The 144179-nt window shown below is 36.2% G+C and overlaps 5 protein-coding genes across 5 annotated transcripts; 3 read left to right on the forward strand and 2 right to left on the reverse strand.

Moving 5' to 3' along the window:
* Positions 1-8133: 8133 nt before the first annotated feature.
* On the forward strand, positions 8134-8964 carry LOC308430895 (olfactory receptor 7E24-like; the record flags this gene model as incomplete). The annotated part of the gene is made up of 1 exon (XM_080930172.1): positions 8134-8964. One exon carries the CDS (start codon positions 8134-8136, stop codon positions 8962-8964), a length of 831 nt encoding a protein of 276 aa, XP_080786298.1.
* A 30973-nt stretch (positions 8965-39937) lies between these two features.
* LOC308430898 (olfactory receptor 1174-like) lies at positions 39938-111848 on the forward strand (the record flags this gene model as incomplete). Its single annotated transcript, XM_080930179.1, has 2 exons — positions 39938-40237; positions 111174-111848. The coding sequence occupies 2 exons, from the start codon at positions 39938-39940 to the stop codon at positions 111846-111848; spliced, it is 975 nt and encodes a 324-aa protein (XP_080786305.1).
* Positions 51728-52669, reverse strand: LOC308430826 (olfactory receptor 1174-like; the record flags this gene model as incomplete). Its single annotated transcript, XM_080930125.1, has 1 exon — positions 51728-52669. The coding sequence occupies one exon, from the start codon at positions 52667-52669 to the stop codon at positions 51728-51730; it is 942 nt and encodes a 313-aa protein (XP_080786251.1).
* On the reverse strand, positions 77291-78226 carry LOC308430827 (olfactory receptor 7E24-like; the record flags this gene model as incomplete). The annotated part of the gene is made up of 1 exon (XM_080930126.1): positions 77291-78226. One exon carries the CDS (start codon positions 78224-78226, stop codon positions 77291-77293), a length of 936 nt encoding a protein of 311 aa, XP_080786252.1.
* Positions 111849-119526: 7678 nt separating the features above from the next.
* LOC308430899 (olfactory receptor 1174-like) lies at positions 119527-120513 on the forward strand (the record flags this gene model as incomplete). The annotated part of the gene is made up of 1 exon (XM_080930180.1): positions 119527-120513. The coding sequence occupies one exon, from the start codon at positions 119527-119529 to the stop codon at positions 120511-120513; it is 987 nt and encodes a 328-aa protein (XP_080786306.1).
* Between the last annotated feature and the right edge of the window lie 23666 nt (positions 120514-144179).

The raw sequence follows: 144179 nt of genomic DNA on the forward strand, positions 1-144179 counted from the left end.
GTGGTGAGGTGGGAGTAGGTGGAAGAGAGAGGAAACATCCTCATTGAAGCAGGGGAAGGGGGGATGAAAGAGGGAATACATGGAAAGGAGGATAATATTTGAAATGTCAATATATAAAATATTCAATAATAAAATAAAAAAAGACTTAAGGATAACAACAACACAAAAGTGTAGTATATAATAAATAAAATAAATATAAATAAACTATATATAACAATGTAATTATACATTATATTAAAAAGTGCTTTACAGACAATCATGCTGAGAAAGAAATTAGGGAAAATATTCCCTTCACAATAGTCACAAACAATATGAGAGACCTTGGTGAAAGACCTGTATGACAAGGACTTAAATTTCTCAAGAAGGAAATTGAAGAAGATCTCAGAAGATGAAAAGATCTCCTATGCTCCTGAACTGGAAGACTCAACATTGTAAAAATGGCCATCTTACCAAAGGCAATCTACAGATACAATGCAATCCCCATCAAAATCCCAACTCAACGCTGTATAGTGTTGGAAAGAGCATTTTGCAAATTCATCTGGAATAACAAAAAACCTAAAATATTGAAATACATCCTCAACAACAAGAAAATATTTGCGGGAATCAGAATTCCTGTCCTCAAGCTATATTACAAGGCACTTGTGCTAAAAACTGCATGATACTGGTACAGAGATAGGCAGGGTAATCAATAGAGCAGAAAAGAAGATCCAGAAATGAACTCTCACACATATGGTCACTTGGTTTTTGACAAAGGAGCTGTAAACATTCAATGGAAAAAGGACAGCCTCTTCAACAAATGGTGTTGGCTCAACTGGCAGTCAACATGCAGAAAAATGAAAATAGACCCTTTCTTATCTCCTTGTACAAACCTCAAGTGCAAGTGGATCAAAGATCTACACATAAAACCAGGTACCCTGAAACTAGAGAATACCTTAGAACACATAGGCACAGGGGAAATTTCCTAAACAAAACACCATTGGTTTGTGCTCTAAGACTAAGGATGGGGAAAGGGGACTTAATGAGATTGCAAAGTTTCTGTAAGGCTAATGACACTGTCAAGAAAACAAAATGGCAGCCAACAGATTGGGAAAAGATCTTTACCAACCCCACATCAGTTAGAGCTCTAATATCCAATATACACAAAGAACTCAAGAAGTTAGACACCAGAGAATCAAACAATCCGACTTAAAAATGAGATACAGAGCTAAACAAAGAATTCTCAATTCAGGAATATCAAATGGCTGAGAAGCATCTAAAGAAGTGCTTGACATCATTAACCATCAGGGAAATGCAAATCAAAACAAGCCTGAGATTCCATCTCACACCAGTCCAAATGGCTAAGATCAAAAACTCAGATGTCAGCAGAGCTTTCTTGGGAGAGTATATGTTTATAAATATGTACATACAACATGTGTTCTTATGTTACTGGGTAACCTCACTCAGGATGATAGTTTCTAGTTCCATTCATTTGCCTAGAAATTTCATGAAGTCATGGTTTCTAATAGCTGAGTAGTACTCCACTGTGTAAATGGTCCATGCTTCGGTTTCCATTCATCTACTGAAGGACATCTGGTTTCTTTCCAGGGTCAGGCTATTATAAATAAGTCTGCTATAAACATGGTGGAGCATATGTTCTTGTTTTATGATGGAGCATCTGTGGTGTATATGCCCAGGAGTTGAATAGCTCTGTTTCTGTTGTTATGTCTCCCCTTTCATTTCTGACTTTATTTGGATAATCTTTGTCACCTCTAGTTAGTCTGGCTAAGGGTTTATCAAGCTTGTTGATTTTCTCAAAGAACCAGCTCCTGGCTTTGTCAATTCATTGTATAATTCTTTTTGTTTCTCCTTGGTTGATTTCTGCCCTGAGTTTGATTATTTCCTGTCGTCTATTCCTATTGGGTGTATCTGCTTCTTTTTGTTCTAGCACTTTCAGCTGTTCCTTCAAGCTGCTACTGTATGTTCTCTCCAGTTTCTTTTTGGAGGCACTCAGAGCTATGAGTTTTCCTCTTAGTACTGCTTTCATTGCCTCCCATAGGTTTGGGAATGCTGTGTTTTCATTTTCATTAAATTCTAAACAATCCTCAATTTTTTATTTATTTCTTTTTTGACAATGTTATCATTGATTAGCACATTGTTCAGCTTTTGTGTGTATGTTGGCTTTTTGTTATCTTTCTTGTTATTAAAAACCAGCCTTAATCCATGGTGATCTGATTGGATGCATGGGAGTATTTCAATCTTCTTATATCTGTTGAGACTTGTTTTGTGAGCAACAATATTGTCAATTTTTGGGGAGGTACTATGAGGTTCTGAAAAGAAAGTGTGTCCTTTTGTTTTAGGATGAAATGTTCTGTACATGTCTGTTAATTTCAATTGGTTCATCACTTCAACTAGTTTCACTGTGTTCTGTTCAGTTTCTGCTTTCATGATGTGTCCATTGATGAGAGTACGGTGTTCATGTCTCCCACAATTTTGATGAGTAGTACAATACAGGCTTTGAGCTTTAGTATAGTTTCTTTTATGAATGTGGGTGTTCTGGTACTTTTGTATTTGGAATATAGATGCTCAGGATTGAGAATTCATCTTGATAGATTTTTCTTGTGATGAGCAAAAAGTGTCATTCCCTATCATTTTTTACTATGATTTCATTACACATTTTTTCCTGGGTTTTTTTGTTTTCTGAGCTTGGAGTTTTTTGTATTTCTTTTTTCCATAGTTTCCTAGATTTTATGGATTTTATTTGTGTTAGGAATATTTGAGTTTTAAATTTTCTTTGACCAATCAATCAATTTTTTCTATAATGTCTTTAAGGCCTAAGATTCATTGATTGATCTCTTATATTCTTTTCATGTCTGCAGATGTTTATCACTTGCCTATATTTTCCATTTCCATAATTCCCTGTTTGTGCTTTCTTTTTTTCTGTCTATTTCCATTCTCAGGTCTTGAACAGTTTCTGTCATCTAGTTTGTTTGGATTTTTGTTTGTTTGTTTGTTTGTTTGTTTTTCTTAAACTTAGATATTCTTCAAGGGATTTGTTGATATTTTTATCATTTTCTTTGGATTCTCTATTTTTTCAAGAAACTTTTTTCATTTTTCTTTTAAGGATTTTTATCATACTCATAAAGTTAATTTTTAAGATCGGTTTATTGTGCTTCATCAGTGTTGCACTATTCAGGTCTTATTGTTGTAGAATAGCTCACCTTTAGTTTTCCTCGTTGCCTTAGTTTTTATTGATGTTGTTCTTTGTTTGGAATTTAGGTGTCTGGGTTTGGTATAATTATAGGTCTAGGTGCTGATTTTGAGTTTGTCCTTGCTGGATGAATTATTTTATTCCTTGGTTTCTGTTTTCTTTTTAGTCTTCTTATTTTTGTGGCTTGGATTTTTGGTAGATGTCATGGCCTCTGATGGAGCAGGTAATTTCTGTCCAACTTAGATCTATGCTTCTGGGGGCTAGGTTGACTGTTGCTGCAGCAGAGAGTCACTGAATGAGTTGTGGTGGGATAAAGTGATGAGGAGAAGAGTAACAATTGTGTTTTCTTTATTGCTTCTATTTCTCTTTCTAGGTCTTAAATAGTTTCTCTAACCTATATTTTTTGTTTGGTTTGGTGATTTATTTGGTTGATTAGTTGGTTTGTTGACTAGTTGGTTTGGTTGTTTGTTATTTCTTCAATATTTGATGCTGAATGACTAAAGGAGGTCCACTGTGGGGTTGTCTATTTGTGGTTCTAGAGGCTGATTTGGTATCTGGTCTAGCAGGGAGTCCCTGCCTGATTTCACCTATTTGCCTTTCTGGCTTGCTTGGCCTCCAAGTGTTCTTCAAACTGTTGTAGCCTATACTGTTCTTCTGACTGGGATGTCCTGCAACTCTTTTTCTGACTGGCATAGTTTGCTCCTAGGCAGCAGAAATCTGGTTAATTGGAATTCAAGGCACAACAGTGGGAAAAGAAACCAATGGAACAGGGTGGAGGACAAGGGAGTACGTCTTTTGGAACCATATCTAGAGAATTGGGGCAATTTTGGGGGGCAGGTGAGTCATTCACCTGTTTTTATGACTGGCACAGTCTACACCTGGGAAGCAGGAGTTTCTTCAAGTTGTATCCAAGGGGAGAACAGTGGGAAGAGACTCTGCTAGGGTTGGATAAGGAGCAGAGCTATAGAATAGATCTTTGGAAAAATAATCCAAAATCTAGGAAGTTAAGTAGTTCCAAAGGCAAGTGGATTACTCACCTGTACTTTGGGATGGCATGGTTCCTCCTGGGCAGTGAAAGTTCCCTCAAGTAGGGCCTGGGCACATAGAAGCAGAAAAATATGGCTGTTTCTTAAGTACCTTCAAATTTCTTCAATATTTCTTATGTAAATGAGTTTTTTTGAAATGATCAGTCAGTGATTTAATGTGAAAAATAATTACATGCCTCTCTGATTCTTGATATTACAGTTTTATCTATTTGAGAGAATAATTCTATATAGAAAACATTGTTTTCATAGTAAGAGTTTTATTTTAAGTATACACATATTAAGAGTAAATACTGCATTTATAAATATTTGTTATAAGTACAAAGACAACTAGATATAGTCAATCATACCTATATGACTTTATATTTTGAAATAAAGTCAGGATAAGTGTGATTTTGAGGATGGCATAGGCCATCCAAGGATCTAAAAATAGGTAAGTTAAATAGATAAGATTCTGCTTCAAGAACACATTGTAAACTACAAATAAATTCCCCAAAAACAATTTAAATTTTATAATATATAAACCTCATGGTCAGATAAACCCTTTGTTAGATACAGAGAAAATGGAAAAGTATATATCTTAAAAATAAAATAATAGCTACATGTAAACCATCCATTTATTTTGGTACATATATGTCTGGCTGACAAAATGACTATGTTAAATATATGTTATTGATTGTTTATTTTTTAATATTTTCTATTTTGAAGACTTGGCTTTCTTAATATCCTTCAAGAGATTTGAATAATGTTTGTTTGCCTGTTTTTCTTTTCTTCAAGGAATGTACAGAAGCACAAACATGTAATGAATCTTGTGTCTGAATTCTATCTCCTTGGAATCTCATAAGATTTAGAATTATAGCTCACAGGTCCAGTATCCTAGACAAATACATATATGAATTAGTTTATAATTTAGCACAAATAAAGCTGGGTTTAGTAGTTATATGTTGGCTACAAGAAGGCTCAGTAGAAAAATCTGTTCCATTATTATCATGAAATCCTCTAGTTTTGCAGAGCAATAAAACAATAATTGACATAATTTTAGTTATGAGGATGGTGAATTTGTAAATGACAACATGAATATTTTTACCTATGCTTTGAAAAAAAAGTTGTCAAAAAAGTTCTGAATAGACACTCTGCTAACACAGTGTCACCTCAAACATGAAGCATCTTTTCCAGTATATTTTGGATTAAAAGGATGGAGCATAAGTGCAGATTTATAAATCCTACCTTTTAATACATTAGATTCATAACTTGAAATTTTCATAATCATTTCAATATTGTAATAGTAATATAAAAATTACTGTGTTAATATTTCTTTCTGTATAAGAAAATGAAATGTTTCCGATGTATCATGTTGATTCTTTCACAACAATGAGAATAAACTTGATGCAATTAAAGTGTATAATATGTTTATAGTCATAAGTATATTATAGTATATTGTCTCCATATGTATGTGCCACTTGATTAGAAATAACTGTTCTACCTAGACAGGCCCAAAGTTAGGAAACTATTTCCTTGTAGCATAAATTTCTGAATCAGATTTGTGCCAAGTTCCTGACAATTAGTAAAATCAAAAGAGTTAAAATTTTAATGTACATGGAACCACAAAAACAAATTTATACAAAATAGTTTAACCTATGTACAGAGAGCCAACAGCCATACTCTGGCTATTCACTTTCTCCTGTTGTTCTACAATTAATATGAATTCTGTAGAGATTAATACAACCTGGTCCCATTTGTATAATTATGAGTTCCTGCACTGAACTTCTAAGATCATAGAATGGTCCGTAATAAGCCTTTAGATGTTCCTGACCGTATTTATATCTATCCTGGAGACAGAAAGTAGCCTTCATCTGAAAGTAGGTTGGTTTTGAATCTGCATTGTCTCTTCATGATTCAGAATAACAGTGGCTTGACTGAATAAGTGCTGAGAGATGGTAGATATGAAAAGGATTATTAATATTTTCAAACCTGACGGTATATAGTAGGGAATAATACTGATAGAACCTATTTTATTATGATATCTATGCCACTTTAATTGAGGTATCAGACACCTTATTCAATTCGGTTTTCAACAACTCTGGCTCTATGATACATGGGTATATCAAAATTAGTAACCTATAAGAGAATATCCAGATTTCAAATTTTGTATTCATACTTCATTAAACTTTAAAATAATTTTGCATATTTTAGATATTTAAAAATGTCCCATTATCATTGTTTATTGTTACTACCAGTAATTATAATGCATCATATCTACAAAAATATTCAAACTCACAGTACTATATGTACCTAAACAAACACATTTTGAAGGCCTAAAATATGACTTCTGATATTTGAATTAATGGTGTCAGTACTATGGAAATGTAGATATGTAAAAAAAATCCAGTTAAATATATTGACTAATGAGACTGAGTACTTCTTGTCATTTTCCTAAAACATTTTTTACTGTATATATAAAGTAACCATAGAAAGTAGGTATTAATGATATGTGTCCTGTATGTTGGGAAACTGATATTATTTGTAAGTAATTTAATTTACCTTTTATTCTTTTATCTTTTGCACATGTCCTTTAATGGGGTTAAATTAGCTCATGTACTTTATGTTGTTTAGTTTTCCTCATTCATACACTATGAGCTGACAAAATAATGAGCTCTGCTTTCTGTAGTACAGATGAAGAGGAAGGTAGGCAATCCTGTGCACATAAGTCAAAGTGTGCATGAAGTCTATTAGTTAGAAATAAGAGGGTTTGAATGTTAGCTCGGTGGCTTTTCTTTATTCTGAGGATTTTAAGTATGAATCATGGGTCTTAGAGTAAGACAAATATGACAATGCTGACACAGAACACAAGGTTGAGTTTCTAAAAATCAGGTGGCATATTATCTGTTTTGATACAAATAAACTTATATAAGTTCTTGTTTTAATCTCCAAAAATACTTCATATAATTTGCATTTTTATTTAACCAGGAATAATGAATTTCAATGCTACATTTGTTGTCAAAGATATAATTATCTTCAACTATTACACTTTCATGAACATTTGAAAATTATCAACGCCAAAGCTGTAAGTTGCATATTAAATAATTTAAAAATCATCTACCTAAGAGGTAAGTAAGAATGATGCTTAATTCCTGGGGGTAACTGGTATACTACAGTGTTTAAAAGTATAAATTATGATCTTTATTTTAAAGAAATATTAACTTCCTACATATCCATACTGTCTCAAACTTTTTCTGTTATTCTCAAAAACATATATCAATTTAAAATTTTGTTGTGATATATTTGGTCAACACAATATTGGATTTAAAATTATGTTTTAAGTGTAGCATGAACTTTGACCATGTTCATTCCTTAACACATTTTCTGCTTATCTCCCCTCTCAATGTGTCCATCTCCATTTCTAAAATAATAGGTCTTCTAGATTTTTTGCTGCCTCAATATCCCAGGCATAGATTTTACAAGACTTAAATGATGATATGACTGTATCAAATAATTTAATGTTCAAATTGTGCTTTCCACTCTTGAAACATATATGGACGGACATTATATATATAATATATAATGCATGGCTCATATGCATGTGTTAAAATTATTTTGTGTACCTGAGGAAGGGAATAACACACAAAACAATAATGAAATAATTCAAAGATTATCTTTGTAGAAACCATCAATACTTCTGTATTTATATGGAAAACTTTAAATGGAGGTATTTGTACTCAAATTGTTTAGAGTTCAAAGTGATTTTATAGTTGACTTACTTATTTTGCAATTATTTCTTTTCTTTGTAAAAGGATAGTGATAAAAATAAAAATGAAAAACACAACACATGTTTCACAATTTTATCTTCTGAAAGTATCTGATGATCCAGAACTGCAGCCCGTTTTGTGTGGATTACTCCTATCCATGTACCTGATATCAGTGCTTGGAAACCTGCTCATCATCCTGACTGTTAGCTCATTCTCCAACCTCCACACTCCTATGTATTTCTTCCTCTCCATTCTGTCCTTGGCTGACATTGGCATTATTTCTACGACAGTTCCAAACATGGTTGCAGAGCTTCAAATCCAAAATCCAGCCATATCCTATGTGGGCTGCCTGACTCAGATGTCACTTTTTATAATTTTTGCATGTATGGATAGTATGCTTCTGACTGTGATGGCATATGACAGGTTTGTGGCCATCTGTCATCCCCTGCATTATGCAATAATTATGAACTCTTGTCGCTGTGGCATGTTAGTTTTAATTTCCATTTTAGCTAGCCTTTTTGAATCCCTGCTTCACAATTTGGTTGCCTTACAATTTAAGTGTTTCAAAGATGTGGCAATTGCTAATTTCTTCTGTCACCCTTCTCAACTTCTAAATTTAGGCTGCAACAACACATTTAATAATAACATACTTATGTATGTTATTGGTGTCATACTAGGTGTTTTTCCCTTATTGGGGATCCTTATCTCATACTTTAAAATCATTATTTCTATTCTGAGAATAACCTCTTCTAGTGGCAGGTATAAAGCTTTCTCTACCTGCGGGTCTCACCTGGCAGTGGTATGCTTATTTTATGGAACAGGGCTTGGAGAGTATTTTGGTTCACTTTTGTCTCATTCTTCTGGAAAGAATGTGGTGGCCTCATTAATGTACACTGTGGTCACTCCCATGCTGAATCCTTTTATCTACACTCTGAGGAATCAGGACATTAATGATTGCCTAAAAAGGCTCCATCTTTGTACTGTTTAATCACAGACCCAATAAATTTAACTTGATAAGTTGGAAGCAATTTCTTTTCTTTTACTGAATATTTTCTTTATTCACATTACAAATGTTAGTTTCCCCTCCACAAAACCTCTATCTCCTCCCCCTTCTGCCTGCTTCTATGAGGATGTTTCCCCACCCACCCATGCACCCACTCCCTGCAGCCTCCCTGCGCTGGCATTTCCCTACACTAAGGCATTGAGTCTTCACAGGACCAAGGGCCTTTCCTCTCATTGCGACCCAACAAGGCCATCCTTTGCTACATATGCGGCTAGAGCTATGGGTTGCTCCATGTATACTCTTTGGTTGGTGGTTTATTCCCTGGTAGCTCTGGGGGTTGGGGTCTAATTGGTTGATATTGTTGTTCTTCCTATGAGGATGCAAACTCTTTCAGATCCTTCAGTCCTTTCTCTCACTCCACCATTGGGAACCCCTTTCTCAGTCTAAGGTTGGCTACGAGCATCCACCTCTGTATTTGTCAGGCTCTGGCAAAGCCTCTCAGGTGACAGCTGTATCAGGTTCCTGTCAGCATGTACTTCTTGGCATCCACAGTATTGTCTAAGTTTGATGACTGTATATGGGATTGATCCCCAGGTGGGGTAGTCTCTGGATAACCTTTTTTTTCAGTCTCTGCTCCATGCATTGTCTCCAAATTTTCTCCTGTGAACATTTTCTCCCTTCTAAGAAGGACTAAAACCTCCACACTTTGGTCTTCCTCTTATTGAGCTTTATGTGGTCTGTGAATTGTATCTTGGATATATTTTAATAACTAACCACCAAGAATTATGTTACTGCAGCATTGTTTCCATGATCTTTCTAAAACTTGATGAATGTAATTCATTTGTTTCTATCCACAATAAAATAGTGCTTTACTGGTGTGGTAATAGAATAATTTATTTGTTTGCTTGCTATTTATCTACTTACTTGTTTTGTTAAAGCAAGGTCTTTATAATACAGACTGAAATGAAGCTTCTGTATCTGAGTCTTGTTCTTAAATGCTAAAATTAAGGTGTGTGGCACAACACCCAATTGAATTTAATAGTTTTTAAATTTCCAAAAATCCAGTTTCAAAGGAAAATTAAATATATGGGTTAAATGATAAAGGTTGCTAAAAATTGTGAATGTGACCAAAATAAGCCCCCTGGAAATTGTCACAGCCATTTGTTTTTCCTATGAACACCTTATACTATGAATATTAGGAATAAAACCAGTTGACACTGAAAAAAATTAACCCAATTTACATAATTACAATATTAATTTTACTTCTAAGTAGAAAGAGAATTCCACCACTTTTGTGGACATTTGTATATTCATTTTCTCCTTCACTAATTCTTTCATATTGTCCTCCTCTTCTTCCATATCTTTTTTCTCTGTTTCCTCTTCTCAATCAATTACAACACATGAACTTATTTGATTATTTCTAAGCACTGTATATCAAATTTCAAATATTAGGTAGAGGAATTATCCAGTGTCTCCAAAGCCAAATTTGGAAATGTCTAACTATAGTGGGCTCCATTACAGGATCTGTCTTCTCCTTTTCATTTTTGTTCTCCTGTTCTTTTAATGACAAACATCAAAAAGGAGTCTTGAGAGTTTGGTCAGGATATTTTAGTATATGTGCACTTGAACTGTATTTATAGATTTTTAGTCATGTAAAACACAATGAAAATCACTCAGTACCCAAGGAGGTAAGGATAAAGAAATGTCAGAAGAATTTTTTCTTTATCATAAAGACTAACTCTGAGCAGTGTATAGAAGGATAGGCTTAAAATGTGTAAAATTTAAGGCATAGGACTTATTACATTTTAGGTAGTGGTTGATGTAGGCATCCTAGGAATCTTATTCAAAACATACTTTCATCTATTGCTGAAACATATTTTATCTATTTCATCTACAAACATCTCATCTAGGAAAACAAAATATATCCTGATAAGCTCATCCATAAAAGTATAAAATGATTTTAGTGTGATTATGAAAATGAGGATGATGATGAAGCACTATGCACAATTTAAACAATTAAGAAGTATGCTGCTGATTTCCAAGCTCTGAGCTCAAGAGCTCTATTCTATAGATCAGTATTTAATCTATCTGTCTGTCTATCTATCTATATAACTATCTATCTACCTATTTATCTATCCATCTACCTGCCTACCTACCTATCATCAAGTTTTCTACTTGTCTTTCCTATATTATATGTGTTACATTAGGTTTACTTTATATTAAAGAACAGAAATTGTGTGTAAATTATTATAGTTCTTAGGAGAAGAAATCTGCAATTATTTTTGCATTAGTGGTATCTTTTTACAAATCATAGGCTGTGTATTAAAAATTGATGTATTTTTCTATTGAGATAAACCCATATGAATTTTATTTCCTTGTCGCTCTAGAAATAGAATCCTCCCTCATTTTTCCACTTTAATATCAGTTTGTTTTGTTGTGTTCTGATTTGGTTTTATCTCAAAGAACATCACTGGCAGAAATTTGCCTCTTGGTTAATAAAGTAACTAAAACCATTGTAAGACAAGTAGGGTGCTTAGCAAGATGGGTACAATTAGGAAAGCACTAATGATGTAGGCCTTCACTTTTTTGATCACTTAATCTTATAAAGTAATGTTGTGTCCCCAACTTATAAACTTTTATAAAATTTTAGAGTAGAAAAACTAACACATTCAGAAATCTACTGTTTCAAATGGAACCAAATGTAAAAACATAAGAAATATGTTTCCCATATAATTTATAAAATTGTATGAATTTGATACAAATAAACATGTATAGAACCATATTAAACACTTGAAATATTTTATATATTAAAATCACTGATGTGTGTTTTATAATAATTGTGCATTTGTAGACTTATAGAAAATATTAATGTGTGAACTGCCTAGTTTTTGTCTACTTGACACAAGCTAAAGTTATCTGGGGGAAAAAAGAAACCTCAGTTTAGAAAAATGCATGCATAAGATTTGGATGTAGGGCATTTTACTACTTAATAATTGATGCAAGTGATTCCATGCCTGGGCTGGGGCTGGAGGTCCTGGGCACCATAATAATGCAGGCAGAGCAATCTGTGGGGAGAAAACCAGTAAGCAGCATAACTCTAGGTCCTCAGCATCAGCTTTTAACTACAGGTTTCTACCCTGTTTGAGTTCCTACCCAACTTCCTTTGATGATGAACACTGCTGTGGAAGTGTAAGCCAAATAACTCCTCAACTTGCTTTTAGTCATGGTATCTCATCACAACAGCAGTAACACTAAAAAAATGTTTTTCTTAACAGAATAGTTATTAAAATTTGAAGTTAACAAAACAAATTTAGAAGATGTATATCATAATTTTCAACAAAACTGATAATCATTTACTGGCTTTAGAAATATTTTCCATATATTGAAACTAAACTAGTAATTTTTATCTCCTTCAACTATGTAAAAATATTTTGTGTGGATTATTTTAATATTGAAATATAACTTGATAATGGTAAAGAGTACATACTCCTTACCCTAGATATGATAATAAAATAATCATGAGCTTTCTAGTCCTTGAATTTGTTGAAACATGAAAAGGAACAGACACATTCCTGTACCTGAACAATATATAGTACTGACAGATAAAGGCACTCAGAACTTTGGCCTCCACTGCAAAAATTTGGTGCATCTCTCGCATTGGGACAGACACGTAAAATGTCCACAGATCTCTCAGTTCCAACACTTCTTGAATCCATTTCTATTAAGAAACTGGACAGAGTTAAAATCCAAACACTACAAACATCTGTGGCCGTATGCTTAAGTGTCCTGCTTAAAATGTAAGCATAGTCCCATTTCTCACACTCATTTACAGAAAGAGGTACAGTGTGCTAGAATTCTTCTCTGTACAAATGAAAATGAACACACAACACATCAGAACCTCTGGCTGAATGCATTTCTGAGGGGGAACGTTTATACTTACAACTCAAAGCGTTAATATTATAAATCAAAGCTGTAACAAATTAATAACTTAATGATTCACTAAAGCCTGAGAAAATAAAAACAATCCAAACACAAACTAATGAAAATAAAACAAATAAGGTTGGGAAAGCAATAAATAAAATAGAAACAAAGAAAATAAAATGGTTAAAATGAAGAGTTTATTCTTGAAAAAATAAGTAATATTGACAACCAATTACCCAAATTAAGCAAAAGAAATAGAGAAAATGCAAAGTTGAATCAAATTATATATGTAAAGAGTACCATTACAACATATACCAGTAAAATCCAGAACATCACAGGTCATACATTAAAAAAATATTTTAATAAATTAGGAGTCCTAAAATTGTATAAATTTCCAACTGCATATGAACTACCAATGTTTAGGCAAGGAAAAATAAAACAGACTCATCACAATAAGACTGAAGCAGTTAAAAACCTGGCTTAACATAAAAATACCTCCAAACATCTATCTGTACATCCTTATATGTTGTTAGTCAGAGTAGCCTCTGATGAATCCTAACTACTGTAGGGTATTTTCCTATCTCTTAGTTGCCAAAAAAATTAGATAAGATCATATTTCTGCTTTATAAAAGAAATTAAGCTGTAGTTAATCTTGAAGCTTTCTCCTGCTGGCTAGATTTCATAGTGTTGAAATGCTATGTAGGTTTCAGGGAGAGTTAAAAACCTATTGGTGTTACTCAGTAAGGAAATATACAGATGAAAGTGTCAATCTGCAATGATTACTGATACTATTGTAGCCTAACTGTAATAGAGGTAACCAACTGCTATCAATGTAGCTTGAGGTACCCTTCACAAAATGTAATGCATCTGCATTACTAATACTGTAAACCTGACCAAAATCCATAAATTGGAATTTCACAGACCAGAAAGGATTCAATACTCTTGTTTAGCTAGAAAGAACCCAGATACCGCACATTGAAAGAAGTCATACAGAAAATGTGGTTCATTTACACAATGGAATACTACTCAGTGGTTAAGAATGGGGACATCATGAGATTTTGGGGCAAATGGATGGGACTAGAAAATATCATTCTAAGTGAAGTAACTCAGACCCAAAAGGACATGCATGATATGTACTCACTAATAAATGGATGTTAGCAAAAAAACAAAAAAACCAAAACAAAAACTACAGAATACCCAAGATACAATCCACAGAACTAAAAAAAGGTTAACAAACAGAAGGGCACAAGTAAATATGGCTCAATACCACTTGGGGTGGGAGGGAGAATAAAACACTCACGGGAGAAAGAGGGAGGAAGGAACCTTGTTAGGAGAAGGAGAGGGGAAGAGAAAATGGTGTATATGATCAGGTATGGGGGAGGAGGAGACAGGAGACAAGATGCTGAAAGCCAGCAGAATGAATGAAAACAAGCAAACCTTCTGCTCGGACCATCCGCCAACAGGAACAGTAGAGACCCAGAGACACAGGCCTGGTGAGAAGGTGTTCTAACTAGCCAGGGAGCAGAGAGATCTCTGCCGAGTGCTCAGAAAGTGTGCCCCAGCCCACGTTGATCCCGGGATCCTGACACCCAGCATTGGGTGCTCTGTTCCCAGCCGGCGGTTTTTGGGTGCAGAAAAGGCACTTCGTCCATCTGCCACCAGGAACAGCAGAGATTCAGGGAAAGGCCTGGTGAGAAGGTATTCTAACTAGCCAGGGGGCAGAGAGATCTCTCCCAAGCACACAGAAACTGCGCCCCTGCCCTGCTTCATTCAGGGAACCAGGAACCCAGCATTGGGTGTTCTGTTCAAAGCCAGTGGCTTTTGGGGGAAGAACAGGCAGGCAGACCATCCACCACCAGGAAGAGGGGAGATCCAGGGACACAGGCCAGGTACAAGGTAAAGGCAAGAAAACAGGATGACAAGAGGAAACCAAAAGAACTTACCCCAGGGAAATCAAGACAACCTGGTAACACTAGAACCCAGCTCACCCATCAAAGCAAACAGCGGAATGCCAAACACTCCAGAAAAAGAAGATTCAGACCCAAAATGATACCTCAAGATGATGATAGAGATCCTTCAAAAAGAACGGGAGGAAAAGTATAAAGATTTAGAAGCTTTTAAAGAATAAAAAAGAAAAAAAACTCAAAGAACTCAAAGAACTAGAAGAAAACAGAACCAAAGAGATGAAGGAATTGAAGGAAAAATTTAAAAAAAAAAAATGGACACAATAAAGAAAACACTAAAAGCGCAATCCTAAAGGTAGAAATCCTAAAAAAGAAATCAGGAGCACAGATGCAAGCATTTCCAACAGACTACAAGAGATGGAAGAGAGAATTTCAGGGGCCAAAGACAACATTAAAAACATAGACAAAACAGTCAGAGAAGATGCAAAAACCAAAAAACTCCTAACCCAAAATGTCCAGGAGATCTAGGACACAATGAGAAGGCCAAACGTAAGGATAATAGGAATAGAAGAAGGGGAAAAATATCAACTAAGAGGCAGAGTAAATATCTTAAACAAAGTCATAGAAGTAAACTTCCCTACCCTTAAGACTGAGATGACCACAAGCATAAAAGAAGCCTACAGAACTCCAAATAGGTTGGACCAGAAAAAAAATACCTCCTGACACATAATAGTCAAAACACCAAGTGCCCAAAGCAAACAAGGAATACTAAAAGCAGTAAGGGAAAAGGTCATGTAGCATATAAAGGCAAACCAATCAGAATCACACCCAATTTCTCAAGAGAGACGATGAAAACTAGAAGATCCTGGACAGATATCATGCAGACACTAATTGAGCACAAGTGCCAGCCCCAGATGCTATACAAAGAAAAACTCTCAATCACTATAGATAGACAGACTAAGATATTTCATCTGAGGAAGTGCTCGACATCCTTAGCCATCAGGGAAATGCAAATCAAAACAACCCTGAGATTCCACCTCACACCAGTCAGATTGGCCAAGATCCAAAACTCAGATGACAGCAGATGCTGGCAAGGCTGCGGAGAAAGAGGAACACTTCTCCACTGTTGGTGGAGTTGCAAACTAATACAACCACTCTGGAAATCTGTCTGGCGATACCTCAGAAAATTGGATATAGTACTACCTGAAGACCCAGCTATTCCACTTCTGGGCATATACCCCAGAGACACTTTAATACACAACAAAGATATATGCACCACAATGTTCATAGCGGCTCTATTTATAATAGCCAGAAGCTGGAAGGAACACAGATGTCCTTCAGAAGACGAATGGATACAAAAATTGTGGTACATATACACAATGGAATACTACTCAGCCACCAGAAACAATGACTTAACCAAATTCTTAAGAAAATGGCTGCATCTAGAGAATATCATTCTGAGTGAGATAACCCAGTCACAAAAGAACAGACATAATATGCAGTCACTGATACTGGGATGCTAACCCCAGAGGCTTGCACTCCCCCAGAAACAACTCACAGACTGTATGAAGTCCAAGAAATAAAGAAAACAAAAAATATACATATATTCACAAAACAAGAAAACTTTGACTATTTCCATGTTGCGTTTTGTTTTGCATGTACTTTACGCTTATTGCAACTAGTACGTTTTCAATGCATACTGTCAAGCCCTTGAAAAAAATCAAGTACTGACTAAAAAACATATTCACATGGTTTTATGTAAAATTTATTTTAATGTCTGAAAAAACAGTACTGACAAAAATGTATAATTTTAAACAAAAGATGTTTAAAATCTGTACATTTATCTTTGTTTTGCAAAATAAAGTCGTTTAAAAAATAAAAAAAGAAAAAAGAAAACAAACTAAAACAAAACAAAAAAATCTTTACACAACAAGAAAACTTTGACTATTTCCATGTTACATTTTGTTTTACATGTACTTTATGCTCATTGTAACTATTAAGTTTTCAATGCATACTATCAAACCTTTAAAAATATCAAGTACTGACTAAAAATATATTTATACAGTTTTATTTTAAAATCTGAAAATTATTTTAAAATCTGAAAAAAAGTACTGACAAAAATGTATTGTATAATTTTATGCAAAAAATGATTAAAATCTGTACATTTATCTTTGTTTTGTAAAATAAAGTTGTTAAAAAAAAGAAACAACTTTAAAAAAAAGATATTTCAAGACAAATCTAAATTTATACAATATTTGAACACAAACCCCACACTACACTGAATTGTAGGTGGAAAACCCAATGCAAGGAGGGGAACTACATCCTAGGAAAAACTAGAAAACTCCTAAGTAAGAAAACCAAAAAGAGAAAGACACACAGGCAGAATTCAACCTACAAAAGCAATAATAGCAGGAAACAGCAACAATTATTCTTTGATATCTATTAACATAAATGGTCTCAATTCCCCAATAAAATGATATAGCCTATCAGAATGGATACATAAAGAACACCCAGCATGTTGCTGCATACAGGAAACTCATTTCAGAGATAAACACAGACACTATCTCAAAATAAAAGGTTGGGAAAAAACTTCAAAGAAAATGGCCCCAAGAGGCAAGGTGGAGTGGCTATTCAAATATTGAATAAAGTAAATTTCAAACCAAAAGTTATCAAAAAAGATAAGGAAGGACACTTATTACTCATTAGAGGGGAAATCTATCAGGAGGAACTCTCAATCCTTAACATATATGCTCCAAATACAAAAGCACCCATTTCATAAAGGAAATACTACTAAACCTCAAAAATGCATTTTACCCCACAAAATAATAGTGGGAGACTTTAATACCCCACTCAAACCAATGGACAGATCATGGAAACAGAAACTGAACAAGAACACTGTAAAACTAGCAGAGACTATGAACCAACTGGAAATAATAGATATCTACAGAACATATCACCCTAAAACAAAAGAATACACCTTCTTCTTGGCACCTCACAGCACCTTCTCAAAAATTGACCACAAAATTGGATACAGAACGAGCCTCAATCGATGTGAGAAGATTGAAATACTCCCACGCATCCTTTCAGATCACCATGGTCTAAGACTGGTCTTTAATAACAACAAAGAAAACAAAACGCCCATGAATACATGGAAAATAAATAATGCTCTATTAAATGATAGCAGGGTCAAAGAAGAAATAGAAATTAAAGATTTTCAAGAATTTAATGAAAATAAAAACAAGACATACCCAAACCTATGGGATGCAATGAAAGCAGTACTGAGAGGAAAACTCATAGCTCTGAGTGCTTACCAAAAGTAACGGGAGAGAGCATACACTAGCAACCTAACAACATGGTTGAAAGCTCTGGAACAAAAGAAAGCAGATACACCCAAGAGGAGAAGATTGCAAGAAATAATGAAAATTAGGGCAGAAATAGACCAAATAGAAACAAAAAAATCCATCCAATGAATCAACAAAACAAATATTAGTTCTTTGAGAAAATCAATAAGATTGATAAACCCCTAACGAGACTAAATAGACATCAAAGAGAGAGTATCCAAATTAACAAAATCAGAAAGGAAAGTGGAGAAATGACAAAAGAAAATGAGGAAATTCAAGAAATCATCAGATCTTACTACAAAAGGCTATACTTAAGAAAGCTTTAAAATCTGGGGGAAATGGATGAATTCCTAGACAGATAAAGATACTAAAGTTAAACCAGGACCAGGTAAGCCATCTAAATAATCCCATAACACCCAAAGAAATAAAAGAAGTCATCAAAAGCCTCCCAACAAAAAAAAGCCCAGGTCCAGATGGGTTAAGTGCAGAATTTTATCAGACATTTATTGACAACATAATACCGATTTTAACCAAACTATTCCATAAAATAGAATCAGATGGAACACTACCTAACTCATTTTTTGAGGCTAAAATAATCCTTGTTGCTAAACAGCACAAAGAACCTACAAGGAAAGAGAACTTCAGGCCAGTCTCATTTATGAACATTGAAGCAAAAATACTCAACAAAATCCTTACAAACCGAATCCAAGACCACATCAAAACGATCATTCACAATGATCAAGTAGGCTTCATCACTGGATGCAGAGATGGTTTAATATACAGAAATTTGTCAATGTAATCCATCATATAAACAAACTCAAAGAAAAAAGCCACATGGTAATGTCACTAAATGCTGAGAAAGAATTTGACCAAATTCAATACGCCTTCATGTTAAAAGACTTGGAAAAAACAGGAATCCAAGGTCCATACCTTATTAAAGTAAAAGCAATATACAGCAAATCAACAGCCGACATCATATTTAAAGTTGGGAAAATTGAAGCAACCCCACTAAAATCAGGGACTCAACAAGGCTGCCCACTCTACCCCTACATATTCAACATAGTACTGGAATTCCTGGACAGCTCATTTAGACAGCAAAAGGAAATCAAAAGAATACAAATTGGAAAGGAAAAAGTGAAAACATCACTATTTGCAGATGACATGATAGTGTACTAAAGAGACCCCACAAATTTCACCAGAGAACTTCTACAGCTGATAAATGAGGTCAGCAATGTGGCTGGATATAAAATTAACACAAACAAATCAGTAGCCTTCTTATATTTAAAGGACAAACATGTGGAGAAAGAAATTAGGAAAAAGATACCCTTCACAATAGTCACAAAAACTATGAAATACATTGGTGTGACTCTAACTAAGCAAATGAAGAACCTGTATGAGAAGAACTTCAAACCTCTAAAGAAGGATATCGAGGAAGATCTCAGAAAAAAGAAAGATCTCCTATGCTCATGGATTGGATCAATCAACATTTTAAAAATGGTCCTCTTACCAAAAGCAATCTACAGATTCAATTCAATCCTCATCAAAATTCCAACCCAGGTCTTCATTGAGTTGGAAAGAGCAATGTACAAATTCAATTGGAATAACAAAAGTCCAAGAATAGTGAAATTCATTTTCAACAAGAAGAAAACATCTGCAGGAATCACTCCCCCTGACCTCAAGCTATATTACAAGGCAATTGTGCTAAAAACTGCATGGTACTGGTACATAAATTGGAATGTAGATCAATGGAATACAATAAAAGATCCAGAAATGAGACCTCACATATATGGTCACCTGATGTTTGACAAAGGAGCTGTAAACATTCAATGGAAAAAGGATAGCCTATTCACCAAATGGTGTTGGTCCAACTGACACTCAGCATGCAGAAGAATAAAAATAGACCCTTTCTTATCTCCTTGTACAAAGTTCAAGTGTAAGTGGATCATAGATCTTCACAATAAAACAGGTACACTGAATCTATTAGATGAGAAAGTAGGGAAAATCTTAGAACACACAAGCACATGAGTAAATTTCCTGAACAAAATACCAATGGCTCATGAACTAATGTCAAAGATTGACAAATAGGACTTAATGAGATTGCAGAGTTTCTGTAAGGCTAAGGATACTGTCAATTAAACAAAATAGCAGCCAACAGAGTAGGAAAACATCTTTACCAACTGCACATCAGATAGAGGCCTAATATCCAAGGTATACAAAGAACTCAAAAAGCTAGACAACAGAGACCCAAATAACCCTATTAAAAATGGGGTACAGAGCTAAACACAAAGTTCTCAATTGAGGTATATCAATTGGCTGAGAAACATCTAAGGAAGTCCTCCACATTCTTAGCCATCAGGGAAATGCAAATCAAAACAACCCTGAGATTCAACCTCACACTAGTCAGACTGGCCACGATCCAAACTCAGATGACAGCACATGCTGGCAAGGATGTGGTAAAAGAGGAACACTTCTCCATGGCTGGTGAGGTTGTAAACTAATACAACCACTCTGGAGATCAGTCTGGCATTTCCTCAAAAAATTGGACATAGTACTCCCTGAAGATCCAGCTATTCCACTTCTGGGCATATATCCCAGAGACACTCTAATATACTACAAAGACGCATGCACCACAATGTTCATAGCAGCTCTATTTATAATAGCCAGAAGCTGGAAAGAACCCAGGTATCCTTCAGTAAATGAATGGATACAAGAATTGTGGTACATTTACACAATGGTGTACTACTCAGCTATCAGAAACAATGACTTATCAAAATTCTTAATAAAATAAATACATCTAGAGAATATTATCCTGAATGGGATAAACCAGTCACAAAAGAACAGATATAATATGCAGTCACTGATAATGGGATACTAACCCCAGAAAGCTCTGAACACCCTAGAAAAAACTTACATACAGTGTGAAGTTCAAGAAAATGAAAAGAAAAGAAAAAACAATTATGCTCTGTCCTTACACACCAAGAAAACTTTGACTAATTCTGGGTTACATCCTGTTTTACATGTACTTTATGCTCATTGTAACTAGTAAGACCTTAACGCACACTATCAAAACTTTGAAAAACATAGAAGCCAAGCACTGACAAAAATGTATTCGTATACTTTTATGCAAAAATGCTTAAAATTTGTTCATTTATCTTTGTATTTTTAAAGTTGTTCAAAAAAGAAGAAAATATGGAAACCTCAAGGACTGGGAAATATTGGGTCCCACTAAAATGTCCCAGACACCTGGGAGATGAGAGACTCTCGGTATTCAAAGGGACGACCTTTAGATGAAAAGCTGAACAGTGAGAAGAGAGACCTCATACAGTCCACCTTAGTAAAAAGACAGGGCATCCAGTAGAAGGATGAAGTTGTTATCCCAAAATCAAAAATTCTGATGTGAAATTGTTCCCATCTAAAAGAACTGCAGGGAAAAATGATGAAGAGACAGCGGGAAAGGCAACCACTGACTGTCCCAACTCAGGATCCAGATAAAGGGGAGGGTCTAAGCCCTGTCAATATAACTGATGTTGTTGTGTCCTTCCAGACAAGAGACTAACATGGCTGTCTTCTGAAAGGCCCAACAAGCAGCTGACTGAGACAGACACAAATATTTACACCCAAATATTGGACTGAAGTTTGGGAATCCTATCGTTGAATTAGGGTAACTTTGGAAGAAGTTGAGGTGGAAGAAGACCCCATAAGAAGACCAGCGATCCCAAGTAACTTGCACCCCTGAGATCTCTCATATACTAAGCCACCAACCAGGCAGCATACAACAGCAGATATGAGACCCGCAACACATATACAGCAGAGGAATCCTGGGTCTAGGATCAGTGAGAGAAGATGCACCTAAAGCAGCAAAAGACAAGTCCTCAGGGAGTGGAGAGGTCTACTAAAGTGGATGGAGAGGGGGGTGGGGAACATTCTTTCGGAGATGGGAGAGAATGTATGAGATGAGAAGCAGCCAGAGGGCAGACTGAGAGGGAGATAAAGACTGAACTTTTAAAAAGATTTAATTATTTAAAAGGAAAAAAATAAATGAAATTTCCTGAGGATATTACAGATAACAAATACATTAAAGACTGTTTACAGCAATCTCATAGTCAATTTTAACTTAAATGGAGAGAAACTCATAGCAATTTTATTAAACTGAGAAAGAAGAAAATGTCCATTTGCCCAGTACCTGTTCAATATAGTACTATCTAAACTAAATACCATCAGAATTAGCACTAAGATCAACAACTAATACACAGTTTTTATGAAGCTGAAAAACTTTTACATGGAAAATATCATGATGATTCAGACAAAGAAACACCATCCAGAATGAAAAATTATTTTAATTAAATATCATTATATTAGTCTAGTTAATATTCAAAATATATAAAGAACACAAAAATAAATATTAAGGAAACAACTGACCCAATTAAACTTGGGGTATAAATTTTTAAAAAAGAATTCCCAAAAGATGAATAGCTTAGAAACACTGAAAGAAATGTTCAACACCCTTAGTCACCAGGGAACTCAAATCAAAACTAACTTCCAGATTTCATCTTAAATATGTCCACTCTTCTTCTGGAACAGACTGCTGGCTAGTCTGCTCTCTGAAAGAGGCTATGTCCTGAGGTATACCAGAAAATCCCTTGGATTCAGAGCATTTGGTAAAAACCCCCTGGAAGTCTTGCAGCTGCTGCTGAAAGCCCAGTGGACTCAGGTACCCACCATCCCAAGCACCTCCAACTTGCCAAACACAACTCCCCTTCTGCCTTGTACTTTCTGCTGGGACAGACTGCTAGCTACTCTGCTCCCTAGAAAAGGCTATATCCTGAGGCATTCCAATGAATCCTCTGTTCTCAAAAAAGTTGGTAAGAACCCTTCCGAAGTCCTACAGCTGCTTCTGGGAGCCAAATGGACTTGGGGACCTGCCATCACACAAAATACCCTGCCCACTGAACACAACTTTTTTCTGCCCAGTTCTTTCTGCTGGGACAGACTAATTGCTAGTCTGCTCCCCAGAAAACACATTATAAGGCATGTCAGAACATTGGTTGCACTAAGAGCATTTGACACCACATCCTGAGGCATTCCAGGAAATCTGCTGCACCCAGGGCATCTGACAACACAGCTAGTGAAGACATGCCAAGAAATATAATGCATTGAGAACACCACAGTTTGAAGGTATTCCAGAAGTCCCTCTATACACAGAGCAACTGAACAACTGATACCACAGTCTGAATGCTCTGTGGCATGCCAGACAACTGACCCAAAAGATTCAAAACCACCCTAGATTTCTGCTGCACACAGGGAAACAGAAACCACAGTTCATGGATACTCCAGGAGAACAACTTCACAAAGGACAACACTTTGACTGGTCCTTGGAAGACCCAACAGTCTGAAGCCCTCCCAGGAGAACTTCTGCAGCTATAATTACAAATCAGCAGCTTCTCTGCTCCTCTGTAAACCCTATGGGTAGAAGAACCCACAGGAGATCTGCTTCAGTAATACTTAGGCCTACCAGAAGACCTATAGCAACTCAAGGACAAAAGAGGCAGACTCTAGACAGAGTCATCCAGACCAACAAACACCAGAGATAACCAGATAGCAAGAGGGAAGTACAAGACCATAAACAACAGAAGGCAATATACATGGACATAACCCAGTTTTCCCACCACCATGGCCTAATGGTGGTCTTCAATAACTGCAAAAACAATAAAAATCTTACATATGTGTTGAAACTAAACAAATCCCTACTCAACGTTAATTTAGTCAGGGAAGAAATAAAAAAAGAAATTATAGACTTTTTAGAATTTAATGAAAAAGTTGACAGATGATATGCAAATTTTTGGAACACAGTGAAAGCAGTACTAAGAGCAAAATTCATAGCACTAAGTGCCCTGGTAGAGAAACTGGAAATATCTTACAATAGCAACTTATCAGACCTGAGAGCTCTAGAACAAAAAGAAGCAAACCCATCTAACAAGAGCAGAAGGTAGGAAATAGTCAAACTCAGGGCTGGTATCAACCAAATAGAAACAAAGAGAACAATACAAAGAAAAAACAAAAATCAAGGACACATGCTCCACTATGTTTATAGCTACCTTATTCATAATACCCAGCTGGAAACAAGCCAGGTGTCCCTCAACATTGGAATGGATACAGAAATGGTAGAACATTTACACAATGGAGAACTACTTGGCTATTACAAACAATGACTTTATAAAATTTTAGGCAAATGGATGGAACTAAAAATTATCATCTTGAGTGAGGTAACAAAATCACCAAAAGAAAAAAGAAAAAAAGAAAGAAAGAAAAGAAAAGAAAAGAAAAATATGTGCTGACTGGTAAGTGGATATTAGCCCAAATGCTCAGAACCCAAGATACAATTCACAGACCACATGAAGCTTAACAAGAAGGAAGACTAAAGTGTGGAGGGTTCAGTCCTTCTTAGAACAGCGAACAATAATATTCACAGCAGTAAGTACATCAACAAAGATTGAAGTAGAGACTGAAAAAAGGCCATCCAGAGACTGCTCCACCTGGTAATCCAGGCCATATACAACCCCCAAACCCAGACAATATTGCTGATGCCGAGAAGTGTATATTGACTGAAGCCCGACATAACTGTCACCTGAGAGGCTCTGCCAGAGCATAACAAATACAGAAGCAGATGCTTGCAGTCAACTATTGAACTGAGAATAGAATCCACATTAGAGGAGAAAGGATTGAAGGAGCTGAAAGGGTTTGCAACTTTATAAAAACAATACCAACCAACCAGAGCTCCCACGGACTAAACCACCATCAAAAGAGTACAAATCCTGGCTCCACCTGCAAGTGTAGCAGAGGATGGCCTTGTTGGACATCAATGGGAAAAGAAGCCCTTTGCCCTGCCAAGGCTTGATTCTCCAGTGTAGGGGAATGTCAGGGTGGGGAGGCAGGAATAGGTGGGGGAGCACACTCATAGAAGGAGAGGGATGGGCAATGATATAGAGTGTTTATGAAAGGAAAACCAGAAAGAAAGGGGATAATATTTGAAATGTAAATTTAAAAGAGGAAACAAAAAGAACAATAAAAAGAATCAACAAAATATACTAAAAATTTGTCCAAGCATGCCACAAGGGCTTGTGTTCCACTATGCTCATAGTGGTCTACTTTGTGATAGCCAGAAGCTAGAAACAACCCAGATGTCCCACAACAAATGAATAGATATAGAAAATATGGTTCATTTATATAATGGAATACTAATTAGTCATTAAGAAGGAAGGCATCATAAGTTTTGCAGGCAAATGGATAGAACTAGAAAACACAATCCTGAGTGAGGTAACTCAGACCCAAAAGGACTTGCATAGTATGTACTCACTAAATAAGAGGATATTACCCAATACAAGTACGAAATACCCAAGATACAGTCTATAGAACTAAAAGGCTCAACAAATTGAAGAGCCCAAGTAACGATGCCTCAGTCTCACTTGGGAGGAAAAAGAAAGAAACCACAAGGGGGTGGAGAAAAGGAGCTAAGAGAGAAAGGGGATTCAGGGTGGAAAGAGGGGAACATGATCTAGTATTGGGTGTGGGAAGAGAACTGAAGCCCTGAGGGGCAGCAGAAAGAATAGTAACAGGCAACCTCTAGAGGTAAGAGGTTGGATGTAACCTTCAGAATGTACCAGAAACCTGGGAGGTGAAAGACCCTCGGGACTCAAAGGGAAAAGACCCTAGGTGAAATGCCCTACAGTGGGGAGAGAGAACTTGTAGAAGCCACCTCCAGAAGGAAGACAGGGCATCAAGTGAGGATGGGGTAGTCATCTCACAGTCAGAACTTTGACCCATGATTGTTCCTGTCTGAAAGAACTGCAGGAATGGAAATGGAGAAGAAACTGAATAAAAAAGTTCCATGGACAGGCCCAAAAGGGGATCCGGTTCAAGGGGAGGCCCTAAGTCCTGACACCATTTCTGAGGCTATGATGGGTCGCCTCACTCCATTGCTATTCAAGGCAGTGCTTGAAGTCTTAGGTAAAGCAGTAAGACAAAAGAAGAAAGTAAAAGGCAAAACTAGAAAATAAGTCAAAATATACCTGTTTGCAGGTGATACATTTCGACACTGTCTTCAACAAATGGTTCTCAGAAACCTGCATGTAGAAGAATGAAACAACATGTATTCTTAACCTACACAAAAAAAGTTATAAATGAGTCAAAAAGCTCAACTTTAGACCTAACAGTTTTAGAAGTGACTAAAGACTGAAACGAGACTGCAGTTCCATATATAAACATAAGTAAGCACTTTCTGAAAGGATTGTAGTTGCTCAAAGAATAAGAATGGCAATACCCAAGTGGAACTCATGGAATGAAAATATTTCTTCGACAGTTGAGGTCCAGGTACACAGGACTGGTGAGAATGCTCTGTTAGTAGCTGGGGCACAGAGAGGTTAGAAAGAAGCACTGTAAAGGTGCGCCCCACAATGGTTCAGGGGAGCAGAAACACTGCCGTAGGGAATCGGTTTCCACCTGGTGGGCCCCTGCAAGCAGAACAGGTTCTAGGCTTTCTGTCACCAGGAACAGTGGAGATCCAGGGACATAGGACTAGTGAGACTGCACTATGAGTAGCCACTGCACACAGAGGTCTGGTCCAAGCTTGCAGAAAGCACACTCCCCCACGCGGATTGTTTCAGGGGAGCATCAATTCTGCCATAGTGACTCGTTTTTCACTAAGTGGGCCCTTCCATGCAAAACAAATGCTCAGGATATCTCAGACAGACACCAAAAGATGGAACAGAGAATCTCAGGGGCCAAAGACAACATTGAAATCATACATAAAAAAGTCAGAGAAGATGCAAAAACCAAAAAGGTCCTAACCCAAAATTTCCCGGATATCAAGGAAACAATGAGAAGACGAAATCTAAAAATAATAGGAATAGAAGAGGGTGAAGAATAACAACTAAGAGGCACAGTAAATATCTTCAACAAAATCATACAAGAAAACTTTCCTACTTGTAAGAATGAGATGACCGGTTACTACCCAGCGACTTTGGGGCGCAGAACAGGGCTCGGCCCATCTGCCACCCAGACCAGCAGTTCCTAAAGTTTTAAAGACTGGTGAATAGGCGATCTGGGCATCCAGGGAGCAGAGAGATCTCTGCGGAGTGCGCATTGAAAGCGCGCCCCTGCCCTGCTCAATCCAGGGACCAGGAACACAGCATTGGAACTTCTGCTTCCACCCGGTGTCTCTGGGGCACAGAACAGATCACAGCCCATCTGCCACCTGGACCAGCAGCTACCAAATTTTAAAGACTGGTGAGGAGGGGATCTGGGCAGCCAGGGAGCAGAGAGATCTCTGCCGAGTGTGCATGGAAAACGCATCCCTGCCCTGCCTGATCCAGGGACCAGGAACTCAGCATTGGAACCTCAGTTTCTACCCTGCGAATTTGGAGCAAAGAACAGGGCTCGGCCCATCTGCCACATGGACAAGTGGAGATCCAGGGACACAGACCAGATACAAGGGAAAGGCAAGAACATATCACTGACAACAAGATGACGAGAGGAAAGCGAAAGAGTATATCCGAAGGAAACCAAGACACCCTGGCAACACCAGAACCCAGCTCTCACATAACAGCAAACATTGGAGTGCCAAACACTCCAGAAAATGAAGACACAGACCTGAAATCATACCTCAAGACGGTGAAAGAGAACCTAAAACAAGAACAGGGGGAAAAGGAAAAAGAATCAGAAGCTTTTAAAGAGCAACTAGAAAAACACTCAAAGAACTAAAAGAACTAGAGTAAAACATAAACAAAGAGATGAAGGAATGGAAGAGGGAATTTAAAACGGAAATTGAAACAATAAAGAAAACAATAAAAGAGATAAACCTAGAGGTAGAACATCTAAAAAATAAATCAGGAGTCACAGAAGCAAGCGTTTCCAATAGATTACAAGAGATGGAAGAGAGAATCTCAGGGGCAGAAGAGAACATTGTAAACGTGGACAAAACAGCCAGAGAAGATGCAAAAAAACAAAAAACTCCTAACCCAAAACTTCCAGGAGATCCAGGACAGAATGAGAAGACCGTACCTTACGATAATAGAAATAGAAGAGGGAGAAGAGTATCAACTAAGTGTCATAGTAAATATCTTCAACAAAATCATAGAAGAAAACTTTCCTACTCTAAGAATGAGATGATCACATGCATAAAAGAAGCCTTAAGAACTCCAAATAGGTTGAACCAGAAAAGAAATACCTCCCGACACATAATAGTCAAAACACCAAGTGCCCAAAGCAAAGAAAGAATACTAAAAGCATTAAGGGAAAAAGGTCAGGTAACATATAAAGGCAGAGCAATCAGAATCACACCAGATTTCTCAACAGAGTCTTAGAAAGCTAGAAGAGCCTGGACAGACATCATGCACACCCTAAGAGAGCACAAGTGCCAGCCCAAGCTGCTATACCCAGCAAAACTATCAATCACCATAGATAAAAAGATGAAGATATTTCAAGACAAATCTAAATTTACACAGTATCTGACAACAAACCCAGCACTACAACGGATTATACGTTGAAAACCCAATACAATAAGGGGAATTACATCCTAGTAAAAACAAGAAAACTCCTAAGCAAGAAAACCAAAAGAAGAAAAAGACACAGACACAACTCAATATACAAAAGCAATAGTAGCAGGAAACAGAAACAACTATTCCTTGATATCTATTAACATATGGACTCAACTCCCCAAAAAAGAGACATAGGCTATCACACTGGATACATAAACAAAATCCAGCCTTTAGCTGCATAAAGGAAACTCATCTCAGAGACAAAGACAGACACTATCTCAGAGTAAAAGGTTGGGAAAAACCCTCCAAGCAAAGAGCCCCCAAAAGCAAGCTGGAGTGGCTGTTCTAATATCGAATAAAGTAAATTTCCCACCAAAAGTTATCAAAAAAGATAAGAAAGGGCACTTTTTAGTCATTACCGGGGAAATCTGTCAGGAGAAACTCTCAATCCTTTATATATATGCTCCAAATAAAAAAACAACGCACATTCATAAAAGAAACACTACTAAAACTCAAAAAATACATTTCATTTCACACAACAATAGTGGGAGACTTTAATACCACACTCTCTCCAATGGACAGATCATGGAAACAGAAACTGAACAAGGACACTGTAAAACTAGCATAGACTATGAACCAACTAGAATTAATAGATATCTACAGAACATATCATCCTAAAGTAAATGAATACAACTTCTTCCCAGCACTTCATGGCACCTTCTCGAAATTTGACCACATAACTGGACACAGAACGAGCCTCAATCGATATAAGAAGATTGAAATACTCCCATACATCTTCTCAGATCACCATGGTCTACAGCTGGTCTTTAACAACAACAAAAACAACAAAAAGCCCACATACACATGGAAACTAGACAACGCTCTGTTAAATGATATCAGGGTCAAAAAAGAAGTAGAGAAAGAAATTAAGGATTTTCTAGAATTCAACGAAAACGAAAACACAACATACCCAAACCTATGGGATGCAATGAAATCAGTACTGAGAGGAAAACTCATAGCACTAAATGCTTCCAAAAAGAAACTGGAGAGAGCATAAATCAGCAACTTGAGAGCACAGCTAAAAGCTCTAGAACAAAAGGAATCAGATATACCCAAGAAGAGTAGACGGCAAGAAATAATCAAAATTAGGGCAGAAATAGACCAAATAGAAACAAAAAGAACCATTGAAAAAATCAACAAAACCAAGAGTTGGTTCTTTGAGAAAATCAACAAAATTGATAAACCCCTAGCCAGACTAACTAGAGGGGAAAGAGAGAGTATCCAAATTAACAAAATCAGAAAGGAAAGTGGGGACATAACAACTGAAACTGAGGAAATTCAAGAAATCATCAGATCCTACTACAAAAACTTATACTCCACAAAATTGGAAAATCTGGAGGAAATGGATGAATTCTTAGACAGATACAAGGTCCAAAAGTTAAACCAGAACCAAGTAAACCATCTAAATAACCCTATAACACCTAAAGAAATAGAAGAAGTCATCAAAAGCCTCCCAACCAAAAAAAAGCCCAGGTCCAGACGGGTTCAGTGCAGAATTTTATCAGACTTTTATTGAGGATATAACACCGATACTCGCCAAACTATTCCAAAAGATAGAATCAGATAGAATATTACCCAACTCATTTTTTGAGGCTACAATAACCCTTGTACCTAAACCACACAAAGACCCGACAAGGAAAGAAAACTTCAGACCAATCTCACTTATGACCATTGATGCAAAAATACTCAACAAAATCCTTGCAAACCGAATCCAAGAACACATCAAAACGATCATTCATCATGACCAAGTAGGCTTGATCCCTGGGATGCAGGAATGTTTTAACATAAGGAAATCCATCAACGTAATCCACCATATAAACAAACTCAAAGACCAAAATCACATGGTCATCTCACTAGACTCTGAGAAAGCATTCGACAAAATCCAACACCCCATTCATGTTAAAAGTCCTGGAAAGAACAGGAATCCAAGGCCCATACTTAAATATAATAAAAGCAATATACAGCAAACCAACAGCCAACATCAAACTTAATGGCGAGAAACTTGAAGCAATCCCACTAAAATCAGGGACTTGACAAGGCTGCCCACTCTCCCCCTACCTATTCAACATAGTACTGGAAGTCCTGGCTGGAGCAATTAGACAGCAAAAGGAGATCAAGGGGATACAATTTGGAAAGGAAGAGATAAAAACATCACTCTTTGCCGATGACATGATAGTATACTTGAGTGACCCCAAAAATTCCACCAGAGAACTCCTACAGCTGATAAACAAGTTCAGCAAAGTGGCTGGATACAAAATTAACTCAAACAAATCAGTAGCCTTTCTGTACTCAAAGGACAAACATGTGAAGAAAGAAATTAGGGAAAACGTACCCTTCACAATCGTTACAATATCTATGAAATACCTTGGTGTGACTCTAACTAAGCAAGTGACGGACCTGTATGACAAAAACTTCAAACCTCTAAAGAAAGAAATTGAGGAGGATCTCAGAAAATGGAAAGATCTCCCATGCTCATGGATTGGAAAAATCAACATCTTAAAAATGGCCATCCTACCAAAAGCAATCTACAGATTCAACGCAATCCCCATCAAAATTCCAACCCAGTTCCTCATGGAATTGGAAAGATCAATGTGCAATTTCATATGGAATAACAAAAGACATAGAATAGCGAAATCCATCCTCAACAACAAAAAAACATCTGCGAGAATCACTATCCCTGACCTCAAGCTATATTACAAGGCAATTGTGCTGAAAACTGCATGGTACTGATACAGAAATAGGCATGTAGATCAATGGAATAGAATAGAAGATCCAGATATGAGCCCTCATGTATAATGGTCACCTGATTTTTGACAAAGGAGCAGTAAACATTCAATGGAAAAAGGACAGCCTATTCAACAAATGGTGCTGGTCCAACTGGCACTCAGCATGCAAAAGAATGAAAATAGACCCGTTCTTATCTCCTTGTACAAAGCTCAAGTGTAAGTGGATCAAAGACCTCCACATTAAACCAGATACACTGAAACTATTAGATGAGAAAGTAGGGATAACCTTAGAACACATAGGTACAGGAGAAAATTTCCTGAACAAAACACCAATGGCTCAAGCTCTAAGGTCAAAGATTAACAAATGGGACTTAATGAGATTGCAAAGTTTCTGTAAGGCTAAAGACATCGTCAAGAAAACAAAACGGCAACCAACAGAATGGGAAAAGATCTTTACCAACACCACATCAGATAGAGGCCTAATATCCAAGGTGTACAAGGAACTCAAAAAGCTACACACCAGAGAATCAAATAACCCTATTAAAAAAATGGGGTACAGAGCTAAACAAAAGGTTTTCAGTTGAAGAACACCGAATGACTGAGAAACATCTGAGGAAGTGCTCCACATCCTTAGCCATCAGGGAAATGCAAATCAAAACAACCCTGAGATTCCACCTCACACCAGTCAAATTGGCCAAGATCCAAAACTCAGATGACAGCAGATGCTGGCGAGGCTGCGGAGAAAGAGGAACACTTCTTCACTGTTGGTGGGGTTGCAAGCTAATACAACCACTCTGGAAATCTGTCTGGCGATACCTCAGAAAATTGGATATAGTACTACCTGAAGACCCAGCTATTCCACTTCTGGGCATATACCCCAGAGACACTTTAATACACAACAAAGATATATGCACCACAATGTTCATAGCGGCTCTATTTATAATAGCCAGAACCTGGAAGGAACCTTGATGTCCTTCAGAAGATGAATGGATACAAAAATTGTGGTACATATACACAATGGAATACTACTCAGCCACCAGAAACAATGACTTAACCAAATTCTTAAGAAAATGGCTGCATCTAGAGAATATCATCCTGAGTGAGATAACCCAGTCACAAAAGAACAGACATAATATGCAGTCACGGATAGTGGGATGCTATCCCCAGAGGGTTGCACTCCCCCAGAAACAACTCACAGACTGTATGAAGTCCAAGAAATAAAGAAAACAAAAAAATATACATATATTTACAAAACAAGAAGACTTTGACTATTTCCATGTTGCTTTTTGTTTTGTATGTACTTTACAATTATTGTAACTATTAGGTTTTCAATGCATACTGTCAAGCCCTTGAAAAAAATTAAGTACTGACTAAAAAAATATATTCACATGGTTTTATGAAAAAATTATTTTAATATCTGAAAAAACAGTACTGACAAAAATGTATAATTTTAAGCAAAAAATGTTTAAAATCTGTACATTTATCTATGTTTTGTTAAATAAAGTCGTTTAAAAAAAAGAAAAAATCAACCAAATAAGAGCAGGTTCTTTGAGAAAATCAACAAGATTGATAAACCACTAGCCAGACTAAAATGAGGGCAAAGAGAGAGTATACAAATTAACAAAATGAAAAGGAAAGTGGAGAAATAACAACTTAAACTGTGGTAATTCAAGAAATCATCAGATTCTACTACAAAAGCTTATAATCCACAAAGTTAAAAAATCTGGAGAAAATGGATGAATTCCTAGATAGATACAACATCTTAAAGTCAAACCACACCAGCTAAACAATCTAAATAATTCCATAACATCTAAATAAATAGAAGAAGACATCAAAGCCTCCCAACCAAAAAACCCCAAGTCTAGACGGGTTCAGTACAGAATTTTATCAGACATTTATTGCGGACATAACACCAATACTCTCCAAACTATTCCACAAGATGGAATCAGATGGAATACTACCTAACTCATTTTTTGAGGCTACAATAACCCTCATTCCTAAATTACACAAAGATCTTACAAGGAAAGAGAACTTCAGACCAATCTCACTTATGAACATTGATGCAACAATACTCAACAAAATTCTTGAAAACCGAATTCAAGAACACATCAAAACAATCTTTCACCATGACCAATTAGGCTTTATTCCTGGGATGCAGGGATGGTTTAATATATAAAAATCCATCAATGTAATGTACCATATAAACAAATTCAAAGACAAAATCACATGGTCATCTCACTAGATGCTGAGAAAGCATTTGACAAAATTTAACACCCCTTCATGCTAAAAGACTTGGAAAGAACAGGAATCCAAGGTCCATACTTAAACATAATAAAAGCAATATAATGCAAACCAACAGCCAACATCAAACTTAATGGTGGGAAACTTGAAGCAATGCCACTAAAATCAGGGACTCCACAAGGCTGCCCACTCTCGCCCTACCTATTCAACATAGTACTGGAAGTCCTGACTGGAGCAATTAGACAGCAAAAGGAGATCAAGGGGATACAAATCGAAAAGGAAGAGATAAAATCATCACTCTTTGCCTATGACATGTTAGTGTACTTAAGCAACCCCAGAAATTCCACCAGAGAACTCCTACAGCTGATAAACAAGTTCAGCAAAGTGACTGGATACAAAATCAACTCAAACAAATCAGTAGACTTCCTATACTCAAAGGACAAACATGTGGAGAAAGAAATTAGGGAAAAGGTACCCTTCACAATAGTCACAAAATGTATGAAATACCTTGGTGTGACTCTAACTGATCAAGTTAAGGACCTGTACTAAAAGAACTTCAAACCTCTAAAGAAGGAAATTGAGGAGGATCTCAGAAAATGGAAACATCTTCCAAGCTCATGGATTGGAAAGATAAACATTTTAAAAATGGTAATCCTACCAAAAGCAATCTACAGATTCAATGCAATCCCCATCAAAATTTCAACCCAGTTCTTCATGGAATTAGAAAGATCAATGTGCAATTTCATATGGAATAACAAAAGACCTTGAATAATGAAATCCATCCTCAACAACAAGAAAACATCTGCGGGAATCACGATCCTTGTCCTCAAGCTATATTACAAGGCAATTGTGCTGAAAACTGCATGTTACTGGTACAGAAATAGGCATGTGGATCAATTTAATAGAATCGAAGATCCAGAAATGATCCCTCACATATATGGTCACCTGATTTTTGATAAAGGATCTGTAAACATTCAATGAAAAAAGAACAGCCTATTTTCTAAATGGTGTTGGTCCAACTGGCATTCAGCATGAGAAGAATGATAGTAGACCTTTTTTTATCTCCTTGTACAAAGCTCCAGTGTAAGTGAATCAAAGATCTCCACATTAAACCAGGTACAGTGAAACTAATAGATAAGAAAGTAGGGAAAACCTTAGAATTCATAGGCACAGGAGAAAATTTTTTGAACAGAACACCAATGGCTCAAGCTCTAAGGTCAAAGTTTAACAAATGGGACTTAATGAGATTGCAATGTTTCTGTAAGGCTAAGCACATTGTCAAGAAAACAAAACGGCAGCCAACAGAGTGGGAAAAGATCTTTACCAACACCACATCCAATAGAGGCCTACTATCCAAGGTATACAAAGAACTCAAAAAGCTAGACACCAGAGAATCAAACAACCCTATTAAAAATATGGTACAGTGCTAAACAAAGCGTTCTTAATTGAGGTATATGGAATGGCTGAGTAACATCTAAGGAAGTACTAGACATCCTTAGCCATCAGGGAAATGCAAATCATAACAACCCTGAATTTCACCCAAACAGCAGTTAGATTGGCCAAGATCCTAAACTCAGATGACAGCAGATGCTGGCGAGGTTGTGGAGAAATAGGAACATGTCTCAACTGTTGGTGGGGTTGTAACCTGGTATAACCACTTGAAAATAGTATTCCTGAAGACCCAGTTATTCTACTTTTGGGCATATACCTCAGAGAATCTCCAACTTAAAGCAAAGACACATGCACCACAATGTTCATGGCAGACCTATTTATAATAGCCAGAAAGTGGAAAGAGCCCAGATGTCCTTCAGTAGATGAATGGTTACAAAAATTGTGGTATATTTACACAAAGGAGTACTACTCAGCTATCAGAAACAATGACTTTATGGAATTCTTAAGAAAATGGTTGCATGTTGAGAATATCATGGTGAGTGAGATAACCCAATCACAAAAGAACAAACATAATATGCAGTCACTGATAAATGCACACTAACTTCAGAAAGCTCTGAATATCCCATAAACAAGTCACAGACTATATGAAGTTCAAGAAAAAAAGAAAGAAAATTAAAAGCCGTTACACTTAATCTTTACACACCAGGAAAACTTTGACTTATTCCAGGTTACATCTTGTTTTACATGTACTTTATGCTCATTGTAACTAGTAAGATCTTAATGCACACTATCAAACCTTTAAAAAAAAAACCAAGTACTGACAAAAGTGTATTTGTATACCTTTATGCAAAAATTCTTAAAATTTGTACATTCATCTTTGTTTTTTAAAATAATGTTCAATAAAAAATAAAATAAAATACAAACAAGTTCAGGACAATATACAATGTTTAATATAATAACAGCTTAATAAAGTTTTATAGTGTAAGAACATACTTAAGCATAAATCATAAATAATTATCATTTAAAATACTCTGGTGGAAATATGCAGTAGGTGGTAACAGCAAAATGAAAATTCTTAGGCTTCTGTTAGTGCCTACTAATATTGCTAATTTTCATCAATGCTAAGAACCTTTTGGTATACTCAAAAAGAAATATCTGAGAAACACAGATCTTAAGTCACATACAGAGTTGTATGATGATTGCCTACATAGGAAGTTGTGGACATGCAAATGTCTAACTCTACAATTATGTATGTGATAATCAGTCCTATAGAGAGGTTCATGTTGTTGCATCTTTTCCTGAGAACTTGAGTTAATGTACAAGCATAGAAACATAAAAGTGAAGATTGCTTTACTTTCATTGAAATGCATCAACAGTAATATAAGAATTTGCATTTAGAAATCAGGGAAGAAATGAGATTCCTTAAACAGTTTTCTGTGTTCTCAAGGCAGAATTTCTCTGTGCAGTCATAGCTGTCCTTAAACTTGCTCAGAAGACCAGGCTGCCCTCAAGCTTAGATATCTGTCTGGAGCTACCTTTCAAGTTCTAGAATTAAGGCATGCATCACTAGGTGCACCAGAACCAAGGTGAACACTGTTTTTAGATTTGTAAATAAAGGAAAACAACAAATAAATTCTATATTATCATATTATCTACTGTGTAAAGTAATAAGAAAATTAGTATGTCAGAGAAGGTGTGTGTGTGTTGTGTGTGTGTGTGTGTGTGTGTGTGTGTGTGTGTGTGTGTGAGTGTTAGTGTGTGTGTGTTGAAATAAACTGAACAAAGTAAAGAAAATGGAACATGATCTCATTGATATTTGTAATTTCTTCAGTTTACCCTAGAGAAGTTCATGAGAAATTTGTAAATAGCCAGGAGAGTCGAAGTGTCATATTAGACAAGCACTTGTCAACAGTGACAAAATTACCCGTTGACTATGGGAATGTATGATAGTATGTATATCAGAGTAATTATAATTAGAAATATACTAGTTTCATATGTACATGAACAATACTCTAATGTGAAATAATAATTTAATGCATCTATTAATCTCAGGATTAAGTTATGACTGAATTAAAATACTTCTAAACATCATCTATTATGGAATACATATATAAGATTTTATCTGTCAAGTAATATAATTAAAAGGTTGAGAAATTATCAGGGATTATTATTTTTATTTTAATAAAATGGTATTACATTCTTCTGTAATAATGTGTATATAACACTTCTCAAACCCACTAATGTTAAAAAAGACATGTTACAGATTTCCTTGGATTGTTCCTTAGGATCATTCATGGTGTATGAAATACAGCATGATTTTAATAAAACCTAAATAAAGAGTTCTTCCTCAGATATAATAAAAGAATCTCCCTTTGATATTAACTATATAAACACAAAATTGACTAACAAATTTTAAGTTTACTTTTTGTACCCGAGGGAACCTTTTAGAGAGTGTAAACATAATAGAACAATTAAACCAAATGAGGAGCTTTGAGAATTCAAGCCCTGAGACACATGTCCATTTAATAATGCTCCTTCTACTCCTTTTCTCTCCACCTCCAGTATCTGTGCTGTGAAAACTCATCTAATCTGCCTTCTCTGGACAGATAACTGAGAGAAAACTGCTTCAGTAACAAATACTGGAAAAGCTGGTATGCTCCAGTAAGGGCTGGTAGGGTACATAAGAAAAGCAGAGAGGATGCATGTAGTTGACTAGATCCTGAAAGAATATAAAGTGAAAAGTGCCTGTTCTATTATTACAAACATTTCACTGAGTCTCTTTTCCATCAATCCATCTTTGATATATTACTTATATTACAATTTTATTTTCTGAAGAGAATCTATTAATTCTCCACTCAATTCTCTAACTTGTAGGGTCATATAAGACTTCCTTTTTCCAATTTCATATTTTATGTCCAAGATTCATTTGTAAAATTATAATTTCCTGTTTGTCATATGTAACTCCTTTTATAGAAACATTAATGAATATGTATATTTACTATTTTTTCTTTACTAGTATTAATATAATTTTTTAATTTGTTTTGTTGGTGATTTCTTTACAACATTTGTTTTATTTCTAATATTTAGTCTGTAAAATATAATAGGCAAAGTACATTCACCAAAAATTGTAAGTAATGAGACAAAAATTCATGATCTCAAGCTCATAAAGAATGTGACTTCACGAATGTTAGATTGACATAAAGAAATTTTAAAAAGACAGTACATTAAACTCATACCTTGGCCCTGGTGCCCTTATCTTTTTTTTTCCAAATTTTACATTTTTATTAGATACTCTGAATTTACATTTGAGATGTTATTCCTTTACCTTGCCCCACTTCCATTCCCTCTCCCCTCCATTTGCCTTCAAATAGGTGCACTCCCTCCTGATCACCCTCTGCACTCCATTGCCTTGGCATTTCCTTACATTGAGAAAACATGCCCTCCCTAGAACAAAAGCCTCTTCTCACATTGATGCCAGACACTGTTATCTTATTTCACTGGTTAATAGAATCCTCACAAATTCCAGGTGACCACATTATAGAGTAACTATGTTCTGTTTTCCCAGCCTTGAATGCTTCTCTTCCCCTCCCCCATTCTTTCTCATTTGTCTCTATTGCTTTATGTTCTTTGCTTAAACATTCCTACTTCAGAGAAGTTATTACTTTTAATTCTTTTACTGTCACAGAATAAAATACTTTACTACTTTGCAGGTGTTTGTGCTAGATTAAATAACATTTTGAAGTGTTCATAATACCAACACATTTGATCATTAAAATTGGCAATGTATGTGTCATAATTCACTTCTATTTGTCTACAGGGATTTTGCTTACAATACCTTTCAATATTTATAATCATATTAACTGATTATATATTTCAATCTTTAGTTCTTTGGATTTCACCACAATTGTTGTAAATATTATCACACATGAAAATACAGTTCCCTCTGCTTTATTATACTGATGGTATGCTGTCTTGTTTTCTATTCTCATTACTATAATCCACATACTTCTTTCTTTTCCCAGAGGCATTCACTTAGAAGAAGTTTTTGTAAAGAAGGAGCTTCAGGAAATTTTACTAATTGTAAGTGTTTCATGGATTTCAAATAGGAAAAACTTCTATTACAATAATGATGCATCATGAGTTACTACTGCTTCAGTTAACAGGGTATACTCAATGATAATTATTCCTGACAAATTGAAAAGTTCTCATGATTTTCTTATTTAAACTGATGTCAATAAACAAATCAAGGTTATGTTTAAGAAACCTGATAAAAGTTTGATTTCTAAATCGCAGTGAATAGTTATTTGTGGAATTTTGTGTGCCCAAATAATTATAATAAAGTAGTAATTAATACTAACAATAATAGTATAAAATAAAAAACAATACCCTTTTAAATATAGTGTTCATAGGACATTTTAAAATATCAAATATAGGAACAGCAATCATTGTGTAGTTAGAAAATAATTAAGAATGAAAATCATGAAGATAATAACAGATAAACATCATATAGTAGAGATTATTGAGTTATTAAAATAAAGTATTACAATTATAAAAAATTAATGTAAGTCAAATGTTTTAAATGGTTCACTAAAGAATATATTTCCCACATAGGTTAATATAAAAATGCATTAACAGCAGTTGTAGATAGTAAATGAGAGATTTAGCTAAATTAAAAACAATAACTACACATATTTTTAAATGGTCAGGGAAATTAAGTTGATTAAGTAAGTGACAATCATTGTAAGAATAAAAGAGTGGCTTTCAAGAGTTATTTTGAGATGTGTCAGTAGCTATTATTTGAAAACCATTCTTACTTTACCTTTAACAGATACAAAAGTTATATGGAAACAGAGAACCACACAATGACAGCCGAATTTCTCATCCAGGGTCTCTCAGATGATCCTAAGCTGCAACCCATTCTCTTTGGGCTATTTCTGTCCATGTACCTCATCACTGTGCTTGGGAACTTGTTCATCATTCTGGCCGTAAGCTTTGACTCACATCTTCACAACCCTATGTACTTCTTCCTCTCCAATCTTTCCTTTATTGACATCTGTTTCATCTCAACCACAATACCAAAGATGCTAGTGAACATGCAGTCACAGAGAAAAGACATCTCCTACATAGAATGCATTACACAGGTATATTTCTTTAATACTTTTGTTGGGATGGATGACTTTTTACTCACCGTAATGGCCTATGATCGCTATGTAGCCATCTGTAACCCTCTTAAATACACTGTTATAATGAACCCTCAGGTGTGTGGCCTTCTGGTACTGATGTTTTGGATTACCATGTCCTGTATCTCCCTAACTCATGTTCTATTGATGAATAAACTGAACTTTTCAAGAGGCACAGAAATCCCACATTTCTTTTGTGAACTGGCTCAAGTTCTCAAAGTATCCAACTCTGACACTTACATAAATTATGTCTTCATGTATGTGTTAACTTTCTTACTAGGTGTGATTCCTGTGACAGGAATATTTATGTCTTACTCACAGGTTGTCAATTCCTTATTAAGGATGTCCTCTACTGTGAGTAAGTACAAAGCTTTCTCTACCTGTGGATCTCACCTCTGTGTGGTCTCTTTGTTCTATGGGTCAGCAATTATAGTTTACTTCAGCTCTTCTGTGCTTCATTTCACCCAGAAGAAAATGATTGCTTCACTGATGTACACTGTGATCAGCCCCATGTTGAACCCCTTCATCTATAGCCTGAGAAACAAGGATGTGAAGGGTGCCCTTGCTGAACTTTTCATCAGAGTCACCCCTTGTCATTTTTGATCAGAGATTTCAAAACTGAATTCATACTAAGAAATATAAGGAAAATCTTGTGAATATACTGCTCCTGGATCTTTTTCTATTAAAAAATCATATGCCTAATCTACAGTACTCTGAAATTTTATGTAACTTTGCATTTGTGTACACTTTACAAGTTAACATTTTAGAAATATGTCTGTTTATGGCATTTAAAGATTACAGTCAGTTTTATATTTTTTAAATTTTATGTTTGGTGTGAAATATGGCTTATGAAGTCAAAGGAGTTCATCAAAATCATTTTGGTGATGTTAAGTTTCTTCACCTTAATTTAATGGTATCCTTGCTTTGACTAAGTGAAATGTTACAAAAAATACAAATACCAAAATACAGGAATGACCATTAAAAAAGGTATTTTGCCAAAGTTTATTTTTTATTAATTTTTTTAGAAGAGATGCCTAGTTTCTTGGCATCTAAAGACCTTTCTGTACCAAGTCATAGTTTAGTTACAGTTAAATGAAGAGATGCATAAGATTAATTATTCTTTTTTTTTAGGTACAAAAAGCTTTATTTCAGTTTTATAAAATATGTACATTTCTCATTTTATCAACTTTGTAAAATATGACTATCTTACCTGTGACACATACATACACACATACATATGTATATACATACACACAATTGATCAGCTTTTTGTAGAAGCCCTTTACAGGTTGAAGAAGTTCTTGTATGTATCGTGTTTTCATCATGAATAGATGTTGAATGATGTCAGATGTTTTTCCTACATCGATTGATAATAAACATTGTTTCTTCCTTAGCCTTATTAGTGCTGTAAATTCTGGTCATTGAATTTTAAAATTTGAGCATGCCTCACTTGGTTACGTGTATTTTTCTTTGGTTGTCTCTTATTTGCTCATAACTTGCTGAGCAAATTACAGGTTTGTAGGTGCGAGTGTAATAGGGAAGGAAGGAGGGAGGAAGATAAAGAGGAAAGGAGGGAGGGAGGGAGCAAGAGGCAAGGCAGTAAAGGAGCTGGAGAAGTCAAGAGCCAGAGCCCTAGGCAGAACACTTGCATAGCTGAGTTCTGTATGAGGTGAGGCAGGAGGAAAAGAATGAGCTGCTCAGTCCAGTTGCACAATTCGGTGTGTCAGTGTGTTGAGGAATTCTGTGTTCCTAAGAGATTGCAGTTGTTTCTTAAAACATTGCGAATAATTCTCTTGTGAAATATTCTGTGTCTAGATTTTTTTCTCTCCAGAAAATTTTAAGCTGTCAATCCAATTTCTTTGGTTGTAGGAACATTCATGCCACCTATTTTAATGTTAGTGGGTTTTTTTTAAACGACTTTATTTTGCAAAACAAAGATAAATGTAAAGATTTTAAACATTTTTTGCTTAAAATTATACATTTTTGTCAGTACTGTTTTTTCAGACATTAAAATAAATTTTACATAAAACCATGTGAATATGTTTTTTAGTCAGTACTTGATTTTTTTCAAGGGCTTGACAGTATGCATTGAAAACGTACTAGTTGCAATATGCATAAAGTACATGCAAAACAAAACGCAACATGGAAATAGTCAAAGTCTTTTTGTTTTGTGAATATATGTATATTTTTTGTTTTCTGTATTTCTTGGACTTCATACAGTCTGTGAGTTGTTTCTGGGGGAGTGCAAGCCTCTGGGGTTAGCATCCCACTATCAGTGACTGCATGTTATGTCTGTTCTTTTGTGACTGGGTTATCTCATTCAGGATGATCTTCTCTAGATGCAGCCATTTTCTTAAGAATTTGGTTAAGTCATTGTTTCTGGTGGCTGAGTAGTATTCCATTGTGTATATGTACCACAATTTTTGTATCCATTCATCTTCTGAAGGACATCTGGGTTCCTTCCAGCTTCTGGCTATTATAAATAGAGCCGCTATGAACATTGTGGTGCATATATCTTTGTTGTGTATTAAAGTGTCTCTGGGGTATATGCCCAGAAGTGGAATAGCTGGGTCTTCAGGTAGTACTATATCCAATTTTCTGAGGTATTGCCAGACAGATTTCCAGAGTGGTTGTATTAGCTTGCAACCCCACCAAGAGTGGAGAAGTGTTCCTCTTTCTCTGCAGCCTTGCCAGCATCTGCTGTCATCTGAGTTTTGGATCTTGGCCAATCTGACTGGTGTGAGGTGGAATCTTAGGGTTGTTTTGATTTGCATTTCCCTGATGGCTAAGGATGTTGAGCACTTCCTCAGATGTTTTTCGGCCATTCGGTGTTCCTCAACTGAAAATGATTTATTTAGCTCTGTACCCCATTTTTTAATAGGGTTATTTGATTCTCTGGTGTCTAGCTTTTTGAGTTCCTTGTACACCTTGGATATTAGGCCTCTATCTGATGTGGGGTTGGTAAAGATCTTTTCCCATTCTGTTGGTTGCCTTTTTGTTTTCTTGACGATGTCCTTAGCCTTACAGAAACTTTGCAATTTCATTAAGTCCCATTTGTTAATCTTTGACCTTAGAGCTTGAGCCATTGGTGTTTTGTTTAGGAAATTTTCTCCTGTGCCTATGTGTTCTAAGGTTTTCCCTACTTTCTCATCTAATAGTTCCAGTGTATCTGGTTTAATGTGGAGATCTTTAATCCACTTACACTTGAGCTTTGTACAAGGAGATAAGAACGGGTCTATTTTCATTCTTTTGCATGTTGAGTGCCAGTTGGACCAGCACCATTTGTTGAATAGGCTGTCCTTTTTCCATTGAATGTTTACTGCTCCTTTGTCAAAAATCAGGTGACCATTATACATGAGGGCTCATTTCTGGATCTTCTATTCTATTCCATTGATCCACTTGCCTATTTCTGTACCAGTACCATGCAGTTTTCAGCACAATTGCCTTGTAATATAGCTTGAGGTCAGGGATAGTGATTCCCGCAGATGTTTTTTTTTTGTTGTTCAGGATGGATTTCGCTATTCTAGGTCTTTTGTTATTCCATATGAAATTGCACATTGATTTTTCCAATTCCATGAAGAACTGGGTTGGAATTTTGATGGGGATTGCATTGAATCTGTCGATTGCTTTTGGAAGGATGGCCATTTTTAAGATGTTGATCTTTCCAATCCATGAGCATGGGAGATCTTTCCATTTTCTGAGATCCTCCTCAATTTCTTTCTTTAGAGGTTTGATGTTCTTGTTATACAGGTCCTTCACTTCCTTAGTTAGAGTCACACCAAGGTATTTCATAGTTTTTGTGACAATTGTGAAGGGTACTTTTTCCCTAATTTCTTTCTCCACATGTTTGTCCTTTGAGTATAGGAAGGCTACTGATTTGTTTGAGTTTATTTTGTATCCAGCCACTTTGATGAACTTGTTTATCAGCTGTAGGAGTTCTCTGGTGGAATTTTTGGAGTCACTCAAGTACACTATCATGTCATCGGCAAAGAGTGATGTTTTTATCTCTTCCTTTCCGATTTGTATCCCCTTGATCTCCTTTTGCTGTCTAATTGCTCCAGCCAGGACTTTCAGTACTATGTTGAATAGGTAGGGAGAGAGTGGGCAGCCTTGTCGAGTCCCTGATTTTAGTGGGATTGCTTCAAGTTTCTCGCCATTAAGTTTGATGTTGGCTGTTGGTTTGCTGTATATTGCTTTTATTATGTTTAAATATGGGCCTTGGATTCCTGTTCTTTCCAGGACTTTTAACATGAAGGGGTGTTGGATTTTGTCGAATGCTTTCTCAGCGTCTAGTGAGATGACCATGTGATTTTGGTCTTTAAGTTTGTTTATATGGTGGATTACATTGATGGATTTCCTTATGTTAAACCATCCCTGCATCCCAGGGATGAAGCCTACTTGGTCATGATGAATGATGGTTTTGATGTGTTCTTGGATTCAGTTTGCAAGGATTTTGTTGAGTATTTTTGCATCAATGTTCATAAGTGAGATTGGTCTGAAGTTCTCTTTCCTTGTAGGGTCTTTGTGTGGCTTAGGTACGAGGGTTATTGTAGCCTCAAAAATGAGTTGGGTAATATTTCATCTGATTCTATCTTTTGGAATAGTTTGGCCAATATTGGTGTTATATCCCCAATAAATGTCTGATAAAATTCTGCACTGAACCGGTCTGGACCTGGGCTTTTTTTGGTTGGGAGGCTTTTGATGACTTCTTCTATTTCTTTAGGTGTTATAGGGTTATTTAGATGGTTTAGTTGGTCCTGGTTAAACTTTGGGATCTAGTATCTGTCTAGGAATTCGTCCATTTCCTCCAGATTTTCCAATTTTGTGGAGTATAACTTTTTGTAGTAGGATCTGATGATTTCTTGAATTTCCTTAGTTTCAGTTGTTATGTCACCACTTTCCTTTCTGATTTTGTTAATTTGGATACTCTCTCTTTGCCCTTTAGTTAGTCTGGCTAGGGGTTTATCAATCTTGTTGATTTTCTCAAAGAACCAACTCTTTGTTTTGTTGATTTTTTTTTCAATGGTTTTTTTTGTTCCTATTTGGTCTATTTCTGCCCTAATTTTGATTATTTCTTGCCGTCTAGTCTTTTGGGTATATCTGCTTCCTATTGTTCTAGGGCTTTTAGCTGTGCTGTCAGGTTGCTGATGTGAGCTCTCTCTAGTTTCTTCTTGGAAGCACTTAGGTCAATGAGTTTTCCTCTCAATACTGCTTTCATTGCTTCCCATATGTTTGGGTATGTTGTGTTATCATTTTCGTTGAATTCTAGAAAGTCCTTAATTTCTTTCTTTATTTCTTCTTTGACCCTGCTATCCTTTAACAGAGCATTGTTTAGTTTCCATGTGTATGTGGGCATTTTGTTTTCTTTGTTGTTGTTAAAGACCAGCCGTAGACCATGGTGATCTGAGAGGATTCATGGGAGTATTTCAATCTTCTTATATTGATGAAGGCTCGTTCTGTGTCAATTATGTGGTCAATTTTCGATAAGGTGCCATGGGGTGGTGAGAAGAAGGTGTATTCTTTTACTTTAGGATAGTATGTTCTGTATATATCTATTAATTCTAGTTGGTTCAAAGTCTCTGCTAGTTTTGCAGTGTCCTTGTTCAGTTTTTGTTTCCCTGATCTGTCTATTGGTGAGAGTGGGGTGTTAAAGTCTCCCACTATTATTGTGTGGGGTGAAATGTATTTTTTGAGCTTTAGTAGAGTTTCTTTTATGAATATGGGTGATTTTTTATTTGGAGCATATATGTTAAGGATTGAGAGTTCCTCCTGACAGATTTCCCCGGTAATGAGTAAAAAGTGTCCTTCTTTATCTTTTTTGATAACTTTTGGTTGGAAGTTTACTTTATTCGATATTAGAATAGCCACTCCAGCTTGCTTCTTGGAGCTGTTTGCTTGGAAGTTTTTTTCCCACCCTTTTACTCTGAGATAGTGTCTGTCTCTGTCTCTGAGATGAGTTTCCTGTATGTAGCAAAAGGCTGGATTTTGTTTATGTATCCAGTCTGATAGTCTATGTCTCTTTATTGGGGAGTTGAGACCATTTATGTTAATAGATATCAAGGAATAATTGTTTCTGTTTCCTGCCATTTTTGCTTTTTTGGGTTGAGTTATGTCTGTGTTTTTTTCTTCTTTTAGTTTTCTTGTTTAGCAGTTTTCTTGTTTTTACTAGGCTGTATTTTCCCTCTTTGTATTGGGTTTTCCACCTATAATTCGTTGTAGTGCTGTGTTTGTTGTCAGATATTGTGTGAATTTTGATTTGTCTTGAAATATCTTTGTCTCTCCATCGATGGTGATTGATAGTTTTGCTGGGTATAGCAGCTTGGGCTGCCCTTGTGTTCTCTTAAGGAGTGCATGATGTCTGTCCAGGCTCTTCTAGCTTTCATAGTCTCTGTTGAGAAATCGGGTGTGAGTCTGATTGGTCTGCCTTTATATGTTACCTGTCCTTTTTCCCTTACTGCTTTTAGTATTCTTTCTTTACTTTGGGCACTTGATGTTTTTACTATTATGTGTCGGGAGGTATTTCTTTTCTGGTCCAACCTATTTGGAGTTCTGAAGGCTTCTTTTATGCTCGTGGTCATCTCATTCTTGAGGGTAGGGAAGTTTTCTTCTATGATTTTGTTGAAGATATTTACTGTGCCTCTTAGTTGATACTCTTCTCCCTCTTCTATTCCTATTATCCTTAGGTTCGGTCTTCTCATTGTGTCTTGTATTTCCTGGACATTTTGGGTTAGGAGCTTTTTGTTTTTTGCATCTTCTCTGGCTGTTTTGTCTATGTTTGCAATGTTGTCTTCTGCCCCCGAGATTCTCTCCTTGATCTCTTGTAATCTGTTGGAAATGCTTGCTGCTGTGACTCCTGATTTCTTTTTTTGGTGTTCTGACTCTAGGGCTATCTCTTTTAGCGCTTTCTTTATTGTGTCAATTTCTGTTTTAATTTCCCTCTTCCATTCCTTTATTTCTTTGGTTCTGTTCTCGTGTCGTTCTTTGAGTTCTTTGAGTGTTTTTCTTGTTTCTTCTTTAAAAGCTTCTGAATCTTTTCGCTTTTCCTCCCTTTCTTGTTTAAGTAACTCTATCAGTGTCTTGAGGCATGATTTCAAGTCTGTGTCTTCTTTCTCTGGAGTGTTTGGAATTCCGATGTTTGCTACTATCGGAGAGCTGGGTTCTGGTGTTGCTAGATTGTCTTGGTTTCCTTGGGATATACTCTTTCTCTTTCCTCTTGCCATTTTGTTGTCAGTGATATGTTCTTGCCTTTCCCTTGTATCTGGTCTGTGTCCCTGGTACACTTTCCGTGTGCACTCCGCAGAGATCTCTCGACTCCCCGGCAGCCCAGGTTCCGGGTGGCAGCTGCGCCAGGCTCCGCTCTGCGTACTGAAGTCGCCTCAGGGTGGGAACAGAAGTTCCTAAGTTATGTTCCTGGTCACAGATGCTCAGCCTCTCTGAGCCACCTTTCTGGGTGGCAGGTGGGCCAGGCTCTGCTCTGTGTCCTGAAGTCGTCTCAGGGTGGGAACAGAAGTTCCTAAGATCTGTTCCCGGTCACTGGATCGGGGAGGACAGGGCAGGTCAGGGCAGGGGGTGCCCTTTCCGTGTGCACTCCGCAGAAATCCCTCTGCTCCCCCGCAGCCTAGGTCTCCCACTCACCAGTTGCTCAGCCTGTAGGAGCCGCCTTTTCGGCTGGCAGTTTGGCCAGGCTCCGCTCTGCGTCCTGAAGTCGTCTTAGGGTGGGAACAGAAGTTCCTAAGATCTGTTCCAGGTCGCAGTTGCTCAGCCTGTTCCAAAATATACTCTTTTTTTGTTGAGCTTCACAGAGTCTGTGAGTTGCTTCTAGGGTGTTCAGAGTTTTCTTGGGTTAGTATCTCATTATCAGTGACTGCATATTATGTCTGTTCCTTTGGGACTGGGTTATCCTAGGATGAAATTCTCTAGATGCATCCATTTTCTTAAGAATTTGGTTAATCATTGTTTCTGATAACTGAGTAGTACTCCATGGTGTAAATGTACCACAATTTTTGTATCCATTCATCTATAGAAAGACATTTGGGTTCTTTTCAGCTTCTGGCTATTATAAAAAGAGCTGCAATGAACATTGTGGTGCATGTGTCTTTGTTGTATGTTGGAGTGTCTCTTGGCTAAATGTCCAGAAGTAGAATAACTGCGTATGTTATGTTTTCATTTACATTAAATTCTAGAAAATTCTTAATTTCTTTCTTTATTTATTTGTTGACCCTGCTATCTTTTAATAGAGCATTGTTTAGTTTCCATGTTCATTTGGGCTTTGATTGTTATTAAAGACCAGCCTTAAACCATGGTGATCTGGTAGTCATTTTTTGAGAAGGTGCCGTGACGTGCTGTGAAAAGGGTGTATTCTTTTGTTTTAGGATGATATGTTCTTTAGATATCTATTAATTTCAATTGGTTCATAACCTCTGCTAGTTTTACTGTTTGCCTGTTCAGTTTCTGTTTCCATGATCTGTTCATCGGTGAGAGTGGGATGTTGAGGTCTCCCACTATTATTGTTTGTGGTGCAATGTATTTTTGAGCTTTAGTAAGGTTTCTTTTATGAATATGGGTGCTGTTTTATTTGGGGCATATGTGTTAAGGATTGAGAATTTCTCCGGACAAATTTTCCCCGTAATGAGTTAAAAGTGTTTTTCCTTATCTTTTTTGATAACTTTTGGTTGAAAATCTACTTTATTCGATATTAGAATGGCCAATCCAGCTTTGGAGCCGTTTGCTTGGAAGGTTTTTTTCCCAACTTTTTACTCTGAGATAGTGTCTGTCTGTCTCTGAGATGAGTGTCCTGTATGCAGCAAAATGCTGGGTTTTGTTTATGTATCCATCCTCATAGCCTATATCTTTTTGTTGTGGGAATTGAGTCCATTTTTGTTAACAGATATCCAAGAATAGTGGTTGCTGTTTACTCCCATTTTTGCTTTTAGAAGTATAATTGTACTTGTGTGTCTTCCTTTTTTTGGTTTTTTTGCTTAGGAGTTTTCTTGTGTTTACTAGGATGTAGTTCCCCTCGTTGTATTGGGTGTTCCACCTATAATTCATTGTAGTGCTGGGTTTGTGTTCAGATATTGTGTAAATTTAGTTTTGTCTTGGAATATCTTCGTCTCTCCATCTATGGTTATTGAGAGTTTTGCTGGGAATAGCAGCTTGTGCTGACACTTTTGTTCTCTTAGGGTCTGCATAATATCTGTGTAGGATCTTCTAGCTTTAATAGTCTCTGTTGACAAATCAGGTGTGATTCAGATTGGTCTGCCTTTATGTGTTACATGACCTTTTTCCCTTACTGCTCTTAGTATTATTTCTTTGCTTTGGGCACTTGTCGTTTTGACTATTATGTGACGGGAGGAATTTCTTTTCTGGTTCACTCTATTTGGAGTTTTGTAGGCTTCTTTTATGCTCATGGTCATCTCATTCTTGAGGGTAGGGAAGTTTTCTTCTACAATTTTTGTTGAAGATATTTATTGTGCCTCTTAGTTGATATTCTTCACCCTCTTCCATTCGTATTATCCTTAGGTTTGGTCTTGTCATTGTTTTGTTGATGTCCTGGACATTTTGTGTTAGGAGCTTTTTGGGTTTTGCATCTTCTCTGACTGTCTTGTCTATGTTTTCAATGTTGTCTGACATTTTCTCTTCCATCTCTTGGCATTTGTTGGTGATGGCCTGAGCATTTGTTTTGCATGCAAGGGCCCACTGGGTGGAAAATGAGTCACTATGGCAGAGTTCATGTGGTGGTGGAGCATGCGTCCTGTTTGCTGGGCCCAACCTCTCTATGTGCCAGCTACTCATACTGCAGTCTAACCTGTCCCTGGCTCTTCGCTGTTCCTAGTGACAGATGGCCTGAGTGCCCGTTTTGTAAACATGGGCCCTTCAGGTGGAAACCAAGACCCTAAGGCAGAGTTCTTGCTCCCCTGAACCAATATTGCGGATGCGCTTTCTGGGCGCTTGGTCCAGACCTCTCTGTGCCCCAGCTTGTCACAGCGCAGTCTCACCAGGCCTGCATCCCTGGATCTCCATTGTTCCTGATGACAGAGGGCTTGGGCGCCTGTTCTGCATGCAGGGGCCTGCCAGGTGGAAACCGAGTCCCTACAGCTGCGTTCCTGCTCCCCTGAACCAATGGGGGGTGCACATTTTGGGTGCTCATTTCCGACCTCTCTGCGCCCTGGCTACTTGCAGAGCATTCTCACCAGTCCTGTGTCCCTGGATCTCAACTGTTGAAGAAATATTTTCATTACATGAGTTCCACTTGGGTATTGCCATTCTTATTCTTTGAGCAACTACAATCCTTTCAGAAAGTGCTTACTTATGTTTATATATGGAACCGCAGTCTCTGTTTCAGTCTTTAGTCATTTCTAAAACTGTTAGGTCTAAAGTTGAGCTTTTTGACTCATTTATAACTTTTTTTTGTGTAGGTTAAGAAATACTGGCTCTTGACTTCTCCAGCTCCTTTACTGCCTTGCCTCTTGCTCCCTCCCTCCCTCCTTTCCTCTTTATCTTCCTCCCTCCTTCCTTCCCTATTACACTCGCACCTACAAACCTGTAATTTGCTCAGCAAGTTATGAGCAAATAAGAGACAACCAAAGAAAAATACACGTAACCAAGTGAGGCATGCTCAAATTTTAAAATTCAATGACCAGAATTTACAGCACTAATAAGGCTAAGGAAGAAACAATGTTTATTATCAATCGATGTAGGAAAAACATCTGACATCATTCAACATCTATTCATGATGAAAACACGATACATACAAGAACTTCTTCAACCTGTAAAGGGCTTCTACAAAAAGCTGATCAATTGTGTGTATGTATATACATATGTATGTGTGTATGTATGTGTCACAGGTAAGATAGTCATATTTTACAAAGTTGATAAAATGAGAAATGTACATATTTTATAAAACTGAAATAAAGCTTTTTGTACCTAAAAAAAAAGAATAATTAATCTTATGCATCTCTTCATTTAACTGTAACTAAACTATGACTTGGTACAGAAAGGTCTTTAGATGCCAAGAAACTAGGCATCTCTTCTAAAAAAATTAATAAAAAATAAACTTTGGCAAAATACCTTTTTTAATGGTCATTCCTGTATTTTGGTATTTGTATTTTTTGTAACATTTCACTTAGTCAAAGCAAGGATACCATTAAATTAAGGTGAAGAAACTTAACATCACCAAAATGATTTTGATGAACTCCTTTGACTTCATAAGCCATATTTCACACCAAACATAAAATTTAAAAAATATAAAACTGACTGTAATCTTTAAATGCCATAAACAGACATATTTCTAAAATGTTAACTTGTAAAGTGTACACAAATGCAAAGTTACATAAAATTTCAGAGTACTGTAGATTAGGCATATGATTTTTTAATAGAAAAAGATCCAGGAGCAGTATATTCACAAGATTTTCCTTATATTTCTTAGTATGAATTCAGTTTTGAAATCTCTGATCAAAAATGACAAGGGGTGACTCTGATGAAAAGTTCAGCAAGGGCACCCTTCACATCCTTGTTTCTCAGGCTATAGATGAAGGGGTTCAACATGGGGCTGATCACAGTGTACATCAGTGAAGCAATCATTTTCTTCTGGGTGAAATGAAGCACAGAAGAGCTGAAGTAAACTATAATTGCTGACCCATAGAACAAAGAGACCACACAGAGGTGAGATCCACAGGTAGAGAAAGCTTTGTACTTACTCACAGTAGAGGACATCCTTAATAAGGAATTGACAACCTGTGAGTAAGACATAAATATTCCTGTCACAGGAATCACACCTAGTAAGAAAGTTAACACATACATGAAGACATAATTTATGTAAGTGTCAGAGTTGGATACTTTGAGAACTTGAGCCAGTTCACAAAAGAAATGTGGGATTTCTGTGCCTCTTGAAAAGTTCAGTTTATTCATCAATAGAACATGAGTTAGGGAGATACAGGACATGGTAATCCAAAACATCAGTACCAGAAGGCCACACACCTGAGGGTTCATTATAACAGTGTATTTAAGAGGGTTACAGATGGCTACATAGCGATCATAGGCCATTACGGTGAGTAAAAAGTCATCCATCCCAACAAAAGTATTAAAGAAATATACCTGTGTAATGCATTCTATGTAGGAGATGTCTTTTCTCTGTGACTGCATGTTCACTAGCATCTTTGGTATTGTGGTTGAGATGAAACAGATGTCAATAAAGGAAAGATTGGAGAGGAAGAAGTACATAGGGTTGTGAAGATGTGAGTCAAAGCTTACGGCCAGAATGATGAACAAGTTCCCAAGCACAGTGATGAGGTACATGGACAGAAATAGCCCAAAGAGAATGGGTTGCAGCTTAGGATCATCTGAGAGACCCTGGATGAGAAATTCGGCTGTCATTGTGTGGTTCTCTGTTTCCATATAACTTTTGTATCTGTTAAAGGTAAAGTAAGAATGGTTTTCAAATAATAGCTACTGACACATCTCAAAATAACTCTTGAAAGCCACTCTTTTATTCTTACAATGATTGTCACTTACTTAATCAACTTAATTTCCCTGACCATTTAAAAATATGTGTAGTTATTGTTTTTAATTTAGCTAAATCTCTCATTTACTATCTACAACTGCTGTTAATGCATTTTTATATTAACCTATGTGGGAAATATATTCTTTAGTGAACCATTTAAAACATTTGACTTACATTAATTTTTTATAATTGTAATACTTTATTTTAATAACTCAATAATCTCTACTATATGATGTTTATCTGTTATTATCTTCATGATTTTCATTCTTAATTATTTTCTAACTACACAATGATTGCTGTTCCTATATTTGATATTTTAAAATGTCCTATGAACACTATATTTAAAAGGGTATTGTTTTTTATTTTATACTATTATTGTTAGTATTAATTACTACTTTATTATAATTATTTGGGCACACAAAATTCCACAAATAACTATTCACTGCGATTTAGAAATCAAACTTTTATCAGGTTTCTTAAACATAACCTTGATTTGTTTATTGACATCAGTTTAAATAAGAAAATCATGAGAACTTTTCAATTTGTCAGGAATAATTATCATTGAGTATACCCTGTTAACTGAAGCAGTAGTAACTCATGATGCATCATTATTGTAATAGAAGTTTTTCCTATTTGAAATCCATGAAACACTTACAATTAGTAAAATTTCCTGAAGCTCCTTCTTTACAAAAACTTCTTCTAAGTGAATGCCTCTGGGAAAAGAAAGAAGTATGTGGATTATAGTAATGAGAATAGAAAACAAGACAGCATACCATCAGTATAATAAAGCAGAGGGAACTGTATTTTCATGTGTGATAATATTTACAACAATTGTGGTGAAATCCAAAGAACTAAAGATTGAAATATATAATCAGTTAATATGATTATAAATATTGAAAGGTATTGTAAGCAAAATCCCTGTAGACAAATAGAAGTGAATTATGACACATACATTGCCAATTTTAATGATCAAATGTGTTGGTATTATGAACACTTCAAAATGTTATTTAATCTAGCACAAACACCTGCAAAGTAGTAAAGTATTTTATTCTGTGACAGTAAAAGAATTAAAAGTAATAACTTCTCTGAAGTAGGAATGTTTAAGCAAAGAACATAAAGCAATAGAGACAAATGAGAAAGAATGGGGGAGGGGAAGAGAAGCATTCAAGGCTGGGAAAACAGAACATAGTTACTCTATAATGTGGTCACCTGGAATTTGTGAGGATTCTATTAACCAGTGAAATAAGATAACAGTGTCTGGCATCAATGTGAGAAGAGGCTTTTGTTCTAGGGAGGGCATGTTTTCTCAATGTAAGGAAATGCCAAGGCAATGGAGTGCAGAGGGTGATCAGGAGGGAGTGCACCTATTTGAAGGCAAATGGAGGGGAGAGGGAATGGAAGTGGGGCAAGGTAAAGGAATAACATCTCAAATGTAAATTCAGAGTATCTAATAAAAATGTAAAATTTGGAAAAAAAAAGATAAGGGCACCAGGGCCAAGGTATGAGTTTAATGTACTGTCTTTTTAAAATTTCTTTATGTCAATCTAACATTCGTGAAGTCACATTCTTTATGAGCTTGAGATCATGAATTTTTGTCTCATTACTTACAATTTTTGGTGAATGTACTTTGCCTATTATATTTTACAGACTAAATATTAGAAATAAAACAAATGTTGTAAAGAAATCACCAACAAAACAAATTAAAAAATTATATTAATACTAGTAAAGAAAAAATAGTAAATATACATATTCATTAATGTTTCTATAAAAGGAGTTACATATGACAAACAGGAAATTATAATTTTACAAATGAATCTTGGACATAAAATATGAAATTGGAAAAAGGAAGTCTTATATGACCCTACAAGTTAGAGAATTGAGTGGAGAATTAATAGATTCTCTTCAGAAAATAAAATTGTAATATAAGTAATATATCAAAGATGGATTGATGGAAAAGAGACTCAGTGAAATGTTTGTAATAATAGAACAGGCACTTTTCACTTTATATTCTTTCAGGATCTAGTCAACTACATGCATCCTCTCTGCTTTTCTTATGTACCCTACCAGCCCTTACTGGAGCATACCAGCTTTTCCAGTATTTGTTACTGAAGCAGTTTTCTCTCAGTTATCTGTCCAGAGAAGGCAGATTAGATGAGTTTTCACAGCACAGATACTGGAGGTGGAGAGAAAAGGAGTAGAAGGAGCATTATTAAATGGACATGTGTCTCAGGGCTTGAATTCTCAAAGCTCCTCATTTGGTTTAATTGTTCTATTATGTTTACACTCTCTAAAAGGTTCCCTCGGGTACAAAAAGTAAACTTAAAATTTGTTAGTCAATTTTGTGTTTATATAGTTAATATCAAAGGGAGATTCTTTTATTATATCTGAGGAAGAACTCTTTATTTAGGTTTTATTAAAATCATGCTGTATTTCATACACCATGAATGATCCTAAGGAACAATCCAAGGAAATCTGTAACATGTCTTTTTTAACATTAGTGGGTTTGAGAAGTGTTATATACACATTATTACAGAAGAATGTAATACCATTTTATTAAAATAAAAATAATAATCCCTGATAATTTCTCAACCTTTTAATTATATTACTTGACAGATAAAATCTTATATATGTATTCCATAATAGATGATGTTTAGAAGTATTTTAATTCAGTCATAACTTAATCCTGAGATTAATAGATGCATTAAATTATTATTTCACATTAGAGTATTGTTCATGTACATATGAAACTAGTATATTTCTAATTATAATTACTCTGATATACATACTATCATACATTCCCATAGTCAACGGGTAATTTTGTCACTGTTGACAAGTGCTTGTCTAATATGACACTTCGACTCTCCTGGCTATTTACAAATTTCTCATGAACTTCTCTAGGGTAAACTGAAGAAATTACAAATATCAATGAGATCATGTTCCATTTTCTTTACTTTGTTCAGTTTATTTCAACACACACACACTAACACTCACACACACACACACACACACACACACACACACACACACACAAACACACACACACCTTCTCTGACATACTAATTTTCTTATTACTTTACACAGTAGATAATATGATAATATAGAATTTATTTGTTGTTTTCCTTTATTTACAAATCTAAAAACAGTGTTCACCTTGGTTCTGGTGCACCTAGTGATGCATGCCTTAATTCTAGAACTTGAAAGGTAGCTCCAGACAGATATCTAAGCTTGAGGGCAGCCTGGTCTTCTGAGCAAGTTTAAGGACAGCTATGACTGCACAGAGAAATTCTGCCTTGAGAACACAGAAAACTGTTTAAGGAATCTCATTTCTTCCCTGATTTCTAAATGCAAATTCTTATATTACTGTTGATGCATTTCAATGAAAGTAAAGCAATCTTCACTTTTATGTTTCTATGCTTGTACATTAACTCAAGTTCTCAGGAAAAGATGCAACAACATGAACCTCTCTATAGGACTGATTATCACATACATAATTGTAGAGTTAGACATTTGCATGTCCACAACTTCCTATGTAGGCAATCATCATACAACTCTGTATGTGACTTAAGATCTGTGTTTCTCAGATATTTCTTTTTGAGTATACCAAAAGGTTCTTAGCATTGATGAAAATTAGCAATATTAGTAGGCACTAACAGAAGCCTAAGAATTTTCATTTTGCTGTTACCACCTACTGCATATTTCCACCAGAGTATTTTAAATGATAATTATTTATGATTTATGCTTAAGTATGTTCTTACACTATAAAACTTTATTAAGCTGTTATTATATTAAACATTGTATATTGTCCTGAACTTGTTTGTATTTTATTTTATTTTTTATTGAACATTATTTTAAAAAACAAAGATGAATGTACAAATTTTAAGAATTTTTGCATAAAGGTATACAAATACACTTTTGTCAGTACTTGGTTTTTTTTTTAAAGGTTTGATAGTGTGCATTAAGATCTTACTAGTTACAATGAGCATAAAGTACATGTAAAACAAGATGTAACCTGGAATAAGTCAAAGTTTTCCTGGTGTGTAAAGATTAAGTGTAACGGCTTTTAATTTTCTTTCTTTTTTTCTTGAACTTCATATAGTCTGTGACTTGTTTATGGGATATTCAGAGCTTTCTGAAGTTAGTGTGCATTTATCAGTGACTGCATATTATGTTTGTTCTTTTGTGATTGGGTTATCTCACTCACCATGATATTCTCAACATGCAACCATTTTCTTAAGAATTCCATAAAGTCATTGTTTCTGATAGCTGAGTAGTACTCCTTTGTGTAAATATACCACAATTTTTGTAACCATTCATCTACTGAAGGACATCTGGGCTCTTTCCACTTTCTGGCTATTATAAATAGGTCTGCCATGAACATTGTGGTGCATGTGTCTTTGCTTTAAGTTGGAGATTCTCTGAGGTATATGCCCAAAAGTAGAATAACTGGGTCTTCAGGAATACTATTTTCAAGTGGTTATACCAGGTTACAACCCCACCAACAGTTGAGACATGTTCCTATTTCTCCACAACCTCGCCAGCATCTGCTGTCATCTGAGTTTAGGATCTTGGCCAATCTAACTGCTGTTTGGGTGAAATTCAGGGTTGTTATGATTTGCATTTCCCTGATGGCTAAGGATGTCTAGTACTTCCTTAGATGTTACTCAGCCATTCCATATACCTCAATTAAGAACGCTTTGTTTAGCACTGTACCATATTTTTAATAGGGTTGTTTGATTCTCTGGTGTCTAGCTTTTTGAGTTCTTTGTATACCTTGGATAGTAGGCCTCTATTGGATGTGGTGTTGGTAAAGATCTTTTCCCACTCTGTTGGCTGCCGTTTTGTTTTCTTGACAATGTGCTTAGCCTTACAGAAACATTGCAATCTCATTAAGTCCCATTTGTTAAACTTTGACCTTAGAGCTTGAGCCATTGGTGTTCTGTTCAAAAAATTTTCTCCTGTGCCTATGAATTCTAAGGTTTTCCCTACTTTCTTATCTATTAGTTTCACTGTACCTGGTTTAATGTGGAGATCTTTGATTCACTTACACTGGAGCTTTGTACAAGGAGATAAAAAAAGGTCTACTATCATTCTTCTCATGCTGAATGCCAGTTGGACCAACACCATTTAGAAAATAGGCTGTTCTTTTTTCATTGAATGTTTACAGATCCTTTATCAAAAATCAGGTGACCATATATGTGAGGGATCATTTCTGGATCTTCGATTCTATTAAATTGATCCACATGCCTATTTCTGTACCAGTAACATGCAGTTTTCAGCACAATTGCCTTGTAATATAGCTTGAGGACAAGGATCGTGATTCCCGCAGATGTTTTCTTGTTGTTGAGGATGGATTTCATTATTCAAGGTCTTTTGTTATTCCATATGAAATTGCACATTGATCTTTCTAATTCCATGAAGAACTGGGTTGAAATTTTGATGGGGATTGCATTGAATCTGTAGATTGCTTTTGGTAGGATTACCATTTTTAAAATGTTTATCTTTCCAATCCATGAGCTTGGAAGATGTTTCCATTTTCTGAGATCCTCCTCAATTTCCTTCTTTAGAGGTTTGAAGTTCTTTTAGTACAGGTCCTTAACTTGATCAGTTAGAGTCACACCAAGGTATTTCATACATTTTGTGACTATTGTGAAGGGTACCTTTTCCCTAATTTCTTTCTCCACATGTTTGTCCTTTGAGTATAGGAAGTCTACTGATTTGTTTGAGTTGATTTTGTATCCAGTCACTTTGCTGAACTTGTTTATCAGCTGTAGGAGTTCTCTGGTGGAATTTCTGGGGTTGCTTAAGTACACTAACATGTCATAGGCAAAGAGTGATGATTTTATCTCTTCCTTTTCGATTTGTATCCCCTTGATCTCCTTTTGCTGTCTAATTGCTCCAGTCAGGACTTCCAGTACTATGTTGAATAGGTAGGGCGAGAGTGGGCAGCCTTGTGGAGTCCCTGATTTTAGTGGCATTGCTTCAAGTTTCCCACCATTAAGTTTGATGTTGGCTGTTGGTTTGCATTATATTGCTTTTATTATGTTTAAGTATGGACCTTGGATTCCTGTTCTTTCCAAGTCTTTTAGCATGAAGGGGTGTTAAATTTTGTCAAATGCTTTCTCAGCATCTAGTGAGATGACCATGTGATTTTGTCTTTGAATTTGTTTATATGGTACATTACATTGATGGATTTTTATATATTAAACCATCCCTGCATCCCAGGAATAAAGCCTAATTGGTCATGGTGAAAGATTGTTTTGATGTGTTCTTGAATTCGGTTTTCAAGAATTTTGTTGAGTATTGTTGCATCAATGTTCATAAGTGAGATTGGTCTGAAGTTCTCTTTCCTTGTAAGATCTTTGTGTAATTTAGGAATGAGGGTTATTGTAGCCTCAAAAAATGAGTTAGGTAGTATTCCATCTGATTCCATCTTGTGGAATAGTTTGGAGAGTATTGGTGTTATGTCCGCAATAAATGTCTGATAAAATTCTGTACTGAACCCGTCTAGACTTGGGGTTTTTTGGTTGGGAGGCTTTGATGTCTTCTTCTATTTATTTAGATGTTATGGAATTATTTAGATTGTTTAGCTGGTGTGGTTTGACTTTAAGATGTTGTATCTATCTAGGAATTCATCCATTTTCTCCAGATTTTTTAACTTTGTGGATTATAAGCTTTTGTAGTAGAATCTGATGATTTCTTGAATTACCACAGTTTAAGTTGTTATTTCTCCACTTTCCTTTTCATTTTGTTAATTTGTATACTCTCTCTTTGCCCTCATTTTAGTCTGGCTAGTGGTTTATCAATCTTGTTGATTTTCTCAAAGAACCTGCTCTTATTTGGTTGATTTTTTCTTTTTTTTAAACGACTTTATTTAACAAAACATAGATAAATGTACAGATTTTAAACATTTTTTGCTTAAAATTATACATTTTTGTCAGTACTGTTTTTTCAGATATTAAAATAATTTTTTCATAAAACCATGTGAATATATTTTTTTAGTCAGTACTTAATTTTTTTCAAGGGCTTGACAGTATGCATTGAAAACCTAATAGTTACAATAATTGTAAAGTACATACAAAACAAAAAGCAACATGGAAATAGTCAAAGTCTTCTTGTTTTGTAAATATATGTATATTTTTTTGTTTTCTTTATTTCTTGGACTTCATACAGTCTGTGAGTTGTTTCTGGGGGAGTGCAACCCTCTGGGGATAGCATCCCACTATCCGTGACTGCATATTATGTCTGTTCTTTTGTGACTGGGTTATCTCACTCAGGATGATATTCTCTAGATGCAGCCATTTTCTTAAGAATTTGGTTAAGTCATTGTTTCTGGTGGCTGAGTAGTATTCCATTGTGTATATGTACCACAATTTTTGTATCCATTCATCTTCTGAAGGACATCAAGGTTCCTTCCAGGTTCTGGCTATTATAAATAGAGCCGCTATGAACATTGTGGTGCATATATCTTTGTTGTGTATTAAAGTGTCTCTGGGGTATATGCCCAGAAGTGGAATAGCTGGGTCTTCAGGTAGTACTATATCCAATTTTCTGAGGTATCGCCAGACAGATTTCCAGAGTGGTTGTATTAGCTTGCAACCCCACCAACAGTGAAGAAGTGTTCCTCTTTCTCCGCAGCCTCGCCAGCATCTGCTGTCATCTGAGTTTTGGATCTTGGCCAATTTGACTGGTGTGAGGTGGAATCTCAGGGTTGTTTTGATTTGCATTTCCCTGATGGCTAAGGATGTGGAGCACTTCCTCAGATGTTTCTCAGTCATTCGGTGTTCTTCAACTGAAAACCTTTTGTTTAGCTCTGTACCCCATTTTTTTAATAGGGTTATTTGATTCTCTGGTGTGTAGCTTTTTGAGTTCCTTGTACACCTTGGATATTAGGCCTCTATCTGATGTGGTGTTGGTAAAGATCTTTTCCCATTCTGTTGGTTGCCGTTTTGTTTTCTTGACGATGTCTTTAGCCTTACAGAAACTTTGCAATCTCATTAAGTCCCATTTGTTAATCTTTGACCTTAGAGCTTGAGCCATTGGTGTTTTGTTCAGGAAATTTTCTCCTGTACCTATGTGTTCTAAGGTTATCCCTACTTTCTCATCTAATAGTTTCAGTGTATCTGGTTTAATGTGGAGGTCTTTGATCCACTTACACTTGAGCTTTGTACAAGGAGATAAGAACGGGTCTATTTTCATTCTTTTGCATGCTGAGTGCCAGTTGGACCAGCACCATTTGTTGAATAGGCTGTCCTTTTTCCATTGAATGTTTACTGCTCCTTTGTCAAAAATCAGGTGACCATTATACATGAGGGCTCATATCTGGATCTTCTATTCTATTCCATTGATCTACATGCCTATTTCTGTATCAGTACCATGCAGTTTTCAGCACAATTGCCTTGTAATATAGCTTGAGGTCAGGGATAGTGATTCTCGCAGATGTTTTTTTGTTGTTGAGGATGGATTTCGCTATTCTATGTCTTTTGTTATTCCATATGAAATTGCACATTGATCTTTCCAATTCCATGAGGAACTGGGTTGGAATTTTGATGGGGATTGCGTTGAATCTGTAGATTGCTTTTGGTAGGATGGCCATTTTTAAGATGTTGATTTTTCCAATCCATGAGCATGGGAGATCTTTCCATTTTCTGAGATCCTCCTCAATTTCTTTCTTTAGAGGTTTGAAGTTTTTGTCATACAGGTCCGTCACTTGCTTAGTTAGAGTCACACCAAGGTATTTCATAGTTATTGTAACGATTGTGAAGGGTACGTTTTCCCTAATTTCTTTCTTCACATGTTTGTCCTTTGAGTACAGAAAGGCTACTGATTTGTTTGAGTTAATTTTGTATCCAGCCACTTTGCTGAACTTGTTTATCAGCTGTAGGAGTTCTCTGGTGGAATTTTTGGGGTCACTCAAGTATACTATCATGTCATCGGCAAAGAGTGATGTTTTTATCTCTTCCTTTCCAAATTGTATCCCCTTGATCTCCTTTTGCTGTCTAATTGCTCCAGCCAGGACTTCCAGTACTATGTTGAATAGGTAGGGGGAGAGTGGGCAGCCTTGTCAAGTCCCTGATTTTAGTGGGATTGCTTCAAGTTTCTCGCCATTAAGTTTGATGTTGGCTGTTGGTTTGCTGTATATTGCTTTTATTATATTTAAGTATGGGCCTTGGATTCCTGTTCTTTCCAGGACTTTTAACATGAATGGGGTGTTGGATTTTGTCGAATGCTTTCTCAGAGTCTAGTGAGATGACCATGTGATTTTGGTCTTTGAGTTTGTTTATATGGTGGATTACGTTGATGGATTTCCTTATGTTAAAACATTCCTGCATCCCAGGGATCAAGCCTACTTGGTCATGATGAATGATCGTTTTGATGTGTTCTTGGATTCGGTTTGCAAGGATTTTGTTGAGTATTTTTACATCAATGTTCATAAGTGAGATTGGTCTGAAGTTCTCTTTCCTTGTCGGGTCTTTGTGTGGTTTAGGTACAAGGGTTATTGTAGCCTCAAAAAATGAGTTGGGTAATATTCTATCTGATTCTATCTTTTGGAATAGTTTGGCGAGTATCGGTGTTATATCCTCAATAAAAGTCTGATAAAATTCTGCACTGAACCCGTCTGGACCTGGGCTTTTTTTTGGTTGGGAGGCTTTTGATGACTTCTTCTATTTCTTTAGGTGTTATAGGGTTATTTAGATGGTTTACTTGGTTCTGGTTTAACTTTGGGACCTTGTATCTGTCTAAGAATTCATCCATTTCCTCCAGATTTTCCAATTTTGTGGAGTATAAGTTTCTGTAGTAGGATCTGATGATTTCTTGAATTTCCTCAGTTTCAGTTGTTATGTCCCCACTTTCCTTTCTGATTTTGTTAATTTGGATACTCTCTCTTTCCCCTCTAGTTAGTCTGGCTAGGGGTTTATCAATTTTGTTGATTTTCTCAAAGAACCAACTCTTGGTTTTGTTGATTTTTTCAATGGTTCTTTTTGTTTCTATTTGGTCTATTTCTGCCCTAATTTTGATTATTTCTTGCCGTCTACTCTTCTTGGGTATATCTGATTCCTTTTGTTCTAGAGCTTTTAGCTGTGCTCTCAAGTTGCTGATTTATGCTCTCTCCAGTTTCTTTTTGGAAGCATTTAGTGCTATGAGTTTTCCTCTCAGTACTGATTTCATTGCATCCCATAGGTTTGGGTATGTTGTGTTTTCGTTTTCGTTGAATTCTAGAAAATCCTTAATTTCTTTCTCTACTTCTTTTTTGACCCTGATATCATTTAACAGAGCGTTGTCTAGTTTCCATGTGTATGTGGGCTTTTTGTTGTTTTTGTTGTTGTTAAAGACCAGCTGTAGACCATGGTGATCTGAGAAGATGTATGGGAGTATTTCAATCTTCTTATATCGATTGAGGCTCGTTCTGTGTCCAGTTATGTGGTCAAATTTCGAGAAGGTGCCATGAAGTGCTGGGAAGAAGTTGTATTCATTTACTTTAGGATGATATGTTCTGTAGATATCTATTAATTCTAGTTGGTTCATAGTCTATGCTAGTTTTACAGTGTCCTTGTTCAGTTTCTGTTTCCATGATCTGTCCATTGGAGAGAGTGTGGTATTAAAGTCTCCCACTATTGTTGTGTGAAATGAAATGTATTTTTTGAGTTTTAGTAGTGTTTCTTTTATGAATGTGCGTTGTTTTTTTATTTGGAGCATATATATAAAGGATTGAGAGTTTCTCCTGACAGATTTCCCCGGTAATGACTAAAAAGTGCCCTTTCTTATCTTTTTTGATAACTTTTGGTGGGAAATTTACTTTATTCGATATTAGAACAGCCACTCCAGCTTGCTTTTGGGGGCTCTTTGCTTGGAGGGTTTTTCCCAACCTTTTACTCTGAGATAGTGTCTGTCTTTGTCTCTGAGATGAGTTTCCTTTATGCAGCTAAAGGCTGGATTTTGTTTATGTATCCAGTGTGATAGCCTATGTCTCTTTTTTGGGGAGTTGAGTCCATATGTTAATAGATATCAAGGAATAGTTGTTTCTGTTTCCTGCTACTATTGCTTTTGTATATTGAGTTGTGTCTGTGTCTTTTTCTTCTTTTGGTTTTCTTGCTTAGGAGTTTTCTTGTTTTTACTAGGATGTAATTCCCCTTATTGTATTGGGTTTTCAACGTATAATCCGTTGTAGTGCTGGGTTTGTTGTCAGATACTGTGTAAATTTAGATTTGTCTTGAAATATCTTCATCTCTTTATCTATGGTGATTGATAGTTTTGCTGGGTATAGCAGCTTGGGCTGGCACTTGTGCTCTCTTAGGGTGTGCATGATGTCTGTCCAGGCTCTTCTAGCTTTCTAAGACTCTGTTGAGAAATCTGGTGTGATTCTGATTGCTCTGCCTTTATATGTTACCTGACCTTTTTCCCTTAATGCTTTTAGTATTCTTTCTTTGCTTTGGGCACTTGGTGTTTTGACTATTATGTGTCGGGAGGTATTTCTTTTCTGGTTCAACCTATTTGGAGTTCTTAAGGCTTCTTTTATGCATGTGATCATCTCATTCTTAGAGTAGGAAAGTTTTCTTCTATGATTTTGTTGAAGATATTTACTATGACACTTAGTTGATACTCTTCTCCCTCTTCTATTTCTATTATCGTAAGGTACGGTCTTCTCATTCTGTCCTGGATCTCCTGGAAGTTTTGGGTTAGGAGTTTTTTGTTTTTTTGCATCTTCTCTGGCTGTTTTGTCCACGTTTACAATGTTCTCTTCTGCCCCTGAGATTCTCTCTTCCATCTCTTGTAATCTATTGGAAACGCTTGCTTCTGTGACTCCTGATTTATTTTTTAGATGTTCTACCTCTAGGTTTATCTCTTTTATTGTTTTCTTTATTGTTTCAATTTCCGTTTTAAATTCCCTCTTCCATTCCTTCATCTCTTTGTTTATGTTTTACTCTAGTTCTTTTAGTTCTTTGAGTGTTTTTCTAGTTGCTCTTTAAAAGCTTCTGATTCTTTTTCCTTTTCCCCCTGTTCTTGTTTTAGGTTCTCTTTCACCGTCTTGAGGTATGATTTCAGGTCTGTGTCTTCATTTTCTGGAGTGTTTGGCACTCCAATGTTTGCTGTTATGTGAGAGCTGGGTTCTGGTGTTGCCAGGGTGTCTTGGTTTCCTTCGGATATACTCTTTCGCTTTCCTCTCGTCATCTTGTTGTCAGTGATATGTTCTTGCCTTTCCCTTGTATCTGGTCTGTGTCCCTGGATCTCCACTTGTCCATGTGGCAGATGGGCCGAGCCCTGTTCTTTGCTCCAAATTCGCAGGGTAGAAACTGAGGTTCCAATGCTGAGTTCCTGGTCCCTGGATCAGGCAGGGCAGGGATGCGTTTTCCATGCACACTCGGCAGAGATCTCTCTGCTCCCTGGCTGCCCAGATCCCCTCCTCACCAGTCTTTAAAATTTGGTAGCTGCTGGTCCAGGTGGCAGATGGGCTGTGATCTGTTCTGTGCCCCAGAGACACCGGGTGGAAGCAGAAGTTCCAATGCTGTGTTCCTGGTCCCTGGATTGAGCAGGGCAGGGGCGCGCTTTCAATGCGCACTCCGCAGAGATCTCTCTGCTCCCTGGATGCCCAGATCGCCTATTCACCAGTCTTTAAAACTTTAGGAACTGCTGGTCTGGGTGGCAGATGGGCCGAGCCCTGTTCTGCGCCCCAAAGTCGCTGGGTAGTAACCGGTCATCTCATTCTTACAAGTAGGAAAGTTTTCTTGTATGATTTTGTTGAAGATATTTACTGTGCCTCTTAGTTGTTATTCTTCACCCTCTTCTATTCCTATTATTTTTAGATTTCGTCTTCTCATTGTTTCCTTGATATCCGGGAAATTTTGGGTTAGGACCTTTTTGGTTTTTGCATCTTCTCTGACTTTTTTATGTATGATTTCAATGTTGTCTTTGGCCCCTGAGATTCTCTGTTCCATCTTTTGGTGTCTGTCTGAGATATCCTGAGCATTTGTTTTGCATGGAAGGGCCCACTTAGTGAAAAACGAGTCACTATGGCAGAATTGATGCTCCCCTGAAACAATCCGCGTGGGGGAGTGTGCTTTCTGCAAGCTTGGACCAGACCTCTGTGTGCAGTGGCTACTCATAGTGCAGTCTCACTAGTCCTATGTCCCTGGATCTCCACTGTTCCTGGTGACAGAAAGCCTAGAACCTGTTCTGCTTGCAGGGGCCCACCAGGTGGAAACCGATTCCCTACGGCAGTGTTTCTGCTCCCCTGAACCATTGTGGGGCGCACCTTTACAGTGCTTCTTTCTAACCTCTCTGTGCCCCAGCTACTAACAGAGCATTCTCACCAGTCCTGTGTACCTGGACCTCAACTGTCGAAGAAATATTTTCATTCCATGAGTTCCACTTGGGTATTGCCATTCTTATTCTTTGAGCAACTACAATCCTTTCAGAAAGTGCTTACTTATGTTTATATATGGAACTGCAGTCTCGTTTCAGTCTTTAGTCACTTCTAAAACTGTTAGGTCTAAAGTTGAGCTTTTTGACTCATTTATAACTTTTTTTGTGTAGGTTAAGAATACATGTTGTTTCATTCTTCTACATGCAGGTTTCTGAGAACCATTTGTTGAAGACAGTGTCGAAATGTATCACCTGCAAACAGGTATATTTTGACTTATTTTCTAGTTTTGCCTTTTACTTTCTTCTTTTGTCTTACTGCTTTACCTAAGACTTCAAGCACTGCCTTGAATAGCAATGGAGTGAGGCGACCCATCATAGCCTCAGAAATGGTGTCAGGACTTAGGGCCTCCCCTTGAACCGGATCCCCTTTTGGGCCTGTCCATGGAACTTTTTTATTCAGTTTCTTCTCCATTTCCATTCCTGCAGTTCTTTCAGACAGGAACAATCATGGGTCAAAGTTCTGACTGTGAGATGACTACCCCATCCTCACTTGATGCCCTGTCTTCCTTCTGGAGGTGGCTTCTACAAGTTCTCTCTCCCCACTGTAGGGCATTTCACCTAGGGTCTTTTCCCTTTGAGTCCCGAGGGTCTTTCACCTCCCAGGTTTCTGGTACATTCTGAAGGTTACATCCAACCTCTTACCTCTAGAGGTTGCCTGTTACTATTCTTTCTGCTGCCCCTCAGGGCTTCAGTTCTCTTCCCACACCCAATACTAGATCATGTTCCCCTCTTTCCACCCTGAATCCCCTTTCTCTCTTAGCTCCTTTCCTTTATCCCCCCTTATGGTTTCTTTCTTTTTCCTCTCAAGTGAGTCTGAGGCATCGTTGCTTGGACTCTTCATCTTGTTGAGCTTTTTAGTTCTGTAGACTGTATCTTGGGTATTCTGTACTTGTATTGGCTAATATCCTCTTATTAGTGAGTACATACTATGCATGTCCTTTTGAGTCTGAGTTACCTCACTCAGGATTGCGTTTTCTAGTTATATCCATTTGCCTGCAAAACTCATGATTCCTTTTTTCTTAATGACTAATTAGTATTCCATTATATAAATGAACTATATTTTCTGTATCCATTCTTTTGTCTTGAGTCATCTGGGTTGTTTCCAGCTTCTGGCTATCACAAATTAGGCCATTAGTTTTTAATTATCAGATGCCCTGGGTATAACAGATCTCCTGGGATGCCTCAGGATGTGGTGTCAAATGCTCTTAGTGTAGCCAATGTTCTGACATGCCTTATAATGTGTTTTCTGGGGAGCCAACTAGCTAGTAGTCTGTCCCAGCAGAAAGGACAGGGCAAAAGGGGAGTTGTGTTCAGTGGGCAGGGTATTTTGTGTGATGGTGGGTCCCCAAGTCCATTTGGCTTCCAGCAGCAGCTGTAGGACTTCGGGGGGTTCTTACCAAATGTTTTGAGAACAGAGGATTCATTGGAATGCCTCAGGATATAGCCTTTTCTAGGGAGCAGAGTAGCTAGTAGTCTGTCCCAGCAGAAAGTACCAGGCAGAAGGAGAGTCGTGTTTGGCAAGTGGGAGGTGCTTGGGGATGGTGAGTACCTGAGTCCACTGGGCTTTCAGCAGCTGCAAGACTTCAGGGGGGGGGTGTTTACCAAATGTTCTGAGTCCAAGGGATCCTTTGGTATGCCTCAGGACATAGCCTCTTTCAGAGAGCAGACTGGTGAGCAGTCTGTTCCAGAAGAAGAGTGGACATATTTAAGATGAAATCTGGAAGTTAGTTTTGATTTGAGTTCCCTGGTGACTAAGGGTATTGAACCTTTCTTTCAGTGTTTCTAGGCTATTCATCTTTGGGAATTCTCTTTTAAAAATTTATACCCCAATTTTAATAGGGCCAGTTGTTTCCTCAATATTCATTTTTGTATTCTTTATATATTTTGAATATTTACTAGACTAATATATTTGTATTTAATTAAAATAATTTTTCATTATGCATGGTGCTTCTTTGTCTGAATCATCATGATATTTTCCATGTAAAAGTTTTTCAGCTTCATAAAAACTTTCTATTAGCTGTTGATCTTAGTGCTAATTCTGATGGTATTTAGTTTAGATAGAACTATAATGTACAAGTACTGGACAAACGGACAACATTTCCTTCTTTCTGAGTTTAATAAAATTTCTATGAGTTTCTCTCCATTTAAGTTACTATAGGCTATGAGATTGCTGTAAACCATCTTTAATATATTTGTTATCTCTAATATCCTCAAGAAATTTCATTTATTTTTTCATTTTCAAAAATTAAATCTTTTTAAAAGTTCAATCTTTATCTTTCTCTCAATCTGCCCTCTGGTGGTTTTTCATCCCATACATTCTCTTCCATCTCCAAGAGGATGTCCCACACCTCTCTATCCATCCACCCAAGTAGACCTCCCCACTCCCTGGGGACTGAAGTCTTTTGCTGCTTTAGGTGCATCTTCTCTCACTGATCCTAGACCCAGGATTCCTCTGCTGTATGTGTGTTGAGGGCCTCATTTCAGCTGTTGTATGGTGCCTGGTTGGTGGCTCAGTGTATGAGAGACCTTAGGGGTGCAAGATAGTTGTGACTGCTGGTCTTCTTATGGGGTCTTCTTCCACCTCAGCTTCTTTTAATGTTAACCTAATTCAACCATAGGATTCCCAAACTTCAGTCCAATATTTGGGTGTAAGTATTTGTGTCTGTCTCAGTCAGCTGCTTGTTGGGCCTTTCAGAGGATAGCCAGGCTAGTATCTTGTCTGTAAGGACACCACAACATCAGTTGTAGTGTCAGGCCTTGGAGCCTCCCCTTGATCCGGATCCCAAGTTGGGACAGTCAATGGTTGCCTTTCCCTCTGTCACTTCATCATTTTTCCCTGAAGTTCTTTTAGATGGGAACAATTTTACATCAGAATTTTTGATTATGGGATAACAACTCCATCCCTCTACTGGATGCCCTGTCTTTTTACTAAAAGGTGGACTGTATGAGGTCTCTCTTCTCACTGTTCAGCTTTTCATTTAAAGCTCCTCCCTTTGAATACCGAGAGTCTCTCATCTCCCACATGTCTCGTACATTTTAGTGGGTCCACCTATTTCATACTCCTTGAGGTTTGTATATTATCATTCATTCTGCTGGTTTTCCACATCTTCTCTCCTGTCTCCTTCTCCCCCATACCTGAACATATTCTCAATTTCCTTTCCCCCACCCCTTCTCCTACCCAGGTTCCTCCCTCCCTCTTTCTCCTGTAATTGTTTTATTTTCCCTCCCACCCCAAGGGGTATTGAGCTACACTTACTTGGGACCTTCTGTTTGTTAACCTTCTTTAGTTCTGTGGATTGTATCTTGGATATTCAGTAGTTTTTTGGCTAATATCCATTTATTAGTGAGCAAATACCATGCATGTCCTTTTGGGTCTGAGTTACTTCAGTTAGGATGATATTTTCTAGTCCCTTCCATTTGCCCAAAAATCTCATGATGTCCTTATTCTTAATAGCCGAGTAGTATTCCATTGTGTAAATGAACCACATTTTCTGTATGCCTTCTTTCAAGGTGGGATATCTGGGTTATTTCTAGTTAAACAAGAGTATTGAGTTCTTCTTTCTGGTTTGTGAAATTCCAAGTTATGAATTTTTGTCAGGTTTACAGTATTAGGAATGCAGATGCATTACATTCTGTGAAGGGTACCTCAAACTACATTGATAGCAGTTGGTTACCTCTATTACAGTTAGGCCACAATAGTATCAGTAATCATGGCATATTGACGCTGTAGTCTGTATAGTTCCTTAATGAGTAACACCAATAGTTTTTTAACTCTCCCTGAAACCTACATAGCATTTCAAAACATTGAAATCTAGCAAGAAGGAGGAAGCTTCAAGCTTAACTACAGCTTAATTTCTTTAATACATCAAAAATATGGTCTTATCTAATTTTTGTTAGAAAACAAGAGATATGAGAATGCCCTACAGTAGTTAGGAGTCATCAGAGGCTACTCTGACTAACAACCTATAAGGATGAACAAATTTTTGGAGGTATTTTTATGTTAAGCCAGGTTTTTAACTGCTTCAGTCTCATTGTGATGAATCTGTTTTATTTTTCCTTGCCTAAACATTGGTAGTTCATATGCACTTAGAAATTTATACAACTTTAGGACTCCTAATTTGTTGGAATAATTTTTAAATGTATGACCTGTGATTTTCTGGATTTTACTGTATTTGTTGTAATGGTACCCTTTACATAAATACTTTGTTTCATCTTTGCTTTTTCTCTATTTCTTTTGCTTAATTTGGGTAAGTGGTTGTCAATATTACCTATTTTTCTCAAGAATAAACTCTTCATTATAACCATTTTATTTTTCTTTGTTTCTATTTCATTTATTTCTTCCCTGACCTTATTTATTTGTTTTTGTTCATTAGTTTGTGTTTAGATTGTTTTTTTTTCCCTCAGGCCTTACTGAATCATTAAGTCATTAATTTGTTATAGCTTAGATTTGTAATATTAATGCTTTGAGTTGTAAGTATAAACTTTCTCCCCTCAGAAATGCATTCAACCATAGGTTCTGATGTGTTGTGTGTTCATTTTTATTGAACAGAGATGAATTCTAACAAACTCTACCTCTTTCTGTAAATGAATGAGAGAAATGGAAATATGCCTACATTTTAAGCAGGACACTTAAGTATATGGCCACAGATGTTTGTAGTGTTTGGATTTTAACTCTGTCCAGTTTCTTAATAGAAATGGATTCAAGAAGAATTTGAACAGAGAGGTCTGTGGATATTTTACATGTCTGTCCCAATGCTAGAGATGCAGAAAGAATCAGAAGCTTTTAAGGAGGAAACAAGAAAAACAGTCAAAGAACTCAAAAAACTACAGGAAAACAGAACCAAAGAAATGAAGGAATGGAAGGAATTTAAAACGGAAATTGGCACAACAAAGAAAACTCTAAAACAGATAACCCAGAGGTAGAACACCTAAAAAAAATCTGGAGTCACAGATGCAAGCATTTCCAATAGACTACAAGAGATGGAAGAGAGAATTTCAGGGGCCGAAGACAACAATGAAAACATAGACAAAAAAAAAGTCAGAGAAGATGCAAAAACCAAAAAGCTCCTAACACAAAATGTCCAGGAGATCCAGGACACAATGAGAAGACCAAACTTAACAATAATAGAAATAGAAGAGGGAGAAGAATATCAACTAAGAGGCACAGTAAATGTCTTCAACAAAATTGTAGAAGAAAAATTCCCTACCCTTAAGAATAAGGTGATCATGAGCATAAAAAAAGCCTTCAGAACTCCAAATAGGTTGGACCAGAAAAGAAATACCTCCTGACACATAATAGTCAAAACACCAAGTGCCCAAAGCAAAGAAAGAATACTAAAAGCAGTAAGGGAAAAAGGTCAGGTAACATATAAAGGCAGAGCAATCAGAATCACACCAGATTTCTCAACAGAGTCTTAGAAAGCTAGAAGAGCCTGGACAGACATCATGCACACCCTAAGAGAGCACAAGTGCCAGCCCAAGTTGCTATACCCAGCAAAACTATCAATCACCATAGATGGAGAGATGAAGATATTTCAAGACAAATCTAAATTTACACAATATCTGACCACAAACCCAGCACTACAAAAAATTATAGGTGGAAAACCCAATACAATTAGGGGAACTACATCCTAGTAAAAACAAGAAAACTAAGCAAGGAAACCAAAAAAATAAAGAGACACATAAACAACTCAATATACAAAAGCAATAATAGAAGGAAACAGCAACCACTATTCCTTGGTATCTACTAACATAAATGGACTCAACTCTCCAAAAAAGAGACATAGGCTATCAGACTGGATACATAAACAAAATCCTTGATACAAAACAAAAAAAAAAAACATTTTCTGGCATACAGAAACTCATCTCAGAGACAAAGACAGACACTATCTCAGAGTAAAAGGTTGGGAAAAAAACTTCCAAGCAAACAGCCCCAAGAAGCAAGCTGGAGTGGCTATTCTAATATCGAATAAAGTAATTTCTAGCCAAAAGTTGTCAAAAAAGGTAAGGAAAAAACACTTTTACTCATTACAGGGAAAATCTGTCAGGAGGAATTCTCAATCCATAACATATATGCTCCAAATGCAAAAGAACCCACATTCATAAAAAAAAAACCCTACTAAAACTCAAAAAATACATTTCACCCCACACAATAATAGTGGGAGACTTAAATACTCCACTCTCACCAATAGACAGATCATGGAAACAGAAACTGAACAAAAACACTCTAAAACTAGCAGAGACTATGAACCAACTGGAATTAATAGATAACTACAGAACACATCATCCTAAAGTAAAAGAATACACCTCTTTCTCAGCACCTCATGGAAACTTCTCTAAAATTGACCACATAATTGAACAAAGAACAAGCCTCAATCGACATAAGAAGATTGAAATATTCCAATGCATCCTCTCAGATCACCATGGTCTAAGGCTGGTCTTTAACAACAACAAAGACAACAAAAAGTCCACATACACATTGAAACTAAACAGCATTCTGTTAAACAATAGCAGGGTCAAAGAAGAAATAGAGAAAAAAATGAAGGATTTTCTAGGATTTAATGAAAATAAAAACACAACCTACCCAAACCTATGGGATGCAATGAAAGCTGTACTGAGAGGAAAACACATAGCTCTGAGCACTTCCAAAAAAAAAAAAAAAAAAACTGGAGAGAGCATACATCAGCAACTTGAGAGCACAGCTAATAAAAGGTCTAAAACAAAAGGAAGCAGATACACTGAAGAAGAGTAGACGGCAAGAAATAAACAAAATTAGGGCAGAAATAGATGAAATAGAAACAAAAAGAACCACTGAAAAAATCAACAAAACCAAGAGCTGGTTCTTTGAGAAAATCAACAAGATTAATAAACCCCTAGCCGGACTAACCAGACGGAAAAGAGAGAGTATACAAATTAACAAAATCAGAAAGGAAAGTGGAGACATAACAACTGACAGTGTAGAAATTCAAGAAATCATCAGATTCTACTACAAAAGCCTATACTAAACAAAGTGGAAAATCTGGAGGAAATAGACGAATTCCTAGACAGATACAAGATTCTAAAGTTAAACCAGGGCCAGGTAAACTATCTAAATAATCCCATAACCACTAGAGATATAGAAGAAGTCATCAAAATCTTCCCGACCAAAAAAGTCCATGTCCAGACCGGTTCAGTGCAGAATTTTATCAGACATTTATTGCAGACTTAACACCAATACTCTCCAAACTATTCCACAAAATAGAGTCAGATGAAACACTACCTAACTCATTTTTGGAGGCTACAATAACCCTCGTTTTTAAAACACAGAAATACCCTACAAGGAAATAGAACTTCAGACCAATCTCATTTATGAACACTATTGCAATAATACTCAACAAAATCCTTGCAAACTGAATCCAAGAACACATCAAAACAATCATTCACCATGACCATGTAGGCTTCATCCCTTGGATGCAGGGATGCTTTAATATAAGGAAATCCATCAATGTAATCCGTCATATTAACAAACTCAAAGAACAAAATCACATTGTCAACTCACTAGATGCTTACAAAGCATATGACAAAATTCAACACCCCTTCATGTTAAAAGTTCTGGAAAGTACAGGAATCCAAAATCCATACCTAAAAATAATAAAAGCAATATACAGCAAACCAACAGCCAACATCAAACTTAATGGTGAAAAACTTGAAGCAATCCCACTAAAATCAGGAACTCGAAAAGGCTTCCCACTCTTCCCCTACCTATTCAACATAGTACTGGAAGTCCTGGCTGGAGAAATTAGACAGCAAAAGGAAATCAAAGTGATACAAATTGGAAAGGAATAATTAAAAATATCACTCTTTGCAGATGACATGATAATGTAATTAAGTGACCCCAAAAGTTCCATAGTACAACTTCTACAGCTGCTACTAAAGATCAGCAAGTAGGCTGGATATCAAATTAACTCAAACAAATCAATAGCTTTCCTCTACTCAAAGGACAAACAAGTGGAGAAAGAAACTAGGGAAAAGATACCTCTCACAATAGTCACAAACAATATGAAATACATTGGTGTTACTCTACCTAAGCAAGAGAAGTATCTGTATTACAAGAACTTCAAACCTCTAATGAAGAAAATTGAAGAAGATCTCAGAAGATGGAAAAATCTTCCACGCTCTTGAATTGTAAGGATGAACAAGGTAAAAATGGCCATCTTACAAAAAGCAATCTACAGATTTAATGCAATCCCCATCAAAATTCCAACCCCATTCTTCATAGAGTTGGAAAGATCAATGTGCAATTTCATATGGAATAACAAAAGACCTAGAATAGTGAAAACCATCCTCAACAACAAGAAAACATTTGTGGGAATCACTATCCCTTACCTCAAGCTATATTACAAGGTAATTTTGCTAAAAACTATAGTACTCGTACAGAGATAGGCATGTGGATCAATGGAATAGAATAGAAGATCCAGAAATGAGCCCACATACATATGATCACTTGAGTTTTGACAAAAAAAGCTGTAAATATTAATGGAAAAAGATAGCCTGTTTAACAAATGATGTTGGTCCAACTGGCACTCAACATGTAGAAGAATGAAAATAGACCCTTTCTTATCTCCTTGTACAAAGCTCAAGTTCAAGTGGATCAAATATCTCCACATGAAACCAGGTACACTAAAATTATTAAAAGAGAAAGTTGGGAAAAACCTTAGAACACATAGGCATAGGAGAAAATTTCCTGAACAGAACATCAATGGCTCACGCTCTATGGTCAAATATTACCAAATAGAACTTAATGAGATTGCAAAGTTTCTCTAAGGGTAAGGACACTGTCAAGAAAACAAAACAGCAGCCAACAGACTGGGAAAAGATCTTTGCCAATCCCACACCAGATAGAGGCCTAATATCCAAGGTATACAGAGAAGTCAAGAAGCTAGACACTAGGGAATCAAACAACCCTATTAAAAATGCAGTACAGAGCTGAGCAAAATGTTCTCAATTGAGGAATATTGAATGGCTGAGAAGCATCTAAGGAAGTGCTGCACATCATTAGCCATCAGGGAAATGCAAATCAAAACAACCCTGAGATTCCACCTCACACCAGTCAGAATGGCCAAGATCCAAAACTCAGATTACAACAGATGCTGGCGAGGATGTGGAGAAAGAGTAACACTTCTCCACTGTTGGTGACATTGTAACTTAGTGCAACTACTCTGGAAATCAGTCTGGCAATTCCTCACAAAATTGGAAATATTACTACCTGAAGAGCCAAGTATTCCACTTCTGGGCATATACCCCAGAGAAGCTCCAACATACAACAAAGACACGTGCACCACAATGTTCATAGCAGAAGTATTTATAGTAGTCAGAACCTGGAAAGAACCCAGATGTCCTTCAGTAAATGAATGAATACAAAAATTGTAGTATATTTACACAATGGAGTGCTACTCAGCGATCAGAAACAATGACTTTATGAAATTCTAAGAAAAGTGATGTATCTAGAGAATATCATCCTGAGTGAGGTAACCCAGTCACAAAATAACAGACATAATATGCAGTCACTGATAATTGGATACTAACCCCAGAAAGCACTGAACACCCCAGAAACAACTCAAAGAGTATGTGAATTTCAAAAAGAAAAAGAAAATGAAAAACCATTATGCTTAATCTTTACACACCATGAAAACCTTGACTAATTCCAAGTTACATCTTGATTTACATGTACTTTATGCTCATTTTAACTAGTAATAACAGTAATGGACATTATCAAACCTTTAAAAAAAATCAAGCACTGACAAAAATATATTTGTATACTTTTATGCATAAATGATTAAAATCTGTACATTTATTTTTTTTAAAAAAGTTGTTCAATTAAAATTATTGTAATTATATAAATGGGGTTAATTTCTCCAGTGTCTACTGGTTTTTTAATATTCATAATATAAGATGTTCATAGAAAAAACATGTCTGTGTCAATTTCAGGGGGCTTAGTTTGGTGATATTCACAATTTTCAGCAACCTTTATAATTTAACCCATATATTTAATTTTTCTTCGTAACTGGATTTTGGGAAATTTAAAAACTATTAAATTCAATTGGGTGTTGTGGCACACACATTAATTGTAGCATTTAGGAACCAGATTCAGATACAGAAACTCCAGTTCAGCCTGTATTTTAATACCTTGCTTTAACTAAACAAGTTATTAAAGAAGCAAATATACAAATTAATTACTCTATTGCCACGCTAGTCAAGTACTATTTTGTTGCTGATAGATAATAATGATTAAAATTCATCAAGCTTTAGAAAGATCATGGAAACAATGCACAATTCTTGGTGGTTAGTTATTAAAATATATCCACGATACAATTCACAGATCACATGAAGCTTAACAAGAAGGAAGACCAAAGTGTGGAGGATTCAGTCCTTCTTAAAAGGGAGAAAATATTCACAGGAGAACATTTGGAGACAAAGTATGGAGCAGAGACTGAAGGAAAGGCCATCCAGAGACTACCCCACCTGGGGATCCATCCCAGATACAGTCATCAAACTTAAACAATATTGTGGATGCCAAGAAGTACATGTTGACAGGAGCCTGATAAAGCTGTCACCTGAGAGGCTTTGCCAGAGCCTGAGAAATACAGAGGTAGATGCTCAGAGCCCACTTTGGACTGAGAAAGGCATTCGCAATGGAGGAGTTTGAGAAAGGACTGAAGGACCTGAAGAGTTTGCAACCTCAAAGGAAGAACAACAATATCAACCAACTAGATCCTCCTAGAACTACCAGGGACTAAACCACAAACCAAACAGTATACATGGAGGGACCAATACCTCTAGCTGCATATGTAACAAAAGATGACCTTGTTAGGCTGCAATGAGAGGAAAGGCCCTTGGTCCTGTGGAGGTTCAATGCCTTAGTACTGGGAAATTACAGGGCAGGGAGGCTGTGGGGAGTGGGTGGGTAGGTGGGGGAACATCCTCATAGAAGAAAAAAAAAGGGGAGGAGATAGAGGGTTTGTGGAGGGGAAACTAACATTTGTAATGTGAATAAAAAATATTCAGTAAAAGAAAACAATTTTTTCCAACCTATCAAGTTAAGTTCATTGGGTCTGTGATTAAACAGTACAGAGATGGAGCCTTTTTAGGCAATCATTAATGTCTTGATTCCTCAGAGTGTAGATGAAAGGATTCAGCATGGGAGTGACCACAGTGTACATTAATGAGGCCACCACATTGTTTCCAGAAGAATGAGACAAAAGTGAACCAAAATACTCTCCAAGCCCTGTTCCATAAAATAAGCATACCACTGCCAGGTGAGACCCGCAGGTAGAGAAAGCTTTATACCTGCCACTAGAAGAGGTTATTCTCAGAATAGAAGAAATGATTTTAAAGTATGAGATAAGGATCCCCGATAAAGGAAAAACACCTAGTATGACACCAATAACATACATCAGTATGTTATTATTAAATGTGTTGTTGCAGCCTAAATTTAGAAGTTGAGAAGGGTGACAGAAGAAATTAGCAATTGCCACATCTTTGAAACACTTAAATTGTAAGGCAACCAAATTGTGAAGCAGGGATTCAAAAAGGCTAGCTAAAAGGGAAATTAAAACTAACATGCCACAGCGACAAGAGTTCATAATTATTGCATAATGCAGGGGATGACAGATGGCCACAAACCTGTCATATGCCATCACAGTCAGAAGCATACTATCCATACATGCAAAAATTATAAAAAGTGACATCTGAGTCAGGCAGCCCACATAGGATATGGCTGGATTTTGGATTTGAAGCTCTGCAAGCATGTTCGGAACTGTCGTAGAAATGAAGCCAATGTCAGCCAAGGACAGAATGGAGAGGAAGAAATACATAGGAGTGTGGAGGTTGGAGAATGAGCTAACAGTCAGGATGATGAGCAGGTTTCCAAGCACTGATATCAGGTACATGGATAGGAGTAATCCACACAAAACGGGCTGCAGTTCTGGATCATCAGATACTTTCAGAAGATAAAATTGTGAAACATGTGTTGTGTTTTTCATTTTTATTTTCATCACTATCCTTTTACAAAGAAAAGAAATAATTGCAAAATAAGTGAGTCAACTATAAAATCACTTTGAACTCTAAACAATTTGAGTACAAATACCTCCATTTAAAGTTTTCCATATAAATACAGAAGTATTGATGGTTTCTACAAAGATAATCTTTGAATTATTTCATTATTGTTTTGTGTGTTAGTCCCTTCCTCAGGTACACAAAATAATTTTAACACATGCATATGAGCCAGCTTAGAAGAATATATATATATATATATAGTCCATCCATATATGTTTCAAGAGTGGAAAGCACAATTTGAACATTAAATTATTTGATACAGTCATATCATCATTTAAGTCTTGTAAAATCTATGCCTGGGATATTGAGGCAGCAAAAAATCTAGAAGACCTATTATTTTAGAAATGGAGATGGACACATTGAGAGGGGAGATAAGCAGAAAATGTGTTAAGGAATGAACACGGTCAAAGTTCATGCTACACTTAAAACATAATTTTAAATCCAATATTGTGTTGACCAAATATATCACAACAAAATTTTAAATTGATATATGTTTTTGAGAATAACAGAAAAAGTTTGAGACAGTATGGGTACGTAGGAAGTTAATATTTCTTTAAAATAAAGATCGTAATTTATACTTTTAAACACTGTAGTATGCCAGTTACCCCCAGGAATTAAGCATCATTCTTACTTACCTCTTAGGTAGATGATTTTTAAATCATTTAATATGCAACTTACAGCTTTGGCGTTGATAATTTTCAAATTTACATGAAAGTTTAATAGTTGAAGATAATTATATCTTTGACAACAAATGTAGCATTGAAATTCATTATTCCTGGTTAAATAAAAATGCAAATTATATGACATATTTTTGGAGATTAAAACAAGAACTTATATAAGTTTATTTGTATCAAAACAGATAATATGCCACCTGATTTTTAGAAACTCAACCTTGTGTTCTGTGTCAGCATTGTCATATTTGTCTTACTCTAAGACCCGTGATTCATACTTAAAATCCTCAGAATAAAGAAAAGCCACCGAGCCAACGTTCAAACCCTCTTATTTCTAACTAATAGACTTCATGCACACTTTGGCTGATGTGCACAGGATTACCTACTTTCCTCTTCATCTGTACTAAAGAAAGCAGAGCTCATTATTTTGTCAGCTCATAGTGTATGAATGAGGAAAGGTAAACAACATAAAGTACATGAGCTAATTTAACCCCATTAAAGGACATGTGCAAAAGATAAAAGAATAAAAGGTAAATTAAATTACTTACAAATAATATCAGTTTCCCAACATACAGGACACATATCATTAATACCTACTTTCTATGGTTACTGTATATATACATTAAAAAAATGTTTTAGGAAAATAACAAGCAGTACTCAGTCTCATTAGTCAATATATTTAACTGGATTTTTTCACATATCCACATTTTTATCGTACTGATACCATTAATTCAAATATCAGAAGTCAGATTTTAGGCCTTCAAAATGTGTTAGTTTAGGTACATATATTACTGTGAGTTTGAATATTTTTGTAGATATGATGCATTATAATTACTGGTAGTAACAATATACAATGATAATGGGACATTTTTAAATATCTAAAATACGCAAACTTATTTTAAAGTTTAATGAAGTATGAATACAAAATTTGAAATCTGGATATTCTCTTATAGGTTACTAATTTTGATATACCCATGCATCATAGAGCCAGAGTTGGTGAAAACCAAATTGAATAAGGTGTCTGATACCTCAATTAAAGTGGCATAGATGTCATAATAAAATAGGTTCTATCACTATTATTCCCTACTATACACCGTCAGGTTTGAAAATATTAATAATCCTTTTCATATCTACCATCTCTCAGCACTTATTCAGTCAAGCCACTGTTATTCTGAATCATGAAGAGACAATGAAGATTCAAAACCAACCTACTTTCAGATAAAGGCTACTTTCTGTCTCCAGGATAGATATAAATACGGTCAGAAACATCTAAAGCTTATTACGGACCATTCTATGATCTTAGAAGTTCAGTGCAAGAACTCATAATTATACAAATGGGACCATGTTGTATTAATCTCTACAGAATTCATATTAATTGTAGAAGAACAGGAGAAAGTGAATAGCCAGAGTATGGCTGTTGGCTCTCTGTACATAGGTTAAACTATTTTGTATAAATTTGTTTTTGTGGTTCCATGTACATTAAAATTTTAACTCTTTTGATTTTACTAATTGTCAGGAACTTGGCACAAATCTGATTCAGAAATTTATGCTACAAGGAAATAGATTCCTAACTTTGGGCCTGTCTAGGTAGAACAGTTATTTCTAATCAAGTGGCACTTACATATGGAGACAATATACTATAATATACTTATGACTATAAACATATTATACACTTTAATTGCATCAAGTTTATTCTCATTGTTGTGAAAGAATCAACATGATACATCGGAAACATTTCATTTTCTTATACAGAAAGAAATATTAACACAGTAATTTTTATATTACTATTACAATATTGAAATGATTATGAAAATTTCAAGTTATGAATCTAATGTATTAAAAGGTAGGATTTATAAATCTGCCCTTATGCTCCATCCTTTTAATCCAAAATATACTGGAAAAGATGCTTCATGTTTGAGGTGACACTGTGTTAGCAGAGTGTCTATTCAGAACTTTTTTGACAACTTTTTTTTCAAAGCATAGGTAAAAATATTCATGTTGTCATTTACAAATTCACCATCCTCATAACTAAAATTATGTCAATTATTTTTTTATTGGTCTGCAAAACTAGAGGATTTCATGATAATAATGGAACAGATTTTTCTACTGAGCCTTCTTGTAGCCAACATATAACTACTAAATCCAGCTTTATTTGTGCTAAATTATAAACTAATTCATATATGTATTTGTCTAGGATACTGGACCTGTGAGCTATAATTCTAAATCTTATGAGATTCCAAGGAGATAGAATTCAGACACAAGATTCATTACATGTTTGTGCTTCGGTACATTCCTTGAAGAAAAGAAGGACAGGCAAACAAACATTTTCCAAATCTCTTGAAGGATATTAAGAAAGCCAAGTCTTCAAAATAGAAAAGATTAAAAAATAAACAATCAATAACATATATTTAACATAGTCATTTTGTCAGCCAGACATATATGTACCAAAATAAATGGATGGTTTACATGTAGCTATTATTTTATTTTTAAGATATATGCTTTTCCATTTCTCTGTATCTAACAAAGGGTTTATCTGACCATGAGGTTTATATATTATAAAATTTAAATTGTTTTTGGGGAATTTATTTGTAGTTTACAATGTGTTCTTGAAGCAGAACCTTATCTATTTAACTTACCTATCCTTAGATCCTTGGATGGCCTATTCCATCCTCAAAATCACACTTATCCTGACTTTATTTCAAAATATAAAGTCATATAGGTATGATTGACTATATCTAGTTGTCTTTGTACTTATAACAAATATTTATAAATGCAGTATTTACTCTTAATATGTGTATACTTAAAATAAAACTCTTACTATGAAAACAATGTTTTCTATATAGAATTATTCTCTCAAATAGATAAAACTGTAATATCAAGAATCAGAGAGGCATGTAATTATTTTTCACATTAAATCACTGACTGATCATTTCAAAGAAACTCATTTACATATGAAATATTGAAGAAATTTGAAGGTACTTAAGAAACAGCCATATTTTTCTGCTTCTATGTGCTCAGGCCCAACTTGAGGGAACTTTCACTGCCCAGGAGGAACCATGCCATCCCAAAGTACAGGTGAGTGATCCACTTGCCTTTGGAACTACTTAACTTCCTAGATTTTGGATTATTTTTCCAAAGATCTATTCTATAGCTCTGCTCCTTATCCAACCCTAGCAGAGTCTCTTCCCACTGTTCTCCCTTTGGCCACAACTTGAAGAAACTCCTGCTGCCCAGGTGTAGACTGTGCCAGTCATAAAAACAGGTGAATGACTCACCTGCCCCCAAAAATTGCCCCAATTCTCTAGATATGGTTCCAAAAGACCTACTCCCTTGTCCTCCACCCTGTTTCATTGGTTTCTCCTCCCGCTGTTATGCCTTGAATTCCAATTTAGGCAGATTCCTGCTGCCTACTAGCAGACTATGCCAGTCAGAAAAGAGTTGCAGGACATCCCAGTCAGAAGAACAGTATAGGCTACAACAGTTTGAAGAACACTTGGAGGCCAAGCAAGCCAGAAAGGCAAATAGGTGAAATCAGGCAGGGACTCCCTGCTAGACCAGATATCAAATCAGCTTCTAGAACCACAAATAGACAACCCCACAGTGGACCTCCTTTATTCATTCAGCGTCAAATATTGAAGAAATAACAAACAACCAAACCAACTAGTCAACAAACCAACTAATCAACCAAATAAATCACCAAACCAAACAAAAAATATAGGTTAGAGAAACTATTTAAGACCTAGAAAGAGAAATAGAAGCAATAAAGAAAACACAATTGTTACTCTTCTCCTCATCACTTTATCCCACCACAACTCATTCAGTGACTCTCTGCTGCAGCAACAGTCAACCTAGCCCCCAGAAGCATAGATCTAAGTTGGACAGAAATTACTTGCTCCATCAGAGGCCATGACATCTACCAAAAATCCAAGCCACAAAATTAGAAGACTAAAAAGAAAACAGAAACCAAGGAATAAAATAATTCATCCAGCAAGGACAAACTCAAAATCAGCACCTAGACCTATAATTATACCAAACCCAGACACCTAAATTCCAAACAAAGAACAACATCAATAAAAACTAAGGCAACGAGGAAAACTAAAGGTGAGCTATTCTACAACAATAAGACCTGAATAGTGCAACACTGATGAAGCACAATAACCTGATCTTGAAAATTAACTTTATGAGTATGATAAAATTCCTTAAAGGAAAATGAAAAAAGTTCCTTGAAGAAATAGAGAATCCAAAGAAAATGATAAAAATATCAACAAATCCCTTGAAGAATATCTAAGTTAAAGAAAACAAACAAACAAAGAAACAAACAAAAATCCAAACAAACTAGATGAAAGAAACTGTTCAAGACCTGAGAATGGAAATAGACAGAAAAAAGAAAGCACAAACAGGGAATTATGGAAATGGAAAATATAGGCAAGTGATAAACATCTGCAGACATGAAAAGAATATAAGAGATCAATCAATGAATCTTAGGCCTTAAATACATTATAGAAAAAATTGATTGATTGGTCAAAGAAAATTTAAATCTCAAATATTCCTAACACAAATAAAATCCATAAAATCTAGGAAACTATGGAAAAAAGAAATACAAAAAACTCCAAGCTCAGAAAACAAAAAGACCCAGGAAAAAATGTGTAATGAAATCATAGTAAAAAATGATAGGGAATGACACTTTTTGCTCATCACAAGAAAAATCTATCAAGATGAATTCTCAATCCTGAGCATCTATGGCCCAAATACAAAAGTACCAGAACACCCACATTCATAAAAGAAACCCTACTAAAGCTCAAAGCCTGTATTGTACTACTCATCAAAATTGTGGGAGACATGAACACCGTACTCTCATCAATGGACACTTCATGAAAGCAGAAACTGAACAGAACACAGTGAAACTAGTTGAAGTGATGAACCAATTGAAATTAACAGACATGTACAGAACATTTCATCCTAAAACAAAAGGACACACTTTCTTTTCAGAACCTCATAGTACCTCCCCAAAAATTGACAATACTGTTGCTCACAAAACAAGTCTCAACAGATATAAGAAGATTGAAATACTCCCATGCATCCAATCAGATCACCATGGATTAAGGCTGGTCTTTAATAACAAGAAAGATAACAAAAAGCCAACATACACACAAAAGCTGAAAAATGTGCTATTTAATGATAACATGGTCAAAAAAGAAATAAATAAAAAATTGAGGATTGTTTAGAATTTAATGAAAATGAAAACACAGCATTCCCAAACCTATGGGAGGCAATGAAAGCAGTACTAAGAGGAAAACTCATAGCTCTGAGTGCCTCCAAAAAGAAACTGGAGAGAACATACAATAGCAGCTTGAAGGAACAGCTGAAAGTGCTAGAACAAAAAGAAGCAGATACACCCAAGAGCAATAGACGACAGAAAATAATCAAACTCAGTTCAGAAATCAACCAAGGAGAAACAAAAAGAATTATACAAGGAATTGACAGGGCCAGGAGCTGGTTCTTTGAGAAAATCAGCAAGCTTGATAAACCCTTACCCAGACTAACTAGAGGTGACAAAGATTATCCAAATACAGTCAGAAATTAAAGGGGAGACATAACAACAAAAACAGAGCTATTCCACTCCTGGGCATATACACCACAGATGCTCCATCATAAAACAAGAACATATGCTCCACCATGTTTATAGCAGACTTATTTATAATAGCCAGACCCTGGAAAGAAACCAGATGTCCTTCAGTAGATGAATGGAAACCGAAGCGTGCACAATTTACACAGTGGAGTACTACTCAGATATTAGAAACCATGACTTCATGAAATTTCTAGGCAAATGAATGGAACTAGAAACTATCATCCTGAGTGAGGTAACCCAGTCGCATAAGAACACATGTGGAATGTACACGCTTATAAACATATACTCTCCCCAGAAAGCTCTGCTGGCATCTGAGTTTTTGATCTTAGCCATTTGGACTGGTGTGAGATGGAAGCTCAGGGTTGTTTTGATTTGCATTTCCCTGATGGTTAATGATGTCGAGCACTTCTTTAGATGCTCTCAGCCATGTGAGATTCTTCCACTGAGAATTCTTTGTTTAGCTCTGTATCTCATTTTTAAGAAGGATTGTTTGATTCTCTGGTGTCTAACTTCATGAGTTTTTTGTGTATATTGGATATTAGAGCTCTATCTGATGTGGGGTTGGTAAAGATCTTTTCCCAATTTGTTGGCTGCCATTTTGTTTTCTTGACAGTGTCCTTAGCCTTACAGAAACTTTGCAATCTCATTAAGTCCCCTTTCCCCATCCTTGGTCTTAGAGCACAAACCAATGATGTTTTGTTTAGGAAATTTCCCCTGTGCCTATGTGTTCTAAGGTATTCTCTACTTTCTCTTCAAATAGTTTCAGGGTACCTGGTTTTATGTGTAGATCTTTGATCCACTTGCACTTGAGGTTTGTACAAGGAGATAAGAAAGGGTCTATTTTCATTTTTCTGCATGTTGACTGCCAGTTGAACCAACACCATTTGATGAAAAGGCTGTCCTTTTTCCATTGAATGTTTACAGCTCCTTTGTCAAAAACCAAGTGACCATATGTGTGAGAGTTCATTTCTGGATCTTCTATTCTTCTCCATTGATCACCCTGCCTATCTCTGTACCAGTATCATGCAGTTTTTAGCACAAGTGCCTTGTAATATAGCTTGAGGACAGGAATGCTGATTCCCGCAGATATTTTCTTGTTGTTGAGGATGGATTTCAATATTTTAGGTTTTTTGTTATTCCAGATGAATTTGCAAATTGCTCTTTCCAAAATATGCAGAATTGAGTTGAGATTTTGATGGGGATTGCATTGAATCTGTAGATTGCCTTTGGTAAGATGGCCATTTTTACAATGTTGAGTCTTCCAATTTACAAACATGGGAGATCTTTTTATCTTCTGAGATCTTCTTCAATTTCCTTCTTCAGAGATTTGAAGTCCTTGTCATATAGGTCTTTCACTTGCTTGATTAGAGTCACACCAAGGTCTCTCATATTGTTTGTGACTATTGTGAAGGGAATATTTTCCCTAATTTCTTTCTCAGCATGATTGTCTGTAAAGCAATTTTTAATATAATGTATAATTACATTGTAATATATAGTTTATTTATATTTATTTTATTTATTATATACTACACTTTTGGGATGTTGTTATCCTAAAGTCTTTTTTATTTGATTATTGAATATTTTATGTATTGACATTTCAAATATTATTGTCCTTTCTATGTATTCCCTCTTTCATCCCCCCTTCCCCTGCTTCAATAAGGATGTTTCCTCTCTCTCCCACCTACTCCCACCTCACCACCCTGGCATTTCTCTTTCTATTTGTTCTAGAGCTTTCAGTTGTGCTGTCAAGCAGTTAGTGATTAGGTATTTTGTAAATTTGTTTCTGTCCTGGAATATTTTGGTGTATTCATCTATGGTAATTGAGGGTTTGGTGGATATAGTAGCCTGGGCTGGCATTTGTTTTCTCTTAGAGTATGTATGACATCACTCCAGGATCTTCTGGCATTCATAGTCTCTGTATAAAAGTGTGATGTAATTCTTATCTGTCTCACTTTATATGTTACCTGTCCTTTTACCCTTACTGCTTTTAGTATACTTTCTTTGTTTTGAAGATATTTTTTAACTCTTAAATGTCATAAAGAATTTCTTTTCTGGTTCAATCTATTTGGGGGTCTGTAGGTCTCTTGTATATTTGTGGTCATCACTTTCTTTCAGTTAGGAAACTTTTTTTTTAACAGATGTAAATATTTTATAATATTTATTTCTGACCTTCTTTTGGAAAATTGAGTTCTTTATAGTTCCTAAGAGCAAGGACACTTCAGGAAGCAAAGAATATATATATACCGGACACTGGAGCAGACACACTATCTCCAGAAAGATATAAATTTGAATTTCAAAACAAGTAAAATACAATTATTATGCTAATTGACTTACTCTATGTACAAATAACACTACAAAAATAGCACTGGTTTCCATTTTACAAATACACTTTCTATCATTTCTTTTTTTTTTAATTTTTTTAACAACTTTATTTTACAAACAAAGATAAATGTACAGATTTTAAGCATTTTTTGCATAAAATTATATAATACATTTTTGTAAGTACTTGTTTTTTTTGAAAGGTTTGATAGTGTGATAAAGATCCCACCAGTAACAATGAGCATAATGTACATGTAAAACAAGATGCAACCTGGAAATAGTCAAAGTTTTCTTGGTGTGTAAAAAAAATTTTTTTACAATGAGCAGACAGTACATGTAATACAGGGTACAACCCGGAATTTGTCAACGTATTCTTCGTGGGTAAGGCTTGAGCATGACTATTTTTTTTGTTTAGTTTTCTTTTGTTCTTGGACTTCTTAAACTCTGTGTGTTGTTTCTGGGTCAGGGCAAGCCTACAGGTTTAGCATCCCAATATCAGTGACTGCATATTATGTCTGTTCTTTTGTGATTGGGTTATCTCACTCAGGATGATATTCTCTAGATGCAGCCATTTTCTTAAGAATTTGGTTAAGTCATTGTTTCTGGTGGCTGAGTAGTATTCAATTGTGTAAATGTATCACAATTTTTGTATCGATTCATTTTCTGAAGGACATCTGGATTCCTTCGACCTTCTGGCTATTATAAATAGAGCTACTATAAACATTGTGGTGCATATAAATTTGTTGTGTATTAAAGTGTCTCTGGGGTATATGCCCAGAAGTGGAATAGCTGGGTTTTCGGGTAGTACTATGTCCAAGTTTCTGAGGTATCACCAGACTGATTTACAGAGTGGTTATATTAGTTTGCAACCCCACCAACAGTGGAGAAGTGTTCCTCTTTCTCCGCAGCCTCGCCAGCATCTGCTGTCATCTGAGTTTTGGATCTTGGCCAATCTGACTGGTATGAGGTGGAATCTCAGGGTTGTTTTGATTTGCATTTCCCTGATGGCTAAGGATGTCAAGCACTTCCTCAAATGTTTCTCAGCCATTCAATATTCCTCAACTGAGAACATTTTGTTTAGCTCTGTACCACATTTTTAATAGGATAATTTGATGTCTCTGGTGTCTAGCTTTTTGAGTTATTTGTATAACTTTTATATTAGGCCTCTATCTGATGTGGAGTTGGTAAAGATCTTTTCCCATTCTTTTGGCTGCCGTTTGGTTTTCTTGACAATGTCCTTAGCCTTACAGAAACTTTGCAATCTCATTAAGACCCATTTGTTAATCTTTGACCTTAGAGCTTGAGCCATTGGTGTTTGGTTCAGAAAATTTTCTCCTGTGCCTATGTGTTCTAAGGTTTCCCTACTTTCTTATCTAATAGTTTCAGTGTATCTGGTTTAATGTGGAGATCTTTGATCCACTTACACTTTAGCTTTGTACTAGGAGATAAGGAAGGGTCTATTTTCATTCTTTTGCATGCTCAGTGCCAGTTAGACCAGCACCATTTGTTGAATAGGCTGTCCTTGTTCCATTGAATGTTTACGACTCCTTTGTCAAAAATCAGGTGACCATATACATGAGGGCTCATTTCTGGATCTTCTATTCTATTCCATTGATCCACATGCCTATATCTGTACCAGTACCATGCAGTTTTCAGCACAATTGCCTTGTAATACAGCTTGAGGTCAGGGATAGTGATTCCCGCAGATGTTTTCTTATTGTAGAGGATGGATTTGGCTATTCTAGGTCTTTTCTAATTCTATGTGAAATTCCACATTGATCTTTCCAATTCAGTGAAGAACTGGGTTGGAATTTTGATAAGAATTGCATTGAATCTGTAGATTGCTTTTAATAGGATGGCCATTTTTAAAATGTTGATCTTTCCAATCCAAGAGCATGGGAGATCTTTCCATTTTCTGAGATCATCCTCAATTTCATTCTTTAGAGGTTTGAAGTTCTTGTAATACAGGTCCTTCTCTTGCTTAGTTAGAGTCACACCAAGGTATTTCATGTTTTTGTGATGATTGTGAAGGGTACCTTTTCCCTAATTTCTTTCTTCACATATTTTCCTTTGAGTATAAGAAGGCTACTGATTTGTTTGAGTTAATTTTGTATCCAGGCACTTTGCTGAACTTGCTTATCAGCTGTAGGAATTCTCTGGTGGAATTTGTAGGGTCACTTAAGTACACTATCATGTCATCTGCAAAGAGTTATGTTTTTATTACTTCCTTTCTGATTTGTAGCCCCTTGATCTCCTTTTTCTGTCTAATTGCTCCATCCAGGACTTCCAGTACTATGTTGAATAGGTAGGGGGAGAGTGGGCAGCCTTGTCCAGTCCCTGATTTTAGTGGTATTGCGTAAAGTTTCCCACCATTAAGTTTCATGTTTGCTGTTGGTTTGCGGTATATTGCTTTTATTATATTTAAGTATGGACCTTGAATTCTTGTTCTTTCCAGGACTTTTAACATGAAGGGGTGTTGAATTTTGTCAAATGCTTTCTCAGCATCTAGTGAGATGACCTTCTCGTTTTGTTCTTTGAGTTTGTTTATATGGTGGATTACATTGATGAATTTCCTTATATTAAACCATCCCTGCATCCCACGAATGAAGCCTACTTGGTCATGTTGAATGATGATTTTGATGTGTTCTTGGATTTGTTTTGCAAGGATTTTGTTGAGTATTTTTGCATCAATGTTCATAAGTGAGATTGGTCTGAAGTTCTCTTTCCTTTTTTATATGTTACCTGACCTTTTTCCCTTACTGCTTTTAGTATTTTTTCTTTTCTTTGGGCACTTGGTGTTTTGATTATTATGCATGAAAGCACAGTTAAACAGATAGAAGCCTTAAAAAATAAAACAAATAAACCCCTCAAAGAGAAACAGGAAAACACAATCAAACAGGTGAAAATATTTACTAGAGCTGACAAAAAAATAAAAATGGAATTAGAAAGAATAAAGAAAACCTAAATGAAGGTAAATCTGGAGATGATAAAAGTAGGAAATAGATCAGGAATTACAGGTATAAGCATCACCAACAGAATACAAGAGATAGAATAAAGAATCTCAGGTGAACAAGATAACATAGAAGAGATTGACACAACCATCAAAGGAAATACAAAATGTATAAAACTCCTAATAAAAACATTCAAGAAATTCAGGACACAATGAAAATACCAAGTCTAAGAATATTTGAAATAGAGGAAAATGAAGATTCCCAGCTCAAGGGACATGAAAACATCTTCAACAAAGCCATAGAAGAATACTTCCCCAAACTAAAGAAAGAGATGGCTTTAAAGGTGCAAGAAGCCTATAGAACACCAAACAAATGGGACCAGATAAGAAAATCTTGTCTTCACATATTAAAAAAAACTAAATTCACAGAGCAAAGAAAGAATGTTAAAAGTTGCAACAGAAAAGGGCCAAGTAACATATAAAGGTAGACCTATCAGAATTACACTAAACTTCTCAACAGAGACACTAAAAGCAAGAAGAGCCTGGTCAGACATCATACAGACACTAAGAGAACACAAATGCCTGCCAAGGCTACTATATCAAGCCAAACTCTGAATCAATGTGGATAGAGAAACCAAAATATTCCAGGACAAAACCAAAGTCAAACAGCATCTGTCCAATAATACGGCTCTACAGAGGATCCTGAAAGGAAACTTCCAACACAAGAGAGGTCTCTGTACCAAAGACAAGACATTAAGCATCTCACAACAAACCCAAAAGGAGAGAACCACAAGCACATAAAGCTACCTATAAAAACAAATATAACAAGAATGGGCATCTGTCTTTAATATACCTAAATATTAATGAATTCAACACCTATAAAAAGACATAAACTAACAAACTGGATATGTAAACAAGATCCAGCATTTTGCTACATAGAATAAAAACACCTCAATAGCAATGACAGATAATATCTCAGAGTAAAAGGATGGGAAAAGGTCTTTCAAGCAAACAGTTCCAAGAAACAAGCTGGAGTTGCCATCCAAATATCTAACAACATAGACTTTCAACCAAAACTTATCAAGTGTGATGAGGAAAGACACGTCATATTCATCAAAGGGAAAATTCACAAAGAGAAAGTCGCAATTCTGTACATATATGCCCTAAATGTGAGGGCACCTACATTCTTAGAAAAAAACTTTACAAAAGCAAAAAACACATTAATTCCACACAATAAAAGTGGAGATTTCAACACTCCACCCTCACCAATGGACAGGTCATTAAAACAGAAACTAGACAGAAGCAGAGTGAAACTAATAGTGGTTAAAACAAAAAGAATTTAATAGAAAACTACAGAACATTTTCACCCTAAAACTAAAGAGTATAACTTCTCAGCACCTCATGGTACTTTCTCCAAAATCAACCATTTAATTAGTAAAACAGGCCTTATCTGATACAAGAAATGTGAAATAATCCCATGCATTATATCATATCACCATGACCTAAGACTGGTCCTCAAAAACTGCATAAACAAACTTGCATACACTTGGAAACTAAACAAATCTCTACTCAGTGATAACATGGCCAAGAAAGAAATAAAGAAAGAAATTAAAGAGATTCTGTAATTTAATAAATATGTTGACACATCATACTCAAACTTATGAGGTACAATGAAAGAAATGACAAGACAAAAATTTATAGCAGTAAGTGCCCTGGTGAAAAAATTACAGAGATTTTACACTTGCAACTTAAAAGCATACCTGGAAGCTGTAGAACAAAAAGAAGCAAACATACCAAAGAGGAGTAGATTGCAGGAAATAGTCAAAATCAGGGCTGAAATCAACCAAATAGAAACAAAAAGAAAACAGTACAAATAATCAACAAAACTAAAGGCTGTTTGAGAGAGAAAGCAAAATAGATAAATCCCCAGCCAAACAAACTAAAGAGGCAAGAAGCAGTATACAAAATAGCAAAATCATAAATGAAAGGGAGACATAACAACAGAAAGAAAAAAATTTAAATCATCATATCTTACTAGAAAAGCCTATACTCAATAAAACTGAAAAATCTAGATTAAATGAATGTTTTTCTAGACAGATACTGCATACCTAAGTTAAATAACGTGCACTTGAACTATCTAAACAAGCCCATATAATATAAGAAAATAGAAGTCATTAAAAACCTCCCAACTAACTAACCAGGGGAACAAAAAAGGCCAGGATCAGATGGATTTAGTGTAGAATTCTACCCGACCTTCAAAAAACACCTAATAGCAACATTCCTCAAACTATTCTGGAAAATAGGAACCGAAGGTACTCTACCTAATTTATTCTATGAATCATAGTTACTTTCATACCTAAACACACAAGGACCAAACTACAAATGAAAACTTCAGACCAATCTCACTTATGAGTATTGATGTACAAATACTCAGTAAAACTATTTCAAATTGAATCCAAGACTAAATCAAAATTATCATTCTTGACAATCAAGTAGGCTTTACCCCATGATCAGTTTAGTTCAATATATGACAATCCACTAAAGTGATCTACCATATAAACAAACTCAAAGAAAAAACTCACATGATCGTCTCTTTATGTGCAGAAAAGGCATTTGATAAATCACAACTCACCTTCGTGGTAAAAGTATTGAAGAGATCAGGAATTCAAGTCCTATAAATAAACATAATAAAAGCAATTTACTGCATACCAACAGCCAATATCAAATTAAGTGGAGAGATACTTGAATCTATCCCACTAAAACCAGGGACAAAACAAGGATGCCCTATCTGTGCATATTATTCAGTGTAGTACTTGAAGTGCTAGATAGAACTATAAGACAACAAAAAAAGATCAAGGGGATACAAACTGACAAAGAAGAAGTAAAGGTATCACTATTTGCAGATGATATAATAGTATATATAAGCGACCCCCAATATTCTTCCACAGAACTTCTCCAGCTGATAAATAATTTTAGCAAAGTGGCCATATATAAAATCAGTAGCCTTCATTTATATAAATGATAAACAGGCTAAGAAAGAAACTAGGGAAACAACTCCCTTCACAATAGTCACAAATAATACAAAATATCTTGGGGTAATTCTAACCAAGCAAGCAAAATATTTGTATGAAAATAACTTCAAGCCTCAAGAAAGAAATAGAAGATTTCAGAAAATAAAGAGATCTCCCCTTTTCATGGATTGGCAGAATTAACATAGCAAAAACAGCCATCCTACCAAAGGCAATCTACAAATTCAATGCAATCCTCATAAAAATACCAACACAATTTTTCAAAGACATGGAAAGAGCAATTCTAAAATTCACCTTGAAAGGGAAAAAAACCCAAACCAGAATAGTAAGAACAATACTTAACAATCAAAGAATGGCTGGGGGAATCACCATCCCTAACTTCAAGCTCTACTAAAGAGGAATAGTGATAAGAATTGCATTGTATTGGTGCAGAGACAGACACATTGATCAGTGGAATAGAATTGGAGTCTCTCAAATAAAACCACATATTTAGAAACACATGATCTTTGACAAAGAAGCCAAAATTATACAATGGAAAAAAGAAATCATCTTCAAAAAAATGGTGTGAGCCTAACTGGTTGTCTGTATGTAGAAATATAAAAATAGATCCATATTTGTCACCTTTTACAATCTCAGTTCTGAAGCACATTTTCACCTCTCCTGACACCTTACTGTTGTACATATGTAGAAAACTTGAACTAAATTGTTTTGCAAAGTATAAGGTGTGAGTATATATAACTCATTAAGATTTTTATTTTCAGTATTTAGTTGAAAGACATCTGGGTTGTTTCCTGCTTATGGATAATACAAATAAGGCTACTATAAAAATGGTGGATCACATGTCTCTGAGGGACATTTTTGAGTATATACTTAAGAGTGGTATAGCTGTGTCTTCAGGTAGAACTGCTTCTAATTTTGCGAGGAACCTCCAAATTGATTTTCAGAGTGGTTGTACCAATTTGCAATTCTATCAGCAATGGAAGAGTGTACTTCTTTCTCCACATCCTTGCCTACCTGTGTTGTCACCTGCAATTTTGATCTTAGCTATTGTGACTGTTGTGAGGTGGAATCTCAGGATTGCTTTGATTTGCATTTCTCCAATGACAAGGATGTTGAACATTTGTTTAAGTACTTCTCAGTCATTCAATATTATTCTGTTGTAAATTCACTGTTGAATTCTTTACCCCATTTTTAAATTCGTTTATTTGTTGTTTTGGAGTTTAACTTCTTGAGTTCTTCATATGTTTTGGATATTAGGTTTCTTCCAGATGTAGGCTTAGTGAAGTGTTCTCCAAATCTGAAGGTTACTGATTTGTCTTCTTGGTGTAATCGCTTGCCTTACAAAATGTTTTCACTTTAATGAGGTCCCATTTATCAATTATTGTTCTTAGATCCTGAGCCATTGCTGTTCTGTTCAGGAAATTTCCCCCTTTGCCAATGAGTCTGAGTTTTTTCCCACTCTTTCTTCTACTGGATTTATTCTATCTGGTTTTATGTTGAGGTTCTTGATTCACTTGGACTTGAACTTTGTGCAAGGTAATAAATATTGATCAGTTTTCATTTTTCTACATACAGACAGCCAGTTAGACCAGAGCTATTTATTGAAGATGGTTTGATTTTCCACTGTATGTTTTTGGCTTTTTGTCAAAGATAAAATGTCTATAGGTATGTGGGTTTACTTCTATGTCTTTGATTCTATTCTACTCATCGACTTCTCTGTTTCTGTACCAATACTATGCAGTTTTTATCACTATTGTTTTGTAGTCCATCTTAAGGTCAGGGATGGGGATTCTCCCAGAAGTGGTTCATTTAAATAGTAATATACTATTCAGTCATTAAAAATGAGGACATTATAGATTTTACAGGCAAATGGATTAAACTAGAAAATATCCTATGTGAGGTAACTCAGACCCAAAAGAACATGTATCCTTAGTAAATATTAGCCAAAAAGTACAGAATACCTAGGATACAATCCACAAATTTTAAAAAGTACAAGAATTAGAAAGGCCCAATTGAGAATGCTTCAATTTCACTTAGAATCAGGAAGGAAATAGTCATTGGGAGGCAGAGGGATGAGGTACCTGGGTGGGAGATAGGAGTAGGAGGGTGTAAAGCAAACAGTGTGGAACCATGCAAGGTGGCCTGGTCCCAAGTTGAGTTTAAGGCTAGAATCCCAGGAGACCCTGAAGGGATGGTAGAAGCTTTGCCTGCTCCTGGGTACCAAGCCGCTGTTACTAGCCACAGGCCCCCATAAATTTGTGGTTATCAATCACATAAGGGCAATGATCCAAGCCCCTTCACATGTAGATGGAAGAAAAGAATGTAACCTGTGGTCTCCTAGGCTCAAAACAGAGATTGCCATTCTATTGAGGTACCTAGAGATCTAGAGTGTTTAGCCATAAACTTCCATTCCCAGACATTCTTCCCTGCAAAAGGCCCACCCTGAGAAACAGACAGAAATGGAAAGAAGGACAATATGAGGAGGTAGGGAGACTAGAGGATAATATGTTCAAACTTATTACATATATTTAATTGTGTGTACATTTTGAACAATTATGAAATACCAATTATAAAACTACACTAAAGTGTCATCTTTCTTCTTAGTATTTCTACTATAGAATACACATAAATTTAAAAATCTTTGAAAGAATATCTATTTTAAAAAAAATATACACTGAAGACAAGAATCCAAATGAATATAGTCATTAGGGAAAATATTCTCTTCTTCTTAATCTTCATCTTCTTCTTCTTCTTCTTCTTCTTCTTCTTCTTCTTCTTCTTCTTCTTCTTCTTCTTCTTCTTCTTCTTCCTCTTCCTCTTCCTCCTCCTCCTCCTCTTTCTCTTCCCCTCCTCCTTCTCCCTCTTTTTCATTTTCTTCTCTTCTCTTCTCTCTCTTTCTCTCTCTCTCTTTCTCTCTCTCTCTCTCTCTCTCTCTCTCTCTCTCTCTCTCTCTCTCTCTCTCTCTCTCTTACACACACACACACAGATACACACATGCATATGCAAAGTCAAAATAAAACTACTGTAGCAACAATCCATAGCACTCCTGTTTATGTATTTGTATGATGTAATGTCATCATACAAAGAGATAACTATAGAGCTATATATATTCTGACACTATTCAAAGTAGAAAAGTTATAAAATCAGTATCAATTCCCATACACATGATAGTGGAAAGAGAAATTATGGGATATATTTACACAATGGAGTCCAACAAGATATAAAGAAATGCAATGCTAGAAAGTATATATGAGGAAATATTAAAATTTTAAGCAAAATAAAGCAGACACATAGACAGACACAACATTTGTTTAATAAACAGACTGCAATAAATTAATGACAAATCAGATTATGAGGTAAATATTATAATCATGAAGAAAGGTAAAAAGACTGCTGGGGACAGCATATCATGACAGGGACTGCCAGCAGTGGCCCGGGTAGAGATATCTCAGAAGCCATTTGTAAAAAAGAATGACGTCTGGGACCCTGAGAAGCAGGAGACACATCTCTCCAGGGAACCCACCATCTGAAATAAGAGACTACCTGCAGTAGGCCAGAATGGAGACATCTAAGAAGCTCCTCGCAGCAAATCTTTGTACAAAAACAGTTTTTTCCATTTCTCTTAGCCTTAGCACTGAACAGCAGCTATGTAGATTTCATTTGTATGTAACTACATTTCAGCTGGCCTTGGTATGCATTATTATTCTACTATATCTGACTTTCTTATTTATTGAAACAGTCAAAGTTTTATTGGTGTGTAAAGATTAAACATAATGATTTTTAAATACCAAGAATTGCCACAAGGCTGCATTCTTAGCTCTTAAATATTAATGATTTAAGGTCTAGGTGTACCACACTCAAAGAGGGTGCTTATTTGTTTTTTTTTTTTTTTATTCTAAGAAGGATTAAGATTACAACATTATGGATTTCCTTCTTTATGTGCTTCTTATGGTCTATGGGTTGTTCCTGGAGTATTCAGAGCTTCCTGGGTCTAGTATCCAATTACCAGTGACTGCATATTATGTATGTTCTTTTGTGACTGGGTTACCTCACTCAGAATGATATCCATTTGCCTAGGAATTTTGTAAAGTCATCTAATAGCTGAGTAGTACTCCATTGTATAAATGTACCACAATTTCTATATCCACTCATCTACTGAAGGACATTTGGGTTCTTTCCAGCTTCTGGATATTATAAATAAGGTTGATATTAACATGGTGGAACATGTGCCCTTATTATGTATTAAAGCATCTTTGGAGTATATGCCCAAAAGTGCAATAGCAGAATCTTCAGGTAGTACTATATCTGATTTTCTGAGGAACTGCCAGACTGATTTCCAGAGTGGTTGTACCAGTTTACAACCCCACCAACAATGGAAGAGTTTTCCTCTTTCTCAACATTCTTGCCAGCACCTGATGTCACCTGCGTTTTTTGGTCTTAGCCACTATGAATGGTGTGGTGAAATCTCAGGGTTGTTTTGATTTGCATTTCCCTGATGAACAAAGATTCTGAACATTTATTTAGGTGTTACACAGCCATTTGATATTCCTCAGTTGAGAATACTATGTTTAGCTCTGTAACCCATTTTAAAATATGTTTATTGGGTTCTCTGGACTCCAAGATTTTTTTATTTCTTTGTATATATTGGATATTAACCCTCTATCAATGTATTATTAGTAAAAATCTTTTCCTAAACTATTGGTTGCTGTTTTGTTCTATTGACAGTGTTCTTTGCCTTACCAAAGCTTTTCAATTTTGTGAGGTATTATTTGTCAATTCCTGATCTTAGAGAATAAACCATTGTTGTTCTGTTGAGAAATTTCTTTCTTGTACCTAAGAGTTTGAGGTTCTTCCCCCATTTTCTCTTCTATTTGATTCACTGTATCTGGTATTATGTGGAGGTCTCAATACACTTGAACTTAATCTTTGTATAAAGATATAAGTAAAGATCGATTTGCATTCTTCTGCATGCTGACAGCCAGTTGAATCAGCATCATTCATTGAAAATGCTTTTTTTCACTGGATGGTTTTAGTTCATTGTCAAAGATCAAGTGACCATAGGTGTGTGGGTTTATTTCTGTGTCTTCAATTCTGTTCCATTGTTCTACCTACCTGTCTCTGTATGCAGTTTTTACCATGATTTCTCTTTAATACAACTTGACATCAGGAATGATGATTTTCCTAGAAGCTCTTATACTGTTGAGAATAGTTGTTAATGTCCTGGTTTTTTGTTGCTGTTATTCCCAATAAATTTGGGAATTGCAACCCTGTGAAGAATTGAGTTGGTATTTTGATGGGGATAGCATTAGATCTGTAGATTACTTTTGGAAAGATGGACACCTTTACTATATTATTCCTGCCAATCCATGAGCATTGGAAACTTTTCCACTTTCTGAGATCTTCTCCATATTCTTTCTTCAGAGACTTGAAGTTCTTATCATACAGATCTTTCACTTGTTTTGTTAGAGTCTCACCAAGGTATTTTATCCTATTTGTGACTATTGTGAAGGGTGCTGTTTAACTCATTTCTTTCTTAGCCTTTTTATTTTTAGATTAGAGCAAGGCTGCTGATTTGTTTGATTTAATTTTCTATTCATCCACTTTGCTAATGTTGTGTGCCAGGTTTAGGAGTTCTCTAGTGAAATGTTTTAAAAATAGTATTTTTCTTGGTACATTTATTGCTACAATTCGTAATCTTCCCTTTTCTGTTTATCTGCTTGCACATTAACTCAAGTTCTCAGGAAGAGCTACAATAACATTAAACATTCTACAAGACTGAGAGCATGTAAATAATTGTTAAAAGTAAACTTTTATAGGTCCACTGTTAGGTTCACCAGGGAAATGCAACACAAAATACCAAACCAAACTAATAAAACCAACCCCAAAAAAAACCAAAAATACCAAAACCAAACTAAACCAAAACAAAACAAAACCTCAACCCATGATATTTCATCTCACACAATTTTGAATGGCTGAGATTAAAAACTAATGTGACAGTTAATGCTGGTGATGATGTGGAGAAAGAAGAACTCTTCTCCATTGCTGTTGGGATTGCTACTGGTAAAACCACTCTACAAATCAGTCTGGAGGTTTCTCAGAAAATTGGACATAGTGCTACATGAGGACTCAGCTATACCACTCCTGAGTATATACTAAAGATGCTCCAACATATAAGAAAGACACATACTCCACTATGTTCATAGCAGCCTTATTTATTATAGCCAGACGGTGGAAACAACCCAGATGTCCTTCATCAGCAAAAAGGCTACAGAAATAGTGTTACATTTACACAACAGAGAACTACTCAGATAATTAAAATAATTACTTCATGAAGTTTTCATCTTTCTTTAAAGGATTTTTTCCTTTCTTCTATAAAGTTCTTTTCTATTTTTATAAATTTTGGATTTATGGTCATTTTCTTGTGTTTCAATGGTGTTAGGATATCCAAGGATTGCTCTTGTAGAGTAGTTGTAAGTTTTAAATGTCATATTGCCCTGAATTAAAAAAAATTTTAATGGCATTTAGCTATCCAATTGTCTTTGGCACTTGAATGTTCCTGTCATAGTAGGTATGGGCAAGGAGTTAAGTTCAATATTTCTTTTGTTATGAGCCTCAGATGAGTGAGTATCTATGGGCCATATTGTTCTGGATCAGCAAGTCTGTATGGGTCAGAATCTGACGAGGTGGGCAGGGGGTTGTTGGGATAAAATACTATTCTACCCAGAAAAGCATGAGGTCCTCCAGAGGACTCGGTGAGCAGGGAAGTTGGACAGAGGAAGGGAAGATAACTTGTATGGTTCAGGATCAGCAGGTCTGTTGAAAATGAGTGGAAAGGTGGCAGGAAAATGAAGGTTCCCCTTATTAGGAGACTAAAAAGGGCATCTTGGCTTGTCCAGAGAAGCCATCCCATGTGGATAATGGGATTTCAAAGAGAAGATTACCTGCATGTTTTAGAATCCTCAGATCTCATGAAGGTGGGCAGAGAGGTGGTAGGAGAATGGAGGTATCCATCTTATAACAGGGTGCTCAGGGCAGCTTTGCTTGCCATAGAGGACTCAGAGAGCAGGGAAGTGATGACCCTTTAATTTCAATGACATTTTTCTGTATTTTTTATCTTTGATTTCTGATCATTTATAAAAGTTGGCCAAATAAAGAAAAGTAAAGCAGAGTTCACAAATATAGTTCAGTGTTTAAAAATATTTGATACTCTTCCATTAAAGTGGAGTTCATTTTCTAGCATCCACACTGGACAGCTCCCAACCACCTGTAATGCCAAATCAACGGTATCTAATACAATTTTCTGGCCTCTATGGACCTCTGAATGCATGTAGCATATAGTTAGTCATAAAGACTCAGATTTGTGACATCCAACACCAAAAAAAGTGAAGACCCACACACAGAGAACTGAAGAGAACAGGCTGAAAACAGATTCGGACTAGCCAGGGGGAAGAGAGATCGCAGCAGAGCACAGAAAAAGTGGTCACCTGACCAGCTTGATCCAGGGATCCAGGAACCCGGCAGCCTGGGGCCCTTTGTTTCCAGCCGGTTGTTTTTGGGGTGCACAACAGGCACTCTGAACATACACCACTAGGAGCAGTGGAGATCCAAGGACACAGGCCAGGTACAAAGCAAAGGCAAGAACCAATCACTGAAAACAAGATGGCAAAAGGAAAGCGAAAGAACGCTCCACAGGGAAACCAAGACAACCTGGCAGCACTAGAATCCAGCTCTCCCATCACAGAAAACAGCAGAATGCCAAATACTCCAGAAAAAGAAGACTCAGACATAAAATCCTACCTCAAGATGATAATAGAAATACTTAAACAAGAACGGGAATAGAAGCATAAAGAATCGGAAGCTTTTAAAGAAGAAACAAGAAAAACACTCAAATAACTAGAAGAAAACAGAATCAAAAAGATTAAAAAATAAAAGAAGGAATTTAGAACCAAAATAGACACAATAAAAAAAAAAAGCCAAGCACTTACACAATCGTATTTGTATACATTTATGCAAAAATGTTTAAATTTTTTTCTTTTATCTTTGTTCTTTTAAAATAAAATTTAAAAAAAAACCCACAACTGGTACAGAAATAGGCAAGTGGATCAATGGAATCAAATAGAAGATCCAGAAATGAGCCCTCATGTATATGGTCACCTGATTTTTGACAAAGGAGCAGTAAACATTCAATGGAAAAAGGACAGCCTATTCGACAAATGGTGCTGGTCCAACTGGCACTCAACATGCAAAAGAATGAAAATAGACCCGTTCTTATCTCCTTGTACAAAGCTCAAGTGTAAGTGGATTAAAGATCTCCACATTAAACCAGAAACACTGGAACTATTAGATGAGAAAGTAGGGAAAACCTTAGAACACATAGGCACAGGAGAAAATTTCCTGAACAAAACACCAATGGCTCAAGCTCTAAGGTCAAAGATTAACAAATGGGACTTAATGAGATTGCAAAGTTTCTGTAAGGCTAAGGACATCATCAAGAAAACAAAACAGCAACCAACAGAATGAGAAAAGTTCTTTACCAACACCACATCAGATAGAGGCCTAATATCCAAGGTGTACAAGGAACTCAAAAAGCTAGACACCAGAGAATCAAATAACCCTATTAAAAAATGGGGTACAGAGCTAAACGAAACATTTTCAGATGAGGAACACTGAATAGCCGAAAAACATCTGAGGAAGTCCACGACATCCTTAGCCATCAGGGAAATGCAAATCAAAACAACCCTGAGATTCCACCTCACACCAGTCAGATTGACCAAGATCCAAAACTCAGATGACAGCAGATGCTGGCGAGGCTGCGGAGAAATAGGAACACTTCTCCACTGTTGGTGGGGTTGCAAGCTAATACAACCACTCTGGAAATCTGTCTGGCGATACCTCAGAAAATTGGATATAGTACTACCTGAAGACCCAGCTATTCCACTTCTGGGCATATACCCCAGAGACACTTTAATACACAACAAAGATATATGCACCACAATGTTCATAGCGGCTCTATTTATAATAGCCAGAAGCTGGAAGGAACCCAGATGTCCTTCAGAAGACGAATGAATACAAAAATTGTGGAACATATACACAATGGAATACTACTCAGCCACCAGAAACAATGACTTAACCAAATTCTTAAGAAAATGGCTGCATCTAGAGAATATCATCCTGAGTGAGATAACCCAGTCACAAAAGAACAGACATAATATGCAGTCACTGATAGTGGGATGCTAACCCCAGAGGCTTGCACTCCCCCAGAAACAACTCACAGACTGTATGAAGTCCAAGAAATAAAGAAAACAAAAAATATACATATATTCACAAAACAAGAAGACTTTGACTATTTCCATGGTGCGTTTTGTTTTGCATGTACTTTACGCTTATTGCAACTAGTACGTTTTCAATGCATACTGTCAAGCCCTTGAAAAAAATCAAGTACTGACTAAAAAACATATTCACATGGTTTTATGTAAAATTTATTTTAATGTCTGAAAAAACAGTACTGACAAAAATGTATAATTTTAAGCAAAAAATGTTTAAAATCTTTAAAAAAATAATAAGCTGTTAGTCTTTTGTGTAGATGGAAATATCTCAAGAAACACTTCTTGTTATGATTAATAATTTGAGTTTTATTTGTGACAGATAAGAGACCAATGTATTTTCCATGTATTTTCATGTTAAAAAAAAATAAATCTTGTTTTGAAGACAAAAAAAAAAAAAAAAATTCCCTACCCTTAAAAATGAGATGACCACCAGCAGAAAGGAATCCTACAGAACTCCAAATAGGTTGGACCAGAACAAAAATTTTTCTAGACACATAATGGTCAAAACACCATATGTCAAATGCAAAGAAAGAATACTAAAAGCAGTAAGGGGGAAAGGTCAGGTAGCATATAAAGACAGACCAATCAAAATGACACCCGATTTCTCAACAGATACTATGAAATCTAGAAGAGCCTGGACAGACATCATACAGATCCTGAGAGAGCACGAGTGCCAGCCTAAGATGCTATACCCAGCAAAACTATCAATCACCACAGATGGCGAGACGAAGATATTTCAAGACAAATCAAAATTCACACAATATCTGACCACAAAAACAGCACTACAATGAATTATAGGTGGAAAACCCAATACAATGAGCGGAACCACATCATAATAAAAGCCAGAAAACTCCTAAACAAGAAAACTATAAGAAGAAAAAAACACAGACACAACTCAACCCAAAAAAGCAATAATGGCAGGAAACAGAAACAACTATTCCTTGATATCTATTAACATAAATGGTCTCAACTCCCCAATAAAGAGACATAGACTATCAGAATGGATACATAAATAAAATCCAGCCTTTTTCTGCATACAGGAAACTCATCTCAGAGACAGAGACAGACACTATCTCAGAGTAAAAGGGTGGAAAAAAAACTTCCAAGCAAACAGCTCCAAGAAGCAAGCTGGAGTGGCTATTTTAATATCGAATCAAGTAAATTTCCAACCAAAAGTTATCAAAAAAGATAAGGAAGGACACTTTTCACTCATTACCGGGGAAATCTGTGAGGAAAACCCTCACTCCTTAACATATATACTTCTTATACAAAAGCACCTATATTCATAAAAGAAACCCTACTAAAGCTCAAAAATACATTTTACCCCACACAATAATAGTGGGAGACTTTAATACCCCACTCTCACCAATGGACAGATCATGGAAACAGAAACTGAACAAGTAAACTGTAAAACTAGAAGAGACTATGAACCAACTAGAATTAATAGATATATACAGAACATACTATCCTAAAGTAAAAGAATACACCTTCTTCTCACCACCCCATGGCACCTTCTCAAAAATTGACCACATTATTAAATACAGAACGGGCCTCAATTGATACAAGATGATAGAAATATTCCCATGCATCCTCTCAGATCACCATGGTGTAAGGCTGGTCTTTAATAACGTCAAAGAAAACAAAAAGCCCACATGCACATGGAAAGTAAACAATGCTCTATTAAATATCAGCAGGGTCAAAGAAGAAATAAAGAAAGAAATTAAGAATTTTCTAGAATTCAGTGAAAATGAAATGGGACATACCCAAACCTATGGGATGCAATGAAAGCAGTACTGAGAGGAAAACTCATAGCGCTGAGTGCTTCCAGAAAGAAACTGGAGAGAGCATACACTAGCATCCTAATAGCACAGTTAAAAACTCTAGAACAAAAGAAAGGAGATACACCCAAGAAAAGAAGATAGCAAGAAATAATCAAACTTAGGTCAGAAATAGACCAAATAGAAACAAAAAGAACCATTGAAAGAATCAACAAAACCTAGAGCTGGTTCTTTGAGAAAATTAACAAGATTGATAAACCCTTAGCAAGACAATCTAGACAGCAAAAGAAAGTATCCAAATTAACAAAATCGGAAAGGAAAGTGGAGACATAACAACTAAAACTGTGGAAACTCAAGAAATCATCATAACCTACTACAAAAGCCTATACTAAACAAATCTGGAAAAAATGGAAGAAATGGATGAATTCCTAGACAGGTACAAGATACCACAGTTGAATCAGGACAAGGTAAACCATATAAATTATCCCATAACACTTAAAGAAATAGAAGCAGTCACCAAAAGCATCTCAACCAATAAAAAGCCTAGGTCCAGATGGGTTCAGTGCAGAGTTTTATCAGATATTTATTGACGACATAATACCAATACTCTCCAAATGATTCCACAAAATAGAATCTGAGGGAACACTACCTAACTAATTCTTTGAGGCTAAAATAATCCTCGTTCCTACACCACACAAAGACCCTACAAGGATAGAGAACTTTAGACCAACACACTTATAAACATTGAGGCAAAAAATACTCAACAAAATCTTTGCAAACCGAATCCGAGGGATGCAGGGATGGTTTAATATAAAAAAAAATCCATCAACGTAATCCACCACATAAAAAAACTCAAAGGAAAAAAACCACATGGTTATCTCACTAGATGCTGAGAAAGCATTTGACATAATCCAACACCACTTCCAGTTAAAAGTCTTGGAAAGAACAGGAATCCAAGAACCATACTTAAACATAATAAAAGCAATATAAAGCAAACCAACAGCCAACATCAAACTTAATGGCGAGAAACTTGAAGCAATCCCACTAAAATCAGAGACTCGACAAGGCTGCCCACTCTCCCCCTACCTATTCAACATAGTACTGGAAGTCCTGGCTGAAGCAATTAGACAGCAAAAGGAGATCAAGGGGATACAAATCGAAGAGGAAGAGATAAAAACATCACTCTTTGCTGATGACATAATAGTGTACTTGAGTGACCCCAAAAATTCCACCAAAGTACTCCTACAGCTGATAAACAAGTTCAGCAAAGGGGCTGGATACAAAACTAAATCAAACAAATCAGTAGCCTTCCTATACTCAAAGGACAAACGTGGACAAAGAAATTAGGGAAAACGTACCCTTCACAATCGTCACAAAAACTATGAAATACCTTGGTGTGACTCTAACTAAGCAAGTGAAGGACCTGTATGACAAGAACTTCAAACCTCTAAAGAAAGAAATTGAGGAGGATCTCAGAAAATGGAAAGATCTCCCATGCTCATGGATTGGAAAAATCAACATCTTAAAAATGGCCAACCTACCAAAAGCAATCTACAGATTCAATGCAATCAACGTCAAAATTCCAATACAGTTCTTCATGGAATTGGAAAGATCAATGTGCAATTTCATATGGAATAACAAAAGACCTAGAATAGCAAAATCCATCCTCAACAACAAAAACACATCTGCGGGAATCACTATCCCGGACCTCAAGCTATATTACAAGGCAATTGTGCTGAAAACTGCATGGTACTGGTACAGAAATAGGCATGTGGATCAATGGAATAGAATAGAAGATCCAGAAATGAACCCTCATGTATATGGTCACCTGATTTTTGACAAAGGAGCAGTAAATATTCAATGGAAAAAGGACAGCCTATTCAACAAATGGTGCTGGTCCAACTGGCACTCAGCATGCAAAAGAATGAAAATAGACCCTTTCTTATCTCCTTGTACAAAGCTCAAGTGTAAGTGGATCAAAGATACCCACATTAAACCAGATACACTGAAACTATTAGATGAGAAAGTAGGGAAAACCTTAGAACACATAGGCACAGGAGAAAATTTTCTGAACAAAACACCAATGGCTCAAGCTCTAAGGTCAAAGATTAACAAATGGGACTTAATGAGATTGCAAAGTTTCTGTAAGGCTAAAGACATCATCAAGAAAACAAAACGGCAACCAACAGAATGGGAAAAGATCTTTACCAACACCACATCAGATAGAGGCCTAATATCCAAGGTATACAAGGAACTCAAAAAGCTAGACACCAGAAAATCAAATAACCTTATTTAAAAATGGGGTACAGAGCTAAACAAAACGTTTTCACTTGAGGAACACCAAATGGCCGAGAAACATCTGAGGAAGTGCTCGACATCCTTAGCCATCAGGGAAATGCAAATCAAAACAACCCTGAGATTCCACCTCACACCAGTCAGATTGGCCAAGATTTAAAACTCATATGACAGCAGATGCTGGCGAGGCTGCGGAGAAAGAGGAACACTTCTCCACTGTTGGTGGGGTTGCAAGCTAATACAACCACTCTGGAAATCTGTCTGGCGATACCTCAGAAAATTGGATATAGTACTACCTGAAGACCCAGCTATTCCACTTCTGGGCATATACCCCAGAGACACTTTAATACACAACAAAATATATGCACCACAATGTTCATAGCAGCTCTATTTATAATAGCCAGAAGCTGGAAGGAACCCAGATGTCCTTCAGAAGACGAATGGATACAAAAACTGTGGTACATATACACAATGGAATACTACTCAGCAACCAGAAACAATGACTTAACCAAATTCTTAAGAAAATGGCTGCATGTAGAGAAGATCATCCTGAGTGAGATAACCCAGTCACAAAAGAACAGACATAATATGCAGTCACTGATAGTGGGATGCTAACCCCAGAGGCTTGCACTCCCCCAGAAACAACTCACAGACTGTATGAAGTCCAAGAAATAAAGAAAACAAAACAAAACAAAAAATATTAACAAAACAAGACAACTTTAACTATTTCCATGTTACATTTTGTCTTACATGTACTTTAGCTCATTGTAACTATTAAGTTTTCAAGGCATACAATCAAACCTTGAAAAAAATCAAGTACTTACTAAAAAAATATATTCATATAGTTTTATGTAAAAATTATGTTAAAATCTGAAAAAAGTACTGACAAAAATGTATAATTGTAAGCAAAAAATGTTTAAAATCTGTACATTTATCTTTGTTTTGTAAAATAAAGTTGTTTTATTAAAAAAGAACATACTTAAGCATAAATCATAAATAATGATCATTTAAAATACTCTGTTGAAAATATGCAGTAAGTGGTAACAGCAAAATGAAAACTCTTAGGCTTCTGTTAGTGCATACTAATATTGCTAATTTTCATGAATGCTAAGAACCTTTTGGTATACTCAAAAAGAATTACCTGAGAAACACAGATCTTAAGTCACATACAGAGTTGGATGGTAAATGCCTACTTAGGAAGTTGTGGACATGCAAATGTCTAACTCTACAATTATGTATGTGATAATCAGTCCTATAGAGAGCTTCATATTGTTGCATCCTTTCCTGAGAACTTGAGTTAATGTACAAGCATAGAAACATGAAAGTGAAGATTGCTTCACTTTCATTGAAATGCATCAACAGTAATGTAAGAATTGGCATTTAGAAGGCAGGGAAGAAATGAGATTCCTTAAACTGTTTTCTATGTTCTCAAGGTAGGGTTTCTCTGTACAGTCATAGCTGTCCTTAAACTTGCTCAGTAGACCAGGCTGCCCTCAAGCTTAGATATCTGTCTGGAGCTACCTTTCAAGTTCTAGAATTAAGGCATGCATCACTAGGTGCACCAGAACCAAGGTGAACACTTTTTTTAGATTTGTAAATAAAGGAAAACAACAAATAAATTCTAGATTATCATATTATCTAGTGGGTAAAGTAATAAGAAAATTAGTATGTCAGAAAAGGTGTGTGTGTGTGTGTGTGAGTGTGTGTGTGTGTGTGTGTGAGTGAGTGTTAGTGTGTGTGTGTTGAAATAAACCAACATAAAGAAAATGGATCATGATCTCATTGATATTTGTAATTTCTTCAGTTTACCATAGAGAAGTTCATGAGAAATTTGTAAATAGCCAGTAGAGTTGAAGGGTCATATTAGACAAGCACTTGCCAAAGATTACTAAATTATACTTTGACTATGGGAATGTATGATAATATGTATACAAGAATAATTATAATTATTGATACACTAGTTTTATACATACATGAACAATACTCTAATGTGAAATAATAATTGCACACATATATTAATCTCAGATTTAATTTGTGACTTATTTAAAATACTTTTAAACATCATATATTATGGAATTTATATAAGATTTTATCTGTCAAGTAACATAATTAATTAACAAGGTTGAGAAATAATCAGGAATTATTATAATATAAATATTACTTTCTTCTGTAATAGTGTATATATAACACTTCTCAAACCCACTAATGTTAAAGGAGACATGATACAGATTTCCTTGGATTGTTCGTTAGGATCTTTTGGGTTGTGAAAACATAGCATGATTTTAATAAAACCTAAATAAAGAGTACTTCCTCAGAGATAATAAATCAATCTCCCTTTGATATTAACTATATAAACACAAAATTGACTAACAATTTAAGTTTACTTCTTGTACCCCAGGGAAACTTTTAGAGAGTGTAAACATAATAGAACAATTAAACCAATGAGGAGCTTTGAGAATTCAAGCCCTGGGACACATGTCCATTTAATAATGCTCCTTCTACTCCTTTTCTCTCCACCTCCAGTATCTGTGCTGTGAAAACTCATCTGATCTGCCTTCTCTGAACAGATAAATGAGAGAAAACTGCTTCAGTAACAAATACTGGAAGAGCAGTTATGCTCCAGTAATGGCTGGTAGGGTACATAAGAAAAGCAGAGAGGATGCATGTAGTTGACTAGACCCTGAAAGAATATAAAGTGCAAAGTGCCTGTTCTATTATTACAAACATTTCTCTGAGTCTCTTTTCCATCAACCCATCTTTGATATATTACTTAAATTACAATTTTATTTTCTGGAGAGAATCTATTTATTCTCCACTCAATTCTCTGACTTGTAGTGTCATGTAAGACTTTTTTTTCAATTTAATATTTCATATCTAAGATTTATTTCTAGAATTATAATTTTCTGTTTGTCATGTTACTCCTTTTATATAACTTTAAGAATTTATATTTACTATTCTTTTTTTTACTAACATTCATATAATTTTTTGTAAAATTTGTTTTGTTGGTGATTTCTCCACAATATGTTTTAATGTCTAACATTTACGTCCTAAAATATAAGAGGCAAAAATATAATTCACCAAAAAATGCAAATAATGAGGCAAAAAATTCAGGATCCCTGGCTAATAAAGAATGTAAATTGACAAAAGTTATATTGGCATAAGGAAAAGACAGAAGACAGTACATTAGCCTAATACTTTGTCCCTAATTCCCTCATTTTTTGCTTATTATTTGATTGATTACTGAAATCCTCACCCATTCCAGGTGACCATATAATATAGTACCTACATTTTTTCTCAGCATTGAATGTTTCTCTCCTATACCCTCTCATTCTTCTTCATTTGTCTCTATTGCCTTATGTTCTTTGCTTAAACATTCCTACCGCAGAGAAGGTATTACTTACTGTCACAGGATAGATTACCTTACTACTTTGCAGATGTTTTGTGCCAAATTAAATAAAATTTTGAAGCATTCATAATACCAACACATTCTATCATTGAAAATTGGCAAGGTACATGTAACAATTAACTTTTGTTTTTCTATGGTGATTTTGTTTACATTACCCTTCAATATTTACAATAAAATTAATTTACTACATATTTTAATCATTAGTGTTCTGGATTTCACAGCAATGTATTCATACTCCTATCTATGAATGTATAAATGCACATGAAAATACAGTTTCCCCTGATTAATTATACTGATGGTATGCGCTCTTGTTTTCTAATCTCATCTCGATAATCCACACACTTCTTTCTCTTCCCAGAGACATTCATGTAGAAGCAGTTTTTAAAAAGAAGGAGCTTCAGGAAATCTCATTAATTGTAAGTGGTTCATGGGTTTCATATGGGAAAAACATCTATTACAATTATATTATCAATGTGGCATCAATCGCTACTGTTTCAGTTAACAGGGTATATGCAATGATAATTATTCCTGATTAACTTAAAAGTTTTCATGATTTTCTCATGTACACTGATGTCAATAAACAAATCAAAATTGTGTTTAAGAAACCTGAGAAAAAGTTTATTTTCTAACTCACAGTTAAGTAGAAACTTGTGGAATTTTGTGTACCCAACTAATCATTACAAAGTAGTCAATTAATATTAATAATAATAGTATAAAAATGAAAAGAAATACACATTGAAAGATAGTGTTCATAAGGCATTTTTAATATTAAATATAATAACAGCAATCATTATGTAGTGAGAAAATAAGGATTAAAAATCATGAAGATAATAACAGATAAATATTGTATACTAGAAATGACTGAGCTATTAAAAATAGAATATTACAATTGTAAAAAGGAAATTAATGTATTTCAAAAGCTTTAGAAGAGGGTAAACTGCCCACAGAGGTTCATAGAAAAAATTAAACTAACAGCAATTGTAGATGATAAATGAGAGGTTAACTAAATTAAAAACAAGAATAACTACATATATGTTTTAATGGTCAGGAAACTTAAGTTGGTAAAGTAAGTGACAATCATTGTCAAAATAAAAGATAGGCTTTCAAAAGTTATTTTGTGATGTTTCAGTAGTTCTTATTTAAAAACCATCCTTACCTTATCTTTAACAGATACAAAAGTTATATGGAAACAGAGAACCACACAATGATAGCAGAATTTCTAATCCTGGGTTTCTCAGATGATCCTAAACTGCAGCCCATTCTCTTTGGGCTATTTCTGTCCATGTACCTGGTTACAGTGCTTGGGAACCTGCTTATCATATTGACTGTCATCTCTGACGCACATCTCCACAACCCTATGTACTTCTTCATCTCCAACCTTTCTTTTATTGATATCTGTTTTATTTCAACCACAGTACCAAAGATGCTAGTGAACATGCACTCCGAGAGAAAAGATATCTCCTGTATAGAACGCCTTACACAGGTATATTTCTTTAATACTTTTGTTGGGATGAATGATTTTTTACTCACCGTGATGGCCTATGATCGCTATGTAGCCATCTGTAACCCCCTTAAATACACTATTATCATGAACACTCAGGTGTGTGGCCTTCTGGTACTGATGTTTTGGATTACCATGTTCTGTATTTCCCTGATTCATGTCCTATTGATGAATGAACTGAACTTCTCCAGAGGCACAGAAATCCCACATTTCTTTTGTGAACTGGCTCAAGTTCTCAAAGTATCCAACTCTGACACTTACATAAATAATGTCTTCATGTATGTGATGACTTTTTTACTAGGTGTGATTCTTATGACAGGAATATTCATGTCTTACTCACAGATTGTCTCATCTTTATTAAGGATGTCCTCTACTGTGAGTAAGTATAAAGCTTTTTCTACCTGTGGATCTCACCTCTGTGTGGTCTCTTTGTTCTATGGGTCAGGAATTGGAGTTTACTTCAGCTCTTCTGTGCTTCATTCCACCCAGAAGAAAATGATTGCTTCATTGATGTACACTGTGATCAGCCCCATGTTGAACTCCTTCGTCTATAGCCTGAGAAACACAGATGTAAAGGGTGCCCTTGCTGAACTTTTAATCAGAGTCACCACTTGTCCATTCTGGATTAGTGACATCAGAACTAAATTCATACGATGAAATATAAGGCAAATTGTATGAATATATTGCTCCTGGGACTTTTTCTATTTAAAAAAAATCACATGCCTAATCTACACTATTCTGAAATTTTATGTAACTTTGCATTTGTGTACATTTTTCAGATAATATTTTAATTTTCTGTGTATGACATTTAAGGTTTGCAGTCATTCTTATGGGATTATTTTTGGATTTTAATTTGATAATAATTGTGGCTTATGAAGTCAAAGCGGGTTCATAAAAATTATTTGGGGGTTTTAATGTTCTTCACCTTAATTTAATAGTATTCTTATTTTTCCTAAGGAAAATGTTATAAAAATACTAATCCTGGGACACCATATTATAGTATATTTCTCTCCCCCATCAACTGTAACTTTACAGATGGGTAGGAACTATGGTGGTTTGAATATGCTTGAATATGAGAACTTTTGTTATTAGGAGATATGGCTGTGTTTGAGTAGGTATGGCCTTGTTGAAGGAAGTAAATCACTGTGATGGTGAGCTTTGAGGTCTTATGCTAAACGTTTACCCAGTGTGGAAGTGTCTGTTTCTTCTGGTTACAGTTAGATCAAGATGCAAAACATTCTGCTCCTTCCCCAGCACTGTGTTTGCCTGGGTACTGTCTTCCTTCCTACCATGATAATGATCAACTGAACCTCTGAAACTAAGCCACCCTAATTAATTGCCACCCTTTATAAAAGTTGTTTTGATTATGTTATCTTTCCTCGGCAATAATAACCCTAATTAAGGCAGGGTACTATGAGCCCCTTCTGCTTCCATAGCAAGTTTTGAGAGGCCAAATTTTGTGGAGGTCTTGTAGAGCTAATCACACCTGCTCTGTGTTCAAGAATACAGTAGCTATATCATATCTGGAAGCCAAAATTCTGCATCACTCTCCTCAGTTTTCTTTGCCTTTTCTTTCTTTCTACACTTCCCTCCAGAATTTTCTGAGTTGGTGGGGGTAGGACATTTTGGTTCTTCCACTCATGTTGGTATAGTTATACCTTATATAGTATAAATCTGATTTTAAAAAGGTGTGTGTGAGAGAGAAGGGGGGAGGAAGAAGGAAGAAAGGGGGGAGCGATAGATGGAAAAAGAGAGGGAAATAGAGAGAGAGGACAGAGAAGAATCCCATGACAAAATAAGTCATAAGTAAAAATGGGTGAATCACTCCTGTAAATTTTTTAAATAAATGTTCTGTGCCTAACAGACCACCTTCTACTTGGCTGATGATACCCACAGAATAAGTAGTATAGATGCCATCTATGATAAGAGACATTTCTATTTGGAAGTAATGAGATGTGACTGCAGAGACTCATAGCTTTCAGAGCATGGCATAGTTTGTGTTCTTTGTTGCAGGACATTTAATCAAACTGTGAAGCCCAAAATTGTGTTATTTACTGAATAAACCTTTTAGTTGTGTTGTGACTCACTCTTAACATATACCTTTATTCTGAGACCTTTCTGCTTAAGTGTTTTAAGCAAAATTAAACAAAGTTAATCATAATTTAAGAGAAGGAACAAGAAACAAGTTTACAGGAAGTGATTATAGGATGATTAAGAATATGCAGAAGGTATGGCAAAGTCCAAAATCTACTAATGAGAGACAACTAGAGACAGGGAAAGTAATCTTTTGTTATTGGGAAACATGCTAGGTTTCTCTCACAGTTCCTGATATCAAATTTAATTTAATCATCCCCTTTCAGCATTAGAGAAACTCACTCACAGAACAATCAAAATACAGGACTGACCCAGAAAAAAATGTATTTTGGCCAACTGTTATAAATAATCAGAAATCAAAGATTTTTCTTCAAAGACTGTACTTTATTTTCTTTGAAGAAAATAGAGTACAGACTCTACAAAATTGGGAAATCTTAAGGAAATGAATGATTTTCTAGATAGATACTACTTAACAAATTTAAATCAAGATCAGGTGAACTATTTAAACAGCCACATAACCCCTAAAGAAATAAAAGTAGTCATTAAATTCTCCCAAACAAAAAAATATCCCAGAGACAAATAGTTTTAGTGCAAAATTCTACCAGACTTTCAAAGAAATTAATACCAATACTCTTCAAACTACTCCACAAAAAAAAAAAAAAAAAAAAAAAAAAAGAAAGAAAGAAAGAACATGGCCAAACTCATTGTATAAAGCCATAGTCACCCTGAAACCTAAATCACAATACTCATCAAAGAAAGAAAGCAAATGTGAAACTGAATTCTTTTATGAATATTTATGCAAAAACATTCAATAAAATACTTGCAAACTGAACACATACAAAACATCATCCTTCATGATCAAGCAAGTTTCATAGCAGGAATGCAGGAATGGTTCCATATATGAAAACCAATCAATGCAATCCATCATATAAACAAGCTGAAAGAAGAAAAATTACATGAACATCTTAGTAGATATTGAAAGTCTTTGAGAAAAATACAAAACCCATTGATGTTGTATTAGAGAGATCAAGGATATAAGGTACATAGCTAAACATAATCAAAGCAATATGCAGCAAGCCATTAACCAACATAATGTCTTATGTACAAAAGCATATTTTGTCATAAATCACAAGTCAAGATGCTCTCAAATACATTCATGAAAACATACAGTATGTGGTACCAGCAAAATAGAAACTCTTAGGCCTCAGATATTAACTAATGATATTGTTAGATTTTTGCAAATGCTAAGGACTTTATACATTCAAAAGAATTTGTCTAATAAACACAAAAATATGAGATCACATATAGAGTTGGAAAGTAACCAGCTACTTAGGACACTAAAACACCAAGACAATTTAACTATAGACCTACAAAAGGCTACTACATCTTAACAATTATTTACATGCTAGTTAGTCTTGTAGAATGTTCAATGTTATTGCAGCTCTTCCTGAGAACTTGAGTTAATGTGCAAGCAGAGAAACAGAAAAGTGAAGATTACCAATTTGTAGCATGAAAATGTACCGATAATAATACTATGTTTAAAACATTTCACTAGAGAACTCCTAAACCTGACAAACAACCTAAGCAAAGTGGCTGAGTATAAAATTAAATCAAACAAATCAGTAGCCTTCCTCTACTCAAAAGATAAACAGGCTAAGAAAGAAATGAGGGAAACAGCACCCTTCACAATAGTCACAAATATGATAAAATACCTTGGTGAGACTCTAACAAAACAAGTGAAAGATCTGTATGATAAGAACTTCAAGTCTCTGAAGAAAGAACATGAGGAGGACCTCAGAAGGTGGAAAGGTCTTCCATGCTCATGGATTGGCAAGATTAATATAGTAAAAATGGCCATCTTACCAAAAGCAATCTACAGATACAATGCAATCCCCATCAAAATTCCAACTCAATTATTCATAGAGTTGCAATTCCCAAATTTATTTGGAATAACAACAACAATAAAAACCACAATAGTGACAACTATTCTCAACAGTAAAAGAGCTTCTCAGGAAATCACCACCACTGACCTCAAGCTGCATTAAAGGAAAATCATGATAAAAACTGCTTACAGAGACAGGCAGGTAGATCAATGGAACAGAATTGAAGATACAGAAATAAGCCCGCACACCTATGGTCACTTGATATTTGACAAAGGAATTAAAACCATCCAGTAGAAAGAAGCATTTAGAATGAATGATGCTGGTTCAACTGGCTGTCAACATGCAGAAGAATGCAAATCAATTCTTACTTATCTCTTTGTACAAAGCTCAAGTCCAAGTGGATTGAGAACCTCAACATAATACCAGATACACTGAATCTAATGGAAGAGAAAATGGGGTAGAGCCACAAACTCATAGGCACAGGAAAAAATTTCCTCAACAGAACACCACTGGTTTATGCTCATCAAGAATCAATAAATTGAACCTCACAAAATTGCAAAGCTTCTGTAAGGGAAAGGACACTGTCAATAGAACAAAACAGCAACCAATAAATTGGGGAAAATCTTTACTAATTCTACATGTGATAGAAGGTTAATATCCAATATATACAAAGAACTCAAGAAGTTAGACTCCATAGAATCCAATATCCATATTTTAAAATGGGGTACAGAGCTAAACAAAGATTTTCAACTGAGGAATATCAAATGGCTGTGAAATGCATAAATAAATGCTCACCATCCCTGATTATCAGGGAAATGCAAATTAAAACAACCCTGAGAGTTTACCTAACACCATTCAGAATGGCTAAGACCAAAAACCACAGGTGACAGCAGGTGGTGACAAGAATGTGGACAAAGAGGAAAACTCTTCCATTGTTGGTGGAGTTGTAAACTGGTACAACCACTCTGGAAATCAGTCTGGTGGTTCCTCAGAAAATTGGATATACTGCCACCTGAGGACCCAGCTATAACACTCCTTGGCATATACCCAAAAGATGCTCCAACATGTAGCAAGTACACATGTTTTACTATGTTCATAGCAGCCTTATTTATAATGGCCAGAAGCTTAAAAGAATTCAGATGTCCTTCAACAGAGGAATAAATACAGATAATGTGAAACATTTACACAATGGAATACTACTCAGTTATTAAAAACAATTACTTTATGAAATTTTTAGACAAATGGATGGAACTAGAAAATATTATTCTTAGTGAATAACCCAAAGACTTAAGAAGATACATGTTATACACTCACTGATAAGTGCATATTAGTCCAAAAGCTCAAAATACCCAAGATACAACTGTCAGAAAACAGGAAGCTCAAGAAGAAGGAAGACAGAAATGTGGATGCCTCAGTCCTTTTTTAGGAGGGGCAACAAAATATTCATAGGAGAAAATATAGAGACAAAAAGTGGAGCAGAAACTGAAGGAATGGCCATCCAGAGACTGCTTCACCTGTGGTCCATCCCATATGCAGCCAATATACCCAAGCACTATTGCTGGTGCCAAGAAGTGCTTGCTGACAGAAGCATGCTCCTGAGAGGCTCTACCAGAGCTTTACTGATACAGATTAAGATGCTTGCAGCTAACCATCAGACTGAACACAGGGATCCCCAAGTGAGGAGATTAAAGCGTTGAAGGAGCTGAAGGTGCTTGCAGCCTCATAGGAAGAACAATATCAACCAACCAGAACCCCCAGAGCTACCAGGGACTAAACCTCCAACCAAAAGTAAACATGGAGGAGCCTTAGAGAATGGAATTGTCCAGCATCAATAGGAGGAGAAGCCCTTAGTCTTGAGAAGGTGTTGAGCTGGGAGTGGGTGGATGGGAAGGGGAGCTTTCTTATAGAGCAGGGGGTGTAAGGATTAGAGTGGGAGAGGAGGAACCATGAAAGGGGATAACATTTAAATGTAAATACATAAACTATCCAATAAAAAAGTATCACAAAAAAACAGATGTCTCAGAATAAAAGGGATGTCTTGAATACTGTTTCTGTTTGATGTCTTTCTCTAGATAGGGTTTCTCTGTGTAGCACTTACTATCCTCAGAAGGGCTCTGTAGATCAGGCTATACTCAGACTCAGAAATCTATCTGCCTCTGCATCCTTGGTGCTGAGTTAAAGCATCAGGTGCACCAGAACAAGCTGAATACTCTTCTTAGATTTGTAAATAAGAAATAAAATAACAAATAAATACAAAACTATTGAGCTATTATATTATCTAGTGACCTGTTGTATAAAATAACAAGAAATTTTGTATGTCAGAAAATGTCTGTGTGTGTGAGAGTGTGTGTATTGAGACACACACACACACTCAGAGAGAGAGAGAGAGAGAGAGAGAGAGAGAGAGAGAGAGAGAGAGAGAATTGAATCATACCAAGCTAGTAAGGAGAATCCAACATGATTTCATTAATAGTTGAATTTCTCCACTTTAGCCTAGAGAAATAGATGGGTAGGTTGTAAGTGACCAGTACATTTGGAGGGTTTTATTAAACAATCACTTGTCAAAGATGACAGTATTACATTTTGACTATAGGAGTATATAATAGTGTGTAAAACAGAGTAAATATAATTAGTGGTAATATATTTACAAATGTGGCCCATGAGCAATATTCTAATATAAACTAATAATTTTATGTATAAATTAATTTTCAGGATTAATTTATAAGTAAAATAAAGTACTTCTAGATAATAATGTTATGATCATATATATATATATATATATATATATATATATATATATATATATATATATATATATATATTACTTTATTTGTCAGGGTAATTATTTCAAAAGACTAAATTAGAAACCTGGATGATTATAATACAACAGGCATTACTTTAGTTAAAAAAAATCAATCTCCGTTTGCTATTAACTACATAAACATAAAATTGACTAACAGTTTCAACTTTCATTTTTGTTGTTGTTGTTGTTGTTGTTGTACTCCAGGAAAACTAGTTTGACGTGTATAAAGAAAATAGGACAATTAAACTAATAGGGTGCTTTGAGAATTGAAGCCCTGGGACATATGACAATTAAATAATGCTCTTTCTTCTCCTTTTCCTCTATCTCTGATATTTGTACTGTGAAAATTCATCTGATTCATCTTTGAACAGATAATTGAGAGGAAACAGCTTCAGTAACGAATATTGGAAAAGCTGGTATGCTCAGGTTAGGGCCAGTGAGGTAGGTACAGGGAGCAGAGCAGATGCATGTGGGGGGGGGGGACCAACCCTTAGAGTGTAAACTGGAAAGTAGCTGTTTATTACTATAAAGAACCTGTACTTCAAAGAAACTTCAGTTTTCATTGAGATATTTTTCAAATCTTATTACATTTCCATCTATATGTGATGAATTATTTTTCCAATATTTTTCCAAAGAAAATCTATTCTTCACTCTTTTGTGTGACTTGACCTGTTTCCTATTTCAGAACTATTCAAGATCAACTTCTAGGATTATAATTTCCTCTTCATACTATGTCATTCCCTTTAAATAAATGTTAATGCATTTTTATTTAGACTAACTATTCTTCCCTGTATTTACATTCATGTATAAATAATATTGTAAGATTTCTCCTTTGTAGGTAATTTCTCCTCAATATTTACTTCACTTATAACATTTATATTTATTTAGGCCTAAAATTTAATAGGCAACATGCAATTCCCCAAAAATGCAAATAATGAGACAAATGCAGAAGGCAGTCCATGATTTCCAAACCATGCCCCTGATGACCTTCCTCTGCTGCTTAGTTCACTAATCTTTAAAATGTCTACCAATTCCTGATAAGAACATCGTCATAGAGTAACAGTTTGGTCTTGAATAACTCTATCTATCTACCTAGCTACCTAGCTGTCTTTCCTCACTTTTTTCTGGTGCCTTTTTGTCTTTAATTCAGAGAACTTTTCTATCTCAGAGAAGAGAAAACTTTTAGTTTCACTCTCAAAGAATCAATTACTTTATTACTTTGCAAGTAGTTTCATAAATTAAATAACATTTTTACGCATTCATAATAACAACATTTTCAACCATTGAAAATCTGGTAATTTATATGTCTAAAGATATTCATATGAAAATTCAATTGCTAGCAGGTATAGATGATAAAGGAGAGAGACATTTAGCTACATTGAAAATAAGAATAAACTACATACATTTGAGAATAATAAAAAATATTTGCTTGATTAAACAAATGACAGTCATTATCAAAATGAAAGATAAGCTACCAAGGATTATTTTGTGATGTTTCAGCAGCTATTATTTAAAAACTAAACTTATCTTTTCTCTAGCAGATAACAAAGGTAATATGGAAACAGAAAACTACACAATGATAGCAGAATTTATCATCCAGGGTCTCTCAGATGATCCTAAGCTGCAACCCATTCTCTTTGGACTGTTTCTTTCCATGTATCTGGTCACTGTGCTTGGGAACTTGCTCATCATTCTGGCAGTAAGCTCTGACTCACATCTCCATAATCCCATGTATTTCTTTCTCTCCAATCTGTCCTTTATTGACATCTGTTTCATCTCAACCACAGTACCAAAGATGCTAGTGAACATGCAGTCACAGAGAAAAGACATCTCCTACATAGAATGCCTTACACAGGTATATCTTTCTAATACTTTTGCTGAGATGGATGATTTTTTACTGACAGTAATGGCCTACGATCGCTATGTAGCCATCTGTAACCCCCTTAATTATACTATTATCATGAAACCCCAGGTGTGTGGCCTTCTGGTACTGATGTTTTGGATTACCATGTCCTGTATCTCCCTGACTCATGTACTGTTGATAAATAAACTGAACTTCTCAAGAGGCACAGAAATCCCACATTTCTTTTGTGAACTGGCTCAAGTTCTCAAAGTATCCAACTCTGACACTTACATAAATTATGTCTTCATGTATGTGATGACTTTCTTACTGGGTGTAATTCCTGTGACAGGAATATTTATGTCTTACTCACAGGTTGTCAATTCCTTATTAAGGATGTCCTCTACTGTGAGTAAGTACAAAGCTTTTTCTACCTGTGGATCTCACCTCTGTGTGGTCTCTTTGTTCTATGGGTCAGGAATTGGAGTTTACTTCAGCTCTTCTGTGCTTCATTCCACCCAGAAGAAAATGATTGCTTCATTGATGTACACTGTGATCAGCCCCATGTTGAACCCCTTCATCTATAGCCTGAGAAACAAAGATGTGAAGGGTGCCCTTGCTAAACTTTTTATCAGATTCGCCTCTTGCCTATTGTGGATCAAAGACTTCAGAATTAAATTTATACTAAGACTTGAGAAGTGAAATTTATGAACATACTTCTCCTGAGGTTTTTTTTGTATCATAAAATATATGCCTAATCTACACTATTCTAAAAGTATATGTAACTTTGGATTTGTGGACTTTTTACAGAAAATATTTTAATTACATTTCATTATGCTTAAAAATTGTGGTTGTCAGTTACACGAAACTATTAGAAGAGAAAGTGAGAAAAACTTAGCACACATAGGCACAGGGAAATTTTTCTTCAAAAGAACACCAATGGTTTATGCTCTAATATCAAGAATCTATAAATGGGACCTGATTTGATTGCAAAGTTTCTGTAAGACTAAGGACACTATCAAGAAAACAAAACGACTGCCAACAGACTGTTAAAGGATCTTTACCATTTTACATCTGATATAGATATAAAATACAATACATACAAAGAACTCAAGAAATTAGACTCCAGAGATTCAAACAATCCTATTTAAAAATGGGTTACAGAGACAAACAAACAATTGTCAACTGAGGAATATTTAATGGCTGAGATGCACCTAAGGAAATGCTCACCATCCCTAGTCATCAGGGAAATACAAATCAAAACAACCCTGAAATTCCACCTCACACCAGTTAGAATGGCTAAGACCAAAAACTCAGATGACAGCAGATGCTGTCAAGGATATGGATAAAGAGGAACACTCCTCCACTGTTGTAAGCTGGTACAACCACTCTGGAAATCAGTCTGGCAGTTCTTCAGAAAATCAGACATAGTACTACCTGAATATCCTGCTAATCCACTTTTGGGCATATACCCCAAAGATGCTCCAATATATAATAAGAACACATGATCCACCATGTTAACAGCAGCCTTATTTATAATAGCCAGAAGCTGAAAAGAACCCAGATGTCCTTCATTAGATGAATGAATACAGAAATTATGGTACATTTACACAATGGAGTACTACTCAGGTATTAGAAACAATGACTTTACAAAATTCCTAGGCAAATAGATGAAACTAGAGAATATCATCCTGAGTGAGGTAACCCAGTCACAAAAGAACAGATATAGTATGCAGTCACTGGTAATTGGATACTAGATCCAGGAAGCTCTGAATACTCAAGTAACAACTCACAGGCCATATGAAGCTCAAAAAGAAGGAAGGCCAAAATGTGAAAACCTCACTCCTTAGAAGAAAAAAAAAACAGTAAGTGCATAGCACCCTCTCAGAGTGGGGTATACCTACAGCTTAAAATCATTAATAATTCAAGAGCTAAGAATGCAGCCTTGTGGCAATCCTTGGTATTTAAAAATCATTATGTTTAATCTTAACATACCAATTAAACTTTGACTATTTCCATGTTACATTTTGTTTTCTATGTACTTTATGCTCATTGTAACTAGTAAGTTTTAAATGCATACTATCAAACCTTTTTAAAAAATCTGATGTTACTCTACTCTGTTCCCTGCAAAAGCCTCATCACATTCCTCCTCTACCTTGTCTCCAAGAAGATGCTTCCCACTACCAGACCTCCCCACTCCCTGTGGCCTCAAGGTATTTGGGTATTATATGCCAGGCACCTCAGACCAGCTCATATATTCTGCCTGATTAGTGGCTTAGTGTCTGGGAGCTCTGGAGATGCCTGGTTAGTTGAGACTGCTGTTCTTCCCTTGGGGTCCCCTTCTTTTTGATCATCTATCCTTCCCATAATTTATTATAGGGGTCCCAAACTTCAGTCTAATATTTGGGTGTAAGTGTCTATGTCTGTCTCAGTCAGCTGTTGTTTGGCCTTCTCTGAGGACAGCCACGCTAGGCTCTTATTTATAAGCATAGCATAAAATCAGTAAGTTTCAGGCCTTGGTACCTCCCTAAGAGATCTATCCCAAGTTGGGTCAGACCTTCTTTTCCTCAGTCTCATTTCCATTTTTGTTTCTGAATTCTTTTAGACAGACACAATGTTTAGTCAAAACTTTTGAATACAGTTGGTAACTCATTCCTTCCACTTGAGGCTCTGTCTATCTATTGGAAGTGGACTCTTTCAGTTCCCTCTCCACAATGTTGGGCATTTCATCTAAGGTCACTCCCTATGAGACCTGAGATTCTCTCATCTCCCAGGTCTCTGATATTTTCTAGTGGGTCCTCCCCATCTCTCAGTCCCAAAGGCTGCAGGTCCTCTGAGATTCTCTTCTGTTCCCACCTCCACATCTGACCCTGTACCTCTGTTCCCCTCCCTGTCTCCTTTCCCACCCAGGTCCCTCCCTCTGTCTGCTTCACATGATTATTTTATTCACCTGTCTAAGTAGGATTGGAACATCCTACTTAGATACTTGTATCCTAAGTATTCTATACTTTGGGGCTAATTCACAATTATCAGTGAGTAAATACCCTGCAAGTACTTTTGGGTATGGTTTACCTCACTCAATATATTCACTAATTCCATATAAATAGTGTATCATTGTATAAATGGACCACATTTTTGTGTACATTTTTTATTTGATGAATATCTGGATTACTTCAAGCTATTATAACTGAATCATAGTAGAGCATGTGTCTCTGTGGTATGGTGAGGCATCTTTCAAGTGTATGCCCAAAAATGGTATAAATAGGTCTTCAGGTAGATCTATTTCTAATATTCTAAGGAACAACCAGATTGAGTTTAAGAATGTTGTATGTGTTTGTAATCTCACCAGCAATGGAGAAGTGTTCCACTTTTTCCACATCCTCTCCAGCATCTGTTGTCACCTGCGTTTTTGATCTTAGCCATTTTGATTAGTATCAGGTGGAATCTCAGGGTCATTTTGATTTGCACTTCCCTGATTACTAAGGACATTAAACATTTCTTTGAGTGTTTCTCAGTCATTTGAGATATCTCAGTTCAGAATTCTCTATTTAGCTCTGTACCTCATGTTCAATAGGGTTATATGATTTTTCTAGAGTCTAACTTTTTGAGTTCTTTGTGTATTCTGGATATTAGCCCTCTATTGGATATGGAGTTAGTGAAGTTTTTCTCCAGTCTGTAGGTTGCCAATTTGTATTATTGATGGTTTATTCTGTGTTCATTTGCATGAGGTCCCATTTATCAACTGTTGATCTAAGAGCCAAAGTCTCTGGTGTTCTGTTCAGGAAATTTTCTCCTGTGCCAATGAGTTTGAGTCTCTTTCCTACTTTTTCTTCTGTTTGATTCAGTGTATCTAGTTTTATGCTGAGGTCCATGATCCACTTGTTCTTGAGCTTTGTGTAGGATTAGACCAGCACATTTATTAAAGAAGCCTTTTCCCCATTGCATGTTTTTTGCTTCTTCATCAAAGATCAAATGTACAAAACTGAGTGGGTTATAACTGAGTGGGTTTATTTCTGGATTTTCTGTCCTATTCTGTTGATCAATCTGTCTGTCTCTGTACCAATACCACGCAGTTTTAATCACTATTGCTCTGTAGTACAGCTTGAAGCCAGGGACGGTGATTCTCCCATAAGAACTTTTATTATTAAGATTTTTTTTTTGGCTATCCTTAGTTTTATTTCATTGTTGTTGTTTTGTTTTTTGTTTGTTTGTTTATTGCTATTTTAGATAAATTTGAGAATTGCCCTTTTCCATGTTTTAAAGAATTATGTTGCTATTTTGAGGAGAATGTCAGTTAATCTAGAGATTGCTTTTGGGAGGATGGCCTTTTTTACTATGTCAATCCTACCAATGCATGAGGATAAAAAATCTTCCCATCTTCTAATGTCTTTTTATATTTTTTCTTGAGAAACTTGAAGTTCTTGTCATGTAGACCTTTCACTTGTTTGGTTAGAGTTCCACCACGATGTTTTATATTATTTGCATCTATTGTGAATGGTGTTGTTTCCCTATTTTCTTTGTTAAACCATTTATCATTTGTATAAAGAAAGGCTATTAATTTGTTTAAATTAATTTTATATTTAGTCATTTGGCTGAAGTTGTTCATCAGCTGGAGAAGTTCTCTGTTAGAATTTTGGGGATTGCTTATATATAATATCATCCACAAATAGTAATATGTTGACTTTGTTTTTTTCCAATTTGTATCTCTGGGAGCTTTTTTTGTCTTGTTCCTCTAGAACTTGTAGTACTATTTTTAATAGATATGAAGAGAGTGGGTATCCTTGTCTTGTCCCTGATTTTAGTGAGATTGTTCCAAGTGTTTCTTTATTTAATTTGATATTGGCTGTTAGCTTGTTGTATAATGCTTTTATTATGTTAGGTATGGGCCTTGAATTTTTGAACTTGCCAATGGTTTTAACACGTGGCTCTGTTATATTTTGTCAAATGCTTTTTCATTAGCTTATGAAATGATTATGTGATTTTTTATTGAGTTTTATTATATAATGGATTATATTGATAACACTGAGCAGCTAGGAAAGGCCATTGTTGAAAGTGAATCCACAGTTGCACTTGACATCTCAGGAATAAAGAGGTCATAAAATTAGAGCCTTGGCACCCTGAAGAAAAGATGGCTAAGACTACTTTCAGCAGAAGATCCCAGCATATTGAAAATGAAGTACCATGATATGACCACCAAAAGGATCAGCATCCGTGGAGTGGTTTCAAATACAGACTTGAGTGCTACTAAGAACAGAGCTGAAGAATGATCCCAAACCCATTGGAGAATCCTAGGAGATCATGTGTTGATCCCAGACAATGCAAATAGAAGCTCTAAAGTTAACTTTGCCTTGTAGACCCTAAGATGTTACAGAGGGCCGAGCCATGGTATACCTGCTTTTAAAAATCTGCTAAGAGGATGTGGAACTAGTTCAAAACAAAGAACTGTGTTATGGTCAATTAAAAATAAAAGAAATTGGTGATATAGAGAACACTTTTATATAATACATGGATATTCAGAGTTTGGAGTTTGCCCAGCTGGTCTGGCTATAGTCTAGTATTTCCTTACTGTTATGTTTTGGAATGGTAATATATATTCTGTCATTAAAGATGTATTTGATCTGCTTTTGTGTTTGATTTTATAGGGGATTACAGTTTGAGATTAGATTAATCTCAGAAGACACTTTGAAATTTGCACTTTTAACATAGTTGAGACTGTTACAGGCTTTGGGACTTCTGAAGTTGAAATAAATGAATTTTGCTTTCTTCTATGGCTACATATGGACCATGCTGAATCATGTGTTTGAAAAAGCCTGTAAGGGCCAGGTAACAGAATGTAGTAGAGTAATATGCCTGGGCCATTAGAAATGACACTCTTAGGAAGCATGGCCTTGTTGGAGTACTTGTGGCCTTGTTGGGAAAAGTGAGTCATTGGTGGGTTTAGCTTTAAGGCTCTATGATTAAGCTTGACTCAGTACCAAAGAGACAGTCTTTCTGACTGCAGTTAAATCAATATGCAAAGTCCCAGCTTCTTCTCCAGCACAATGTCTGCCTGGACACTGGCATACTTCCATCCATGATGATAATGGACTGAACCTCTGAAGCTGTAAACCTGCCCTAACTAAATGTTGTCATATATAAAAGTTGCCTTGATCATGGTGTCTCTTCATAGTAATGCAAACCCTATTTAAGACAAGAAGCTATAAGCCTATCCTCCATGATATGACAAGGTTTGATAAGGCCAGCTTTGTGGAAGTGTTGTAGCATTAATCACACCATGTGAATTCAAGTGTATAATAGTTATATCATGTCTAGAAGACAGCATCCCACATCACCCTCCTCAGTTTTCTCTGTCATTTTCATTCTTTATACACCTTCTTCCAGTATATTTCTGAGTTTTAGTTTGGGAAAGTATTTAGGGTTATTCCATTTGAGACTGGGTGTTAATACCTGATTTGTTTTAAACCTGAAAGAAATAGAAAGAGGAGAAAGACAGACAGACAGACAGATAAATGGAGGGGAAATCCCATGGTAGAAGAATTTATACTACCTAGTGGTAAAGCCATATGTCTCTGGCTTTATATTCAAGAGGAAAAGTAGACTTCTGGAACAATTAATGCTGGTTAGCTGGAGCTATGAAATTAGTGGTGATTAAGAAGAGACCAGAATCACTGAGGTAAAATCTACTAAAAAATTATTTTCTGAGAGCACGTAAAAGCTGTGTTTCAGAGATGGTCAAGGTTGTACCCCATGTTGTAGCTGTACTTGGTAATAGTGGTTTTGAAGACATGAAGGCATCATCAAGAACAGCTGAGGCTTTACACTGTGAGGGGCCATGGAAAGACACTGGTGAAAATACAGCCTCAGATATAGTTGACAGCCCAGGACTGAATGGGTCATACAAAGTATTTGAAGCTTGGCACCATGAAGTGAACCTATGGGAGGCTATTGGTGAAGCCTAGTTGCAATAGAAGACACCAGTGTATTGGAGATGCCAGTACCATGGAGTGATCACCAAGAACAACAGCAACAGTGTAACAGATCAACCTGAGCTTAAAATACTATAGAGGGCAGAGTGAGAGAAGTGTAGCCAGGCCTTTGAAGGAGCACAGAATATCATGTGTGGATCCCAGACATTAAAACAATATGCTGTAACATTAAAGATGCCTTGGACACCCAAAGATGTTAAAGATACCAGAGCTGTGGGATAACTGCCAAGGAAAGCTGCTAACAGGAAGTGGAACCAGCTCAGGAGAAAAAAAAAGTGTGTTACAGTCAACAAAGATAAAAAAGGAATTGAAGATCTGAAGATCACTTAGACATCAGGCATGGAGATGGCAGAGTTTGAAGTTTGCCCAGCTGGTTGCCAATCTTGAATTAGGGATAAGAGTTAAGTGATTGGATGGATCTCAGAAGAGACTTTGAACTTTTAACATTGCTGATATTGCTATAGACTATGCAGGCTTTGAAAATTAAAATGAATGTACATTTTTATTATGCTATGCTTAGATATGGCTTGCATAGACTCATGTGTTTGAACAAGTCTATGGAGGCAAGGGAGTGGAATGTGATGACTTGCATATGATTGGCCTAGGGAGTGGCACTAGGTTTGACCTTGTTGGAGGAACTCTGTTCCCCTGGAAATAGGCTTGGAGACCCTCCTCCTATCTGCCTGAGGTTGCTCAGTCTGTTCCTGACTTCCTTTGGATGAAGATGTATAACTCTCAGCTCCTTATGCACCATGCCTGCCTGGGTGCTGCCATGCTCTCATCTTGATGATAATGAACTGAACCTCTGAACCTGTAAGCTTTCCCCATTTAAATGTTGTCACTTATAAGACTTGCCTTGGTCATGGTGTCTGTTCACAGCAATTAAACCCTAACTAAGATAGAGGGACACCAATCATTCACAATATTTTTGATCCAAAATTTATTCTGTCTCCAAGAAATACAGAGACAGGGGATAGGGCCAAGATAGAGGGAATGGCTATCAAATAACTGGACCAAATTGAGACTCATTCAATGAGCAAGCACCAATCCATGACACTATTAATTTCATTTGAGAAACTTCAACCGGCAGCTGACTCTGAAAATTGCAGACAACCACAGCCAAACAGTGCATAAAGCTTAGGGAATCCTTTGGAAGAATGGGAGAAAGAACTGTGGGTCTTTAATGTAATAGAAACTCCACAGAAAGACTGATATAGTCACATTCCCTGAACTCTTGGAGATCTTAAAGAATAAACCACCAACCGAAGAACATACACAAGCTATACCTATGTCTCCCTGCTTAGATGTTCATCTTAGTCCCAAACAACTGGAGCACAGGTTATCCCCAAAGCTGTTGCCTGTACATAGAATATGTTCTCTAACTGGTCTGCCTTGTCTGGTCTCAGAAAGAAAAAAAAAAATGTGCCTAGACTCACAATGTTACAGGTTCGTGGACTCAAGAGAATGGGAAGGGATGAGAGAAGAATTGTAAGAGGGAGTGACCAGGAGCAGAGAGAAATGTAAAGTGAATAAGTAAAGTATAAATAAACATTTGGTGCTCCAATCCATGGCAAACCAAAAGAATAAAGAAACCATACAAGCTACAGAAAAACAAAAGCCATCAGATTTGGTAAGACACCTGAGAAGCTCTTATAGAGGTTGATAGTATTAACATGAAAAGGCTTTTCCATGTAAATGATGGGAAATGTCATAATATAGGGTATTAGAACCCTTTATAATGCTATTTTAGATGGCTTGAAAATAGAAGTAGAAAATAAAAAGATAAATAACTTAATTTAGATTAGCATAATTAATGATAATTATACTATCAGTCTAGTAATTTATATTTTATCCTTAATGGTCATAAAAAAATTTGTGCCAAATATAAAAAGTGGATTGATATTACACAAGACTTATAAAGTCTAGTAGATGAAAATGATAAAAATATTCAGATAGGGACAGAAGAATTTACACAAGGACCGACCATGTCATCACAGGATGAAATGAAAGAGAAGGTTCTTAAAAAATCAAGCTTAGTTTATCCAGTTAATATACAAAAATTGCCAGCTGATGATAGGCACACTCGCAGTTTTAAAGAAGTTAAATGGAATCCTATAGACATATTTGATTTGAGGAGATTCAAGGACGCAATCACTTAATATGGGATGCAGTCACCATATGTGAAGCATATTAAATTCATGGCAACTAACCACAGAATTATACTGAAAGCCTAAAAAAATTGGCAAAAGCAATATTGGAAGCTGGTCCTCAATTACAATAATAAACATAATAGAAAGAGGAAGATAGGGAGCTAGGGTCCTAGAACAATGAAATAGGACAAAGAGTATTAACATTTCACAAGATAATTTGCTAGGTGAGTGTCCTGCTGAGTTACAAAGGCAGCATGAATTTCATGGCCACACCTTGATGCTATGTTATTTAGCAGTACTAAATTCTCCAGGGGACAAAGCTAAAGAATCAGAAAAATCCCAAGTTATTTACCAGAATTATAAAATGCAAAAAAAGAAGCAGCCACTGATTTTTTTTTTTTTTGCAAATATTGACTTCTACTATAACCAGAATAGTATCAGATTCATAAGTCAGACAAATATTAATCAAAACGGTGGCTTTTGAAAATGCTAATTTCAAGTGCAAAAGGGTGATTTGGCCTTTTATGTCAAGATAAACAACAATAGATAACAGATTAGAAATACAGATCATATTGGATCTCATGTTTATGATCCTACTCTGATAAGAGAAGTAATTTATAAAAGTTTTAAGAACAATCAAAATATCAGATTTGAAAAGGGAATCTAAGTAAGGCATTGTAGAAATATTTTTTCTAGAGATAATGAAAAGGAATGGCTCACCTATTCAGAATATTCAGAAGGTATGGCAAAGACCAGTGTGGAGGTTTAAATACACCTGGCCCATGGAATTGCGAAGTGAGAGTTGTGACCTAGTTGGAATAGGTATGGGCTTGTTGAAGGAAATGAGGTTTTGAGGGATCAAAACTGCAGAAATGGGTTTTGAGATCCTCCTCCTACCTTCTTGGAAAACATTCTTTCCTGACAGCTTTCTTTTTTTAAAAAAAAACGATTTTATTTTGCAAAACAAAGATAAATGTAAAGATTTTAAACATTTTTTGCTTAAAATTATACATTTTTGTCAGTACTGTTTTTTCAGACATTAAAATAAATTTTACATAAAACAATGTGAATATGTTTTTTAGTCAGTACTTGATTTTTTTCAAGGGCTTGACAGTATGCATTGAAAACATACTAGTTGCAATAAGCGTAAAGTACATGCAAAACAAAACGCAACATGGAAATAGTCAAAGTCTTCTTGTTTTGTGAATATATGTATAGTTTTTGTTTTCTTTATTTCTTGGACTTCATACAGTCTGTGAGTTGTTTCTGGGGGAGTGCAAGCCTCTGGGGTTAGCCTCCCACTATCAGTGACTGCATATTATGTCTGTTCTTTTGTGACTGGGTTATCTCACTCAGGATGATCTTCTCTAGATGCAGCCATTTTCTTAAGAATTTGGTTAAGTCATTGTTTCTGGTGGCTGAGTAGTATTCCATTGTGTATATGTACCACAATTTTTGTATCCATTCATCTTCTGAAGGACATCTGGGTTCCTTCCAGCTTCTGGCTATTATAAATAGAGCCGCTATGAACATTGTGGTGCATATATCTTTGTTGTGTATTAAAGTGTCTTTGGGGTATATGCCCAGAAGTGGAATAGCTGGGTCTTCAGGTAGTACTATATCCAATTTTCTGAGGTATCACCAGACAGATTTCCAGAGTGGTTGTATTAGCTTGCAACCCCAACAACAGTGGAGAAGTGTTCCTATTTCTCCGCAGCCTCTCCAGCATCTGCTGTCATCTGAGTTTTGGATCTTGGCCAATCTGACTGGTGTGAGGTGGAATTTTAGGGTTGTTTTGATTTGCATTTCCCTGATGGCTAAGGATGTTGAGCACTTCCTCAGATGTTTTTCGGCCAATCGGTGTTCCTCAACTGAAAATGATTTGTTTAGCTCTGTACCACATTTTTAATAGGGTTATTTGATTCTCTGGTGTCTAGGTTTTTGAGTTCCTTGTACACCTTGGATATTAGGCCTCTATCTGATGTGGTGTTGGTAAAGATCTTTTCCCATTCTGATGGTTGCCGTTTTGTTTTCTCGACGATATCCTTAGCCTTACAGAAACTTTGCAATCTCATTAAGTCCCATTTGTTAATCTTTGACCTTAGAGCTTGAGCCATTGGTGTTTTGTTCAGGAAATTTTCTCCTGTGCCTATGTGTTCTAAGGGTTTCCCTACTTTCTCATCTAATAGTTCCAGTGTATCTGGTTTAATGTGGAGATCTTTAATCCACTTACACTTGAGCTTTGTACAAGGAGATAAGAACGGATCTATTTTCATTCTTTTGCATGTTGAGTGCCAGTTGGACCAGCACCATTTGTTGAATAGGCTATCCTTTTTCCATTGAATGTTTACTGCTCCTTTGTCAAAAATCAGGTGACCATATACATGAGGGCTCATTTCTGGATATTCTATTCTATTCCATTGATCCACTTGCCTATTTCTGTACCAGTATATGCAGTTTTCAGCACAATTGCCTTGTAATATAGCTTGAGGTCAGGGATAGTGATTCCCGCAGATGTTTTTTTGTTGTGGAGGATGGATTTCGCTATTCTAGGTCTTTTGTTATTCCATATGAAATTGCACATTGATCTTTCCAATTCCATGAAGAACTGGGTTGGAATTTTGATGGGAATTGCATTGAATCTATAGACTGCTTTTGGTAGGATGGCCATTTTTAAGATGTTGATCTTTCCAATCCATGAGCATGGGAGATCTTTCCATTTTCTGAGATCCTCCTCAATTTCTTTCTTTAGAAGTTTGAAGTTCTTGTCATACAGGTCCTTCACTTCCTTAGTTAGAGTCACACCAAGGTATTTCATAGTTTTTGTAACTATTGTGAAGGGTACCTTTTCCCTAATTTCTTTCTCCACATGATTATCCTTTGAGTATAGGAAGGCTACTGATTTGTTTGAGTTAATTTTGTATCCGGCCACTTTGCTGAACTTGTTTATCAGTTGTAGGAGTTCTCTGGTGGAATTTTTGGGGTCACTCAAGTACACTATCATGTCATCGGCAAAGAGTGATGTTTTTATGTCTTCCTTTCCGATTTGTATCCCCTTGATCTCCTTTTGCTGTCTAATTGCTCCAGCCAGGACTTCCAGTACTATGTTGAATAGGTAGGGAGAGAGTGGGCAGCCTTGTCGAGTCCCTGATTTTAGTGGGATTGCTTCAAGTTTCTCGCCATTAAGTTTGATGTTGGCTGTTGGTTTGCTGTATATTGCTTTTATTATGTTTAAATATGGGCCTTGGATTCCTGTTCTTTCCAGGACTTTTAACATGAAGGGGTGATGGATTTTGTCGAATGCTTTCTCGGCGTCTAGTGAGATGACCATGTGATTTTGGTCTTTAAGTTTGTTTATATGGTGGATTACATTGATGGATTTTTTTATGTTAAACCATCCCTGCATCCCAGGGATGAAGCCTACTTGGTCATGATGAATGATGGTTTTGATGTGTTCTTGGATTCGGTTTGCAAGGATTTTGTTGAGTATTTTTGCATCAATGTTCATAAGTGAGATTGGTCTGAAGTTCTCTTTCCTTGTAGGGTCTTTGTGTGGCTTAGGTACGAGGGTTATTGTAGCCTCAAAAAATGAGTTGGGTAATATTCCATCTGATTCTATCTTTTGGAATAGTTTGGCGAATATTGGTGTTATATCCCCAAAAAATGTCTGATAAAATTCTGCACTGAACCCGTCTGGACCTGGGCTTTTTTTGGTTGGGAGGCTTTTGATGACTTCTTCTATTTCTTTAGGTGTTATAGAGTTATTTAGATGGTTTACTTGGTCCTGGTTAAACTTTGGGACCTTGTATCTGTCTAGGAATTAGTCCATTTCCTCCAGATTTTCCAATTTTGTGGAGTATAAGTTTTTGTAGTAGGATCTGATGATTTCTTGAATTTCCTTAGTTTCAGTTGTTATGTCACCACTTTCCTTTCTGATTTTGTTAATTTGGATACTTTCTCTTTGCCCTTTAGTTAGTCTGGCTAGGGGTTTATCAATCTTGTTGATTTTCTCAAAGAACCAACTCTTTGTTTTGTTGATTTTTTCAATGGTTTTTTTTTTTTGTTTCTATTTGGTCTATTTCTGCCCTAATTTTGATTATTTCTTGCTGTCTACTCTTTTTGGGTATATCTGCTTCCTTTTGTTCTAAGGCTTTTAGCTGTGCTGTCAGGTTGCTCATGTGAGTTCTCTCCAGTTTCTTCTTGGAAGCACTTAGGGCAATGAGTTTTCCTCTCAATACTGCTTTCATTGCATCCCATAGGTTTGGGTATGTTGTGTTATCATTTTCGTTGAATTCTAGAAAGTCCTTTTTTTTGTTTCTTTATTTCTTCTTTGACCCTGCTATCCTTTAACAGAGCGTTGTTTAGTTTCCATGTGTATGTGGGCATTTTGTTGTCTTTGTTGTTGTTAAAGACCAGCTGTAGACCATGGTGATCTGCGAGGATGCATGGGAGTATTTCAATCTTCTTATATCGATGAAGTCTCGTTCTGTGTCCAATTATGTGGTCAATTTTCGAGAAGGTGCCATGGGGTGGTGAGAAGAAGGTGTATTCTTTACTTTAGGATAGTATGTTCTGTATATATCTATTAATTCTAGTTGGTTCAAAGTCTCTGCTAGTTTTGCAGTGTCCTTGTTCAGTTTCTGTTTCCCTGACCTGTCCATTGGTGAGAGTGGGGTGTTAAAGTCTCTTACTATTATTGTGTGGGGTGAAATGTATATTTTGAGCTTTAGTAGAGTTTCTTTTATGAATGTGGGTGATTTTTTATTTGGAGCATATATGTTAAGGATTGAGAGTTCCTCCTGACAGATTTCCCTGGTAATGAGTAAAAAGTGTCCTTCTTTATCTTTTTTCATAACTTTTGGTTGGAAGTTTACTTTATTCGATATTAGAATAGCCACTCCAGCTTGCTTCTTGGAGCTGATTGCTTGGAACTTTTTTTCCCACCCTTTTACTCTGAGATAGTGTTTGTCTCTGTCTCTGAGATGAGTTTCCTGTATGCAGCAAAAGGCTGGATTTTGTTTCTGTATCCAGTCTGATAGTCTATGTCTCTTTATTGGGGAGTTGAGACCATTTATGTTAATAGATATCAAGGAATAATTGTTTCTGTTTCCTGCCATTTTTGCTTTTTTTGGTTGAGTTCTGTCTGTGTTTTTTTCTTCTTTTAGTTTTCTTGTTTAAGAGTTTTCTTGATTTTACTAGGCTGTATTTTCCCTCCTTGTATTGGGTTTTCCACCTATAATTCGTTGTAGTGCTGGGTTTGTGGTCAGATATTGTGTGAATTTTGATTTGTCTTGAAATATCTTTGTCTCTCCATCGATGGTGATTGATAGTTTTGCTGGGTATAGCAGCTTGGGCTGGCACTTGTGCTCTCTTAAGGAGTGCATGATGTCTGTCCAGGCTCTTCTAGCTTTCATAGTCTCTGTTGAGAAATCGGGTGTGAGTCTGATTGGTCTGCCTTTATATGTTACCTGACATTTTTTCCCTTACTGCTTTTAGTATTCTTTCTTTACTTTGTGCACTTGATGTTTTTACTATTATGTGTCGGGAGGTATTTCTTTTCTGGTCCAACCTATTTGGAGTTCTGAAGGCTTCTTTTATGCTCGTGGTCATCTCATTCTTGAGGGTAGGGAAGTTTTCTTCTATGATTTTGTTGAAGATATTTACTGTGCCTCTTAGTTGATACTCTTCTCCCTCTTCTATTCCTATTATCCTTAGGTTTGGTTTTCTCATTGTGTCTTGTGTTTCCTGGACATTTTGGGTTAGGAGCTTTTTGTTTTTTGCATCTTCTCTGGCTGTTTTGTCTATGTTTGCAATGTTGTCTTCTGCCCCCGAGATTCTCTCCTCGATCTCTTGTAATCTGTTGGAAATGCTTGTTTCTGTGACTCCTGATTTCTTTTTTTGTTGTTCTGACTCTAGGGTTATCTCTTTTAGCGCTTTCTTTGTTGTGTCAATTTCTGTTTTAATTTCCCTCTTCCATTCCTTTATTTCTTTGGTTCTGTTTTCATCTCGTTCTTTGAGTTCTTTGAGTGTTTTTCTTGTTTCTTCTTTAAAAGCTTCTGAATCTTTTTGCTTTTCCTCCCTTTCTTGTTTAAGTAACTCTATCAGCGTCTTGAGGCATGATTTCAGGTCTGTGTCTTCTTTCTCTGGAGTGTTTGGAATTCCGATGTTTGCTACTATGGGAGAGCTGGGTTCTGGTGTTGCTAGATCGTCTTGGTTTCCTTGGGATATACTCTTTCTCTTTCCTCTTGCCATTTTGTTGTCAGTGATATGTTCTTGCCTTTCCCTTGTATCTGGTCTGTGTCCCTGGTACACTTTCCGTGTGCACTCCGCAGAGATCTCTCTACTACCCGGCAGCCCAGGTCCGGGTGGCAGCTGGGCCAGGCTCCGCTCTGTGTACTGAAGTTGCGTCCGGGTGGGAACAAACGTTCCTAAGATCTGTTCCTGGTCACAGATGCTCAGCCTCTCCGAGCCACCTTTCCGGCTGGCAGGTGGGCCAGGCTCTGCTCTGTGTCCTGAAGTCAACTCAGGGTGGGAACAGAAGTTCCTAAGATCTGTTCCCGGTCACTGGGTCGGGGAGGACAGGGCAGGTCAGGACAGGGGGTGCCCTTTCCGTGTGCACTCCGCAGAGATCCCTCTGCTCCCCCGCAGCCTAGGTCTCCCACTCACCAGTTGCTCAGCCTGTTCGAGCCGCCTTTCCGGCTGGCTCTTGGGCCAGGCTCTGCTCTGTGTCCTGAAGTTGTCTCAGGGTGGGAACAGAAGTTCCTAAGATCTGTTCCCAGTCACTGGATCGAGGAGGACAGGGCAGGTCAGGGCAGGGGGTGCCCTTTCCTTGTGCACTCCGCAGAGATCCCTCTGCTCCCCCGCAGCCTAGGTCTCCCACTCACCAGTTTCTCAGCCTGTATGAGCCGCCTTTCCGGCTGGCAGTTGGGCCAGGCTCCGCTCTGCATCCTGAAGTCGTCTCTGGGTGGGAACAGAAGTTCCTAAGATATGTTCCAGGTCACAGTTGCTCAGCCTGTACGAGCTGCCTCTCCAGCTGGCGGTTGGGCCAGGCTCCGCTCTGCGTCCATGAAGATCATTTTGAATAAGCATAGCAAGCTTGGAAATAAAAATTTATAATATATGGTATGAGTATTAAAGGGGGTCTAGGAAATGAAATGGAGCTGAATCCTGTGCTCCAAGATATTAAATTGAAATAAGGGAGTTGTGACATTGAAGCAAGATCCTAACCAGCTAAGGTTAGATCCAGGCATGGTGGTGCACACTTTTAATCCCAGAAGACAGACATGGAGATCTCTGAAATCAATGTCAATCTACAGAATAAGATCTAAGATAACGAAGCATAGGCAGAGAAGGAGTTGGAAAAACAGGAATTTAGTAACAAGTCGGCCATATTCCAGCTCCTGCAAGCAGCAGAACTTTGCAGTTCTCTAGCTATAGAGAAAAGGGGAGAAGGAGATTACAGGGACAATTGATGCTGGTTAGCTGGAGCTAAGAAATTAGTGGTAAATAAGAAGACACCAGCAATAGAGGCTGAGCGACTGCGATTGGGAACAGAAAATTAGAACTTCTGTTTCCACCCGGAGGCGACTTCAGGACGCAGAGCGGAGCCTGTCCCATCTGCCACCAGGAACGGCAGCGCATAGAGGTGGAGCAACGGGTGGGTGGGAGACCTGGGCTGCAGGGGAGCAGAGAGATCTCTGCGGAGTGCACGCAGAAAGTGCACACCCTAACTGGCCCAGCCCTGCCTTGCACGATCCAGCAACCAGAAACAGAACATTGGAACTTCAGCTCACACCTGACGACTCTGAGGCATAAAACAGGGCTTGGCCCATCTGACACCTGGACCAGTGGAGAACCTGAGTCACAGACCAGAGACAAGGGAAAGGCAAGAACATATCACTGACAACAAAATGGCAAGAGGAAAGAGAAAGAGTATATCCCAAGGAAACCAAGACAATCTAGCAACACCAGAACCCAGCTCTTCCATAACAGCAAACATCGGAATTCCAAACACTCCAGAAAAAGAAGACACAGACCTGAAATCATACCTCAAAAGGCTGATAGAGATACTTAAACAAAAAAGGGAGGAAAAGCAAAAAGATTCAGAAGCTTTTAAAGAAGAAACAAGAAAAACACTCAAAGAACTCAAAGAACTAGAGGAAAACAGAACCAAAGAAATAAAGGAATGGAAGAGGGAAATTAAAACAAAATTGACACAATAAAGAAAACGCTAAAAGAGATAACCCTTGAATCAGAACACCAAAAAAAGAAATCAGGAGTCACAGAAGCAAGCATTTCAAATAGATTACAAGACATCAAAGAGAGAATCTCGGGTGCAGAAGACAACATTGCAAACATAGACAAAACTGCCAGAGAAGATGTAAAAAACAAAAAGCTCCTAACCCAAAATGTCCAGAAAATCCAAGACAAAATGAGAAGACCAAACCTAAGGATAATAGGAATAGAAGAGGGAGAAGAGTATCAACTAAGAGGCACAGTAAATATCTTCAACAAAATCATAGAAGAAAACTTTCCTACCCTCAAGAATGAGATGACCACGAGCATAAAAGAAGCCTTCAGAACTCCAAATAGGTTGGACCAGAAAAGAAATACCTCCCGACACATAATAGTAAAAACATCAAGTGCCCAAGGTAAAGAAAGAATACTAAAATCAGTAAGGAAAAAAGGTGAGGTAACATATAAAGGCAGACCAATTAGACTCACACCCGATTTCTCAACAGAGACTATGAAAGCTAGAAGAGCCTGGACAGACATCATGCACTCCTTAAGAGAGCACAAGTGCCAGCCCAAGCTGCTATACCCAGCAAAACTATCAATCACCATCGATGAAGAGACGAAGATATTTCAAGACAAATCAAAATTCACACAATATCTGACCACAAACCCAGCACTACAATGAATTATAGGTGGAAAACTCAATACAATGAGGGGAAATAGAGCCTAGTAAAAACAAGAAAACTCCTAAACAAGAAAACTAAAAGAAGAAAAAAACACAGACAAACTCAACCCAAAAAAAGCAATAATGGCAGGAAACAGAAACAACTATTCCTTTATATCTATTGACATAAATGGTCTCAACTCCCCAATAAAGAAACATAGACTATCAGACTGGATACATAAACAAAATCCAGACTTTTGATGCATACAGAAAACTCATCTCAGAGACAGAGACAGACACTATCTCAGAGTAAAAGGGTGGGAAAAAAACTTCCAAGCAAACAGCTCCAAGAAGCAAGCTGGAGTGGCTATTCTAATATCGAATAAAGTAAATTTCCAACCAAAAGTTATCAAAAAAGATAAGGAATGACACTTTTTACTCATTACCAGGGAAATCTGTCAGGAGGAACTCTCAATCCTTAACATATATGCTCCAAATAAAAAATCACCCACATTCATAAAAGAAACCCTACTAAAGCTCAAAAAATACATTTCACCCCACACAATAATAGTGGGAGACTTTAATACCCCACTCTCACCAATGGACAGATCAGGGAAACAGAAAATGAACAAGGACACTGCAAAACTAGCAGAGACTTTGAACCATCTAGAATTAATAGATATATACAGAACATACTAAACTAAGGTAAAAGAATACACCTTCTTCTCACCACCCCATGGCACCTTCTCGAAAATTGACCAAATAATTGGACACAGAACGAGCCTCCATCAATATAAGAATATTGAAATACTCCCATGCATCCTCTCAGATCACCATGGTCTACAGCTGGTCTTTAACAACAACAAAGACAACAAAAAGCCAATATGCACAGGGAAACTAAACAACGCTCTGTTAAATGATAGCAGAGTCAAAGAAGAAATAAAGAAAGAAATTAAGGATTTTCTAGAATTCAACTTAAATGAAAACACAACATACCCAAACCTATGGGATGCAATAAAAGAAGTATTGAGATTAAAACTCATAGCCCTAAGTGCTTCCAAAAAGAAACTGGACAGAGCTCACATCAGCAACCTGACAGTACAGCTAAAAGCCCTAGAACAAAAGGAAGCAAATATGCCCAATAAGAGTAGACGGCAAGAATTAATCAAAATTAGGGCTGAAATAGACCAAATAGAAACAAAAAGAACCATTGAAAAAATCAACAAAATGAAGCGTTGGTTCTTTGAGAAAATCAACAAGATTGATAAACGCCTAGCCAAACTAACTAGAGGGCAAAGAGAGAGTATCCAAATTAACAAAATCAGAAAGGAAAGTGGAGACATAACAACTGAAACTGAGGATATTCAAGAAATCATCAGATCCTACTACAAAACTTATACTCCACAAAATTAAAAAATCTGGAGGAAATGGACGAATTCCTAGACAGATACAAGGTCCCAAAGTTAAACCGGGACCAAGTAAACCATCTAAATAACCCTATAACACCTAAAGAAATAGAAGAAGTCATCAAAAGCCTCCCAAAAACAAGGCCAGGTCCAGACGGGTTCAGTACAGAATTTTATCAGACATTTATTGGGGATATAACACCAATACTCTCCAAATTATTCCAAAAGATAGAATCAGATGGAATATTACCCAACTCATTTTTTGAGGCTACAATAACCCTTGTACATAAACCACACAAAGACTTTACAAGGAAAGAGAACTTCAGACCAATCTCACTTATGAACATTGACTAAAAAATACTCAACAAAATCCTTGCAAACCGAATCCAAGAACACATCAAAACGATCATTCATCATAACCAAGTAGGCTTCATCCCTGGGATGCAGGGTTGGTTTAAAATAAGGAAACTCATCAACGTAATCCACCATATAAACAAACTCAAAGATCAAAATCACATGGTAATCTCACTAGACACCGAGTAAGCATTTGACAAAATCCAACACTCCTTCATGTTAAAAGTCCTGGAAAAAAACAGGAATCCAAGGTCCATAGTTAAACATAATAAAAGCAATATACAGCAAACCAACAGATAACATCAAACTTAATGGCGGGAAACTTGAAGCAATCCCACTAAAATCAGGGACTCGACAAGGCTGCCCACTCTCCCCCTACATATTCAACATAGTACTGGAAGTTCTGGCTGGAGCAATTAGACAGCAAAAGGAGATCAAGCGGATACAAATCAGAAAGGAAGAGATAAAAACATCACTCTTTGCCGATGACATGATAGTGTACTTGAGTGACCCCAAAACTTCCACCAGAGAACTCCTACAGCTGATAAACAAGTTCAGCAAAGTGGCCGAATACAAAATTAACTCAAACAAATCAGTAGCCTTCCTATATTCAAAGGGCAAACATGTGGAGAAAAAAAATAGCGAAAAGATACCCTTCACAATAGTCACAAAAACTATAAAATACTTTGGTGTGACTCTAACTAAGCAAGTGAAGGACCTGTATGACAAGAACTTCAAACCTCTAAAGAAAGAAATTGAGGAGGATCTCAGAAAATGGAAAGAACTCCCATGCTCATTGATTGGAAAATTCAACATCTTAAAAATGGCCATCCTACCAAAACAGTCTACAGATTCAAGGAATCCACGTCAAAATTCCAACCCAGTTCTTCATGGAATTGGAAAGATCAATGTGCAATTTCATATGGAACAACAAAAGACCTAGAATACCAAAATCCATCCTCAACAACAAAAAAACATCTGCGGAAATCACTATCGCTGACCTCAAGCTATATTACAAGGCAATTGTGCTGAAAACTGCATGGTACTGGTACAGAAATAGGCATGTGGATCAATGGAATAAAATAGAAGATCCAGAAATGAGCCCTCATGTATATGGTCACCTGATTTTTGACAAAGGAGCAGTAAACATTCAATGGAAAAAAGAAAGCCTATTCAACAAATGGTGCTGGTCCAACTGGCACTCAGCATGCAAAAGAATGAAAATAGACCCTTTCTTATCTCCTTGTACAAAGCCAAGTGTAAGTGGATCAAAGATCTCCACATTAAACCAGATACACTGAAACTATTAGATGAGAAAGTAGGGAAACCCTTAGAACACATAGGCACAGGAGAAAATTTCCTGAACAAAACACCAATGGCTCAAGCTTAAGGTCAAAGATTAACAAATGGGACTTAATGAGATTGCAAAGTTTCTGTAAGGCTAAGGACAATGTCAAGAAAACGAAACGGCAACCAACAGAATGGGAAAAGATCTTTACCAACACCACATCAGATAGAGGCCTAATATCTAAGGTATATAAGAACTCAAAAAGCTAGACACCAGAGAATCAAATAACCCTATTAAAAATGGGATACAGAGCTAAACAAAACGTTTTCAGTTGAGGAACACCGAATGGCCGAAAAACATCTGAGGAAGTGCTCGACATCCTTAGCCATCAGGGGAATGCAAATCAAAACAACCCTGAGATTCCACCTCACACCAGTCAGATTGGCCAACATCCAAAACTCAGATGACAGCAGATGCTGCCGATGTTGTGGAGAAAGAGGAACACTTCTCCACTGTTGGTGGGGTTGTAAACTGATACAACCACTCTGGAAATCAGTCTCGCGATTCCTCAGAAAATTGGACATAGTACTACCTGAAAACCCAGCTATTCCACTTCTGGGCATATACCCCAGAGACACCTTAGTACACAACAAAGATTTATGCACCACAATGTTCATAGCAGCTCTATTTATAATAGCCAGAAGATGGAAAGAACCCAGATGTCCTTCAGAAGATGAGTGGATACAAAAATTGTGGTACTTTTACACAATGGAATACTACTCAGCCACCAGAAACAATGACTTAACCAAATTCTTAAGAAAATGGCAGCATCTAGAGAATATCATCCTGAATGAGATAACCCAGTCACAAAAGAACAGACATAATATGCAGTCACTGATTGTGGGATGCTATCCCCAGAGACTCGCACTCCCCCAGAATCAACTCACTGACTGTATGAACTCCAAGAAATAAAGAAAACAAAACAAAACAAATAAATATTTACAAAACAAGAAAACTTTAACTATTTCCATGTTACATTTTGTTTTACATGTACTTTAGTTCATTGTAACTAGTAAGTTTTCAAGGCATACTATCAAAACCTGAAAAGAATCAAGTACTGACTAAAAAATTTATTCATATGGTTTTATGTAAAAATTATGTTAAAATCAGAAAAAAGTACTGACAAAAATGTCTAATTGTAAGCAAAAAATGTTTAAAATCTGTACATTTATCTTTTTTGTAAAATAAAATTGTTAAAAAATCAAGTACTGACTAAAAAATATAATCATATAGTTTTATGTAAAAATTATTTTAAAATCTGAAAAAAAGTACTGACAAAAATATATTGTATAATTTTATGCAAAAAATGCTTAAAATCTGTACATTTATCTTTGTTTTGTAATATAAAGTTGTTAAAAAAAGAAATACTTTCTATTTAAAAGAAATAAATTCAACTTTCCCAGTCAATACATTAGAGTCAAAAAAATGTACCTAAAAATCACTCTCCACAGTCATTTGTGTATCAAGGGAGCAAAGGTATATTAGTCCCTGGAAAGGTAGAACAAGTTTTTAATGAGGAGCTCTTGTAATTAAGACATTAAGAAGCTGTAAACTTAGTGAGATAACCCAGTCACAAAAGAACAGACATAATATGCAGTCAGTGATAATTGGATACTAACCCCAGAAAGCTCTGAACACCCCAGAAACAACTCACAGACTATATGAAGTTCAAGAAAAAAAAATAAATGAAAAACCATTATGCTTAATCCTTACACACCAAGAAAACTTTGACTATTTCCAGGTTACATCTTGTTTTACATGTACTTTATGCTCATTGTAACTAGTAAGATTTTAATGCATACTATCAAACCTTTAAAAAAAACAAGTACTGACAAAAATGTATTCATATACTTTTATGCAAAAATGCTTAAAATCTGTACATTTATCCTTGTTTTTTAAAATAAAGTTGTTCAGTTAAAAAAAGAAGAAGAAGAAGCTGGAAACTTTAAACATAATCTTGTTGCTCCTTACATATAATTATAGAAAATCAGAGTGTGAAAAACCATGTGAGATTTCTGGGGCCACACACTGAAGACATGATAAACATTATTGAGGGTCTTTCTGTTCTGTTGAAGACATGTGGATTAATGAGTTCTGCCCTGTCCCTCCAGGACAAGGACAATACACCAGAACTGATTGTTTCTGAAGGTGAAGTGCCTGTACTCTGAAGGTTCTTTTGTTTCCACAAATTTTGTTCTTCACATGTCATTCTGCTTTATTCCTAAGACCTTGGGACTGAGATATTATTTTCTGCATGTTCTCCAAATCTTCTTCACTTTTCCTTATGTATTGGAGTCACACAAAAGTTCTCTTGCGTCTATTTATTTACTCATTAACAACTTTGTTATGTATCCCTTGTTATTTTATTATTATTTTTTGAATTGTACCTTACATTATTTAAGTATATTATTTTAGTATGGAATTTTTAACTGGTTGCTGCAGTACTATGCTCCAAGTAAAATTCCTAATAATGTAAATACTTAAGAGGCTCAACACTCAGTGTAATCTGTTATATTGGTGATCCCTTTAAATGATTTTAACAATAGCATATGATTGAATTTGGATAAGACTGAGTTAACATGTCAATGAATGCCACACATGTTTTAGTGTTTTAATATCTTCATGACTGCAGTTTAAAATCAGTCATTATTTATTGGATTAGAAAATTGTCCTTGCTGTGCCTTACTGATATGTTTAACCTTATCAGCAAACACAATTGCTTTTCATTTTTCTCAATCACATTCTTTCTTGTTGTAATTGTAGGTGTGATTTATTCTCACTCACTACTATAGGAAATTATGTTTACCACATCACTGCATTAATTAGTCTTATATTTTTAATTAATATCACTTGTTTATATTGTTAAATACATGAATATACATTTAAATATACTATTAAGTTATATGTTTTTGAGATTGTAACACTTAAATTCTCCTTTTGTTATATAGGCTTGGTTCAAAATCTGGAAAAAGGCAACTAGAAGTGCACAGGCCTTGGGGATATGGTGAGAATATGCCAAGTTTGTATGATAGTGGGAGAGGTTGGCAGGCAGGCAGCCTACCTGGGATTCTCCCAGTCTGTGAAGTCTCTAGTAGAGGGGAGAGTCTATGCTCCTTCTGGAGGTTGGGGCACAGCAAGGGGCTAAAGATAGGATGAGGGGATAGTAAGACAGTGAGGAAGCCTGGGGGAAATGCAGCCTACCTAGACTTCTCCATGTTGATGAGG

This window comes from Micromys minutus (assembly GCF_963924665.1).
Source record: "Micromys minutus genome assembly, chromosome: 16".
Classification (NCBI taxonomy): Eukaryota; Metazoa; Chordata; class Mammalia; order Rodentia; family Muridae; genus Micromys; species Micromys minutus.